General features: G+C 36.7%; 1 long non-coding RNA gene and 1 pseudogene across 1 annotated transcript; one reads left to right on the forward strand and one right to left on the reverse strand.

Moving 5' to 3' along the window:
- The first annotated feature begins 20224 nt into the window (after positions 1–20224).
- LOC114906253 lies at positions 20225–106466 on the forward strand. Its single transcript, XR_003796410.1, has 3 exons — positions 20225–20451; positions 38226–38364; positions 106300–106466. It is a non-coding gene; the product is annotated as an uncharacterized LOC114906253 (long non-coding RNA).
- LOC114906643 lies at positions 78273–78362 on the reverse strand (annotated as a pseudogene).
- Positions 106467–144179: the final 37713 nt, after the last annotated feature.

Consider the following 144179-nt stretch of genomic DNA (forward strand, 5'->3'; position numbering starts at 1 on the left):
GGTTGTCCAAGAACCTTTGGCTCCCCAGAACAAATTCAGGCTGAGGGCCGGTGGCTATCCCGGAACTCTAGCTGCTAGGAAGTCTGGAGGCTGGAAGCTTTCCAGGTATACCAGCTAGATAGAGGTACGGTGATGCAGAAGGGCTCTCTCGCCCCAGGGATCTGGATGGATGGTTGTTTATAGGGTTCTGTGTTCCACAGCATTAAGCAGCCTAATGTCCTTATGGGATCTCCTGGAACCTAGTGTGTGGGCAGCCTGGTCTCAGCACTCCTAAGACACCAGCACTGGGGCAGATATGTGCGGGAGTGCTCCCGGCATGCCAGCGCCCCTGGACGGCTCGTGCCAGGAAACCCACCTCCAGGTTAGTAATGATCCCCAATGGACTCTGGGTTCCATAGTCTGCAGGGCGGATGGTGGTCAGAAGGTATGTGATTCCCCACCTCGTAGGCTGGCTGGGGGCCATAAGGACATATGGAACCCCGGAGGCCGGGGCAGATGGTGATGGGAAGGTACCCAGAGACACTATCTCGTGGGAGGCCCTAAACAAAAAGGATTATAGGTTCTGTTGAAAACAGAGCAGCTGAGGACTGAAAGGGCCATTAGTTACCCAGTTCAAGGCCTGTCCAATGACCATATGGGTTCTGGGTTCTCCACCACACTGGCATTTTGGTATCAGAATACCATTTGGTTCCTAGGTACATGTGATGACTCGGGGCCAGAAGGAGCCCTGGAACCTTAGTGAGAGGCCATGTTGGTGTTTGGAAGATTTCCCTGGGTAACCAAGTGAGGAGCCGGGGGAAGTGGGGGTTAGGGAAAGAGGAGGATGGATGGTGTCTGAAAGGCTCAGATTCTGGATCCGAAAAGGCCCACGATATCCCAGAAGGCATCCTAAACTGTGACTGAATATGATTCGGTTTCAGTAGCAGATAGGCAAATTGATGGCTAGAAATCCCCAGGACCCGGACACGACCGTGTACTGTGGGTAGGAAGGACTCCCAGAAATTTATGGGAACATAAATGCCCTCATGACACTAACATGAGAGTACAAGTATGGTTTCCAGTAGGGGGCGTATATTCTCGACACGAATTCTTACTTTGGCCCATAGTATTCTAGTACACAGGCGGTCTGGTCACAAAAGGACCCCCAGGACAGCCAAGCCAGGGAAGATGGTGTCTGAAAGTGCTCACTCGGGCATCAGTCCAATGTTAAGTAGGCATCCCGAGGAGTCATGGGGTGGGGCGGTGCTGAGAAAGTGAGAATGACCCAGACAAAAAGAGCTAGTCCTTCTGAAAGCCGGGTAAGAGGAACTCATGATTGCGTTGTATAAAGACAATATGGGGGTCTGAGTAATCACTGGCACCCCAGTGAGTGATCAGATTTTTGGCAGGAAGATTCCTTGGTCACCTGTGTAAGAGACAGATGGTGGCCGCGAGGGCTCAGGACTCCTGAGATTGAGGGCTGAGTGATGGCCTGAAAGGCTCATGATTCCCCTGCCGGGTGGCAGTTCTGTGACTGAAAATACTCTCCTTTCCACCTCAGACAAGCCAGCAGGTCGCCAAATAACACTTAGTTCCCCAGAGCGTGCACAGAGTGAGGGCCTATAGAAAATCCGGCACCCTAGATAGCATCAAGTTTGATGGCCGGAAGGTTTCCTGGGTCAACACCCAGATGTATTTGAAGTGGCAAAAAGGAGCCCCGTGCTTCAGATTTCTGGATGGGTGATTGCCAGTAGAGAACTCCATTCCAAAGCAAGGGTGCAGGCTAGTGTACATAAGGGCTCTCCTAGAACCCTATGCAAAGGTAGTGTAGTCTCAGAAAGGACCCACAGGTCACTAACACCAGAGCAGAATGTGTCCAGAAGTCCTTTCTGAGTGCCAGTGGCCAGGGCAGCATGATTCCGGAGGAACCCCCTTGGTTCCTACCGATCAAAATGAATGAGACGCACAGAGGGCTCCAAGTTCTGCAGCCTATTGTGAGGGTGATGGTCACAAGGGTACACTGTGCCCCCAAATAACGGTGAGACTAGGGGCCATAAAAACCCTAGGAACCTTAGGTGCTGGGTTGGCTGGTGATCGGAAAGTCTCCAGGGACACTAGCGAGCAAGCCAGGTGACTGAAAGGGTTCTAAGTTCCATGGCACACGAGCTAGCGGAGGACTGGAAGAGCTATTGGCTCACCACAGCCGGGCCTAACTCGTGACCTAAAGGGTTCTAGATTCTGCATCACGGGGGCAGGTTCGTGGCATAAGAACCTTCGGTTCCCGGGCACGTGAATGATAGCAGGCTGGAAATAGTGCTGGAACCTTAGAACAAGGGTACTGTTGGTGGTCCGTGATTTTACAGGGCACCTGAGCTCGGGGAAGGATGGTGGCCGAAAGCGCTCAAATTTCTTAGTTTAAAGGGCCCGGGGTATCTCGGTCAGAGACCTGTACCTCGATCGAATGTGTTCCGGTTTCAGCAGTACGCAGGCCGTCAAACTTGGCTGACAGCCCGTGATTCCCATTGGACTGTGGGCAGGAAGGACCTCACAAAAACTTTTAGGGCTGGAATGGCCCTTATGACACTAACAGGATGGGAGTACTGGGGCCAAAGGGGACCCCAGGCACCAACAAACTGTTAGTATGGTTTCCAGTAAGGTCATATATTCCACAGCAAGGATTCTTTTTCTTTTCTTTTTTGTTTTTCTGTAGGTTACTTCTTATCTTTGAGTTATTTGCATTTTTGTAGCATCAAATATTTATATCAAAATCCCTCTCTGACACAGGAGGGAAAAAATGTTGCTGAACTAGACAGGTAAATGAGTCTAATACTGGATTTTTTTTTCTATTGTAGTTGACAATACTGTCTTAGTTTCAGCTGTACAGCACAGTGCAGCTTATATTACCTTATAGGTTATTACAAGGTACTGGGTATATAATTCCCTGTGCTATACAGTAAATCCTTGATCACAGCAAGGATTCTTAATTCAGTTCGTAGGACCTCAGTGCACTGACAGTCTAGTTGCCAAAAGGGTCACCATGTCAGGGGAAATGGTGTCCAGAAGTACCCCACCAAGGCATCATTGAGGTGTCAGGCATGTACACAGTAGGGTCCTGGGCTGTGAGCGGGAGCTATGGCTTGCTGGGCCCAAGGCGTAAATTCTGCCTCCTGCTGAAGCGCTGGTAGGAGGAGCCTGTGCTTCCACTGAGGGGTGTGAAGAATCCATAGAACCCTATGGAGGAGGCAGGTTGGTGGCAGGAAGGTGGACGGTGGCCCCAAGGGATCTTACTTCATCACTTTGCTGACTTGGAGCAGTTGAGGCCTACCCCTCCCCTGCCAGTGGCTAGTGCCATAACCAAGTGCTTTCCTTTCCACCACAGACAGACTATCTGGTCACTAAAGAACCCAAGATTCACTAGCGCATATATAGACTGAGGATTCCAGAGGGAATTCGGATCTCCTGCTGTCGGGAAGTCTGGTGGCCGGAAGGTTTCCCGGGGGCACTGCCCAGAAGGTGGTGTGGTGGTGAAAAGGATCCCCTTGCAACAGTGTTCTCGATAGGTGTTTGTAAGGCCACATATTCCTTAGCAGTAGGGCAAGCTGGTGCTCATAAGGGCTCTCCTGGAACCCAGTATGCGGGTAGCATGGTCTGATAAGGGACCCGCAGGGCACCAGCGCCAGGGCAGAAGGTGTCTGGAAGTGCTTCAGGGTGCCAGTGCCCTGGACCGCATGTGTCTGGAAGAACTCCAGGAGTCCTAGATGCCAAAGGTCTCTGTTCTGTAGCCTGTGGTCTCAAGGGTATATACTTTTTTGATGACTTTGGGCCAGAGGAGCTCTGGACTTCTAGTGAGGGGTTAAATTGATGGTTGGAAGGTTCTCCAGGGTACTAAGGCCGATGAGGGCGGAGTGGGTAGGGATGGTGGCCGAAATGGCTCAGGTTACTAAGCCAAAAAGGAATCCGGAGCAGTGAGGCAAACTTATAGTCAAAATCTCCAGGTGCACAGTATCAACTGTGGACGGAAAGTTCTCCCTGAAACGCTTAGGGGTGGAAGGGCCCTTACGACACCAATATGATGGAAGTATGCTGCCAGAAGGGCTCCAGGGAGCTGGAAGTTTAGTTCGCAAAAGGGCCATATTCCACAGCAAGGATTTTGGGCCGGGCCCCTGGCACAACCGTGCGTGGTAAGTCTAGTCGCCAAAAGGGCCTCCAGTTGCAGAAGTGCCTCCCACAGCCCTGTGCCTCTCTCCCGTGACCCCAGTGAAGTGATAAGAGTCCAGCTGTCTGATTGGGAAAGATGTCTCCAGACCGAAAGACCTGTTGACGGCCTAGTATGAATTGCTCGGATTTACGCCTTATAAGGACCATCAGGGGGCCTGAAGGATCCGCGGAACCCTGGCGAGGGGGCAGGTTTCTGGCAGGAAGGTTCCGGGACACCTGCGCGAGGGAGAGACAGTGGCCGAGAAGGCTCATGTTTCCCGAACTTGTGAGCCGACTGGAGGTTGAAGGACTCCTGCTACCTCTGCTGGATGCCAATGTTGTGACTGAAAGTGCCCTCCTTTCCTTAGCAGAGGGGCAGGCTGATTGCCAAAGAACCTTGGGTTCTTCAGCGTTCACACAGGCTGGGGTTGAAGGCATCCCAGATCCCTAGCTGGTAGGAAGTTTGGTGGCCGGAAGATTTCCAGCTGCACTAGCGTCATGTAATTAATGGGCGCCCGAAGCTCTACCGCCGTGGAAGGATGATTGCCAATAGATCCTTGTGTTCCACAGCAAGGGAACTGGCTACCATAAGGTTACCCTGGAACACAGTTTATGTGCAGTATGGTCTCAGAAAGGACCCTCAGGGTACCATCGCCAGGGCAGAAAGCGTCTGGAAGTGCTCCCGTGCACCACCGAGTTGACAGGTAGGTTTTCAGTAGAGTTCTGGGGTCTGAGAGGGTGAGGTGGACTCAGGCAGGAAGCGCTAGCCCTGCTGATGGCCTAGTAGGAGTTGTGGATTTTACAGCACTGGGTTTCGGAAAGGGTCCCAGAGGCACTACCATGCACGTGGGATGGTTGCTGATAGGACCCTAGATTCCTTTGCCAATAATTTGTAGCCTAAGGTTCAAAGGCCTTTGGGACACCAGTTCATGAACAGGCTGGTTGGTGGCCATACGGGTCTTTGAGGCTGTATCTGGAGAGCTGTAAGGTGGTTGAAAGGTACCCCTGGTTCCCAGTGTGTGGTCAGGCTGGTGCCTATGAGGAGTCTTTTTTTAGCCTGTCGTCTTCTGGGTTCATTGTGTCAAAAGATCAGAAATAGCAAAACTAAAGGCAACGAATCATCAAAGTAGTAATTAGTAAAAGTTTATTGTGCACATACCAAAAGACAGTTTGCAAACTGGAGCATTCAAACCAAAACATGAAATGAAGCTCAGGGGTATGTTGTTATAAAGCAGCTTATATAGTGAGAAGACAGTGACTTTATTTTGCACAGTGATTGGTTATAATATTGGAATTTTCTTAAATGATAGGGAATTGGTCAGTAGTTACTTCCTTTCGATCCTGGGAAAGAGTTTAAGTTTTGTTTATGATTTCCAGAGGCATAAACAAGAAATGACCCAGGTTAAGTTAGTCTTGTAAAATAAGCTAAATTGAGCTTTGCTTGTTTGACTAAACTGGTTTTGTCTGCTCAGGGAATTTTCAAGGCTGCTCTCCATTTGTTCTTGATTTTTACAACCACATGAGGGTTAAATAATGGCTGGAAAGGCCCCTGAGTCCCAGAATTCTCAGTGGCTGCTCTTCAGGTGCTCTCTGCTGCTAGAACTCTTATCTAGTACTTTTCCACGGAGAAATATATCCACTACAATTCTAAGTTCAACCAAGCTGCCTTTTACAAATGCAGGTGAAAAATTTTTTAAAGCAAGTGATTTGGAAATGTATCATTCTTGCACTCTTACAGAGAACTCTTATTGAATAAACAAAAGACAATTGGGGAAGTTGTATCCAGAAAATGTTGCAATGAAAATTGTATCCATATAAATACAGGGAAGCTTAAATAGTTTTGGTTCATATTATTATAGAAGATAATATACAAATTGTAACTCCTGAAACAAAAGCTATGTATGCATAATTAAGATATAACTCCAGTAGACTAAACAAAAATACCAGTCAGCATATTCCTATAGTAGAAGAAAAGGGAAACACAAACTGGCCTTAGCTGCTTCTGCTTTGGGGATGGATGCAGGCATAAATTTTTGCTAGTAGAAATGATTCTTTTATTGAAAAAAATTAATTTCCCTCATGATGGAGAAAGATAAGACTATGGCTTGGATAAATCAAGCTGAATTGCTCTGTGCAATAAAGTATGATCAGATTGAAAATTTCCTTTGGTAGATTATGCATGTATATGATAAATATGTGTATATAATATTTGTATATTATATGTATATTTTATATATTTGAATATATATGTGTATACATATACACACACACACCTTATATATGCCAAAACGTTCACTTTGGCAAGGATTAGATCCAGAAGATAAACATTTTTATGATGACATGAATTCAGGGACTTGGTGAACAGCATTGCTAAGATCCTTTCTGTCCTGTGCTGGCTTATATTCCCCTGTATTATATTATTCCAAGCCATTAGGAAATCTCAGTTATATGCATCAGCCTTATATTTATACGACAGTGAAGGAAACAGATCTATGGTGAGTTTGACTTGTCAAGCCCAAAGCAGAGCTTAGAGTGAGAGGGACAAGAGACAACGGAACATCCAGGTGTAGGACGGGCCGAGCCAGGAATTAGATGCCAATTAATTTATTTTACCGCAAATACCAGAGGCAGTTAGTTGAAGGATCAGTAAAACACTGAATTACTCTAATGCAAATTGAGAGGAAAAAAATTAATTACCAGGGTTTTTTTCACAAATTAACTGAGAAACATAAGTTTGAATATGATGTTTATATTTATAAAAATCTCAAGTCAAGCTAAACACAGACTGTTTATTTTAGAAATCACTAGGAAAGAGAAAAGAAGGAAAACAGGATATACAGAAAAGGATATGTTGGATGGCTTTTTTGATATGTCAACTTGGCTAGACTACAGTCTCCACTTATTCAAACACTAAGTTTTGCCGTGAAGGGGTTTTTCAGATATAATGAAAGTCTCTAATCAACTGACTTTCAGTCAGGTTCAGTCTGACTTATTCGGTTGGAAGGCCTAAAAGCAGAGCTGAGGCTTTCTTGAGAGAGAGAAGATATTCCAAGTGTGCACGGTAGTGTCCACCCATGCCATGGACAGCTTTCACCATGCTCAAAATTTTTCTTTCCTGACGGCCTCTGAACAGAGCTTTGGCCCATGTCCATACATTCCAACCTGTTCATGATTGTCCCTTCCTGACTCCCTACCCTATAGATATTGTACTAACCAGCCACCATGATCATGTAGGCCAATTGCTTGTAATCTCTCTGTTAGGTAGGTAGATAGGTAGATATGTAGATATTTTTATATATCTATATAAATATTTTTATATCTTACTGGTTCTGCTTCTCTGGTTAAACTGACTGATTCATTGTGACAACAATGAGACTAGAAATACCTTAAATGAAATATTTTGAAACTGATGAATACTTTTTTTAAAAGGTAAGGAAAGTATGAAAGGAAAAGAGAAGAGGGAGATTGATAGAAAACTCTAAGAGGTAGTCATTTGATAAATAGATTAATTAAGCAAAATTAGATGTGAGAAATGGGAAAATAACAAATGCATGTGAAAAGGAAAGGATTATAGGGGGCTATTTTCTGCAGCTCAAGGTTAATAGATTTTCTAGTGTTATATAAAATCCTGAAATTGACTCAAGTACGGTTAGGAAACCACAGTAAACCAATTAACTATGGAAGACAGAGATTGTAGTCAAATGAACTACTCTCTCAAAACCTGGCCAGGTGTTATATATATCATTTCTTTCAACTCTTTGGGAATAGATTGAATGTATACCACTAGTTTTTCAAGTCATAATGAATAAAGAACCATTATAAAGATATTTATATTAAGCTAGAAAATAGCTATATCAAATCAACACGACTATTGCTTCTTTATTTTCACATATAAATTCTGTATAAAATATTAGTCAATATAATCAGAATCACATTAAAAGATTAATACTTCAAGACAAACAGGTATTCATACTACAGCTTAAAAATCATTGATATGAGAATTTTAATATGCCAAAAATAATCATAAGATCATTTTTATAGAAGTTAATATTGCATCTGATAAACCTTAATATTTATTCCTAATAATAAAACTCCTTACTGAAAGGAAAATATTAGGATACTTCCATAATCCTTAATGTAATAAATGTATGTGTTGTTTACATCAATATTTACACACACACATGCATGCACACATATCAGTAGCAACACACTAAATGATAAAAGACCAGAAACTTTTCTATTAAATTCAGAAAAGGAATGAAATGCTTTGAATGCTTTGAACTTTTTACTTAAAACTATTACTTTGAACGTTTAGAAATGCTAGCAAAAAAAAGAGAAACAATAGAAGTTATGAATATTGAAAAGGTGACAGACACCTTAACTGATACATCATACAACTCTATACCTGAAAAATTCTACAGAATAGACAATAACAGAACTTTTAAGAATTATTAGAGCATTCAGAAAGTTGGCTAATTAAAGTTAGAATGTTAAAATCAATATCTTTGCTACTGCAGTTTTCTGAACTCTACAGAAAAACAGTTTTTTTTTTAAAAAAAACTTAGATGTGTTTTATTATTGGATTGGAAGACTGTTTTAAAGATTCCAAATTTTAAACCATTTTATAAATACAATCTGGTGTCAATTCAAATCCTACACATGCTCATTTAGTTCATACCTGTTCTTTCATTTGTTCTGCAGAGAGGAACAGGAAATTTTTTGATGATTTTAAACATGTGGAAGAAATTCAGGTTGGAGGTGGGTGGAGGTACAGCAAAGCAGAGCGTGGGTAATTTACTTCATTTCCATGAACTTCAGTTAGCTCTGTTTTCTATAACCAAGAGCACCCTCCACTTAGAGATATTCTGAGTTTTAAAGTAAATTGAGTATGTGAAAAGGAATAGCAATAAGCCTAACATGATATGGTGGATGCTCAGTAAATGCCAGCTCTCTTCCTTTTATCCTTCATAGATGAGCTGTTTGGATGAGATGATTCAGTTGTCTATGATTTGGGCAATCTATTTTGATTCAAAATCAAGTTCTTTAATATATTACCATATAGAATAGTTCAGAACCATCATATTTACCAGCACATGCATCCTGATATGACTCAAGGACTAATGCAGTCTCTGGGGTCATGATTAATCTTTCTGTATTTTCAAGGTGCAAACTTTAGGTATTGGGCCAATTCCCAAAGCCTTAACTGGTAGATTTCTAAATCAGTTTGTGTTGCCGTTTAATCTTCTCTTTGGTTGGCTGGTAAAATCTGATGGAACTAGAGCTTAAATCAAGATCACTAAATCTCCCTTTTTCTGTTTGGAATCACATGGGATTTCATGCCATCCTTACAGCAGACAGACTGTTTCATCTCAAGGTTTCAGGGAAAGGAAATGATCCCTCTCCTTGTACACAAGTTAGGGAATCCTTGCACATTTCATACATTCTCAGCTTGACTTATAATATCAGGTTAATATGTCATCAGAAGGATGGGTATTACTTCAGGTATTAATAAAATGTTTGCTCTATGGTGTGACTGTTTTATGATAACGAAGATTTGGCTGGAGATTTAGTTTCCTAATCATACAACACCATTTCCACTGCTAAAGCTGTGATCGGGTCATTATCATGGTAGTCAGGCCCTTTCCTGTTTTATACTTATGTTGGCCACCAAATGTCTTTCAGTATCCAGCTTTGTTTTTCTCAGGCATCTATTTGCTGGTGTCTTTTTTTTTTTTTTTCCCTTAGCAGATATCTGGCATTTCAAGGTTCTGCCTGGGAACTTTTCTTTTCATTAGTTTAATAAACATATCCGTGTGTCAGAACTTGCAGAATATCTTAAAAGAGACAACTAATGAATACGAAGTCCCCTTGGAGAGGAGAAAACAGTAGATCACAATTCAATTATGGCAGTTTTAGAGTCAAGGAATACAGAACTTTATACTAACAGCCTTTAAAAGCCAAAAAATAATAGTGACCATGTTTTCTACAACATAAAATGATGTTAAAACAATTGTTAGTAGAAGAGTATATTTTATAGCACATTTCAGTGATAAATAGGTCATGAAATGAACACTCTTATATCCTAAGGAAGAGAATGATTATATTTTGTTTGCTACTTTCAGAAAGCATTTTGAGGAGGATTACAATAAACACATACAATAAAACTGAGCAACAAAGAAAAGAGTATTCAGATCAATGGGAGTATTATATCAGAAAATGCAAGCTATAGCAACCAAGCTCAAAATTTCACCTGAAGCATCTTAGTATTTTTATTGCCTAAAGGAAATGTACTAAGGCAAGAGGATAGAGACGTTTTGCCCTTGTTATAACCACCAAGAGGAATTGCTCATAGAGATATTTATATTTAAAGGGAAAAATGCCTTATTATTTAGAGAAGGGAAAATGGATGTGTAAAACTTTGGATTATTGCCATTTAATATTGACCTCCATTACACTGAAAAAACTGCCTTGTACCACCACATTTAATTTTTTAATCTTGAATAGGTAAACAGTTTAAGAATAGCTGGTTACAATTATCTAAATAATCCATGGCTTGTGGTATGGAATTTTATTACATAGTAATGTTAATTTTAATACACCCTATGGTAAAATATATTCCAAAGATGGCAACCAAAATCCCTGGAAGCATCTTTTTGATTATAAGTATAACATAAGTATAATCGGTTCAGCAAAAACGATATGAAAACATATTGAGATGTATATCATCCTAAAATTTCCAAAGCAAGTAAAAAACACCCAACCTTTTGCTAATTTTATAATTGCTTTATTTTTGTTAAAATTTCTTATTGAGGTATAATTGATATATAACATTATATTAGCTTCAGGTGTACAACATAGTGATTCAATATTTGTATATACTGCAAAATGATCACCACAATAAGTCTAGTTGCCATAGTTACAGAACTGTTTTTTCCTGTGAAGAGAACTTCTATGACTTATTCTCTTAGCAACTTTCAAATATGAAATACAGTATAATTAACTATAGTCACCATGCTGTATGTTATATCCCCAAGACTGACTTACTTTATAACTGGAAGTTTGTACCTTTTGACTTCCTTCGTGCATTTCTCCCACTCCTTGGCCCCCTACCTCTGGCAACCACCAATTTGTTCTTTGTATCTATGAGCTTGGTTTTTTGGTTGTTGGTTTTGTTTCGTTTTGTTTTTTTTAGATTCCGCATATGAGCGAGATCATATACAGTGTTTGTCTGCCTCTGACTTATTTCACTTAGCATAATGCCCTCAAGGTCCATCCATGTTGTCGCAGATGGCAGGATTTCATTCTTTTTTATGGCCAAATTATATTCCTGTGTGTGTGTGTGTGTGTGTGTGTGTGTATACAGCACATACACCACATTTTCTTTATCTGTTCATTTCTCTATGGACACACTTAGGTTGTTTCTATATCTTGGCTATTATAAGTAATGCTGCAATAAACATGGGGATGCAGATAACTTTTCAAGTCAGTATATTCGTTTTCTTTGCATAGATACCCAGAAGTGGGATTGCTGGATCATATAGTAGTTCTATTTTTAATTTTCTGAGGAACCTCTGTACTGTTTCCATAGCGGCTGCACCAATTTACATTCCCACGAACACTGTACAAGGATTCCTTTTTCTCCACATCCTTGCCAACACTTGTTATTTCTTGTCTTTTTGATGATAGCCATTCTAAACAGGTGTGAGGTGATATCTCACTGTGGTTTTGATTTGCATTTCCCTGATAATTAGTGATGTTTAACATCTTTTCATGTGCCTGTTGGCTATCTGTATGTCTTCTTTGGAAAAATGGCTATTCAGATCCTCTGCCCATTTTTAATCAGATTGCTTGTTTTTGTGGGTTTTTGTTTTTGTTTGCTATTGAGTTATATGAGTTCTTTATGTATTTTGGATATTAACCCCTTTTGGATATATGATTTGCAAATCTTTCTCCCATTTAGTAGGTTGCCCATAATTGCTCTGTTGCAAAAGGGGGAAGGGAGTGTTTGGGGTGGGGGGGAGAAGCCCCTTCCAAGGAGAAAGAACCCAAAGGAGAGCCATTGAGAATTATTTGTCAAAGGATTCTTTATAAATTCAAAAGAAAGACAAAGCAATGTAGATGTGTGAAAAGTGATGAAATCCCATCTCCCCAAAGGTCTGGGCTTTGTTTGGTTACAAAAAATACCAAACAGGGGACATTCGTTTGGTTAATTTACCATTGTCCAGACTCAAGTCTATGGGCTTTGTGGTTCAGATAATAGATCTCAAGAGCATAACAATAACAGGTTCATCACTCAAAATCAGATTTATATTCACCAAGCTTAGAATTGTGTGAAAAAACTTTTACACAGGGAGGGGAAACAGTAAGTTGGGATGAAGTGAGAGAGTGTCATTGACGTATAAACACTACCAAATGTAAAATAGATAGCTAGTGGGAAGCAGCCACATAGCACAGGGAGATCAGCTCTGGTGATTTGTGACCACCTAGAGGTGCGGGATAGGGAGGGTGGGAGGGAGGCACAAAAGGGAGGGGATATGGGGATATATGTATACATACAGCTGATTCACTTTGTTATACAGTAGCAACTAACACAACATTGTAAAGCATTATACTCCAATAAGGATGTTAAAAAATAAATTATAAAACTAAAATATAAATATATCTGTGTATCTACCTGTTTATCCATATCTGTATTCCAGAGTTCATATGCAACAGAGCACATGTGTTGACATGACCAATATAGTTTCTTCCTTTAGGCAAATCTATAGTGAGAAGCCAGACTATAACCAAAACACTACTAAGGAAGCTCGGAATCTGATGAGAGAAGATAGATAATCTGAGGAAGTGTCCTTCAACTATAAGGTAGTTTAAGAACTCTTTCTCATAATGGAACCATAATAATATTTATGATCAAGACTCACTCTAACCTAGACAGTGCTTGGGTGAATTCTGCACATACTTCATTCTTCAACTCCTCTACTCTTAATTTAGTTGCTGGTCAACTTCAACCTAACCGATTTTTTTCTTCGTGTAACTCAATACCTCCAGTCAAGTCCCTTTTAAAAAAGAAAGAAAGAAAAGCAAATACCTTTAATCAAGACAAGGAGCTGTACTAATATTTAAACTAGTTTTATATATCCCCTGTGAGCTTCATTTTGGGCTTACTTATAGATTAAATTTCAGGGCCACATTTTTACACTTTATTTTCAAGTTTCATCTTTTCCCAAAAAGCCGTTAAACAACCTAATTAAAATGTATCTTGAATATGATGACATGTAAGGCTTCATGACTTCAGTCATGTACAAGACTTAACATACCTGGAAGTGAAGGGCTTTCTCCCCTCATTCGGCCCTATTTTAAGAAAGGACAATCAGGGCCTCTGTAATAAAGTGGGATAGAATCAACACTTTTTATTTTCCAGCATCCCTGATTTTAAAATGAGAATGCAAATGGAAAGCACTTTTACTTTTGTAAAACCATTAATGTATGTTTCATTTTGAACCTGAATATATCTTTAGGTGTTTAACTAATGATTTTTTTCCTCTCCATAAATATGAGTGATAGAAAGAGGAAGAAACACATAAGGAGTTATTCAGTTCATATCTTAGAAAAGTAATAGCAATAAAGATCTGATAGAATTGTAGAGGTTATACATTTTTTGGATGTAAGAGCAATCATGTTTTAGTTGATACTCATGGACATGAATTGAAAGAATGAATTGATATGGTAATACTTTCATCTGTTATTCAGCAAGCTATCAAATGAGGTGTTATGACTTACCACGAGCAACTTCAACCTATCATTTTGCCAATCTAAAAATCTGATTAAATGTCAAGCAAGTGCAATGTGAATGTGCCTTCCAGAAATGTTCTAAATAAGTAGAAATGGCTGTTTCTTTAGCTTTCATGATTAAAGCAGTATTTTTTTGAGACACCAAGTTATTAGAACTGAGATGGGCACTGTTGCCTCAAAGTGATAACAACTGAATTTCAGCTCATCAGCCTACCTCACAATCCAGTTCACTTGCTTTTCATTATGCTCCAGTCATACTGACTATCACTTGGCCTCTCGAACACTCTTTACATTCCAAGATATGTTGCCCTTTTGAGACCTTACATTTGTTCTTCCTGCAACTGGATATTTCGACCCAGATCTTTAATATCTCAGTCACCTGAAGGATTAACAGGGCTAAAAGATCGGCTTCCAATGTGGCTCACTATATGGCCACCAATTTGGTGCTAGCTATCAGCAGGGGAACTTATTTCCTCTTCACAGGGGCCTCTCCACAGTGCTGCTTGAGTGTTCTCAAAACATGGAGGCTGGCTTCTCTCAGAGTGAGCCATCCAAAAGAAAGAGCCACACAGAAGCTATGCCTTTCATGACCTAACCTTGGAGGTCCCATCACTGCCACTACATTCTATATTTTAGACATGATTATTTATACCATCTCACATTAAAAGGGAGAGGAATTAGATTCTGCCTTTTGATGGGAAGACTGTCAGAGAATTTACATATTTTAAAACCACCACACTAAAGCTCGTGATTCTTCTTAATCTAAAAAAGTTACTCCTCAGTTAACATAACAGTATGAGTGTATTGCTCATGAAATTAATATAGTAACAGTAATAGTAGCAATAAGTAATAAGTAGTAATATTTATTTGAACATTATCATTTTTCTGTTAAATATGTGACTTTTCTATACTCCCCTGAATTTTTAAATTTAGTTCAATTGTATCTACTGTTTCAAGTCTTTTCAAGAGAAGTTTTTCTCTAATTTTATAAAGGAAGTACATGGAAAACCATAATTCACTTACAAATTGATGGAACACAAATATTCTGTTAAGTTCTATAATGGTATCTATAAAATATATATGAATTTTGATTAGTAGTAAGATGTTAAACTGTATTATATATAAGATTCACGCAACTACATCTCATTTTATCCAGTTAATTAAGGTAGAAATTATATTCAAATTCTAGGACCTGTTTTAATATTCAAAGATTTGTATAAAACAGTAAAAAGAAGAAGAGAGATGCTATAACATATAAAAGTGTGTATATTCTTTCTGTATTTAAATGATTTAATAATGGTGATTCAGATTAATGCCTTAACTGAATTTGTTGAATGTTTTTGCACTTACTCTAAACTCTTAGTCTTTTTTTTTTTTTTTAAGTTTCAGGTTTATTCAGGGAACTAACTTACTAAGTACTATAATCCGGGAAATAGCCTCTCAGATAGCCCTGAGGAACTGCTCTGAGGAGTAGGGGAGGAACTGGTATATATATGAATTTTTGGCTAGGAAATACATGTAGTCAAGCATACATCTTGGTAAAAGATTACTGCTAATTATAAAGTACAGATATCTCGTATTAATGATTTTAGCACCTTTCTATGTATGGGAAGATGCAAGAATCTGGGGTCATTGATATTCATCCTAAGATATGCATCTTAACTATCTAGGGGCCAGTTTATCCAAAGCACAGAATGCTTCATCTCACTTTGTTTCATTTTGAATTTCCTTCAGGGCACACTGGCACTGTTGGTGGGTGTGGGCAACTGCAGTGGGTGGCAATTTAACCATTGTATTGCTAAATGATGAGTGATACTCTTCTTTTTTCATTGACAGTGGAGACAAAAGATCCAACTCCCTGGCAACAACTTTCAGAAGTTTCAGTTCCTTTAGAGGTTTTACAGGAATCTGTTTAGTGAAGCAGCTGTACACAATTCCACAATTCTAGATAAACTCTTAGTCTTTAACAGAACTAATTTGATATGTAATTTTTTTTTAAGTAGAAGGTAAAACTCATCATTGGCATCTTACGTTCAGGTGAGACGAGTGTTTACCAATGCCCCTAAATTCCCTATAATTAATCAGGTCTTAAAACAGCAGAGTCCATTTTTCAAGCCGATGTACAAAACTGTAGAGATTAATGGCATTATCATCATCCACTATTATTTATTTATTTAGGCTGCGCCGGGTCTTAGTTGCGGCATGTGGGATCTTCGTTGCGGTGTGTGGGCTTGTTGAGGTTGTGGCATGTGGACTTCTTAGTTGTGGCACGCATGTGGGATCTAGGTCCCCGACCAGAGATCAAACCCGGGCCCCCTGCACTGGGAGTGTGGAGACTTACCCACTGGACCACCAGGGAAGTCCCCACTATATTTTAAATGTTCATACTGTGGGTAGATATATTTCCTGGAGGTATATTCAGTTATAGGCAAGAATGGAATGTTTCAAATTACTAAAATTATGTCTGTTCTTCAGCTGGAAAAAATTCAGTAATATCACCAGCTGGAATTTAACACAATGCATGGCCTGTGTTGAATGGAAGTAGCCTCTTAAAAATGTCTTTTGATAATAGCTAGTAATTGTGACCACTTTATTAGCCAATTTTTTTTTACATCTTTATTGGAGTATAATTGCTTTACAATGGTGTGTTAGTTTCTGCTTTATAACAAAGTGAATCAGTTATACATATGTTCCAATATCTTTTCCCTCTTGCATCTCCCTCCTTCCCACCCTCCCTATCCCACCCCTCTAGGTGGTCACAAACCACCGAGCTGATCTCCCTGTGCTATGGGGCTGCTTCCCACTAGCTATCTATTTTACGTTTGGTAGTGTATATATGTCCATCCCACTCTCTCACTTTGTCACAGCTTACCCTTCCACCTCCCCATATCCTCAAGTCCATTCTCTAGTAGGTCTGTGTCTTTATTCCTGTCTTACCCCTAGGTTCTTCATGACACTTTTTTTTCTTAAATTCCATATATATGTGTCAGCATACAGTATTTGTCTTTCTCTTTCTGACTTACTTCACTCTGTATGACAGACTCTAGGTCCATCCACCTCATTACAAATAGCTCAATTTCGTTTCTTTTTATGGCTGAGTAATATTCCATTGTATATATGTGCCACATCTTCTTTATCCATTCATCAGATGATGGACACTTAGGTTGTTTCCATCTCCGGGCTATTGTAAATAGAGCTGCAATGAACATTTTGGTACATGACTCTTTTTGAATTATGGTTTTCTTAAGGTATATGCCCAGGAGTGGGATTGCTGGGTCATATGGTAGTTCTATTTGTAGTTTTTTAAGGAACCTCCATACTGTTCTCCATAGTGTCTGTACCAATTCACATTCCCACCAGCAGTGCAAGAGTGTTCCCTTTTCTCCACACCCTCTCCAGCATTTATTGTTTCTAGATTTTTTGATGATGGCCATTCTGACTGGTGTGAGATGATATCTCATTAAAGTGTTGTTTTAATTCTTTCTTCTTCTTGTAATTTTATTTCAAAATTCTGGAAGATGTTTGTCTTCATTGTGAATTATTTTGACTAAGGAAATTTGCTTCGTACTTCGGGTAGCAGAATGACATGTTTGCAGAAAGACAGGTTTTAGAGTCAGTTAACACTGTGTTTGAATTCCACTTATGCCCTTCATTTGCTTGTGCCCTTGACAAGTTACTGATCTTTTCTTGGTTTCAGTGTTCTCATTTGTAAAAAGGGATTAACACCCGATAATATGCAGTGATATTCTGATGATTCAACTAGGCACCATATATGCTTGGCACATAACAGATGATCAATAAATGTTAGTCCTTTACACCTTTCCAAAAGACCCTGTCTTCTGGGGTCATTTCTGTTAAACTAAAAAATAAAACAAAATTCTTATACATCATTTTTTTATTATTTTATTTTGATTCTTTTCTCTTTTTAAAAATAATTAATTTCTTTTTGGCTGCACTGGGTCTTCGTTGCTGTGCGCGGGCTTTCTCTAGTTGCAGAGAGCGGGGGCTGCTCTTCGTTGCAGTGCGTGGGCTTCTCGTTGTGGTGGCTTCTCTTGTTGTGGAGCATGGGCTCTAGGCACACAGGCTTCAGTAGTTGTGGCATGCGGGCTCTAGAGCACGGGCTCAGCAGCTGTGGTGCGTGGGCCCAGTTGCTCCATGGCACGTGGGATCTTCCCGGATCAGGGCTTGAACCCCTGTCTCCTTCATTGGCAGGCGGATTCTCAACCACTGCACTACCAGGGAGGCCCTATAAATCTTTTTTTTAAAAATGAATTCAAGGTGGTTATAACCTATGATCTGATTTTGACAAAATGAATGGAACAACAGAAACAAAACCTGTTTTTTTCTGAATCTACTTTAGGATACCCTCTTCCTTTTTTGCCATCACCTGGTAGGTGCCACCACTTACCTGCTGTGACCTTGAAAAAGTTACTTAACATCCCTGTGCCTGTTCCTCATCTGTAAATTATAGGTAATAATACTGCCTACATCATATGGTTGTTATGAAGATCAATTGAATTAATTAAACATTTATAATAGTGCCTGTAATATAATAAATAGTCCATTTGTATTAGCCACCAATATTATTTGGAAAGGTTTTGTAATTCTTTTTCCTAATGCTCAAGAACCATCTCCCAGCCCCCATAGCCTGGCTTGAATCTAATTTTCAAATTTTCATATATTCCCACCACTAACAACATCCAATATAATTCTGCTAAACTCAAGTGCAGATGGTGCAGTTAATTTCGGGAGGTTCCCACAGCCCTTGAAGTCCATTCTTAGGTCCCTTAACATACTTTAAAAAATTTAATTTGGGAGCTCTGCAAAGGAATGTATAATATTTTTGAGTGCAGAAGTATAACAGAGCTCCAACATTTGGAGTTTATAACAACATTTGGAGTTTATATAAAATGATTTATATTGTATTTAAACATCTTTAATATGCATTTATTTCTACATCTTCCAAGTCAAGTCTCTTAAACTTCCATGGATGCCTTTTTCTGGCTTTTCTATCCAAGTTCATAGCATATATTTTACTACTAAAGTATTCTAATGTATGTGTCCTCATTTAGCTGTTTCTAGCTCAGATGGAAAGTTTCCATTATGTCGAACGTGGCGATTATCTGACTAGCTTTTTAAAAGAGCACTCATTTTCCTTCCTTCAGAAATATGCAAAACAGAAATCTTTCATAATTCTTTTTACATAATGGGGTCCTATCGTGTGAGTCAGCATAAGCAAGACACATCCCTCTGTGAATCACTATTTCCTTCTTTAATGAAAGATATTAAGTCCTTGTCTTTATTGATAGGTCCAAATTTCATCTCCCAGGTAATTGATTAAGGATGAATCACTGGAAATTTGTAACAATTCAAATAGACAAAGATTGTAAATAATAGGTAGGTCTGCACGATGAACTCTGATAAGAGAGGAGGGAGAATGGAAATAGCATCAGAGCAGTACACCTTCTCATTGTAAACTATTTTGTTCAGTTTATTTCAGAACTGTGCCCACTGTCAGGGATGATGAGTAAGCAAGAACATCAATAAATGGAAAAGTCCAGCCCTGATAATTTGTGTTATAAAAGGTTTTTTTTAATATGTTATTCTCCAATTTTATAAACTATGATCAGGACAGTGCTTAAAACAGCAATTTCATGTAGCAGTAATAGAGTCCCCCAGATATACCAGTTTAGCCTTTTCCTCATTGCTGTAGAAATGGGAAGGGAAAGAGGACTGGATCTTTTCTTGAAAAAGTAAGGGAATGGGTTCTGGTGAGGTAGAAAAATGATTCAGTTTCCTATAATTAAAAATTAGTGGAATCTAAGGAAAACAATGGGTTACTCCAGGGGCATGCAATTCCAGATCAGGAAATGTAGTTGTCGTGATGCCCAGGACCTGAAATGCTTGAACAAAAATGCTTCTTTTATCATATGAGTATTTTCAAGAATTGATAAAGTACTTGGCTTCATATTTCATTCCTTATGCCAACTCTGACCTCAGAAGTGGTAGGAGGCATATCTTATTTATCTGAATATTTTTCAGTAACTGGTATACTTGCCTGGCATATAGCAGACACTTGTTGATATTTTAATTAAATGAAAGAGCCAATAGGGGACTTCTTTGGTAGCACAGTGGTTTAGAATCTGCCTGCCAATGCAGGGGACACGGCTTTGAGCCCTGGTCCAGGAAGATCCCACATGCCACAGAGCAGCTAAGCCCGTGTGCCACAACTGCTGAACCTGCAAGCCGCAACTACTGAAGCCTGCACACCTAGAGCCCGTGCTCTGCAACAAGAGAAACCACTGCAATGAGAATCCCGTGCATTGCAACGAAGAGTAGCCTCCGCTCACCACGACTAGAGAAAGCCCATGTGCAACAACGAAGACCCAACACAGCCAAAAATAAATAAATTTATAAAAAAAAAAGAAGAGCCAATAAATGAAATCTGCTGAATAGTATGCTAAACTTGAAACTTCATCAATAGTAAGTTTTATATGAATATATATGTGGGGGGTGTGGGTATGAGTGAACAAATTTGAGTTTGTATATGAATATGTTTATTTATAAATGTATACAGTTACATATAAGTATAAATGCATCTATATTGTTTGTATAAGTGAAAAGAGAGAGTTGATATGTCTTGTTATTATACTGTTATATCCTGGAAGACAAGGTTTCTATTTTCTACTTCCTATGAAGAGGTCTACATTTTCTAAAGTAATACTCTACATAGGTGAGAGCACACTTTATGTGGATTGAAGAAAATATATTACTTATAAGATTTTAACTTTAAAAATTTTCAATAACTCCTTTATAATTAGAAACAAAATAAAATAAAAAATGGTAATATTTCCCACCACTATATATATAATCTTCATTTCTTTAAAAGAATCACTGCATTCTTCCCATTCTTAAAATTATGTGCCATATCTTTTTTCATTTTGAAGTAAATTGTACTAATTTAAACATATTTGCACATTAAGAGTTTTGGCTTCCCTTTACCTTGTATCTCCCAATTTGACTATTATTTTAGTTAATGCAAAATTACTTTTATCCTCTCATAGGACTTTTAATATGGTCAGGAAGAAAGTACAATAACTATATTTTTATATAGGATAACAGGTAACTGGTAGTGAAGTTCAGTATTTGGTGTTAAAGCAAAACACACACACGCACACACACAGAGTCAGTACATATACGGGATTTATGTACCATTTCCCCTGAGTTTCACATTCAATTGCTACTTTTTTGATCACATAAAAAACTTTTGAGTTTAATAAACTATGAATATATGTCCAATATGTCATTCATAGATATGAAATTTTTTGGTGCCTTTGGTGGTTAAAAACAAATAATATATAAGCATTTTGATTGTGATTTTAAGTTTAGAAACAGAAATGATTTCTCTTAAGGCCTAAGATGGCTGCCAGCCTGTGGCAGAAAGGGAGGGGGTAGGCATTGCTGCATTCTTCAGGTCAACAAATTTCATGTAAGTCTCTGTGCTACTGTAATCAGGGCTGCTGTCAATTGTCATGGCCGACTGCCAACTGGTGGAGTCAATGGTTGTATTTTATCTTCCTAAGGAAAACTCACTCAGCAAGCTATAGAACATAACTGCTGGCCTGTGACTTGTTTATTTTTTAAATAAACATGTAGTCCAGAGAGGGAATCACCATCTGTGCCTATTATTTACTTTTGAGTCAGAGAGACATAATCTTTCAGTTGCAGAGTATTTGGAAAGAGAATATTGGGGAAGCATAACAGCACCTGTATCTAGCTTTTATAATATTTATGGCTTTCCTTCTCAGAGATGAGACCAAGTTCTATGTTTTTTTGAATTTTGAACATAAAAAGGTAGAGAATTGTTGGTACTGAATTTTAAAGAGAAATTGTGGCTAAATGGGACAAAATACAGAAAGGACCTTCAAGCATTCTACTTTCTGATCTTCAGCATTATCAGTTACCTGTAGAGTTATGTTTCCAAGTGTACATTAACTATTGAACAGTTAAAACTGTTGGACATCTCTGAAAATATGAAAGCCATACATTATTGTATTGGCTTTAATTCAAGTATGGACAGATGCCTAATACATGTGGTGATAACTGGCGTGTACTTTGAAGGATGTTAAATAATGCTTTATTCCAACTCTTAACCAGGTTAAACTTGAGCATATAAACTAAAGATTTGCCCAGTTAAAAGTGAATATAAGAAGCACAGCATGTTAATTGATTGCTCTCTGGAAGAAAAAGCCATTTGACTAGGATTCCCTTCTTAAATGGCAACCTTAAGAGGAGAGGTTTAGTCCTTTTGGCTTGGTGGCCAAACTTTAAGAGGTGATAAGCCATCCTCAGAATCTCCATAAATCTGTGTGACAGTTTCATGATACTGTACTGCCGTGGTTGAAGCTGGTCCTTTACTCAAATGAAGAATCCTAAATGAATTTAATGTTCTTTCTTTTATCCATGTTTCTTTCATTGATTCTGGCTTATAATTCTGGACAGAAAATTTAAGGTAGTAAATGTGTCAAAATACTGCATCACGTTGGCATGCAAGAAAGGACAGAAGGAAAGCAGAAATAGACTGTTACCTTTAGCCAGTTAAGTGTTGTAGGTGAGGAACAACCAGACTCAAGAAACAATAATCCTCATTGGGTTAAGTCAAAGTTTCTATGACATCATCAAAATTGCCTTCATTAATTTGTTCTTTAGGCATTTGAGTGCCACATATGTGCCATGTGTAAGTAGTTCACCATCTTATACAGCATGTACTTGTTAAACTTTCCAAGAGCAGTAACAGATTTACCTAACTCAGCTGCGCTCTCTTGCAGGCCTATCTTACAACCAAAGATCTATATTGTGACATAGCTAATCAGTAGAGGCAGTGGAATATGATAAAAGATGTCAGCAAAATATTTCTAGAACATGATTTTAGATTCACCAATACTGCTTTAATGCTCTGACATCTCGCTTTCTCAGCATCCTTATGTTTAACTATCATCTTCTGTATATAGTCTTATAACTTTTACTGGATCCTTCCTGTTGGCTAGTAAAAATGGTTTTTGTTTTGCTTCTCTGTGCTTGCTGAATTTACTTCCTTACCTACCATTCATATTTCAATAACTTTCCTGTCCCTACAATTTCAATGAAATTATCCTGATTGATGTCAGTGAAGATCTCCATTTGGGTAAATCCAGTGGAAATGTTCAGTCCCAATCTTAGATTTCCTCTCAGGAGCATTAAACAAGAAAACTTTAAGCATCAGGGAAAATAGCCATCGGAACTATGATTGAAGGACTTGGGGACCATCGAATGTGTATAGTGAAGGAAGGTGAGAGAGATGACATGAAGATTTTAGCTTTGGTTACGCAGAGTACGGTAATGCCTTAAATAAAGCTAAAACAAATGGAGAAGAGCAGGAATTTTTAAAAAGAATAAATAGCTTGTTTTTAGGTACGTTGAGTGAATTGGAGACAGACCTTTCTATCAGATACAAATATCTACTTGGGAATGGAGTATAAGTAATAAATGAAAAAGAGAGCTGAGGCCAAGGTATACAATGAAAAGAAGGGTAAATGATAGCACCCTGGGAGGATACTGAGGTGGAGATGGGAAGAGGAAGCAGTGAAAAAAATTGTACTGATGATAGCAATAAAAAATTCAAGAAAGGGCTTCCCTGGTGGCGCAGTGGTTGACAGTCCGCCTGCCGATGCAGGGGACACGGGTTCGTGCCCCGGTCCAGGAAGATCCCACATGCCGCGGAGTGGCTGGGCCTGTGAGCCATGGCCGCTGAGCCTGCGCGTCCGGAGCCTGTGCTCCGCAACAGGAGAGGCCACAACAGTGAGAGGCCTGCGTACCGCAAAAAAAAAAAAAAAAAAAATCAATAAAAGTAAGTGCCCTAAGTCAAAGAAACAGAACTTTGAATAATGAGAAAGTGTACAGATAAATACCAAATAATTTGAAGGCTGTCTGGGGACTTTTGGGTGCACTGATTAGACCTAAATTTTGGCTTTTTAAGAGCAGTTTCTTTAGAAATTAGAAAGCAAGTCACTGAGTAAGTATAAACAAAAGAGATGGATGTTCCTTTTAATAACATTTAAAAGTGAAGTACATGGGAATGGGATGGAGCCACAGGTTTAGGGGAAATCAGAATGAGGGGAAGGTTGTTTTGTTATGCTTTTCATCTGAGTAATAAAAACAAGGTAAAAAAATCAAATGAGAACCCCCTACTTTTAACCTTTTAAGTCTCACTTAAAAAGTTAAGCTGTTTTTAATATTTGTGTTCTTCTGATGAAAATCTACACGTTCCGACAGTATACTTCTATTTCTGTTATTGAATTGTGACCATAATGTAAAAGAGATGCTTTTTTTAAAATTCATAAACCATTCATTTATTCTACAACGTTTTCTTCATTTCAGCAAAATCACTGGTTATGTTTTTTATTAATTTTTATTTTATATTGGAGTATAGTTGATTAACAATGTTGTGTTAGTTTCAGGTGTACAGCAAAGTGATTCAGTTATACATATATCTATTCTTTTTCAAATTCTTTGCCCATTTAGGTTATTACAGAGTATTGAGCAGAGTTCCCTGTGCTATACAGTAGGTCCTTGTTGGTGATCTATTTTAAGTATAGCAGTGTGTATATGTCATTCCCAGTTGCCCAATCTATCCCTCCCCCATCCTCCCCCCCCCCAGTAACCATAAGTTCGTTCTCTAAGTCTGTGAGTCTATTTCTGTTCTGTAAATAAGTTCATTTTTATTATTTTTTATAGATTCCACATATAAGAAATATCATATGATTTTTGGCTTTCTCTGACTTACATAATATGATAACCTCCAGGTCCATCCATGTTGCTGCAGATGACATTATTCCATTCTTTTTAATGGCTGAGTAATATTCCACTTTATATATGTACCACATCTTTATCCATTCATCTGTCGTTGGGCGTTTAGGTTGCTTCCATGTCTTGCCTTTTGTAAGCAGTGCTGCAATGAATATTGGGGTGCATGTATCTTTTTGAACCATATTTTTCTCCAGATATATGCCCAGGAGTGGGATTGCTAGATCACATGGTAGCTCTGTTTTTAGTTTCTTAAGGAACCTCCATACTGTTCTCCGTAGGCTCTACCAATTTACATTCCACCAACAACGTAGGAGGGTTCCATTTTCTCCAAACCCTTGCCAGCATTTCTTGTTTATAGACTCTTTGATGATGGCAATTCTGACTGGTGTGAGGTGATACCTCATTGCAGTTCTGATTTTCAGTTCTGTAATAATTAGTGATGTTGAGCATCTTTTCATGTGCCTCTTGGCCATCTGTATGTCTTTTTTGGAGAAATGTTAATTTAGGTCTTCTGCCTATTTTTTGATTGGATTGTTTGTTTTTTTGATATTGAGCCGCATAAGCTGTTTGTAAATTTTGGACATTAATCCCTTGTCAGTCACATCGTTTGCAAATATTTTCTCACATTCAGTGGGTTGTCTTTTCGTTTTGTTGATGGTTTCCTTTGCTTTTGAGTTTAAGTAGGTCCCATTTGTTTATTTCTATTTCTATTACTCTAAGAGACGGATCAGAAAAGATACTGCTGTGCTTCATGTCAGAGTGTTCTGCCTATGTTTTCCTCTAAGAGTTTCATAGTATTTGGTCTTACCTTTAAGTCTTTAATCCATTTGGAGTTTATTTTTGTGGTTGTTGTTAAAGAATGTTCGAATTTCACGTTTTTATTTTTTAAACTATAGCTGGCCACTTTTCCCAGCACCATTTATTGAAGAGTCTGTGTTTTCGCCATTGTATAGTCTTGCCTCCTTTGTTGTAGATTGATTGACCATAGGTGCATGGGTTTATTTCTGGGCTTTCTATCATGTTCCATTGATCTATATTTCTGTTTTTGTCCCAGCACCATCCTGTTTTGATGACTGTAGCTTTGTAGTATAGTCAGAAGTCTGGGAGCCTGATTCCTCTAGCTTCATTTTTCTTTCTCAAGATTGCTTTGGCTATTTGGGGTCTTTTGTGTCTCCATACAGATTTTAAGATTTTTTTGATCTAGTTTTGTGAAAAGTGCCATTGGTATTTAATAGAGATTGTATTGAATCTGTAGATTGCCTTGGGTAGTATAGCCATTTTGACAACATTTATTCTTACAATCCAACAACATGGTATATCTTTCCATCTGTTTGTGTCATCTTCAGTTTCTTCCATCAGGGTCTTATAGTTTTCAGAGTACAGGTCTTCTGCCTCCTTAAGTAGGTTTATTCCTAAGTATTTTATTCTTTTTGATGTGATGGTAAATGGCGTTGTTTCTTTAATTTCTCTTTCTGATCTTTGTTGTTAGTGTACAGAAATGCAACAGATTTCTGTGTATTTATTTTGTATCCTGCAACTTTACGGAATTCATTGATGTGCTCTGGTAATTTGCTGGCAGCGTCTTTAGGATTTTCTATGTATAATATCATTTCATCTGCAAACCGTGACAGTTTTACTTCTTCTTTTCTAATTTGGATTCCCTTTTTTCTTTTCCTTCTCTGATTGCCGTGGCTAGGACTTCCAAAACTATGTTGAATAAAAGTGGCGAGAGTGGACATCCTTGTCTTATTCCTTTTACAGGAAATGCTTTTAACTTTTCACCATTGAGTATGATGTTAGCTGTAGGTTTGTTGTATGTGGCCTTTATTATGTTGAGGTATGTTCCCCCTATGACCACTTTCTGGAGAGTTTTTATCATACATGAGTGTTGAATTTTGTCAAAAGCTTTTCCTGAATCTATTGAGATGATCATATGGTTTTTATTTTTCAATTTGTTGATGTGGTGTATCACACTCATTGATTTATGGATATCGAAGAATCCTTGCATCCCTGGGATAAATCCCACTTGATCATGGTGTATGATCCTTTTAATGTATTGTTGGATTCAATTTGCTAGCATTTTGTTGATGATTTTTGTGTCTATGTTCATCAGTGACATTGGCCTGTAATTTTCTCTTTTTGTGGTATCTTTGGTTTTGGTATCATGGTGAAGATGGCCTCATAGAATGCGTTTAGGAATGCTCATTCCTCTGCAATTTTTTGGAATAGTTTCAGAAGGATAGGTGTTAACTCTTCTCTAAATGTTTGATAGAATTCTCCTGTGAAGCCATCTGGTCCTGACTTTTGTTTGTTGGGAGTATTTTATTCACAGTTTCAATTTCAGTACTTGTGATTGGTCTGTTCATATTTTCTGTTCCTTCCTGGTTCAGTCCTAGGAGATTGTACCTTTCTAAGAATATGTCCATTTCTTCTAGGTTGTCCATTTTATTGGCATGTAGTTGCTTGTAGTAGTCTCTTATGATCCTTTGTATTTCTGTGGTGCCCATTATAACTTTCTCCTTTTTCATTTCTAATTTTATTGATTTGAGCCCTCTCCCTCTTTTTCTTGATGAGTCTGGCTAAAGGTTTATCAATTTTGTTTATCTTTTCAAAGAACCAGCTTTTAGTTTCATTGATCTTTTCTATTGTTTTCTTTGTCTCTATTTTCATTTATTTCTGCTCTGATATTTATGATTCATTTCCTTCTACTAACTTTGGGATTTGTTTATTGTTCTTTCTCTAGTTGCTTTAGGTGTAAGGTTAGGTTGTTTATTTGAGATTTTTCTTGTTTCCTGAGGTAAGATTGTATTGCTGTAAACTTCCCTCTTAGAACTGCTTTTGCTGCATCTCAGAGGTTTTGCATACTCGTCCTGTCATTTTCATTTGTCTCTAGGTATTTTTTGATTTCCTCTTTGATATCCTCAGTGATCCATTGGTTGTTCAGTAGCATATTGCTTAGCCTCCATTTGTTTGTTTTTTTTACAGTCTTTTTTATTTCTTGTAGTTGATTTCTAATCTCATAGTGTTGTGTTCGGAAAAGATCCTTGATGTGATTTCAGTTTTCTTAAATTTACCAAGGCTCTCTTTGTGGCCCAGCGTGTGATCATTCCTGGAGAATGTTCCATGTGCACTTGACAAGAATATGTATTCTGCTGGTTTTGGATGGAATGCTCTATAAATATCAGTTAAGTCTGTCTAGTCTAATGTATCATTTAAGGCCTGTGTTTCCTCACTGATTTTGTGTCTGGATCATCTGTCCATTGAAGAAAGTGTGGTGTTAAAGTCCCCCACTATTATTGTGTTACTGTCGATTTCTCCTTTTAAGGCTATATTTGCCGTATATATTGAAGTGCTCCTATGTTCGGTGCATATATATTTAGAATTGTGATATCTTCTTTTTGGATTGATCCCTTGATCATTATGTAGTGTCCTTCTTTATCTCTTGTAACAATCTTTATTTTAATGTCTATTCTGTGTGATATGAGTGTTGCTACTCCAGCTTTCTTGTGATTTACACTTGCATGGAATATCTTTTTCCATCCTGTCACTTCCAGTCTGTATGTGTCCCTAGGTCTGAAGTGGGTTGCTTGTAGACAGCATATATAAGGGCCTTGTTTTTACATCCATTCAGCCACTCTGTGTCTTTTGGTTGGAGCATTTAATCCATTTACATTCAAGGTGATTATTGATATGTATGTTCTTATTACCATTTTCTTAATCGATTTGGGTTTGTTTTATGGCCTTTTTCTTCTCTTGTGTTTCCTGCTTAGAGAAATTCCTTTAGCATTTGTTGTAAAGCTGGTTTGGTGTTGCTGAATTCTCATAGCTTTTACTTGTCACTAAAACTTTTGATTTCTCTGTTGAATCTGAATGAGATTCTTGCTGGGTAGAGTAATCTTTGTTGTAGTTTTTTCCCTTTCATCACTTTAAATATATCCTGCACTCCCTTCTGGCCTGTATAGTTTCTGCTGAGAAGTCAGCTGATAACCTTATGGGTATTTCCTTGTTTTTTTTTTTTTTTTTTTTGCTTTTCCCTCGCTGCTTTTAATATTTTTTCTTTGAATTTAATTTTTGTTAGTTTGAGTAATATGTCTCTTGGAGTGTTTCTCCTAGGGTTTATCCTGTATGGGACTCTGTGCTTCCTGGACTTGAGTGGTTATTTCCTTTCCCAGGTTAAGGAACTTTTCAACTATAATCTCTCCAAATATTTTCTGAGACCCTTTCTCTTTCTCTTCTTCTTCTGGGACCCCTATAATTCGAATGTTGGTGCATTTAATGTTGTCCCAGAGGTCTCTGAGACTGTCCTCAATTTTTTCATTCTTTTTTCTTTATTCTGCTCCATGGCAGTGATTTCCACCATTTTATCTTCCAGCTCACTTATCTGTTCTTCTGCCTCAGTTATTCTGCTACTGATTCCTTCTAGAGTATTTTTAATTTCAGTTATTGTGTTGTTCATCACTGTTTGTTTGCTCTTTAGTTCTTCTAGGTCCTTTTTAAATGTTTCTTGTATTTTCTCCATTCTGTTTACGAGATTTTGGATCATCTTTACATATCATTACTCCAAATTCTTTTTCAACTAGGTTGCCTATTTCATCTTCATTTATTTGGTCCTGTTGGTTTTTACCTCACTCCTTTGTCTATAACATATTTTTTGTCATTTCATTTTTTTTTGTGATGGGTGGGGCTGTATTCCTATCTTACTGGTTGTTTGGCCTGAGGCATCCAGCACTGGTGTTTGCCGGCAGATGGGTAGAGCTGGGTATTGATGCTGAGATGATGACCTCTGGGAGGCCTCACTCCAATTAATATTCCCTGGGGTCTGAGTTTCTCTGTTAGTTCAGCAGTTTGGACTCAGTGCTCCCACCACAGGAGCTGAGGCCTGACCTCCAGTTTGGGAACCAAGATCCTGCAAACTGTGTGGTGTGGCAAAAAAAAAAAGAGAAAAAGGAGCAGTACAATAACAAAGAATAAAAAAATAAAATTAGAAAGATTTTAAATAAATCTTTTAAATAAATATATTTTATTTTAAAGAAATAGATTTTTCCTAATAAAAATATATTAGGAAAAATAAAAATATAATTGAAGCAACTGCAACAAGGTAAAACCACAACAGAAAAAAGAAAAAGGCGGCGGAGGAAGAAGCCAAAAGGAACAGAACAATAACAAAGTGTAAAGAATAAAATAAAATTAGAAAAATAAAAGATTTATTAGAAAAAATAAAAATATAAATGAATCAACAACAGCAAGATAAAAAAAGAACCCCAACCTAAAAGAAGGGGAAAAAAAAGAGGCCAGAAAGGCTATGGGGCAGCTGATCTTAGGTGGAGGGTGCAACTTAGGCAAGGGTGGGGTTTAGGGTGGGGCGGGGCCTAGGCAGGGGCTGACATTTAGGTGTGGGGTGGGGCCTGGGCTCAGGACACAGGCAGCTGGAAAAGGCCTTTTGGGTGGGGCTTCAGCAGGTTGACGTTCAAGTGTGGGGCAGCGCCTCTGCTTAGGACCTGTGCAGAAGGGGAGGGGCAGCACATCTAGAGGGGGCCTCTGGAGTGTGGAGTTCCGGAGTTTGGAGGTAGGGCCCTGAGTGAAGGTGTGTGGGTGGGGTTTAGGCCCAGTGTGTTGGAGGGGGTGCCTGAGTGTAGAGGTGGGGCCCTGGGTGGGGGTGTAGGGGCGGGGCTTGGGCTCTGCGCGGCAGGAGGGAGGCTCCAAGGGCAGAGGATTAGGCCCTGGAGCCCAAGAGGCTCCCCGGTGCCCAAGTGGACAGGGAAAGCACTGGCCCCGTTCACTTCCGTGAAAAGGAATTTTTTGCAAAGACGCTTCTAACTCTGTACCTGGAACATTGTTTCCTACCTATTTTGTGTGGTTAATACCTGCTCATCCTTTACAGCTCAGCTTAAATACATACTTTGGCTCTCTAGACTAAGTAAGCTTACCCTGTTGTATGCTTTTATAGGACTCAGTACCTTTCCTGGATATTATTAGATTATATGTACATGTATTGTTTTTTCAGTATCTTTCTTCCCCACTGGACCATAAGCTCCATGATGGCAGGGATCATTTCAGCTTTATTATCTACTGTGTGTAGTACAAGGGCTAGTACATAATTAGTACTCAGTAGATATTGGTCACTTGAATTACTGAGTAATTTGTTTGGTGGTGTGGTAATGGTTCTAGAACCTTCCAAATAACAATTTTCAGATTTGAAATATATAGTATTCTAATAGTATTTCAAATTTATTTCAGACATGTTATTATGCTCTCATAAAACTATAAATATATCTTTAGATGCTTGCCACTATTAACACAGTTTATGAATATTTTATATAATAATACAGTTCCTTATATTGACATTAGGTTTATAAAGGACATTCATATATAAATATAAATTGATGAAGTGGTATGATGCAGGCTTACTTACAGGTTCTACTGAAGATGGTGACACAGAGTTTGTGGGAGACAAAATATTTATTTGGAATCAATACCAGTAAAAGGAAGAGGAGGAAGCCAGGGCTGGAGAGAAGGAGAAGCTTTTCTGTGATATAGGCCTGACAAAGCTTTGGCCAGCCCAGTGAGGGGACTGGAGTGAGTACAGCCCATCAGAGTACCCCACTCTGGGCTGAAATGGCAGGGCCTTTACATCCCACAGGGCCTTTACACCCCTGCCTGACTCAGTTAGTGGGCACATGCTGCCCCAGGGAAGAGAATGGCCTCAGACAAGGCAGCTCACAGCAGCTGAGGCTGACCCTGAATATGGGCTGCCAGCTGGAGGCTGCCTGCTGACCACACTTCTCACAGCTGCCAGCAAGCCCTTACCAATACTTAATTGGTAAGTTCAGCATTTTGAGTGCTTAAGAGTTTTGATACTTTGGGTCCCCAGACAACCATAAGAACTAACAACTGCTTGTAAGTAGCAGAGCTGGGATTCAAACCCAGTCATTTTGGCTTCAAAGTCCATGCTTTTAACCACTCTACTATCCTGTCTTCCTCCTCTGTTCAGTACGGAAATGCATGCACAGTAGGAATAAATTGAGCACCTATCTCCCTGCTGATAACATATATAAAGAACATGCAGGTTGAGCCTGTGTTGTTATATGGTAAACTATGAAACTATGTTAATCCTTAAGAGGATATCAAGAAGGCTCTCCATCAAGGAAGATAAAAGTATCATTTTTGGCCAGATCCTTTTTCTGTTCTGTTTCTTTATTGTCCCTGCTAGATATTGTTCTCTGGCTCAAGTGGTCTCCTCTATTCCTCAGAATTTCTTGGAGTCCCAAGGGAGTGCCTTACACATTCCCATAAACGTATTTGGTCTTCTACAATACAGTGCACATGGTGCATTTCTGCTCCCCCTGCTCTTGTCTTTCCCTTCTTTTGCTGTGCATAGGTGTATCCACTAGTTATGTCTATGTCTCAGGCTACTTAGCCTCCAAGAGGGTACTGCTCCCATGTTTCCCACTTCTGATGAAGGGATGGGAAAGTGCGTGATACTACAGAGTACAGAGAATTGCTCCTCTCCCCTGACTCCATTAAAGTTTTTTACTGGATCAAGCTGCGTCTCGATCATCTCTTCCCTAATGCTGAGTTCTCTCTTAGAACCTCAGATCCTCATCCACGTAGATGTCTATTGATCCATGGCTATTGATCCCTGGCTGCTAGTTCATCAGACAAGTCTTAACATTGGTAGCTATAGGCCAGTTTCAAGCTTTACGCCTTAGGTTATGTTTCCTGGAATTGATTCTGCCGTGGAGCTTTGCTGGCAAGACATCGATTGTGGAATGCTCTTAGAATCACTACCTGAAGTGGTAGTGCGGATACCCTCAAGGGGCAGAAGGAGAAGATAATCTGCATTGTCACTGGAGAAGCCTCCTCACCCTTGGGGAGCTCTGGAGCTGGGATGGCCCTTTAGTGTTGTTCAAATGGTGCGTAGATCAGTCATTGAATGCCCCAGCTGTAACCTTAGGTGAAGTATTTCTCTTTGAGCAAAGGGAGGGTCTCTACTATAAGCTGCCATCAGGTAACTCCCAAGAGCAGGAAGAATGAGTGCTTCAGTCCTGAAGGGGGGAGCTGAGTGGCACCTCACACCATCTAGAGCACCATCTCAATTATTTATGCCACTGACCAAAATTTGGTCTTTGAAGTTGTAAGACCATCTCAGAAATACTCCCTTTTGTTTGGTTGTGGATAGATTATTTTTTCTATTTGCTTTTTTTTCTTAATTTTTTTTAACTTTCTATTTTTTATTGATTTCTGGGAAGATATTTATTTATTTATTTTATTTGGTTGTGCCATGTCTTAGTTGCGGCAGGCAGGCTTCTCAGTTGCGGCTCACTGCCTCCTTATTTGTGGCAGTCGGACTCCTTAGGTGTGGCATGCAAAATCTTAGTTACGGCATGCATGTGGAATCTAGTTCCCTGGCCAGGGATCGAACCCGGGCCCCCTGCATTGGGAGCATGGAGTCTTAACTGCTGCGCCACGTGCCACCCGGGAAGTCCCTCTATTTGCTTTTAAAATACACATTCACACACGCACACAGCAGTTACTATTAGGTTTCTAATGCATAAGGCCCTTTTACTCTGCCTGCTCTAAGTATAGTGTGTTTCATTTGTTTTCAAAAGGTTACAAAATATCCTGGCTTCAGGCAAGTGAAAATATTATCTTCTGAGATGAGTGTTTTCTGGAAGATTATCTCTGTAACTCACACATGCTTCCCTACATGCTTGGTTCCTTTCTTACAGAAGAGCTATTTCCCTGGGATCAGATACATATTAGAAAATGTTATCTCACTAAGGCCACTGAATGTAAATAACAAAACTCCCAACAGAAAGAGTTCTAAATAAGCTTTTTGGGTGATTATTTCTAATAATTCAAAAGACTTATTGCCCAGATAATAAGCAATGCACGGGATACTATAGATGTTGTAGGAACACTAAGTATCTCTAGCATATTTACTGTATTAGACAAAGTCCATTCTGTTTAATTTGTTGATAAGTGTGTCTGGATCTCCTCCTGAAAATGTCTTAGAAATATATAAATGAAAAGTTATTTGCTTACAAGGATGTCTCCAGGGTGACTTTGTAGTACACAGTTTCTTTTTGACACTATCTCACTCTCATTTTCCCATGACTTCCACCAGCATGCCAAAACCCGCACCCCATTGTTCTATCTCTGTCCCTTGGCTCTCTTTCCATTCCTCAGAGCTGTAGGTCTCAGCTCTAGTGATGAGATCAAACACTTTGACTTTAAGGTGGGAACAGTTTATTTAATCCTTCTAAATATTTGCATATGAAAACATGAAACTCTTGGTGAAATTCAGGGCTGTGGGGCAACAGTGAAAAAAGTATCTCTAAAAGTTTGGTTGCGAGGAGCGGGCCATTTCCTCTGCCCCTTAAAAGGCCCTATTTAGGTAATTTCTACTCATACACAATTGGCCTGCTAATTTCTGATTAAGAGCAGGCTTAGTGTGTGATATAGGGCACTGGATATGTAGAAATACTGACTTTGGAGATGTAGTGAAAGGAAAATTGCTACTTAAACCTGTGAGGGTTTAGAAAGATGCTGGCACTCAAAGGATTAACCATTGGTCAACCTTATCATTTGGTTAGGTATGTAAAATTTGAGTTTTAAACTGTAAATCAAATTATAATGGGGTGTACTTTTTTTGTGAGCTGAGAGCTGAGACAGCTATCTAAATACTCAAGTACTTTATAAGGAATTTAGTCCCATTCAGTTGTATGTTTCGCTTTCTGAAGTTTTTATAGCTCTAGAAAGCCATGAGGAAGAAGACCAAATAAATATTTTGTTGATGATACAATGAAAGGAAAAGGTACATCAACCCTGTTTTGGTTGACTAATGCCGGAGCTGTTCATCACCATGCAACTGTTTTTCATATCAGTTTTAAGTTATTTAGTAATTATTATTTAGTAATTCCCTTTAATGTAAATGTATATGTTGAATGTGGTGGCAGGGACTTCCCTGGTGGTGCAGTGGTTAATAATCTGCCTACCAGTGCAGGGGACACGGGTTCGAGCCCTGGTCCAGGAAGATCCCACATGCCATGGAGCAACCAAGCCCGTGTGCCACAACTACTGAGCCTGTGCTCTAGAGCTCGTGAGCCACACTACTGAGCACGTGTGCCACAACTACTGAAGCCCGCACGCCTAGAGCCCGTGCTCTGCAATAAGAGAAACCACCACAATGAGAAGCCCATGCTCGCCGCAATGAGAGAAAGCCCGTACACAGCAACGAAGACCCAACACAGCCATAAATAAATAAATAAAAATAAATAGATTTATTAAAAAAAAGAGGACTCTAAGTCTGGAATAAATTATGATAGGAAAATCATGAAAATCTTTAAAAAAATGTGGTTGCAGATAACCTTAGAATCCTTTTTATTTTTAACTTTTTGCAAATTGGAACCAACTGTAAGTTAATGCTTAATATATTGAAGCCACACTGGTGGTTACCTTGAAACTATAGGTTATGTCAGGCAACTTAATCCTGTAGTATTCAAGTTTTTTTAAAAACTTATTTTGTAAATAATAATTTTCCCCTGAGTAAAACAATGAGAAGCACTAAAGTCACCACAAATAATGCCAGTGACTCATTGCAAGGCAGGCTTTCCTTGTCAATTTAGGTCAAAGTGAAATAGTGGCTCTACTTTCCAGAATATGCTGCCATGACTGGGGGTAAAATCTGTAGACGCTTTTTTTAGCTGTTCAGCTGGAAGTTACGCAGGTAAAATGACTATCTGTGTGTGTGTGTGTGTGTGTGTGTGTGTGTGTGTGTGTGTGTGTGTGTGTATATATATATATGTATATATGGCATGACGGTGACAATATTATGAGACATTGCTGGTTAAGACAGTGTTCCTGGAGGTCAACTAGCTTTGTAACTTTGGGCAATTAGCATTAGGTATTATTTATATGTATATATATAATTTTACATATTATACACATATAAAATCTAATATACATTTAGACATATAAAATATATATTCATATTGTATAATTTACATATAAATATATAATTTATATATTTGTACATACATATATGTTGCTTAAATATATATGACCACATGTTTATACTTTACCTATGTTTTATTTAGGTTTTATCTAATATAACCTAAGTTATATATGTATTAAAATACAAAAATTATATATTTACTTAGGTTTCTTAGATTATTTTATTTGATTATATCTTATCCAATGAATGAAGTTATATGAATTGCATTTGCTACTGTTGTGATATATTTCTTATGGCACAGCTTTTAGTGCTTTGATAAATGATATTATATACTTTCAACCACTTTTAATTATCCCTAATAACCCCAAAAGGTTTAAAAGTGTTTTCAGCCCTATTCAAAGTGGCTTGCTGCCTATTAAAGGCTGAGTGCCTCTGGCTGAGAGGCCTCTTGGCTGCTAGCATGGGTAATTATAGACATTCCTAAGGCTATTAAATTCATAAGGCTATTAAAATATATAATGTTTCTTAGTTTTGATTATAAGACACCTGAAATTGCCTGGCTGGATTAAGAGTGTTTTGTATTAAGCATTTAGGTCATAAGATCTCTAGACCAAGTCTTATCTATGTTCTATGATGTAAAACTACATTTCTGCTACTCCAAAAACATTAGCTAATACCTACTTTTTGAAGACTTAATGTGTCTTCCCATGCTGTAGTTGAGCTCCTTATTTATGCAGCATTCCTACAGACAATGAGGAATTAAATCTTGTACTTATATTGCATTACTTGTGGAATTCTTTATTGGGGGTAAAATTGAATACACACACACATACACAGGGCGTTGCTGTTTGTATATCACACTGATTTATGCAAATATAAATACATAAAGCTCTAGATAATTTTTTAAACTCTAAGTGACCTTAGAGGTAATCTTGACCAGACCTCTTAATTTTTTAGTTGATAAGCTGAGGCAGATAGAGTTCAAATGATTTATACTGTCACACACCAGGTTATTGGCAATATTGAAGCTATGTGGAACTATAGCTGCCAATTCTCAATAGAGAATAATAGACCATTATGTTAATATAATCCACTCTTTGTAAAATAGTGATCTCTCCCACTTTTATTTTCTCCTAAGTAAATTTATTACAATGGATGATTCAGTTGTTTGCGTGAATAAACCTGATGTTTGTTATTCAGACAGAATACAAATAAAAATTAATAATAATTAGTTTCTGACAGTTTCATCCTGTCAAATTGCCTGAATCTATTTTAGAGCACATGTAGTTTTTAAAGCATTTAAATCATTTCTCTTAAATCATTTTAAAGCATTTAAATCAAATATATTATTTTATAGATTATTAAAATCTATACATGGAAGTTTCAGGAAGAAAATAATTTGGTATAAAATAGGGATGCATCCTCCATTACCTTTTTTAGGTAAGGGCTTGAAGATGACTGGGTCCTTAGCCTAAATTACAGATATAATTGGAGAGAAGTCAATCAGATTTTATGTACTGGAAAATTCTAACATCAGACAGCTTTTTGAGGATAACTACTTCACTGAAACTCAGTTTCTTCACCAGTGAAATGGGGATAATGCTACATCAATTTTCTATTTTATGAATATTAACTGAAATAATGATTGTAAAGTATGTCACAGAAAATACCCAACACAAGAAGGTGGTGTGGTATTTATTTATTTACCACAGGCCTCTATAAGTAGTTCTCAGATCCTATAAGAAATAATCCTTGACTTTTAGAGACCCAGATTTAAATGGACACCAGATACCAAAGAGCACCAGGAATGTGTATCAGTCAAAAGTTTCTGGTAGGGGCTTCCCTGGTGGTTGAGAGTCCGCCTGCCAATTCAGGGGACACGGGTTCGTGCCCCGGTCTGGGAAGATCCCACATGCCGCGGAGTGGCTGGGCCCGTGAGCCATGGCCGCTGAGCCTGCGCGTCCGGAGCCTGTGCTCCACAACGGGAGAGGCCACAACAGTGAGAGGCACGCGTACTGCAAAAAAAAAAAAAAAAAAACAGTGAGATACCACTATATACTTACCATGGTGTGGGAAAAAATGACAATACAGAATGTTAGAAAACATGTGAAGAAATTATAATTCTTGACCATAGTTGGTGGGATTGTAAATTGGTTCAACCACTTTAGAAAAGTGTTTTCCAGTGTCTGTTAAAGCTGAAAATGTGTACCCAAGATAAATGAATATATATGACCATTAACATATATGAAGCCTGAATGCAACATATTTAAGAAAAAGGTGATTTACTTTTAAGGTACTATTATGAAAGTAGTATATCTAGTAAGAGGCAATTTTAATTCAACTGTCACATTCCTGGCTTTTCTTTGTTTAATGTCCTAGTATTATGGTTATCAAATGATTGGCATAAACTACGTTTTACTAAATTTTATTCACCTATTTTTTTATATATTTCTAGACTTTCAAAGCTATGATCCTGATTTCTGCAACTTAAAAGAACAATCTTAAAAATTGATGAACTTGAGCAACACAAACAGATGGGCATGGAAGAGTTAAATACTGACACTCAGCAAAGCAAAAAGGGGATGAAGCTGCAGGTGAGTTGTCACTGAGAGAAGAATTTTTTTAGGGCTTACAAAATGAGAAGACGCACAAGGTGACTCAGAGAGGTCCATGTCACCTGGTGAAAGAAGCCAGGCAATATTATAAGAGGCTGCATCTCCTTGGTACCATTAAGAGGCCAGTTGTAGGTTAAGAAATCTAAGTTTTTAAGCATACTGGGAGAAGGTCCATAATTTGCAGTATACATTCATGTTCCCAGGGGTTATAATACTGATGTATAAAATCAGAATTCTAACATATTAGCTTTAAATATCATCACAGAAATTGAAGTGCTCAAACATGCCAAGGGAAGCCAAATTATTGGCTAGATTGATTGAAACCAAACAAAGGAACTTCATATATATCTGATGTTTAATGGCTCAAGCTAAGATACCCAGATACATACAACTTAAAATTGTAAAAACCTTGTCAATGGGATAGAATCCTTAATTTCCGTGGGTATTTCTTTCCCCTCCGTGGTGCTTGAATGTGTACTACCGATGAATTCTTCAGTATCTTTCTCTCACTGTCTCTCATTCTCATTTTATACTTTCATGTCTAACTAAATCCCATTTGGATTGACTCTCTTTAAATACATTAATATATTGAATCATGTTAAAGTCAAGTTTTGCAAGCTGGTTGTCTCTCTTTGAGGTTACTGGCCTGACCAATTTTATATTGATGTTGAAAACCATATTTGTCTATTTTTCAAATTTTTAAGGAAAACACACCCTCATGTACTGAGTGCACTAAGTAAACACATAAACAAGGACCCCTAAAATTTGAATGTTTTTTTCCCTCTTAACAACAGGTCGGTCTGTAAAATTCATCCTATAGAAGGGGTCAGGGGAGGTATTTTGAAGCAGGTAGGCATTTCTTGAAGAGTTAAATTCATATGTGAATTAATATATTCAATATTTCATCAGTAAACATTCTTGTGAGAGTATTATGTCCTAGGCATTAGGAACATGGGAATGCAGAGTTTGAGGCATGGTCTTTCTCAGTGCTCACAATCTATAGGAGGAACAGGAAAGTAATCACATGTTCCAAGTTTATTGACTATCTAGTAAGAGATAAATTTAATTTCATGTAATAAATATTATAATAGAAATGAACAGGTATATACAGGAGCATAAAGAAGTTAGATTCCTTATTCTAGCCCATGGATGGAGGATGGGAAAAGTGTTCAAATGCATAAAAATGGAAAACTCAAAGATTTAGGAAAGAGAAAGAGGAAGGATGTTTGATGGAGTAATTCCTCTAAGCAGACCAAGCTGAAAGTTTATTTAATAAATGACTGGGGTGGAGTTGGGGATGTAGATAATAGTGGATGTCTACACAGAATTTGTAGGTCAGTGGTGAAGATCTTAAGGGGTGGGGGAATTTTTCTGCCTGGTGGTTTCTGTTATTTTTGTAAAACAGGGGAGGTAATTTGCTGTAAGGGAAAGGAAGCTGTAATTGGGGAACAGAGGAGAGCCCAGGTGAATTTGAGGACAGGGATTATGGCATAATCAACATAAAGAATTGAGTGTGCTTCTCCAGCAACCATCAGTGGTCCAAGTATAGAGAGGGGAAATGTCAAGTTGTCCAAGGTTGGAATTGTACAAGTTATGTATGATGGAAGAACAAGGGGAAGGAGAGTGATGGCAATGATGGATCACATGATAGATGATAGATAGGAAAGAAGAATTAAATTAGAAAGCAGTTAATAGATTGGAGGAAATTGTGTGTGTGTATCTGTCTGTATGTGTGTTGAGGGGGGAAAGATGAAGAGACTAGAGGGCATAATGAGCTGGAAGAATGGTGTCTACATTTAAATGAATCTCAGCAGTTATAAATAGGAATAGAAATAACTAGATCACTAGAAAATATTGACAGCATTCTGCAGTTAAAAGATAACTTTGTAAAATTGCAGACATAGAGACTGGAGACAGTAAGAGTAGATCATTTCTGATACATTGAAGTCAGGGGTCCAATGTGGCCCAGTAATAATCAGCATGGGACTCAAAAGTACATAAATGGATAATGCTGGATTAGAAAGATTTAAAACAATTTCAAGAATTTCAACAGTCATCTAGAGAGAAGGGTTATGAATTACTGTGGAGTACTACAGCTGAGCCACCCTGGGATTCAGAGTCAAGCTGTCTATAAAACTAGTGGGCCATGAACCCTTCTCCCTGTATCCAGCTTCTATTTGTAATAGATTTTGTCCATGAGAATTTCATTTTCTGGAAGAAAGGGGGGGAAAATGGACAGTCTTCACACTTCTGGAAGAATATAAAAGAATATAATGTGACTCCAATGATCATATTTAATACCTTGAGGATTTTGTAATTTTATGAGAGGAGACAACCCTGGGAGGAAGGAGATGGACCACCGAGTAGAACCTTAGGAGGAAACAGATAACCTTAGCAAGTCTGGAGTGGCAGTAGCTGTGTCATTTGGCCCTGACTTAATTTTTAATTTTACCAGTTAGGTGATATCCACTGGAGAGGAATAAAAGGCTTGTTGGAGGGTGAACTTTTAAGAGGGTGGATGTCCTGCTAAACACAAATTGGTAGTCACTGTTTTGTATTTAATTTTTAACAATTCCCCCTTTTTGGTCATTCAGCAAGCTGAGAGTGTAACCAACTAGTATTGTGTTACTCTCAGTTACCACTGTTGATGTAGCTATGCTGAAAAATCACATATTCAGTGCTTCCACTAGTTGAGTAGTCAGGATGGAGGGCCATGTGATTGCTGTTACCGACAGTTGCATCCTCACCAGGGACATGGACGGTCAAATCATTGAGTTCCTCAAGTTGTCTAATCTTGATGGCTGTCATTTGATGTGTGAGTGGCTGCCAAAAGGCATTTAAAACCTTTGAGAGGATACAACACACCAGAATGGTTCATACGATGACTATAAGGAAAATAATAGCCAAGGATTGAAAAATTCCCCAGAGCAGATATTCACAGGAGCCAAGATTTAAGCAACTGAATGAATCAAATTACTGGTAACATTATTCCAGGACATATAAGATTTTTAGGAATTTCATATAGTTTCTGAATTACTTATTTTAATGATATATATCACATATAAACTTGCTCTAAGAATATTAAATGTTACTTTTTATTTGGCAGTGTTTCCCCTCCACATTAACATAACAAATAAGCCTAAATAAATAACATTTCTCTTTTTATAAGGAAAAAGAGCATCTCTTTTGAGATCTCCCAGGGACCCTCTGGAAAATCCCAAAGTTAGTTAGTTCAAGGTCAGAAAGACTTCATTCAGAATTTGATTTGGGGAATTTTGCTCGAAATGTCACAAGTTTTAAAACACTTGATCAAGCAGGATCACAGGTCACTGGGAAGCAGTACTTAGTTATCCAGTCAACCATAGTGACAACTAAAGAATTCCAAAGGTAAATACAGAAAGTTACATAGTTGTATTTAAAAAACCTTTGCTCTTTCAATATTGAGAAGACTGTTTTCGTAAATAATCAAATATCTGATGAAGATGACATGGATCACAGGAATTATTTTCTAAGACACAGAATCTTTGTTTTCCAGGCAATTTACAGCAAAGGTAAAGAAAAACCTTTTATAATCTTTTATTAAGACCAGACTGATAATCTAAGAAATTTTGTGATTTTAACAAAGAGGAAATTAAACTCTGCTTTTGTATTAGTACATTATTGAGTTCATTTAAAAAACCCTTATAAATTTATTCAATTTAGCCAGCTATGTCATAATAACATAAAATTTCTTTTCCTCAAACCTGCAACTTTCTACATACATTGAGGTTTTGTCTTATTCTTTTTCCTTTCTTATTCTGGAACAACCCGTCATTTTATTTAGACAACTTTACTGTCTTTTTCCTTAACAAAACACATCCTGTATTTCTTGCATACTCTTCATATAAAACTACATCTCATTTTATTCTCATATTTTGTATATACAAAGTTATTTTCCTTTAGCCTTATCATTTTTATATATTGATTATAAAATTTAACTATCAGTAACCTTTACTTTCCAGGGAAAATTAGGAAGCAGGCAGTTATGAACTGTCTATCATATATTAACATCAGTAATAGGTTAACAAATTTATAAATACATAATTATAAACTTTAAAATTTTTAGAGACTTGTTTTTCATAGCACAGTTTTTCAGTGTGGCAAAAGACATTTATTAATAGACTCTAGTATATTTTGTCTCTGTAAAAATTAAAAAGCCAAAAATAGATAAATTTAAACTTATGTTTAGCAATCAATGTCTCGGTATATTATTTGGAAAGGATTTAAATTTGCCATGAATACCCATTATGTAGTTTAATTTGGTATAAACTTCTATTTACGTTTATTTAAATTACTCATTTTTAACAGTTATGCTTAGTTTAGACATCAAATAGCTAACCATCATCTTAAGTTATTTTTCTTGTTGACAAATTCTGTAACATGGAGATAGCATGAGCTTATTTGACTGATAAACCCAGGTAGAAAAAGTTGTATGTTTGCATTACATTTAATATTGACAGTTCTGAAAACATGGCTGTTTTTATTAACCCAACAAACTTAAACTACTTTTATTTATCAAAGATGATCCCAATTGGAGCTTCCCTGGTGGCGCAGTGGTTGAGAGTCCGCCTGCCGATGCAGGGGACGCGGGTTCGTGCCCCGGTCCGGGAAGATCCCACATGCCGCGGAGCGGCTGGGCCCGTGAGCCATGGCCGCTGAGCCTGTGCGTCCGGAGCCTGTGCTCCACAACGGGAGAGGCCACAGCAGTGAGAGGCCCGCCTACCGCAAAAAAAAAAACAAAAAAAAACAAAGATGACCCCAATCATGTGATTATCCCAATTAAGTAGGACACTTTTTTTTTCTTGTCTTAAACTCTTAGTGAGGTAACATGTGTCCATGGACTGAAAAGCCAACTCTGTGGCAGACATAGGTTGTGGCATCTGCAATCCTTAACTCATAATTGCCCTGACTTTTGATCATTCTATTTGGTACTTTAGTACTATTAAGCAACTCATTCAGTGAAACATGAAAGAGGTACTATAAAGAAATTAAACACATTTTTTCTTTCTACTTCCTCAATTTAATATTTTTTTCCTTCTTCTGCTAGATTGATGTGACTTTAATGTATAATTTGCCCTTCATTTAAAAAAATTTTTATATTGGATATAGTTGATTAACAATGTTGTGTTAGTTTCAGATGTACAGCAAAGTGATTCAGTTAGACATATACATGTGTATGTTTTTTTCAAGTTCTTTTCCCATTTAGGTTATTACAGAATATTAAGCAGAGTTCCCCGTTGCTATACAGTAGGTCCTTGTTATCTGTTTTAAATAAAGCAGTGTGTGTATGTCAATCCCAACCTCCCAATGTATCCGGCCTCCCCACCCTTCACCCCCGTAACCATAAGTTCATTCTCTAAGTCTATGAGTCTGTTTCTGTTGTGTAAATAAGTTCACTTGTATCATTTTATTTAAGATTCCGCGTAAAAGCGATATCATATGATATTTGTCTTCTCTGTCTGACTTCACTTAGTATGATAATCTCCATGTCCATCCATGTTGCTGCAAATGGCATTATTTCATTCCTTTTAATGGCTGAATAATATTCTATTATATATATGTGCCACATCTTCTTTATCCGTTCATGTGTGGATGGACACTTAAGTTGCTTCCATGTCCTGGCTGTTGTAAACAGCAGAGCAATGAGTATTGGAATGCATGTATACTTTCAAACCATGGGTTTCTCTGGATATATGCCCAGTATTGGGATTGCTGGGTCATATGGTAGTTCTATTTTTAGTTTTTTAAGGAACCTCCATACTGTTCTCCATAGTGGCTGTATCATTTTACGTTCCCACCAACAGTGCAAGAGGGTTCCCTGTTCTCCACACCCTCTCCAGCATTTATTGTTCATAGATTTTTTGATGATGGCAATTCTGACCAGTGTGAGGTGATACCTCACTGTAGTTTTGATTTGCATTTCTCTAATGATTAGTGATGTTGACCATCCTTTCATGTGTTTGTTGGCAGTCTATATATGTTCTTTGAAGGAATGTCTATTTACATATTCTGCCCATTTTGGATTGGGTTGTTTGTTTTTTTGATATTGAGCTGCATGAGCTGCGTGTATATTTTGGAGATTAATCCTTGTCAGTTGCTTCATTTGCAAATATTTTCTCACATTCTGAGGGTTGTCTTTTCATCTTGCTTATGGTTTCCTTTGCTTTGCAAAAGCTTTTAAGTTTCATTAGGTCCCTTTTTTTTACTTTTGTTTTTATTTCCATTTCTCTAGGAGGTGGGTCAAAAAAGATTCTTGCTGTGATTTATATCAAAGAGTGTTCTGCCTATGTTTTCCTCGAAGAGTTTTATAGTGTCTGGCCTTACATTTAGGTCTTTAATGCATTTTGAGCTTATTTTTGTGTATGGTGTTAGAAAGTGTTCTAATTTCATTCTTCTACATGTAGCTGTACAGTTTTCCAGCACCACTTATTAAAGAGGCTATATTTTCTCCATTGTATGTTCTTGCCTGCTTTATTAAAGATAAGGTGACCATATGTACATGGGTTTATCTCTGGCCTTTTTATCCTGTTCCATTGACCTATGTTTCTGTGTTGTGCCAGTACCATACTGTCTTGATTACTGTAGCTTTCTAGTATAGTCTGAAGTCAGGGAGCCTGATTCCTCCAGCTCCGTTTTTCTTTCTCAAGATTGCTTTGGCTATTCAGGGTCTTTTCTGTTTCCATACAAATTGAGAAAATTTTTGTTCTAATTCTGTGAAAAATAACATTGATAGTTTCATAGGGATTGTATTGAATCTGTAGATTGCTTTGGGTAGTAGAGTCATTTTCACAATGTTGACTCTTCCAATCCAAGATCATGGTATATTTCTCCATCTGTTTGTATCATCTTTCGTTTCTTTCATCAGTGTCTTATAGTTTGCTGCATACAGGTTTTTTGTTCCTTAGGTAGGTTTATTCCTAGGTATTTTATTCTTTTTGTTGCAGTGGTAAATGGCAGTGTTTCCTTAATTTCTCTTTCATATTTTTAATCATTAGTGTATAAGAATGCAAGAGATTTCTGTGCATTAACTTTGTATCCTTCTACTTTACCAAATTCATTGATTAGCTATTGTAGTTTTCTGGTAGCATCTTTAGGATTCTCTATGTGTAGCATCATGTCGTCTGCAAACAGTGACAGCATTATTTCCTCTTTTCCGATTTGGACTCCTTTTATTTCTTTTTCTTCTCTGATTGCTGTCACGAAAAGTTCCAAAACTATATTGAATACTAGTGGGGATAGTGGGCAACCTTGTCTTGTTCCTGATCTTACTGGAAATGGTTTCAGTTTTTCACCATTGAGAACGGTGTTGGCTGTGGGTTTGTCATATATGGCCTTTATTATGTTGAGGTAAGTTCCCTCTATATCTACTTTCTGGAGAGTTTTAATCATAAATGGGTGTTGAATTTTGTCAAAAGCTTTTTCTGCATCTATTGAGATTATCATGTGGTTTTTCTCCTTCAGTTTGTTAATATGGTATATCACATTGATTGATTTGCGTATATTGAAGAAACCTTGCATTCCTGGGAATTCCCCACTTGATCATGGTGCATGATCCTTTTAATGTGCTGCTGGATTCTGTTTGCTAGTATTTTGTTGAGGACTTTTTCATCTGTGTTCATCAGTGATACTGGTCTGTAGTTTTCTTTTTTTGTGACATCTTTGTCTGCTTTTGATATCAGGGTGATGGTGGCCTCATAGAATGAGTTTGTGAGTGTTCTACCCTCTGCTATATTTTGGAAGGGTTTGAGAAGGATAGGTGTCAGTTCTTCTCTGAATGTTTGATAGAATTCGCCTGTGAAGCCATCTGGTCCTGGCCTTTTGTTTGTTGGAAGATTTTTAATCACAGTTTCAACTTCAGTGCTTGTGATTGGTCTGTTTATATTTTCTGTTTCTTCCTGGTTCCGTCTTGGAAGGTTGTGCTTTTCTAAGAATTTGTCCATTTCTTCCAGGTTTCCATTTTATTGGCATATAGTTGATGTAGTAATCTCTCATGATCCTTTGTATTTCTGCAGTGTCAGTTGTTACTTCTCCTTTTTCATTTCTAATTCTGCTGATTTGAGTCTTCTCCCGTTTTTTCTTGATGAGTCTGGCTAGTGGTTTATCAGTTTTGTTTATCTTCTCAAAGAACCAGCTTTTAGTTTTATTGATCTCTGCTGTTGTTTGCTGCATTTCTTTTTCATTTATTTCAGATCTGATCTTTATGATTTCTTTCCTTCTGCTAACTTTGGGGGTTTTTTGTTCTTCTTTCTCTAATTGCTTTAGGTGTAAGGTTAGGTTGTTTATTTGAGATGTTTCTTGTTTCTTGAGGTAGGTTTGTATTGCTATAAACTTCCCTCTTAGAACTGCTTTTGCTGCTTCCCATAGGTTTTGGGTCATCGTGTTTTCATTGTCATATGTTTCTAGGTATTTTTTGATTTCTTCTTTGATTTCTTCAGTGATCGCTTGCTTACTTAGTAGCATATTGTTTAGCCTCCAGGTGTTTGTATTTTTTACAGTTTTTTTTCCTGTAATTGATATCTAGTCTCATAGCGTTGTGGTCAGAAAAGATACCTGATATGATTTCAATTTTTAAAAATTTACTAAGGTTGTATTGTGACCCAAGATACGATCTATTTTGGAGAATGTTCCATAAGCACTTGAGAAGTAAGTGTATTCTGTTGTTTTTGGATGGAATGTCCTATAAATATCAAGTCCATCTTGTTTAATGTGTCATTTAAAGCTTGTGTTTCCTTATTTATTTTCATTTTGGATGATCTGTCCATTGGTGAAAGTGGGGTGTTAAAGTCCCCTACTATGATGCTGTTACTGTCAATTTTCCCTTTTATGGCTGTTAGTATTTGCCTTATGTATTGAGGTGCTCCTATGTTGGGTACATAAATATTTACAATTCGTTATATCTTCTTCTTGGATTGATCCCTTGATCATTATGTAGTGTCCTTCTTTGTCTCTTGTAATAGTCTTTATTTTAAAGTCTAGTTTGTCTGATAAGAGAATCGCTACTCCAGCTTTCTTTTTATTTCCATTTGCATGGAATATCTTTTTCCATCCCCTCACTTTCAGTCTCTGTGTGTCTGTAGGTCTGCAGTGGGTCTCCTGTAGACAGCATATATATGGGTCTTGTTTTTGTATCCATTCAGCCAGTCTGTGTCTTTTGTTTGGAGCATTTAATCCATTTACATTTAAGGTAATTATTGATATGTATGTTCCTAGTACTATTTTCTTAATTGTTTTGGGTTTGCTTTTGTACATCTTTTCCTTTTCTTGTGTTTCCTGCCTAGAGAAGTTCCTTTAGCATTTGCTGTAAAACTGGTTTGGTAGTGCTGAATTCTCTTAAGGTTTGCTTGTCTGTAAAGGTTTTAATTTCACCATCGAATCTGCATGAGATCCTGCTGGGTAGAGTAATCTTGGTTGTAGGTTTTTCCCTTTCGTCACTTTAAGTATGTCCTGCCACTCCCTCCGGCTTGCAGAGTTTCTGCTGAAAGATCAGCTGTTAACCTTATGGGGATTTTCTTGTATGTTATTTGTTGCTTTTCCCTTACTGCTTTTAATATTTTTTCTTTTTATTTAAATTTTGATAGTTTGATTAATATGTGTCTTGACATGTTTCTCCTTGGATTTATCCTGTATGGGACTCTCTGAGCTTCCTGGACTTGATTGACTATTTCCTTTCCCATGTTAGGGAAGTTTTCAACTATAATCTCTTCAGATATTTTCTCAGTTCCTTTCTTTTTCTCTTCTTCTTCTGGGACCCCTGTTATTCAGATGTTGGTGTGTTTAATGTTGTCCCAGAGGTCTCTGAGACTGTTCTCAATTCTTTTCATTCTTTCTTCTTTTTTTCTGCTCTGCAGTAGTTATCTCCACTGTTTTATATTCCAGGTCACTTATTCGTTCTTCTGCCTCAGTTATTCTGCTATTGATTCCTTCTAGAGAATTTTTAATTTCATTTATTGTGTTGTTCATCATTGTTTGTTTGCTCTTTAGTTCTTCTAGGTCCTTGTTAAACGTTTCTTTTCTCCATTGTATTTCCAAGATTTTAGATCATCTTTATTGTCATTACTCTGAATTCTTTTCAGGTAGGCTGCCTATTTCCTCTTCATTTGTTTGGTCTGGTGGGTTTTTACCTTGCTCCTTCATCTGTTGTGTGTTTCTCTGTCTTCTCATTTTGCTTTACTTACTGTGTTTGGGGTTTCCTTTTCACAGGCTGCAGGTTTGTAGTTCCCATTGTTTTTGGTGTCTGCCCCCAGTGGGTAAGGTTGGTTCAGTGGCTTGTGTAGGGTTCCTGGTGGAGGGAATTGGTGCCTGTGTTCTGGTGGATGAGGATGGTCTTGTCCTTCTGTTGGGCAGGGCCTTGTCCAGTGGTGTGTTTTGGGGTGTCTGTGAACTTAGTATGACTTTAGGCCACCTCTCTGCTAATGGGTGGGATTGTGTTCCTATCTTGGTAGTTGTTTGGTATGGGGCGTCCAGCACTGGAGGTTGCTGGCCATTGGGTGGAGCTTGGTCTTAGTGTTGAGGCGGAGATCTCTGGGAGAGATCTTGCTGATTGATATTACGTGGGGCCTGGAGGTCTCTGGTGGTCCAGTGTACTGAATTCAGCTCTCCCATCTCAGAGTCTCAGGCCTGACACCAAGCTGGAGCACCAAGACCCTGTCAGCCACTCGCCTCAGAAGAAAAGGTAGAGAAAAAGAAAGAAAAAAAATTAAAAATATAAAATAAAATAAAACAATTAAAATAAAATATTTATAAAATAACAGAAAAACAAGAAGAGAGCAACTAAACCAATATCAAATCCACGAATGATAACAAGCGCTAAAAACTGTACTAAGATAGACATAAAAATCAGAAACAAATCAGATGCAGAAAGCAAACCCCAAGTCTACAGTTGCTCCCAAAGTCCACTGCCTCAATTTTTGGTTGATTCGTTTTCTGCTCAGGTATTCCACAGATGCAGGGTACCTCAAGTTGATTGTGGGGATTAATCTGCTGCTCCTGAGGCTGCATGGAGAAATTTCTCTTTCTTTTCTTTGTTCACATAGCTCCTGGGGTTCAGCTTTGGTTTTGACCCCACCTCTGTGTGTAGGTTGCCCTCAGGCTTCTGTTCTCACCCAGACAGGAGGGGGTTAAAGCAGCGGCTGATTAGGGGGCTCTGGCTCACTCAGGCCAGGGGGAGGGAGGGGTATGGTAGTTATAATTGGAATGTGGGGCAAGCCTGCTGTGGCAGAGGCCAGCATGACACTGCAGCAGCCTGAGACGTGCCATGTGTTCTCCTGGGGAAGTTTCCCTGAATAACGGAACCCTGGCAGTGGTGGGCTGCGTAGGCTCCTGGGGGAGGCAGCGTGTAGATAGTGACCTGTGCTTGCACACAGGATTCTTGGGGGCTGCAGCAGTAGCGTTAGCATTTCATGCCCGACTCTGGTGTCTGAGCTGATAGCCATGGCTCGTGCCCATCTCTGGAGCTCATTTAGGTGGTGCTCTGCCTTCTGTGGGCAGACAGAGAAGGAATCCTCTCTTCACGCACCCTGAAACAATGGTTTCTTGCCTCTTAGGCAGGTCCAGAGTTTTTCCCAGACTCCCTCCCGGCTAGCCGTGGCACACTAACCCCCTGCTGGCTGTGTTGATGCCACCAACCCCAGTCCTCTCCCTGCTCTCCGACCGAAGCCTGAGCCTCAGCTCCCAGCCTCCACCCACCCCGGCAGGTGAGCAGACAAGCCTCTCAGGCTGGTGAGTGCTGGTCAGCACCTATCCTGTGGGTTAGGAATCTCTGCTTTGTACTCTGCACCCCTGTTGCTGCACTCTCCTCCTTGGCTCTGAAGCTTCCCCCTCACCCTGCCCATCCCCCATCTCCACCAGTGAAGTGGTTTCCTAGTGCATGGAATTTTTCCTCCTTCACAGCTCCCTCCCAAAGGTGCAGGTCCCGTCCCTATTCTTTTGTCTCTGTTTTTTCTTTTTTCTTTTGTCCTACCCAGGTATGTGGGGATTTTCTTGTTTTTTGGGAAGTCTGATGTCTTCTGCCAGCATTCAGTAGGTGTTCTGTAGGAGTTGTTCCATATGTAGATGTATTGTTGATGTATTTGTGGGGAGGAAGGTGATCTCCACATCTTACTCCTCTGCCATCTTGAAGGTCTCCCCTCTGCCTATGTTTCCTCTAGGAATTTTATAGTATCTGGTCTTTGATTTAGGTGTTTAATCGATTTTGAGTTTATTTTGGTATATGGTGTTAAAGAATGTTCTAATTTCATTTTTTTTTTACCTGTAGCTGTCCAGTTTTCCCCACACCACTTATTGAAGAGACTGTCTTTTCTCCAGTGTGTTGTCTTGCCTCCTTTATTGTAGGTTGATTGACCATAGGTGCGTGGGTTTATTTCCTGGTTTTCTATCCTGTTCCCTTGATCTATATTTCTCTTTTTGTGTCTTGATTACTTTGTAGTATAGTCTGAAGTGAGGGAGCTTGATTCCTCCAGCTCATTTCTTTTTCTCAAGATTGCTTTGGCTATTTGGGGTCTTTGATGTCTCCATAGGAATTTTAAGGGGCTTCTCTGGTGGCGCAGTGGTTGAGAATCTCCCTGCTAATGCGGGGGACATGGGTTCGAGCCCTGGTCTTGGAGGATCCCACATGCCACAGAGCAACTAGGCCCGTGAGCCACAACTACTGAGCCTGCATGTCTGTAGCCTGTGCTCCACAACAGGAGAGGCCGCGGTAGTGAGAGGCCTGCACACCACGATGAAGAGTGGCCCCCGCTTGCCACAACTAGAGAAAGCCCTCGCACAGAAACGAAGACCCAACACAGCAAAAAATAAATTAATTAATTAATAAACTCCTACCAATAACATCTTCTTTAAAAAAAATTTTTAAGATTTTTAAATTCTAGTTCTGTGAAAAATGCCATCGGTAATTTGACAGCAATTGCATTGAATCTGTAGACTGCCTTGGGTAGCATAGTCATTTTGGCAATATTGATTCTTCTAATATAAGAACGTGGTGTATCGTTACATCTGTTTGTGTCACCTTTGATTTCTTCCATCAGGGTCTTATAGTTTTCAAGTACAGGACTTTTGTCTCCTTAGGTATGTCTATTCCTAGGTATTTAATTTTTTTTAATTTATTTATTTTTGGCTGCATTGGGTCTTCGTTGCTGCACATGGGCTTTCTCTAGTTGCGGCAAGTGGGGGCTACTCTTCATTGCAGTGCGCAGGCTTCTTATTTGGTGGCTTTTCTTGTGGAGCATGGGCTCAAGGCGTGTGGGCTTCAGAAGTTGTGGCAGGCAGGCTCAGTAGTTGTGGCTCGAGGGCTGTAGAGTGCAGGCTCAGTAGTTGTGGCACACGGGCTTTGTTGCTCCGCGGCATGTGGGATCTCCCCAGAACAGGGCTCAAACCCATGTCCCGTGCACTGACAGGCGGACTCTTAACCACTGCGCCACCGGGGAAGCCCTATTTTATTCCTTTTGATGCAGTGGTAAATGGGGTTGTTTCTTTAATTTCTCTTTCTGATCTTTTGTTGTTAGTGTATAGAAATGCAATAGATTTCTGTGTATTTATTATATTTCCTAGAACTTTAGCAAATTCATTTATGAGCTTTAGTAGTTTTCTGGTAGCATCCTTAGGATTTTCTCTGTTTAGTATGATGTCATCTGCAAACAGTGACAGTTTTACTTCTTTTCTAATTTGGATTCCCTTTATTTCTTTTTCTTCTTTGATTGCCATGGCTAGGACTTTCAAAACTATGTTGAATAAGAGTGGTGAGAGGGGCGCTCCTTGTCTTGTTCCTGATCTTAGAGGAAATGCTTTCAGCTTTTCACCATTGAGTATGATGCTAGCTGTAGTCTTGTCATATATGGCTTTTATTTTGTTAAAATATGTTCCCTTTATGCCCACTTTCTGGAGAGTTTTTTTCATAAATGGATGTTGAATTTTGTCAAAAGCTTTTTCTGCATCTCTTGAGACAATCATATGATTTTTATTCCTCAACTTGTTGATGTGATGTATCATACTGACTGATTTCTGGATATTGAAAAATCCTTGCACCCCTGCGATAAATCTCACTTGGTCATGGTATACGATCCTTTTAATGTGTTGTTGGATTCTATTTGCTAGTGTTTTGTTGAGGATTTTTACATTTATGTTCACCAGGGATATTGGCCTGTAATTTTTTTTTTTTGTGGTATCTTCATCTGGTTTTCATATCAGGGTGATGGTGGCCTCATAGAATAAGTTGAGGTGTATTCCTTCGTCTGCAATTTTTTGGAATAATTTCAGAAGGATAAGTGTTAACTCTTCTCTAAATGTTTGATACAGTTCGCCTGTGAAGCCATCTGGTCCTGGACTTTTGTTTGCTGGTTGTTTTAAAATTACTGATTCAATTTCATTACTGTCAACTGGTCTGGTCATAGTTTCTATTTTTCTTCCTGGTTCAGTCCTAGGAGATTGTACCTTTCTAAGAATATGCCTGTTTCTTCTAGGTTGTCCATTTTATCGGCATATAGTTGCTTGTAGTAGTCTCTTATGATCCTTTGTATTTCTATGGTGTCCATTATAACTTTCTCCTTTTTCATTTTGAATTTTATTGATTTGAGCCCTCTCCCTCTTTTTCTTGATGAGTCTGGCTAAAGGTATATCAATTTTGTTTATCGTCTCAAAGAACCACTTTTAGTTTCATTGATCTTTTCATTATTCTCTTTATCTCTATCTCATTTATTTCTGCCCTGATCTCTATGATTTCTTTCCTTCTACTAACTTTGGGATTTGTTTGTTCTTTCTCTAGTTGCTTTAGGTGTAAGGTTAGATTGCCTGTTTGACATTTTTCTTGTTTCCTAAGGTGAGATTGTATTGCTGTGAACTTCACTCTTTGAACTGCTTTTGCTGCGTCTCAAAGGTGTTGGATCGTCTTCCTTTTGTTTTCATTTGTCTCTAGGTATTTTTTGATTTCCGCTTTGATTTCTTCAGTGATCCATTGGTTGTTTAGTACCATACCATTTAGCCTCCATGTGTTTCTGTTTTTTTACAGTCTTTTTTTCTTGTAGCTGATTTCTAATCTCATAGTGTTGTGTTCGGAAAAGATCCATGATATGATTTCTGTTTTCTTAAATTTACTGAGGCTCGCTTTGTGGCCTACTATGTAATCAGTCCTAGAGAATGTTCCATGTGTACTTGAGAAGAATGTGTATTTTGCTTGTCTTGGATGGAGTACTCTATAAATATCAAGTCCATCTGGTCTAATGTGTCATTTAAGATCTGTGTTTCCCCATTGATTTTGTGTCTGGATGATCTGTCCATTGATGAAAGTTGGGTGTTAAGGTCCCCCATGTTATTGTCGATTTCTCCTTTTAAGACTGTTAGTCTTTGCCTTATATATTGAGGTGCTCCCATGTTGGGTGCATATATATGTACAACTGTTATATCTTCTTCTCGGATTGATCCCTTAATCATTATGTAGTGTCCTTCTTTGTCTCTTGTAGCAGTCTTTAAAGTTTATTTTGTCTGATATGAGTATTGCTACTCCAGCTTTCTTTTGGTTTCCATTTGCATGGAATACCTTTTTCCATACCCTCAGTTTCAGTCTGTATGTGTCACTAGATCTGAAGTAGGTCTCTTATAGACATCATATACATGGGTCTTGTTTTTGTATACATTCAGCCAGTCCATGTCTTTTGTTTGGAACATTTAATCCATTTACATTTAACGTAATTATCTGCTATTGATTCCTTACAATACATATTGATATGTATGTTCTTATTGCCATTTTGTTAATTGTTTTGGATTTGTTTTTGTAGGTCTTTTTTCTTCCCTTACTCTTTGGTTTTCTCATGTGTTTTGATGACTAACTTTAGTGCTGTGTTTGGATTCCTTTTTCTTTTGTGTGTGTTGTCTGTTGTAGATTTTGGGGTTTTGGTTACCATGAGATTTTGATATAGCAGTCTGTATATAAACAAGATTGTTTTAAGTTGCTGGTCTTTTAATTTCAAATGCATTTCCAATATTTTCCATTTGTACTTTCCTCAGAATTCCTGGTTGTGATATTTGTGTGTGGATGATTTCCTACATTTACTGTATGTTTTCATTTACAGGTAAGCTTCCCCATTCGTAATTTTCTTGTTTCTAGTTGTGGCCTTTTCTTTTCCTCCTAGAGAAGCTCCTGCAGGATTTGTTGCAAAGTTGGTCTGGTAGTGCTGAATTCTCTTAAGTTTTGATTCCTCCTTCGAATCTGAATAAGAGGCTTCCTGGGAAGAGTATTCTTGGTTGTAGGTTCTTCCCTTTCATCACTTCAAATGTATCGTGCCACTTCCTTCTGGTCTGCAGAATTTCTGCTGGGAAATCAGCTGATAACCTTTTGTAATATCCTTGTGTGTTATTTGTTGCTTTTCTCTTGTTGCTTTCAGTATTTTTTTTCTTTATCTTTAATTTTTGTCAGTTTGGTTGCTATGTGTATCTGTGTGTTCCTCCTTGGGTTTATCCTGCCTGGGACTCACTGCGTTTCCTGGACTTTGGTGACTGTTCCCATTCCCATGTTAGAGAAATTTTCAGCCATTATCTCTTTTGATATTTTCTCAGGTCCTTTCTCTCTCTCTTCTCCTTCTGGGACCCCTATAATGCAAATGTTTGTGTGTTTAATGCTGTCCCAGAGGTCTCCTAGGCTGTCCTTATTTCTTTTCATTGCTTTTTCTTTATTCTGTTCCGTGTCTGTGATTTCCACCATTCTGTCTTCCAGCTCACTTATCTGTTCTTCTGCCTCAATTATTCTGCTATTGATTCTTTCTAGTGTGTTTTTCATTTCAGTTATTGTATTTTTCATGTCTCTTCATGTGTTCTTTAGTTTTTCTAGGTCCTTGTCAAACATTTCTTGTATCTTCTCCATCTGTGCCTCCGTTCTTTTTCCAAGGTCTTGGATCATCTTTACTGTCATTACTTTGAATTCTTTTTCAGGTAGGTTGCCTATCTCCACTTCACTTAGTTGTTCTTCTGGGGTTTTATCTGGTTCCTTCATCTGGGACATATTCCTCTGCCTTCTCATTTTGTCTGACTTTCTGTGATTATGGTTTCTGTTCCATAGGCTGCAGGGTTGTAGTTCTTCTTGCTTCTGCTGTCTGCCCCCTGGTGGATGAGGCTGTCTGAGAGGCTTGTGTAGGCTTCTTGGTGGGAGGTACTAGGTCCTCCCCACTGGTGGGTAGAGCTGGATCTTGTCCCTGTGGTGAGCAGGGCTGTGTCAAGTGTTGTTTTTATCAGGCAGCTGTGTGCTCAGGAAGACTTTAAGCAGTCTTTCTGCTGATGGGTGGTACTGTGTCCCCACTCTGTTGGATGTTTGGCCTGAGGCATCTCAGCACTGGAGCCCACAGGCTGTTGGGTGGGGCCAGGTTTTGGTGAGAAAATGGCGGCCTCCAGGAGAGCTCACACCAATGCGTGCTCCCCAGAACTTCTACCACCAGTGTCTTTGTCCCCACAGTGAGCCACAGCTGCTTTTTATCCTGCAGGAGACCCTCTAATACTAGCAGGTAGGTTAGGCCCAGACTTTTTTCCCTGGATTCTGGTGCACATGAGAACTTGTGTGTGCCCTCCAAGAATGGAGTTTCACTTTTCCCCCTGTCCTGTTGGATTCCTGCAATCAAGCCCTGCTGCCTTCAAAGCCAGATTCTCTGGGGGCTCCTCCTCCCATTGCTGGACCTCCAGGCTGGGGAGCCTGACGTGAGTCTCAGAACTTTGACTCCTGTGGGAGATCATCTATGGTATAATTATTTTCCAGTTTGTGTGTCACCTACCCAGTGTGTATGGGATTAGATTTTTTGCAATTGCACCCTTCCTACAGTCTTTTTTGGGCTTCTTCTTTGTCTTTGAATTCAGGATATCTTTTTTGGTAGGTTCTAGCAGGTTTTTTGGTCAATGGTTGCTCAGCAGCTTGTTGTGGTTTTGGTGTTTTTGTGAGGGGATGAGCTCACGTCCTTCTCTGCCATCTTGTCTCTAAATAGAACTCTTAAAAATGTCACATATATATAATATACATACATATATATGTATATATACATAAACATATAGATAGACTGATACAGAGATCTTATAGCTTTCACTTACAAATTTCGTCAATGTCTCAGGTATAATAATACAAAATTAAAAAGAATAAATGGATCCAAATTATGTTTCTTGCAGATAGACTAAGTTAAGGTTACCTGCTCAGAAGGCCAGAGTTTTTGCTAAAGAATTGTATTTGACTGCTGTAAGCATTTTTTAGAAAAACTTTTTTTGGAGTCATTTTGTCTATGTAGAGCTTCTGCATACCAATCAAAGAATGCATTTCATTGTCTCTTTAATGTTTAAGATCCTCTCTTTTGAAGGGTGCCCCATAATGTGGAATTACCTAAGTTAACATTTCCCCACAGTGGCCACTATAATTGCAAATTATCCAAAAGTTCACCCATTTTCCAAAAAGGCACAAGATCCTGGTTCATAGTGAGTATAGATATAGGAAGCAGGAATTTTTGAGAGAAGTAGAGAATTTTAGACCAGGTGGAACCCATCTTTGCCTTTAGATTTCCTAAACCCCAAATAACCTATGGGGAGCCTGGTAATCCTATTGCTCCCTAAAACCCAGGGAATCACAGGTTTCTCCCTTTATAGACAGAAGGATGACTTACCAAGAAACTTCAACAAACAAAATACAGCTATGCACAATAAAGTCAGAGAGCTCAAAAGGCAAAGAGAGCAGAGCTCAGATCCAAGAGAGACTACCCTCAGACTCCGGGTTTGGCATAAAGCAGTGAGCTCAGTGAGCCCTGTGGGTACCAGCACCTTTTGCTCAGAGTTGTTGAGGGTCTTTGGGTCCCACTTCTGATGCCAGAAAGTGTCAAAAATCCAGAAACAGCAAAATTTAAACCAACAAATCAATGAGTAGTACTTAAGTAAGTGTTTATTGTGCACGTAAGAACAGTTCACAAACTGGGAGCTTCTGAACTCAAAGACTGATATGAAGCTCAGGGACATTAATTTACAGCATGGCTTATAAAGTAGAAATGAGGAAGTTTTTAACCTTTTCAATGATTGGTTATTACTGTAGGGGTTTCCAGATGGCCGTGGATTGGTTAAAAGTGATTTTCTCATACCATTTTTAGGAAGATGACTTGTTTCTTTTATGATTATCAGAGGCATTTACAAGACGTAATCTAAGTTAAATTTCACTTATGTTCATGAAATAAGCTAGATTTAGTTTTACTTACATGGCTTCAATGGTTTTGTCTGCTCAGGGAATTCTTAAGTCTGGTCTCCGTTTTGTGTTTAATTTTAACACTATCATGTAAACTTTTGGTAGAAATATATCATCACTTGTACCCACATAAAATTAAACAGAGCCACACCATATTTATATCTGTATATAATCTACACTTTACTGTACATCTGAATTTATGATTCAGCTAATTACTTAGGTCATTATAGATATTTAATTTCTTGAATGTATTTTTTAATATCATATTAAGCTCCTGTTATTATTAAAGCTTGTTATTATTAGTATAAAGTCCTGACTAAGAGAGTTTTTTCATATTACTTTTTTTTTTTTTTTTTTGCGGTACGTGGGCCTCTCACTGTTGTGGCCTCTCCCGTTGCGGAGCACAGGCTCCGGACGTGCAGGCTCAGCGGCCATGGCTCACGGGCCTAGCCGCTCCGCGGCATGTGGGATCTTCCCGGACGGGGGCACGAACCCGTGTCCCCTGCATCGGCAGGTGGACTCTCAACCACTGCGCCACCAGGGAAGCCCCATATTACTTTTACATAAGAATCTCAGATTGACCTCATCACCTTTATAACCAAGACTCCAAGGCCCACCATGAGAAGGCTGGTGGGCAGATATGTCTTAATACATACAGTAGAATGCTATCTAAAAAGTGTTTTCTCCTATTTGGGAGTATATTGATTTCTTCTTTCTGCTGTAATAAGTTACTGCAAATGTACCAGCGTAACATAACATAAATTTATTATCTCACAGTTCTGGTGGTAAGAAGTCCTAAAATCAAGATGTTAGCAAGACTGTGCTCCTTCCAGAGCCTCTAGGGAAGAATCCATTTTCTTGCCTTTTCCAGCCTCTAGAAGCCAATGGCATTCCTTGATTTATGGCCCCTTCCTCTATCTTCAAATATCTTCAAATCTCTCCCTCCTTCTCCTTTTCCTTCTCCCTCTCCCCCTCTCCAATCTCTGCTTCTGTCCTAACATCTCCTCCTCTGACGCTGACCCTCCTGCCACCCTCTTATAAGGACCCTTGTGGTTATATTAAGCCTACCTGGGTCATCCAAAATAATCTCATCTCAAGGTCCTTAACTTAATCTCACCTGTAAAGTCCCTTTTGCCATGTAAGGTAACATATCCACAGCTTCTAGGAATTGGGACATGGGCTTCTTTGGGGTAGGACGTTATTCTGCCTACCATAGGGGGGTTATTTCCCAGTACACTTATCAACTGTGAAAAATTCTTTTCATTTCTTTTTTTTCTTTCACATATATTTCCTGATCACCTACTAGGCACCTAGTCGAAGACACTAGGCAGATACTGAAGGCACTGCCCCTGTTATAAGGAAGCCAGATGTCTATTAATAAAAGTGAACTTTAGACTTCTGAAGATTTTTTTAAATCATTTTTAGGTTGTACAGCAATCCTGTTTATATTTGTCCTATTTATTGGTAATAATAATATTTCATACCACATTTGTACTTATGACACAAACATTAATGCCCTTTAGCCAAAGACCTCCAAGAAAGTAACTATAGTGGAACAAATTGAGTTTATTATTCATTGTAGTGAGGGAGAATACACACCATGGGAAATATGTGGTGTCTCAGTAAGAGGTTGTTAGAAGAGACTTATTATAGGATTTGGGTTTTGGCTAGGAAATTTGGGGCAAAGTCTAAAATAGTAGAGACTCACTCTAGATTGGGTGCTGTCAGTAAGCCAAGGTAATTTTGTGATTGGGTATCTCAAACATCTTGTCTGTAGGTATAGCAGACCAGAGTAGAATAAAGCTGTAATAGACAAAGACGCAACAGTCACTCATATTAGCCAAGACAGGGGGTTGTTCAGTATTCTGTGGATGACACAGTGAACTTGTTTATATCTCACTTATTCCTGGCCTCAGAGTAACCTAGTCTGATGTTGGTGTTTGAGATTATGCCCAACAAGGAACAATATAGCCTAGCAGTGAGCCTCAGTCCTGCTTATAATACCTTGGAGGCCTTGGTCATTCTACTTCCCACATGCTTGACTCATGGTGTTTCCCATCCCTGTCCCATCTGTGGCACTTGTTAAACATGCAGAATTCCAGACCCACCCCACAATCACTGCATCAGAATATCTGAGTATTGATTTGACCAGGTGATCCTTAGACACACTAAAGGTTCAAAATATCTTTATTTAAAAAAGCAAAAACAAAATCAAATATTTATCAGTGTTAAATGTTTGTGATTACTGTCTTTAGTAATGATTTTCTCACATCTTAGTCTTTTATTTTCATTATTTGTTCTTGTGTTCTTGAGTATCACCTGAAATCGGCACTGCAGTCTGCAGCAGGACTGAACAAGTGTTGCTGTTTGGGTTCTGAATGCACACTTCACCATCATCTCTCTGCATTGTCTTCCTGTTGGCAAGCTTTCCCACGTGCTTTACACCTGAAACCACATAAGCCTTACAACTTCACTCTGATGAGCATGCCTTTTAAAAGCTAAGCTAACGGTGTTTTCCTAGTTCCCACGTGAAAACATGAAGAATGCAGGGCCTTTAGGATGGAGTCTGTGCCTTCAAAATAGCATCCATGACACTCATGCCCCAATTTCTGGGGGTTTTTTGTTTTGTTTTTTTTTGTGACAGTATAAATATGCACAACAGAAAGACAAAATCAAATGTACATTCTGACATTTATTGGTAATTATTAATACTAGTACTATAAAATATGGCTCCAGGTCCTCAAAATAAATTTTTCTAAAGCAATAATAATTTCAATATCATGCTTTAATTATATTTGTATGTTTATAGGTAATTTTAGAGAAATGAATGTTCACAGAGGACATGCTAAAGCTCAACATAAATTAAGAGAGAGAAGATAGATATATGAAGTGTGTATTTACCCATAATTTATTGCAACTTGTAATTCCAGAAGAAAATCAGAATTTAATAGGCATTCTGGAAGAATTGCCATATTCTGAGTGTCAATAAAGTGTCCTATACTGGTGCTTTTTTAAGTGTTCTAAGTAGAGGACCAGTCATTTTTATTTATTTGCTTGTTCACTTTTTAAATATCATTACCAAATTTTCACAGGTGGATAATTTTTAATAGAGTAATACTGAATTTATAAAAATAATTGAAAAGAAACATAAAAACTGCAAATCTATTCTTAAATTATTATTAGATTCAACAAGTATAAAATTACTCTGTCAAATTGCTATAAAATTTCCTAAGATTTAGTCTCAATTTCTGTGCTTACTTCATTGTAGATTAGTAAAAAACAAAAATCACAGATTACTACAGTTTCAGTGGTACTGTCTGATATCATACTTAAGCACTGGGTTTTTAATGTTTATAGCATCATAATTTGTTAGAGCTATGCTATAAGGAAACTAAGAAATTTAACCTCAGATTTTTTTCCAGTTTTATTGAGAAATAATTGACATACGTCACTATATAAGTTTAAGGCATACAGCATGATGGTTTTATTTACATATATTATAAAATAAGTAAGAGTGGTGAGAGTGGGCACCCTGTCTTGTTCCTGATCTTAAAGGAAAAGCTTTCAACTTTTCATCATTATGATGTTAGCTGAGGGCTTATCATATATGGCCATTATTATGTTGAGATATTTTCCTTCTGTGCGTAAATTATTAAGAGTTTTTATCATGAATGGATGTTAAATTTTACCAAATGCTTTTTCAGCTCTATTGAGATGCTCATATGATTCTTTTATTCTATTAATATGAAGTATCACATTGATTTGCATATGTTGAACAGTCCTTGCTTCCCATGGATAAATCCCACTTGATCATGGTGAATGATCCTTTAATGTGCTGCTGAATTGGGTTTGCTAGTATTATATTGAGAATTTTTGCATCTCTATCAGGGATATTGGCCTGTAGTTTTCTTTTCTAGTAGTGCCCTTTTCTGGTTTTGGTATCAGGATAATGTTGGCCTCGTAAAATGAGTTTGTGAGTGTTCCCTCCTCCTCTTCTTCTTTTTTTTTTTGAAGAGTTTGAAAAGTATTGGTGTTAATTCTTCTTTAAATGTTTGGTAAAGTTCACTAGTGAAGCCATCTGGTCCTGGGCTTTTCTTCCTTGGGAGATTTTTGATTACTGATTCAATCTTAATAAGAACATTGAAAGAGGTAAGATTGACATTCTTGGTCAGGGACTTGGCAGTTCCAAAGCAAAGATAGCCAGTTAATGAATGGAGCAGGAGAGGCTAATGGACAAGAAGGAATGAATATTATTTGGTTTATTTTGAATATTTAGAAAAAATAAAAATGAGAGTATGGTGCTATTTATAATTTTTAAATTTTAGTAGGAATGTGTTAATTATAGAAGGAGTAATTTGACTTTTTGATATACCAAATGTAGAGGTTAGTAACAAAGCTAAATAGAACTGTGATCCATTTTTACTTCTTCCCAGAAAACTACTCTTGCTATTGTGACTGAGCTCATCCTTCATTTGTCTTTTCCCTCCCATCCCACTTCCATTGTGTCATTATGTCCCACTGAGATGGCTGACTAATGTTGAATGCCTCACATCTGTAATAGTCTCTGCTTTGTCCTTGGGACTTCTAATAGTGCCTGACACATAGTTAAGTGTTGAGTAAAAATTTTTCAAAAGATCAAATTAAAGTATGTTCCCCAATACATGCCACAATACTATGTTTTTCCTTGTGAGTTTTAACATAAATTTCTCCGTTTGTATATAATGTTCTTTTCTAAAATCCCTGAAGACAGGTTCTATTCAAATGGCACAGTTTCCTTTAATATTTCCCCCAAATCCCCAGAAAAAGGTCTTAACTCTATTCTGAGCCTAGATGTATTATTTCATTGCAATTATTTGCTTATACATGTCTTCCATTGTGGTGTAAATGATCCTGAGTACAGAAATTTTGTCATTCTTCTAACCTTCTTCCTCTGTGCCCTAGCACAGTGCCCCCAGATCCTAAGCAATCAATAAAAGTTTATTCTACAGAAGAATAAGTGAATTACTCAGTGAGATCAAGAGAAACTGTCAAATAGCTTTAGTTTTATTTATCATACATAGAATTTTGTATTTTGCTTCTCTATTTTGTGTAAAGCTTCTAACTCCTAAAGTCTAATAGTTATAATTTTCAATTTGATTGATAATAAGTATACTAGACTTCTCTACCCAATCTTTTTGTCATGTTATTTGTTTGTTTGTTTACTTACTTTTCTGAAACAAGGAAGAATTTAACCAAATTTATAAGACCTGCTGTCATTAATATTCTAAAATATACAGCCCTCTCTCCTAGAAATAATTACGGAGGGTGCACTATCTACATTATGTTTTCTAAGGTCTGGGATGCTCTTCTAAATAGGAAAGATTTCTTGCCTCAGTACTGACCCCAATTTTATCAGAAGATGTTTATAATTGGGGGCACACTCAACTGATCCCTAATCTCTGTCAGGGTTACTTCCCTTAGGTTAATTACCCAGTACTTAACTCTTGCATTTGACCCTCATACAAGAGCATATTCAAAAGGATTCCAACCTTACTGAGTTAATGAATTGCATCTTTACGTAATTCTCTACTAGTTGGATAATAAAGTAGTTTGCAACAGAATTTATTCTCTTCATAACTTTATCTCCTTTGCAACATCATGAGATAAATCTTCTTTGAAGATCACTTATATAATGTCACATATTTTTCAGCAATCAGTTTTACTAATTTATAGTCCTAGCTCCTATTCTCCCATTTTGTCTTCTGCTGAGTAAATAGATTAATAGAATCACAGTCCTCTGGTTTACACTGGATATTTCACAGTGAAATTTAGGGGAAATTTTTCCTTTATTTTGTAACACATTGCTAGGCCACCTGTATCATCAAGTCACACATTTGGATTTGTCAGTTTAAGTTTTTCTTAGAGCACTCTTCCAAATTAATGTTGCAGGAACCCATCCTATTTTGATATATGGCCAACACACAAAATACAAAATATCAATTTAACTGTAGTTCTTACACTCATTTATTAATGTGCCTATTCAAATACTTTTTCAAGTCTTGCTACAGAACAGGCTCTAGTTTTAGTCTGGAGATTCAGTGTTGAGAAAAACAAAACAAGTTTCCCACATTGGAACTTACATTCCAGTAGTTAAAGGTAAATAACAAAAATTGGAAAACTAAATAGACAAGATGTCTTGCAATTATGTATTGTGTAGCATATACAGGGAAATGTGATAGTGACTAAACATTTTCTTTATATAGGTTGTTTAGGGAAGGCATTTTTGAAGAGGTGGTCTTTGATCTTAGAGTTGAGGGATGAGAAAAGTCAGCTACAGAAAAAGGAAATTTTTTAAGTAGAGGAAACTAGCAAATGCAGAGGCTCTAAGGAAGGGATACCCTAGGCATATTCAGGAACATTAAGAAGGCCAGTGTGTCTAGGGGGTAGTAAGCAGGGTTTTCAGGGAAAGGAGTATATGAACTGGATGTCTAGGGTTAGACCAAAACCAGATCACATAGAGTCTTAGAGTATAAAGGGAAGTCATAAGAGGATGTTAAGCAAGAATATGATACAATTGAATTTATGTTATCAAAAAATTTCTCATACTGCTATAAGAAGAATGGATTTTAGGGCATGGAAGCAGGAATCCCAATAAGAGGTTGTGGCAATTGTTCAGGAATAAGATGATGGTCACCTAGACTAGGAGAGAGTTGGACTCATTTGAGATAAATGCTGGAAGTAGAATAGATAGCATTTGCAGATGGATTGATTTACTGGGTAAATAAAACATAAGAATAAAAAAAGATGGCTAAATTTGAGCAACCGTGCCTCTTACTGACACATGTACTTTGGGGAAATGTAGAGGATAACCATTACTTTTTTCCCCGTTCAACTTCCACTCCCACTTTTAAATATAGCATCCTGATTTTTCATTGGGCATTCTCCCTCCTCCTACTGAATCATGTTATTTGTATGGGCGTTCCTCCATTTCCTAGCTCAGATATGGGTAATGAGATGCAAGCTTGGCTAGTCAGTGTTTTCAAATCTTCCATCAAAGTGATTGACTTAGTGACCCCATTTGGCCCAGTCAGATGCAACCCTGAGACTTTGGATTGAGCTAAAAGAGAGAAGGTGCTCTTTTTCCAAAGTGAATGGTAAATTAGGAGGATTTCATTTTGGAACAGCTAGAGGTTATCACACTGGGAGAGCATGCCAGAGAATGAGGCCAGTGCAGAGGCAAACCAGGCCAAATGGTAGAGTGAGAAACCAAGTCCTGATGGTGTTTTTAATCCCCTAAAGCCCCATGCCTGAAGCGAAATTGGCTCCGGGAACTTTCAGTTATCTGTTCCAAAAATTAGTTTTTGTATGCTTGAGATGATATGAGTTGGGTTTCTCTTGCATGTAACCAAGAGCTCTTATTAATACAGGTGAGAAATTTGATTTAGGTATATTAAGATTGAAATGCCTGTTTAGGTTTGCCAAATTAAAATACAAGATGCCCAGTTTAATTAGGCTTTCAAATAAATGATGAATAATTTTTTTAGTGTAAGTGTGCCCCAAATATTGCTATTTCTGGCAAGCCCATACCAATTAGATAACAAAGTGGAGATGTGAAGTGAGTTGTTGCCTCTATAGAGCTAGCGCTCCAGAGAGAGGTCAGGGATTTTGATGTATATTTGGAAGTTGTCACATTAGTGACAACATTCAAAGCCATGGGACTAAAGAATTAAATCTTGGGAAACATGGCAGATAGAGTTGAGGCAGTGTCCAGGGCTAAACCTAAGGAAGGCCCATTCTGTTGAAGTCTGGAAGAGAAGGAAGAAATTGTAAGACTGAGAAGAAACTGCCAGTGAAGGTGGAAATAGTGTCAAGGAGAGTTTTTACTTTTTAGAAATGAGTTTCAAGGCTGGAGTCCTCAACATCTCCAACAAAGATTAGCAAACTTGCCTGTCAAAACAACGGACACCCTTTCCTCCTTGGCACTTACCTGCTGAGCCCTTTCAACATTTTCAGTATTTCTTGTAACTGTCCCAATGTCCAGGCCCCTTTGGCCATTATTGGAGACATCTAGAAACTTACCTCCTCTTTTTTTTTTATTGGTGCAGAGATGTGCCTTCTCTGCTGCCTCTGATATTTTTGGACTTAAAAATCCCTTTTCTGTTTCTGTCAAATAGCTCGAGACTTTAAAGATAAGGAAGAGTTAGAACCGATATGTGCTATGACTAACTACTAGTTCAAAGTACTCTGTTCAGGTGTGAGAATAGGGAAACAAACAGCTCTAGTGAACAGTTGTTCATGACCACAGTGTTACCAACATTGCAGAGCCTACTGACTTCTTTTTTTGTCAGCCTCACTGTCTGACTTGTCTTCCATCTTCACTCTATCCAGGTGTCCTTATAGGGCCAGCAGTCACCCTCTTTGTTTCTCCCCAGTTACCTTCCTTTTCTTCCTTTAACTTCTCCCTTAATTAACTGTGAAATGGAAGTGTACAGTGGGAGGAGTTTTTCTTTCTTTGTTTTGTGATTCTCTTTTTATTTTTAACCAGATTGTTTATAATTATAAAGTAATAAAACTTGCACAAAACGAAAAGAATTAAAGCAGTCATATAAGGGACAAAAAGTAAGAACTAAAAGTCCCCTTCTGCCACAGCCCGTCTTCTTGAGATAATTGTTAACAGTTTTTGTCTATCTAATTACTTACATTTATTGTACATTACACATTGCTTACTATGCTCCAGAAGCTATTAAAATGCTTCAAATATGGTCATTTATTTAATCTTCACAAAGGCCCTTTGGCAGATAAGGAAAGTGACCTACAGAAAAGATAAATAACTTCTCCAGAGTCACAAAATAAGTATATATATGCATCTTTAACATGCATGATATAAATATTCTCTGACAAAAGTAAAATACACAGATGACTTCAGTGATATCCATTTAAAAAACGTGCTGCTGTAGACGTACTCTTTATTGATACAAACACTAATAGAACTTTTGGGTCTGCAGAATTTCTTTAGTGGCATTGAGCCCCACATCTGTTACTGTTCTTGTCAGTGAGCTCAACTTCTGCTAAAGTTATCATTCTACAGAACTTTTCTCCTTTGTGTGATCTGAGTGGGAATCTTTTTATGGGAGTAGCTGGAAATACCCAGAAATTCAATTTTTTATATTTCAGGCCTGCATTTCCACACAAAGTGGACAGTACTTGCTGGGCCACACCTACAGCATTGTCACAAACTTAAAATTCCCATTCATCCAAAGATGATTTTTTTCACCCATGATATGGGGCAGGTAGCTTTTGATTGGCAAATAAGCCACTCAGTTAATTGGCAGAGATTTGCAGGTTACTTCTCAGGAACAAGAAGCATAGGCTGGGCTTCGGCTTCCTGCAGGGAATTCTGTTCTGACTTCCAGCAGCACTGGGGCTTGTGGCCTCCATTTTTATCATGAAGCAGGCATTAACACCATAGCTTCCAATGTCTGTTTTGTGTTACTTTCTTTATTTCCAACACTGAGAATTCTGATCTTTGCTTGTGTATTTGGAATTGGAGAGAGAAATTAATGCATGTGCTCAGTCGTCCACCTTGACTCAAAAGTTTTAGTACCACTTTTATGGTACAGATACGTAAATCTTAAAAACATGTGGTCCACTCACTTTCTTAATTACTCCTTGATTTTTAGTATTTGATAAGTTTCAAAAATTGTTTCACAAGTCCCTTCCCTCTTTGCTATCCTCCTCCATTCACAACCTCCAAACTAAATGTTTTAACTTTGGCAAAATATGGAAAGACTTACACAAAAGGGCCGATGTATTTCACTGTGTTTTGTTTATAAGTTTAATAACAGTTTCAGTTATGCAAAAAATATTTATCTTAGTGTAATACTGCATATATTCCCTCACTTCTTTAACTAGGAAGAGTACTAAAACTGAACAAAGTCTCCTCACATTGAGAGAATGTAGGAAGTAACATATACTTCAAAATGAAATGGCACATAGAAAAAATTTTTTGTGCCTCAAGGAGAAATAAATTTCTAATACAATTTAAATATTCTTATCCACAAAGAATAGGAAATCTAATAGCTTGCTTGTGTTTGAGCAGCAAGCCCCTTCACAAGATGGGCTTGGGAAACTTTATAAAGGCAGACATTTGATTATAAGTTGGGCGATTTGATTGCATGACATCCTGGTCAGGCGGCGTTAATATATCTGTTTTTAAAATAGCCTTCCCGACTATTACATTTCACTTGATTCTCTGAAAAACTTAACTTGTTTGAGATGCTATGAGGGCAAGGTCAGAATTTGGGTCACTATCTTATTTAATACCTAATGTTTCCCTTAATGATAAAGAAGATATTTTTGAGCCTAATGCCTTCAACATTCCAAAATATTGGTTGAGCACCTACTACAGGAAAAGCACATTATTAATTAATTCCAATTTCTTTCTTAGAAGCCTTTCCCATTCTAAATTTGCCTTTAATCCAGGACTTTTTGCTTCTTAAAGATTGTGACTTTCAGTCAGTGCCTGCTTAGCCACTTCCTAGATTTTGGCAAATGATTCTATAAACACTAATTTTCTGTAGGTGTAAACCAGATTCCCATATGCTGTGCTATCTGAAAACAATGAAAAGGAGAAAAGGCAGTGGACTGAAAAGGAACTCAAGAGAAGCGATTAAAAGGTCCACACTAATTCACAATGATAAAGAATGTCAGATAATCTTGCTGACAAATTCTCTAGAAGTAGACTCCTTAGTTTTTCATGGGAAAAAAAAAGTACCTGTTTTGAGACCATAAAGCCTTGGCATTTATTGTGAGAGACATGGAAACTTCCACACAAAGACATAGAGGTAGTCCAAAAGTCTTTTATTGACCTTAAGATTTATATGTCATATATATGTTATTTATATTTATATATCATGATATATATTTTTATTTGTTTAAAAACATTAAGCACCTTTCTATGCTAGAGCGAATACTGAACAACTCATACCTGTTCCAATTTTATTCTTCCATCTAAAGTTAGTAAGTCGATAATATTTTTAACTTCTGTGCTTATAGTTTCAATATTTACACAGTTTTTATTACATCCCAGGATTTCTGGAATGATTATCAGCTGGTATTTTTATAACAGTGTTTTCCAGGGATTTTGACTGCTTCTACAGTTAGCAAACAAATACCAATTTTTGTTTGCATTGATGAACACTGCAATATGATTTCACCTGAGATAATGGATAGTTTTTTCTATATTTGATAGCTTATCCTTTTCTTACAATTGTAACTTTTAGATGAATCCTTATTTATATTGTCCTCCATTCTAACATAACACCAACTAAAGTGAAAAACAGCATACTGCATTCCAAAGTCAAAGTGTCAGATAGTTCTCCAGGATGACTCGATGATCCCTGTTCCTAAATATTTGCATTCATTTCAGGACTCAGGAAAATTGCCACAAATAATGGCTGTAATTATTACAGTACATTTGTTCCCTAAATCGACTTTAGGGAGAAAAAGTTATGCTGTTACTTTTAGCGATGATATAAACTAGGCTCTTGAATTGAGGGATCACTTCTGAACTGACCTGGAAAGGAGACACAGCTACAGCGGCTTCAATTACATTAATATGGAGTACCTGACTATTTTAAGAGCTATTTAGTCTTATATTTTGGGGCCAGGAATCACAAAGTTGCCACCCCTTCAGTAATTCTAATGCCCAAATAAAGAAGGAAATGTGATTTATCTATTCTACATATTTTTTATTATTATTATTTTAATGTAATCCATCTTAATTGTTTATTAATAAATACTGAAATTTTATTTGGACGTTTGCAGATGTAAAGCTAAGTGAATTCAGGATATAAGTCACAAAATTAAGGTAAGGTTCTTTTATAGACTGTTTTTAGTGGTAAAATCAAACGCTTCTAAATCAACTGAGACTGTATATATCTTTCAGTGAAGTCCCAAACTGGTAGCTTTATTGTCTGTGTCAACCTTGGAAGAGTCAGTCTAACATAAAGGGTGATAGTAATTTGATTTTTAAATTGACTTCAGTTTTTATTTATTATAATCTTAAATTTCTATTTCCCATCGTACTAGTATATCTGAGTTAAAACAAAATATAATATGAATGGTGTTTCCATATAAACCATCCTTAAAATCTTTCAATTTTGCTTTTGTCACCCTTCATTTGTTATTACTTTTGTTTGGTGATAAGTTTTTTGTTTGTTTGCTAAGCTGATTGTTTGTCCCCCCCCATTCCAAATTATTTGTATAAAACTGAATTATCTATCTTACCAGCTACAATAGTTTTTTCATTTTTCAAAGTAGAGAATATTTTCAGAAACATAGTCTAAGTTAAAAAAAAAAAAAAACATGGTAAGAGGAGAATAACACCAAAAGGGAAGAGGAATAGTGATTTATATGGTTACACTATTAAATAACAATAGCAACAACAACAATAATAGTGTTATTAGGTACCATTTGTGTAGCATTTATCATGAGCTCTATACTGTTCTAAGTGTTCATGTACACTAACTCATGTAATCCTCACAACAGTGGGAAAAAAGTCAAAAAGTGGTTAAGTAATTTGCTAAAGGTCACAATGGAAAAGTCACAAAGGAAAAATGCAAAAGTCAAGTTTAAGCAGAAGATTTCTTTTTTTAATTCAAGAATGTTGTTAAGTGCAGCTACTTGAGGAATGCAGGAATGAAAATTCTAAAAATACTGAGATATCAGGAAAAAAAAAAACTTACCTAATTTTCAGGGACCTGAATGCAAAAGAAAGATATCATGAGTTCCTAGAAATAAATCAAATTAGCCTGATTAGCCTGTCAATGAATTTTATGTTGAAAGACCAGACTTTTGAGGCTCAGTTCCAATGCCATGTTTGCTAGTTTCATTGGGCAAGTCATGTTAATTCTAGGCCTGGATATTTTTCACTCTAATAAAAGGGATTTGATAAATTTCTAAAGACGCTTCCCCCAGATCAAATAGATTACCTTTATTTAATACTATACCAGCCATGGATTTTTTTTGCTGAAAGAAGTTTTAAAAAGTGGGATCACCTAAGTATAATGCATTGGAAGGATACTGGAAGAATTCAGTGTCTTGAAGGGAAAGGCAAAGAACCAGGTGTGGTCCAGACTGGAATCTGGTTTCTAGCTAGCTAGCTAGCTTGCTTGCTTTATTTATTTATTTATACTGCTGCGTTGGGTCTCCATTGCTGTGCATGGGGGCTCCTCTTCGTTGCAGTGTGTGGGCTTCTCAGTGTAGTGGCTTCTCTTGTTGCAGAGCATGGGCTCTAGGTGCACAGGCTTCAGTAGTTGTGCCTCGCAGGCTCTAGAGCACAGGCTCAGTAGTTATGGCGCACGGGCTTAGTTGCTCCGCGGCATGTGGGGTCTTCCCGGACCAGGGATCGAACCTGTGTTTCCTGCATTGGCAGGCGGACTCCTACCTACTGCGCCACCAGGGAAGTCCCAGAACCTGGTAGCTTTAGAAGACCTTGATAATGTTTATGTGGCAATACCACCATCCTTCACCACTAGAGCCAATAAATCCCAAAGATTTCTTTAAACTTTGTATCAGACACTCTAGTTCTAAGAGAGTCAAATCGGCCATGGTTTTGTCCTGTGTCCAAATATTCGTGACACCAAAGCAGGAAGAGAAAAAAATGTGGTGGGAGGAGCCTTACAAAGAAAAAAGGCAAGTTTACCCAATGGAATTTTTGTCTGCTATGGCTTAATAACTGGATACTCTAAGACTCCTGTACTAGAATTTTTTTAATGTGGGGCTTTAATATATGGCTCTTTCCCTTGAGATAATTAATAACTAAATTGGGACAAATATATTAATAATGAAAAAATAAGATGTTAGAATTATTGTGCATTTCTTCTACAGATTTATATAGGAGGGTTATAAAACTGATGAGCAATATCTCTTAAAAATCTTCCCCTTCAAATTTTAAGTCCAAGTACATAATTATTGATGTAAATGCCTAAGAAAGTTTTTAATCTTAGAACTGACAAGATGAACATAATTACTAATTTCTTCCCAGAATTTCTACCTTTGATAAACTTTCAAAGTTTTTTTCCTCAATAGATAGATACCCAATTTAAAAATTACAAAAAGAAAATATACTTCTAAAAACTGAAGAAAATATCTGAGTGGAAAAATGGCAACCCTTTATTGAGAATTTTTATATTATTACAAACTAGGTGAATGATTAACAATGCCAGAGAACAGAAGATTGTTTCATATGGCTCTCTGTTCAGTGCGGATTGCCAATGTGGGAGAAATCCTTGTAAATCTTAGCATTGCCCACACAACCACCTACACAGATGATCGCTTGACTTTCATGCTAACAATAGATGTGTTAGTAGAACTCTCACCATCTGCAAAATGAAGTGCACTTTAGAAAAAAGTAACTGCAGCAGACAGTAGTGATTGCTTATATGTTGTGATTAGCATTTTATATTTACATTTAAAAGGTATGAATTTAAGCAGTGATGACTCCCAGTTTAAATAAGGTCAGTCGCTGTGATAGCTCCCGGATTAAATAAGGTCAGTCCTAGGTAACAGATAAATTTATGTTAGAAAACTTGATTTTGAATTAATTTCTACTTAAAATTTATCTATATCCAAGAATGCATAATAAAATGTGAATTAAATGAATATTGATATACTCACTTCTCCTCTAATAATAATACTTAGAATCATGTACATTAGTTATAAAATTCTCTACAAACTCTGTCACAACTGTCCTAATTTTTTTATAGAATTCCTTCACAGGCACATTTATTTGGGTTTCCCTATTCTTAAATCTATTTTATTGTCAGTGCAGGATGAGTATTGTGGAAAATAAGCTTTATACCATTGGAAAATACAGTTTTTGGCCTCTTTTCCCACATTGATTTTTTTTGTCAAGGATGGAAGGGTCCATGATTCCATTATTGGGACTTAGTGGAGGACTCTAAGGCAAAGTGTTAAAAAATGAATTATCTGGTTTCTCCATAGGGAATAAAGTGGTTAAGGGCTCATGTGTAGACCCTGCTCATGCTTGGAAGATTGGATGTGACAGAGAGGAGAATGGGCATGTGGCTGATGAAAGGTGGGATGAGTCCCATTTTTCTCAAATTAACACAAACAGGTACAATACCACTCTATACTGGCAAGGCTCCCATGTGTTTCTAACCCATGTGTCTCTAACATTTGGCCTGAATAATCTTGTCCTTTCATGTAGATGATGGACACAGTCTACATGAGGTATGAGAGCTCCTGTAACCCCCAAATATCATCCTAAATAGCATTGCCTAAAGTTCTGTGATGAAATGTTTCTTTATTATAAACATGGCCTTTTCCAAGCCTATTTTAATGCAGATTATTTTAGAAAGAGTGGTACATTAAAACAATAAACACTTAGTATGATTTAGTTTTGTCTATTTTCCATTTTAAATAAATTACAGTTCTAGAAACTTAATATTAGAAGGACATTTACGATTAGAAGGAAAATGAAACATCATCTAGTCCAAACAGTGCATTTTACAGATGATAAAATTGAGGCTTAGTTAAGACTCACACACCTAGTTAAGCACAAGTCCAGAACTAATCCCTAAGACTTCTGACTCCGGCCCAGTGCTTTTTCCATTTACTGTCATAAAACATTGAGAGAACAGTGGTCCCTTGGGGTGAGGAAGGGGTGCTGGAAAGGATTAGAAAGCAGGAGAAGAGTAGAGAAAAGTAAATATGCTGATCCCGTGCAATTATTTTTCTAGGGTTGATCCACATAACAGAGTCATTAGCAGGATTGAATTTAATTAAATCAATGTTAGATATGTAGGTCAGTTAGCCCCACAAATCACTGGTACCTTTTGACTAAAGTTTAGCAATAGGAAAACGTCTCATATGTCAGGGCTGGGGAAATCTGCACTCACATCAGTCCCATCCAAAAAGCTATGAACCTAGAATAAGATAGGAGGAGTTGTTCAAATATCTTTTGTACTAGCCAGTTCTGCTACAAAAGCAAATTGCTTAGGATTGGGAAGTATATAAAAGGAAGATCATCTTTTCTAAGGTTGGAGGTATATTATTTCTCCTCTAAGTCAGAAAATAAATAAAAAGACTTAGGCTCAAAGGTATACAATATAACCAAAAAAATTCAGTTCTTATAAGTACATAATTTATTCATTTCAAAAATATCTATATAGTAAGTTCAATGAATAAGAGTAGACAGAAAACTTGAAACATGCAATAACTAATCTATATCATATATTTGGCAAGTCAATACATTTGAAATGATAAAATATCTCGATTTTTACTCATGTTTTATTCATGTTGTATTATTCTGTTAATCAACTTTTATTCTAACACATGAGGTGGACCCATGTGAAGTTAGGAAATTAATTTCATCTTCCTTGTATGTGATGAAAAATAAACTCATAAATTGAGTAAAACCAGTTAATGAAAACTGCATTGTGTATAGTGGATAATTAATAAAGATTTGTTAGGTAAAATGTTTCTTGAAAGCTGAAAGTAAATTTACTTCGTTTAGTTTTTTCATTTCCTAATTGGAAATCGTATCTCTCTTGGTTTTCTCTGCTTAGGAGATTGACATCTAATAAGGTAATGCAGTTAGAATCAGAATAGCCTAGGATAACACAACAACTTCAAAGTCTCCGTGGCCCAACTTTAGCCAGGAAGGAGTCATTAGAGTTTAAGGGGGAAGCTGAACTTATACTACACCCATCTCTCATGAGGCAGTGTGAGTCAGTGCCCCACTTTTGTCAGGGTGGTGTCAGTGGGGTCCAGTGAGAAACTGAGCATACACGTCCACCCAGCCCTCATGCTACACATCAGTGGGAGACTGCTGATGGGCACTTGGATTGCTTCCATAATTGGCTATTGTAAATAATGTTGCTATGAACATTGAGGTGCATGTATCTTTTTTAATTAGTGTTCTTGTTTTCTTTGGATGTATACCCAGCCTTGGAATTGCTGGATTATATGGTAGTTCTATTTTCAGTTTTTTGAGGAATCTCCATACTGTTTTACATAGTGGGTGAACCAGTTTACATTTCCTCCAGTAGTGTGCTAGAGTTCACTTTTCTCCACATCCTCACCAGCATTTGTTTTTAAGTTTAATTAGATCCTGTTTGTTTATTTTTGCTTTCATTTCCTTTGCCTTAGAAGACAGATCAAAAAAAAATATTGCTACGATTTATGTCAAAGAGTGTTCTGCCTATGTTCTCTTCTAGGAGTTTTATGATTTCAGGTCTTACATTTAGGTCCTTGATCCATATTGAGTTTATTTTTGTTTATGGCATGAGGAAATGTTCTAATCTCATTCTTTTACTTGTACCTGTCCAGTTTTTCCAGCACCACTTATTGAAGAGACTGTCTTTTCTCCATTGTATATTCTTGCCTCCTTTGTTGAAGATTAATTGATCATAAACAGGTGGGCTTATTTCTGGGCTCTCTATACTGTTCCATTGATCTCTGTGTCTATTTTTGTGCCAGTATCATGATGTTTTGATTATTGTAGCTTTGTAGTATAACCTGAAGTCAGGAAGCACAATACCTCTGGCTTTGTTCTTTTTTCTTAAGATTGTTTTGGCAGTTCGGGGTCTTTCATAGTTCCATATAAATTTTAGGATTATTTGTTCTAGTTATGTGAAAAATGTCATGCGTATTTTGATAGGGATTGCATTAAATCTGTAGATTGCTTTGGGTAGTATGGACATTTCAACAATATTCTTCCAATCCAAGAACATGGGATATCTTTCCACTTTTTTGTATCATTTTCAAATTCTTTCATTAATGTTTTATAGTTTTCAGAGTATAGGTCTTTCACCTCCTTATTTAAGTTTATTCCTAGGTGTTTTATTCCTTTTGATGTGATTGTAAATGGAATTATTTCCTTAATTTCTCTTTCTGATAGTTCATTATTGGTGTATGGAAAAGCAGCAGATTTCTGTATATTAATCTTGTATACTGCAACTTTTCTGAATTCATTTATTCTAATAGTTTTTTGGTGGAGACTTTAAGGTTTTCTTTCTATAGTATTATGTCATCGGCTAATAGTGATAGTTTTACTTCTTCCCTTCCATTTTGGATACCTTTTATTTCTTTTTCTTGTTTGATTGCTTTAGCTAGGACTTCCAGTACTATGTTAAATAGAAGTGGTGAGAGTAGGCATCCTTGTCTTGTTCCTGATTTTAGAGGAAAAGCTTTCACCTTTTCACTGTTGAGTATGATGTTAGCTGTGGGTTTGTCAAAAATGGTCTTTATCTTGAGATATGTTCCTTCTATACCCACCTTGATGAGAGTTTCTATCATGAATGTAAGTTGGATTTTGTCACATGCTTTTTCTGCATCCATTGAGATGATCATGTGATTTTTATCCCTTCTGTTAATGTGGTGTATCACATTGATTGATTTATGAATATTGAACCATCCTTGTATCCCTGGAATAAATCCCGCTTGATCATGGTGTGTGATCCTTTCTATGTATTATTGGATTCTGTTTGCTAATATTTTGTTGAGGATTTTTACATCCACATTCATCAAAGATGTTGGCTTATAATTTTATTTTTTGTAGTATCTGTCTGCGTTTGATATCAGAGTAATGGTGGCCTTGTAGAATGAATATTGGAGTATTCCATCCTCTTCAGTTTTTTGGAATAGTTTGAGAAGGATAGGTATTAGCTATTCTTTATATGTTTGGTAGAACTCCCCTCTGAAGCCATACATTCCTGGACTTTTGTTTGCTGGGAGTTTTTTTTTTAATTACAAATTCAGTTTCACTACTAGTGATCAGTCTGTTCAGATTGTGTATTTCTTCCTGATTCAGTCCTGGAAGGTTGTATTTTTCTAGAAATTTGTCCCTTCTAGGTTATCCATTTTGTTGGCATATAACTGTTCATAGTTGATTAATTGTATCTCTGTGGTGTCAGTTGTTATTTTTCCTCTTTCATTTCTTATTTTCTTTATAATAAGATAAACTTTCTTCTTGATGAGTCTGGCTAAAGGTTTGTCAATTTTGCTTATCTTTTCAAAGAACCAGCTCTTGGTTTCATTGATTCCTTTTTCTTTTTTTTTTTTTTGTTCTCTATTTTCTTTCTTTCCTCTATGACCTTTATTATTTCCTTCCTTCTGCTGAATTAGGGCTTTCTTTGTTCTTCTTTTTCTGATTCCTTTAGATGGAAGGTTAGGTTGTTTATTTGAAATTTTACATGTTTTTTGTTTTCTTCTTTCTACCCTCACTTTCTTATCATTTTCCTTCTGTCCAAAATGGCTTTGTTCCTTCTTCTATAATAATCAAACTCTCACTCACAGTTTTTTAGTCATATGAATCTAGAGTTCCTTTAGTGTTTATTTTTACCCTCTGAGTTCATTTATTTTTTCACTAATATGTACAGTACTTTTACATAATTGTTATTAATGTACACATTTCATTTTGTGTCCAGCTTTTGTTTAATTGAAATATAGTTGATTTATAATATTGTGTTAGTTTTAGGTGTACAGCAGTGATTCAGTTATATATATTTTTTTAGATTATTTTCAATTATATATATTTTTTCAGATTATTTTCCATTATAGGTTATTAAAGGATATTAAAAATATTATGCAGTAAATCCTTGTTGTTTATCTGTTTTATATATAGTAGTGTGTACCTGTTAATCCCCTACTTCTAATTTATCCTCCTCCCCCCTCCTTTCCCCTTTGGTAACCATAAGTTTTTTTTCTATGTGTGTGAGTCTGTTTCTGTTTTGTATATTGATTCATACGCATTATTTTTTAGAGTCCATATATAAGTGATATAATAATTGTCTTTGTCTGACTTAACTTCACTTAGTATGATAATCTCTAGGTCCATCCATGTTGCTGTTCTTTTTTCTGGCTGAGTAATATTCCATTGTATACATGTACCACATCTTCTTTATCCATTCCTCTGTTGATGGACATTTAGGTTGCTTCCACGTCCTGGCTATTGTAAATAGTGCTGCAGTGAACATTGGGGTGCATGTGTCTTTTTGAATTATGGTTTTCTCTGGGTGTATGCCCAGTAGTGGGTTTGATGGGTCATATGGTAATTCTATTTTTAGTTTTTTAAGGAACCTCCATACTGTTCTCCATAGTGGCTGTATCAATTTACATTGCCACCGACAGTGCAAGAGGGTTCCCTTTTCTCCACACCCTCTCCAGCATTTATTGTTTGTAGATTTTGTGATGATGGCCATTCTGACTGCTATGCGGTGACACCTCACTGAAGTTTTGATTTGCATTTCTCTAATAATTCGCGATGTTGAGCAGCTTTTCATGTGCTTCTTGGCCATCTGTATGTCTTCATTGGAGAAATGTCTATTTAGGTCTTCCACCCATTTTTTGATTGGGTTGTTTGGATTTTTTGATATTGTGCTGCATGAGCTGTTTGTATATTTTGGAGATTAATCCTTTGTCCAATGATTCATTTGCAAATGTTTTCTCCCATTCTGAGGGTTGAATTTTCATCTTGTTTATGGTTTCCTTTGCTGTGCAAAAGCTTTTAAGTTCCATTAGGTCCCATTTGTTTATTTTTGTTTTTATTTCCATTACTCTAGAAGGTGGGTCAAAAAAGATCTTGCTGTGATTTATGTCAAAGAGTGTTCTTCCTTTGTTTTCCTCTAAGCGGTTTATAGTGTCCGGTCTTAAATTTAGGTCTAAAAATACGGAATGCTTCACGAAATTGTGTGCCATGTTAATCTTCTCTGTATCATTCCAATTTTAGTATATGTGCTGCTGAAGTGAGCTCTAGTTGTAGACTTTTTGATGATAGCCACTCTGTGTGTCCAGCTTTTTAGTTTTTTGCCTTAACATTATTTCATTTGCAAATGAACCTTATCAATATAGCCCACATACGGCTCAGTATTCTCTTCTATTAATCTTATAAAACACTTCAGAAAGAGATTACATCATCAGAGTCAAGTACTCTCTTTTTGTAATACAAATATATATTCTAGACTAAGAGGTAATTTGCAGCCACTGGAAATGCTTAAACAAAATAAATAATTAGGGACATAATTGATCAGGAGTGTGACTACAGTTGTCTATTAGTCCGCAGGGTACTGGTTCCAGGACCCACTATGGATACCAAATCCCTGGATGCTCAAGTTCCATAGTCAGCCCTCTGTATCCATGGATTCTGCATCTGCCCAGGTGCAGAACCTGCAGATATGGAGGGCTGACTGTATTTACTGCAGAAAATCTGCATGTAACGGACCTGCACATTTCAAATCCATGTCGTTCAAGGGTCAACTGTATATGCGTAAACAACAGAACAGGTCTGTGAAATAAAATGACTCTGTTACTTTGGGGCAGTATACTGTGGTTTTTAACTGTTATTTGACTAAATTAACAATTAACCTAGATGTTTTTCTACTGTGTAGATGCTACCTAATTCATGTACAGAGTTAAAGCCACAATCTTTTACAAATTGAGAAATTACATATATAGAAAGAATAGTTCTCTTTCTGCTTTCAGCTGTAGTCAATAATCTTTTTTATTCTCCAGATAGTACAATCTAGCCTTTAGCAGTACAATATTGCTTTGAGTTATTTTCTTGCTGGTTGCCCTGGGGATTAAAATTAGCATCATAATTTAAAACAACCTAATTCAGATTAATACTAACTTAATTTCAATAGTATACTTTGCTCCAGTATAGCTCCTTTCCCACCTCCTCCTTCATTCTGTTATTGTCATACAAATTACACCTTTATTATGCATTATATACTATGCATATGTTATACACTATATTTACTATACCTTACAAATTCATTGATACAATTTTATAATTATTGCTTTATGCTGTTGCCTTTTAAACCATATAGGAGAAGAAAAGAGTTATTAAGAAAAATACATTTATACTGTCTTTTATATTTACTGATTTACCTTGTGCTTTTTATTTTTGTATTGAGGTATGATTGACATACACAAAGGCTGCACATGTTTAATATATACATCTTGATGAGTCTGAAGATAAACATACACCTGTGAAACCATCACCATATACAAAACCATAAACTGAACTATCACTTCTAAAATTTTTCTCCCTGTCATTTTTTTTTCTTTGTGAGCGTAAGTAAAACTGTGTACCCTTTAATCAACACATCATGTGGAATTGAGTTACTCTCTGGTGTTCTTTCATTTCAGCCTGAAGGACTCTTTAGTATTTCTTATAGGGTAGGTCTCCTAGTGACTAATTCTCTTAGTTGTTGTTTATCTGGGAATGTTGTAATTTCTTCTTCATTTCTGAAGAATAGTTTTGCCAAATATAGGACTCTTGGTTGACAGTCTTTTTCTTTTAGCACTTTGAATATGTAATCCCATTGCCTTCTGGCCTTGATGGTTTCCAGTATTTGGGGCAAGGTTTGACAATCACTCTCTTAAAGAGATAGAGCTGGCACAAAATCATTGCTCTACAGTGGGGAGCAGGTAGGACTGCTGGGAAACTCATTCCAAGGGGTGATGTAGCAATCTTCAGATGTGACTCATGTCAACTGAAGTCTGACGTCAAGTAGAGGTTTGTTCCCTGAGGTATTCAACTCTACCTAAACATGTCAGACAACATTCCCAAAGATGAAATATTTTGAAATGAGTTGGCATTCACCAAGGAGACACTTTGTAGGTAAAAGAAAATCAAGTTGTGGGGAGCCACGTGTGCAAATCAGACTTCAGAAAGGGTGTTGGCTGATTAGGAAATTCAGCTACTATGCAGGAGGACTGTACAAGTGGAGAAAAAGGTGAGAAGTTGGTAGTGACCACATTTTAGTGGGCCTTTCAGTCACCCCACAGAAAGTGGACACAATACTGATGTGTATGGTGGAAGATAAAATCAGATTTACTTTCCAGATGTTTGTTAAAGTAAGGGAATTAGGGACATCCTTGCTAGTTCAGTTACCAAACACTGTGGACTCAATCCCAAAGCAGCCTGAGGACAGCCTGAAGGAAAAAGTGAGGGGTGTATAGAGACGCAATACTCTGGCCAGTAAGCACATATTTGTTCAAGAAATGACACAGGATTAGGCCCCCTTACAGGCAAGCAGGAGAGCAGTGAACCCACACAGTGAAGTAGACTTAAGTAGAGGAAAGACCTTTTATGTTTTGTCTGATCATTGCCACTCTACAAGTTACCTGACCAGGGAAACAGAACTAAGCTAAAGTTTTAAATGAAGGTCAAAACCCTACAGATTTGAGGAAGATGGTCATAAAAAGAGGCTATAGAGTAATATTTCCTCCCAGGAAAGGAAAGAATAAGCTTTGAGGTCATATTGAACCAGTTTTGTACGATGACCTGGCCACTTTGTCACTTTATTAACTTCCTCATAGTTGTGAGGATTAAATTATTTTTAAAATAATACTTGTATATATCACTTATTGTTGTGTATGACATTGTAGACACTCAATAAATCATTATCATTATTATTCTTCAATCATAGAATGTTTCTTTGGAATAAGAAATGGAGTAAAGGTTTTGCTCAAACGAATTATTTTTCTGTAGCAATTATTTCTAGAACCTATGAGGAACATTGTGCTGGATGATGAACAGAAACTCCTGCAAGAATCAATGTTGGTGAGTCACCACACAATTAAACTTAGAATCATGGTGGGAAAGGTAGTCAAAGGAATACGTAATATAATTATCCAATATACAAATGAAACCCTGACAAAATTCAATAGTAAGTCAAAATTTGAAGATAAAATATAAAAGTCAATAACCCACAGGAAACCAGTGTACTATTTAGTTACTTTAAAGCCATGTTATTAAAAATTTGAGATAAATGTTTTTAAAAGCAAAAAATAGCTATTCAAAATAGCTTTATTGACCCTTCACCTCCTTCCATTACTATGTTTGATACCCTACTTTAGGCTCTTATTACTTTACTCTTCTCACATGAACTGTGTCAATAATAACCCAATAGTTCTTTGTTTCTTTAGACATCCACCATACTTCTCATCTTTCTTTCTGTCCATCCATCCATTCAAATATTTTTCCATCTACTAGGTGCTGTGTTCATTCTGGGGGAGCTATTAAAAAAACAGATCTATTAAAAACAAATACGTCTAGAATTCTCTGTTCTCAATAAATACTTGTCTTGTGAGAAGGGCACATACATCATAAAACTATAATGCAATATGATAAGAATTATAGTATACCCATACATTGAATTACTATGCAGCTACACATATTAGAGAGTGAAAAGGGAGATAATAGAATAGAATATGATTTTGATATCATATGATGTTGATAGCAATATATCTACTATATATCTGAATTATACAAATATATTTTAGACAGCTATTTCTATGCGTATATATATGCATGAGCACATCAAGAATGATATTCATCCTCATGCTAACAGTTTTCTGTCGGACTGTCAGAGTTGGGGGAATTTTCACCTGCCTCTTTACTCTTTTGTACATTGTTTGGATTTTTACAATAAGCATATATATATGTAATTAGATTTATAATTTAAAAAGCTGTGCAGACAGACAACATCAGCTTGTGCTTGACTTTGGGGTTTAAGTGAATCTCAGACCCACCTTTTCCTATATAAGCTACTTGACCTATCAGTGCCTTTCTTCTTCATCTGAAAAATGGAGGAAATTATAATGCCTTTCGCATAGATTTGGTATCATTCTGAGATAAGATAATCCAACTAAAGTCATGTTCAGTGGTATCTGAAAAAGAATAAGTGTTCAAAAAAGTTTGTTAGAGTAAGGAAGAAGAGGAGGAGGAGATGAAAAATTAATCCATTTAAAGTCCCTTCTACCATAGACGTATCTCAACACGGAGTCTCAGTCAAAGAAGCCTAGACTAGAAGGGCTTATCCTCTCCTTTGAGCTAGATTAAGTGTTTTCTCAGGTTTGCCCAGTGTAAGGCCCTGCCACATGTTAGCACGTTTCGGGTGGTTCTCATGATTGTTCCATGTGAACCAATGACCAAAGTTGGCCTGTGGAAAGAGTGGAGTAATGGAAAATGGATAGCGGGAGTCATAAGTTGGTGTGCCTTGTGTGGGCTCTTAAGGTTCCTGAGGTATCCAGGTGTTCTATTTTAGCAAATAAAAGCAGTATATTCAGAGTATCAGGATAATGAGGAAATAGCAATCATGGGGTTAGAGTTCAGGTGAAAAGGGTGTTGTAAAAGTTAGTGTGCAGTGACTCATTTTAGTTTGATTCTGCTATGAAGAGTCAGGGGAAACAGTAATGCTGTTGAAGGCAAAATAACAGTAGTGTATTCTTCCCCATCATATTGATATGGTTTTCTCATGTTTGTTGAAGAAGTTGAACCATGCTTTCTAAATTTTACGCATATAGTCTTGGGGAAAGATGTGTACCAAACATGGCAGGAAAGCTGCAGAACTTTTGGACCTGCGGCAGCTTACGGAGTTGGGAAATGAGCACCTCAAAGATAAGCTATGTGGAAAGAAGAGGCTGACTATACCTTGTTGCTGTACAAGACCCCAAGGCTATTGAACATTTCACTTAGAGAAAGAGAGTAATAATGACAGAGGCTGAATATTTCTCTCAAATGTGATGAGATTGAGTCTTAACTAAGAGTTACAATTTTGTTGATATAAGAGATATTAAGGAATTTGCTATGTTTTGATGCTTCTGAGTTTGTGGATTGGAGGCTCTTGTATATCATGTATGAGGACCTCATTCAGGCTTATTAAGAGTTCTTATACTGCATTTTTATGCATCATGGACCAATTTCAACTCCTGGTATTGGCAGTTACTCATTTTGAGACAACAATTATGATCACATTTTTTAAATGGTACACAGAAATAACTGTAAACTCTCAGAAGCCCTTTCAAATATATAGGATAAAGTGGACTCTGATGAGAATAAATTTGGAAGAGTAGTAAATATTGCTTTAGAACCTCTGATAGCACATAATGTGGTTGTCAGAAGGAAGAGAGAGGGCGAATGTAGCTTTGTTTGAATCTGAAGAGACTCATTTCTCTATGCCTCCCAGAGGATAACCTAGAGATGGAGGCACCTGAGTGGTGAAACTTAAGATGCCTATTTCAAACTAATAAAAAGTGAAACCAAACAAAAAAGACAAGATTTCTTTCTAGAGTTGGAGAGTCACAGAGTGGACAATACTACCATAGTAGTACTAGGACATCAAAACAACCTTAAGGGAATTTCCTGGCAGTCCAGTGGTTAGGTAGGACTTCGTGCTTTCACTGCCAAGGGCCCAGGTTCAATCGCTGGTTGGGGAACTAAGATCCCACAAGCCACGTGGCTCGGCCAAAGAAAATAAATAAATGTTAAAAACTCTTAAAAACAATCACAACTTTAATAAGCCAAGATGTGGACCAAAATGATGACCCATGAAAATTTAAAGGTGTGTTTTTTTTTTTTTTTTTACTGACATAAGCCTCTTTCTCCAGAAGAAGACACATTTGAATTTTGTTTGAAACAGTAAAATTGATGATGCCAAATAGGTACTGTGACATCCAAATATTTGCGATTAGTGAACATTAGTAATCTCAAAGCAAAAGGTGCTACAGGAACTATGAATTATATTAAACATAAGTGTTAGGGTAACAGATGTTTAAAACAGAACATACTTAGTAAATTTGGTAAAGATTTTTCAGGAGGCAAGAGTACAATCATACAAAACTGGAAAACTGTCTCATAAGACAGTGGCCTTTGGAAACTTAAGAGTCAGAAATCCTGGATCTGGCCTTTTTAGAACATATTCAGGCAAGCACAGAATTGAACTGGATTGCCTGCAAAGTTTTCTAAATAATGATGCTATTACAGGAAGGGGAGAAGGTTAAGGTAATTGCCCTCCTCCATGGATCCAGGGAAGCCAGGCATGGACAGTAGATTTCAGTGATATCACATCTCCTTGAAGCACCTTTGCCTCAAGGAGAAGCAGAGCCAGCTTCTTGGGTGTACAGCCTGTGCAGTTGCACAAGGCACTTCACTTAGCAGGGCCCCATACTTGGGTTAATTCTCTGTTATCACAGTCTTGAACCTTATTTTAAATAAAACTTTACATTAAGTGCAACTTTACTTTTGTAAAATATTTTGCCAGTTTTATGGAAAAGTAATTGACATCATCAGTTTATAATTTTAAGGCATACAGCCTGATGGTTTGATTTACACGTATTGTGAAATGATTACCACAATAGGTTCAGCTAATATCCATCTTCTCATATAGATAAAATAAAAAGAAAACAAAAGAAAAAATAAATTTTTTCTCCTTGTGATAAGAACCCTTAGGATTTACTCTCTGAACAACTTTCCCATATATCATACATCAGTGTTAACTATAGCCATCCTGTTGTACATTACATCCCTAGTATTTATCTTATAACTGGAATTTTGTACCTTTTGACCACTTTCCTCCTATTCCCCCTCCTCCCCCACCCTCCACCTCTGGTAACAAGAAGTCTGATCTCTTTTTCTATAAGTTTGGTTGTTTTTATTTTTGTTTTTTTTAGATGCCACATATAAGTTGAGATCATTCAGTATTTGTCTTTGTCTGACTTATTTCACTTAATGTAATGCCTTCAGAGTCCATCCATGTTGTTGCAAATGGTAGAATTTCTTCGTTTTTATGGCTGTATAATATTCCATAGTATGTATGTGTGTGTGTGTACACACACATACCAGAACTTCATATCCATTCATCCATTAATGGACAGGTTGCTTCCATGTCTTGGCTATTGTAAATAATGCTGGCATGAACATGGGGTACAGATATCTTTTAAAGTTAATGTTTTTGTTTCCTTTGGATATAGTCCCAAAGGAAATTGCTGGATCATATGATAGTTCTATTTTTAATTTTTATCATAGTGGCTAACTGAACTTGTGCGTTAGCCTTTTTGCTTAAGTTAATTCAAGTTGAGTTTATGCATATGTAAGAAAGGAATCTGATCAATGAATACTGTATCTTCAAGGTTTATAAAAATAAAATAATAAAAAGATTACTCATTAAGACGGTTGGGAAAATTTACGTTTCTTCATATATTCACCATTAGGAAGAAAGGAAATAAGCTATTATTCCCTAGAACCCATTATAAAAAGAGTCCAGGTTTATCTTAATTGATTCCAGACCTCGGAAAGCTGAAGACACATTGTTATAATATGAAGGAATGAATATAAGCTGTAGGCAGATGAGATAATTAGACCCTTTCTTTTCTGTTCAGGGACTTATCTTTGTATTCATTAGAGTAGTAGCTCTTCCACAAGTGATTAGTTCTTTGAGAATGTAGGCAGACCTTTATCAATCCCTTTTAAAAGCAAAGTTCGTTTCCATGAATGGCTTTCCACCTATGAACTAATAAAAACGTATGCCTTTGATATGTTAGCAGTTTTTGTGTGTTTGATGCAAAAGAGATTTTGGTGTCTTGGGTATTTGATATCCTTTTATTCCTCTCTGTAAATCTCACAGACATTTTCCCTGGCTGGAATGTAAATCATTGTGTATATCAATAAAGAAAGTCATATTGGACTAGAGGATGAGAAGACCTTAACCTGCAAAGATGCCTCCTTTAGACTGGACTTTTTACTTTGTCCCTATGCTTTCAATTCCAGAGCTTTCCAATTGCTCAGGACGCTTTCTCCATTAACACCACCTCAGTTTACATCAGTTAAGCAAACATTTACAGAGAACCTATTCTTGTCAGGGACTGTGATAAGTCCCATATGGCTTTTAGCATCTCCCAAACTTTTTTCCCCCCTTTAATGTGGGGCTTTTTGTAACAAACCTTCTATAGCTTTTTAAAAATGCCTAATGAGGACTTCCCTGGTGGCGCAGTGGCTAAGAATCCACCTGCCAATGCAGGAGACACGGGTTTGAGCCCTGGTGCAGGAAGATCCCACATGCCGCGGAGCAACTAAGCCCGTGTGCCACAACTACTGAGCCTGCACTCTAGAGCCCGCAAGCCACAACTACTGAAGACTGCGTGCCACAACTACTGAAGCCCGTGTGCTTAGAGCCCATGCTCCGCAACAAAGAAGCCCACGCACCGCAACGAAGAGTAGCCCCTGCTCACCACGACGAGAGAAAGACCGCGCACTGCAACGAAGACCCAGCGCAGCCAAAAATAAATATATTAAAAAATTAATTAATTTTAAAAAATGCCTAATGATGTATTATACTCTTACATATGAATTTCAATTTGACTGGTTATATATATCTAGATGAAAAAATCTTTTTCTTCAGTACCTTAAAAATATCACATCATTCTCCTGTCTTTGTGCATCCAAATACACTAAGATATCAATCTGGTTCTTGGTTCTTTGAAGTTCATCTTCATTTTTCCTGGCATTTATCTTTTTTCCTTTGGCCTTTTACCTTTACAATCTAAGTGTAGTATTTATAATCTGTGGATGATTTCACCTTTAATTTGGCAATTTTATCTTTATTATTTCTTCAAATCTTTCTCTCCCTTTCTACCTTACTTCTTCCCGCTTCCCTCCTCCTCCTCCCCTCGTCCCTTCCTCTCTTTTCTCTCTCTCTAAAAATTTTCCTCTACTTCTCCTGGTATGTGTTGCTACTATTCTGTATTTTTAAACTTTTCTTTTGCACATGCTCTCTATTCTTTCTGTTTTCAGGAAAGGTAATTCTCTTTGTTGTTCTACCTCATAAACACACCCATTGTGTTCCATATTTCAATGATCATAGATTTTATGCCCTAATAATTCTACTGAATTCATGATTGTTCTTGTTTCATATTCTTAATATATTTACTTATTTACAATTAATTTACGTGTGACCTCTACTGCAGGCTTTTAGGATTTTCTCTTTTTCCTGGAATCCTGAACATTCCTAATGATTTGACATGACACAAGTCCCTTTCATTCATGTTCTAGGCTCTTGGAGAGCCATTTAAATCTGGAGATTTATCACTCAGTTTTGGAAATTTCACTCTTTGATAATTTACCTCCATCTGTTTTCTCTATTCTCTCTTTCTGGTACTGCAATTAGTCATATGTTAGAATGAGTCAATTGTTTACCTATTTTTTTAATTTTAGTATCTTATTTTCCATCTCTGTCTCATTCTATTTTTTGTGAGATTTTTCTCAACTTTATATTTCAGCCCTTCTGTTTAATTTTTAATTCTTAATATCTTATTATTATGAAGAACTCTTTGTAATTATCAAGTTCTCTAACTTTTTTCCTATTTTAATAGAATTCTGTTTTTAATTTTTGGATGAAATATCTTGTGCTCTGTGGATATTAATATATTCAATTTTCTTTTTCTGTATATGTTGTCTCTGTTTCCTCCGATTTTCTCTTCTTTTTTTTTCTTCCAAGATTGAGACTCATCAAATGCCTACTAATTTGGGGCAGTTGTTTTAAATTAAGAGTGAGACACTACAAAAGCCTGTCTTTTGGTTACCTTAACTCTTGGGCTTCCAGATGTCAAGTCCAGCTTTTCTTAATAGATCTCCCAAATGTCGGTTCCCAAATGTCGGTTTTAGGACTTTTTAAAAAAATTTATTTATTTTTTAAATTTTTATTTCACATTGGAGTATAGTTGATTAACAATGTTGTGTTAGTTTCAGGTGTATAGCAGAGTGTTTCAGTTATACATATACATGTATCTATCCTTTTGCAAATTCTTTTCCCATTTAGGTTATTAAGGAGTATTAGGTTATTAAGGAGTATTGAGCAGAGTTCCCTGTCCTTGTTGGTTATCTGTTTTAAATATAGCAGTGTGTACATGTCAATCCCAAACTCCCAATGTATCCCTCCCCACCCACCCTTCCCCCTGGTAACTCTAAGTTTGTTATCTAAGTCTGTGAGTCTGTTTCTGTTTTGTAAATAAGTTCATTTGTAGCATTCTTTTTAGATTTTACATATAAATGATATCGTATGATATTTGTTTTATCTAACTTACTTCACTTAGTATGATAGTCTGCAGGTCTATCCATGTTGCTGCAAATGGCATTATTTCATTCTTTTTAATGGCTGAGTAATATTCCATTGTATATATGTACCACATCTTCTTTATCTATTCATCTGTTGATGGATATTTAGGTTGTTTCCATGTTGACTATTGTAAACAGAGCTGCGGTGAGTATTGAGGTGCACGTGTCCTTTCAAACCATGGGTTTCTGTGGATATATGCCCAGGAGTGGGATTGCTGGATCATATGGTAGCTCTATTTTTAGTTTTTTAAGGAACCTCCATACTGTTCTCCATAGTGGCTGTACCAATTTACATTCCCACCAACAGTGTAAGAGGTTGCCCTTTTTTCCACACCCTCTCCAGCATTTATTTTTTGTAGGCTTTTTGACAATGGCCATTCTGACTGATATGAGGTGATATCTCATTGTAGTTTTGATTTGCATTTCTCTAATAATTAGCAATGTTGAGCATCTTTTCATGTGCCTCTTGGGCATCTGTATGTCTTCTTTGGAGAAATGTGTATTTAGGTCTTCTGCCCATTTTTTGATTGGATGGTTTGTTTTTTTGATATCGAGCTGCATGAGCTGTTTGTAAATTTTGGAGATTAAACCCTTGTTGGTTGCTTCGTTTGCAAATATTTTCTCCCATTGTGTGGGTTATCTTTTCATTTTGTTTATGGTTTTCCTTTGCTGTGCAAAAGCTTTTAACTTTAATTAGGTCCTATTTGTTTATTTTTGTTTTTATTTTTATTACTCTAGGAGGTGGATCAAAAAAGATATTGCTTCAATTTATATCAAATATGTTCTGCCTATATTTTCCTCTGAGTGTTTTATAGTATCCCACCTTACATTTAGGTCTTTAATCCATTTTGAGTTTATTTTTGTGTATGGTGTTAAGGAATGTTCTCATTTCATATTTTTACATGTAGCTGTCCTGTTTTCCAAGCACCATTTATTGAAGTGACTGTCTTTTCTCCATTGTATAGTCTTGCCTCCTTTGTCATAGATTAATTGATCACAGGTGCGTGGGTTTATTTCTGGCTTTCTGTCCTGTTCCATTGCTCTATATTTCTGTTTTTGTCCCAGTGCCATACTGTTTTGATGACTGTAGCTTTTTAGTATAGTCTGAAGACAGGGAGCCTGATTGCTCTGGCTCTGTTTTTCTTTCTCAAGATTGCTTTGACTATTTGGGGTCTTTTGTATCTTCATACAAATTTTAAGATTTTTTTGTTCTAGTTCTGTGAAAAATGCCATTGTTAATTTGATAGGGATTGCACTGAATCTGTAGATTGCCCTGGGCAGTATAGTCACTGTGACAATATTGATTCTTCCAATTCAAGAACATGGTATATCTTTCCATCTGTTTGTGTCGTCTTTGATTTCTTCCATCAGGGTCTTATAGTTTTCAGAGTACAGATTTCTGCCTTCCTTAGGTAGGTTTATTCCTAGGTATTTTATTCATTTTGATGTAGTGGTAAATGGGGTTGTTTCTTTCATTTCTCTTTCTGATCTTTTGTTGTTAGTGTATAGAAATGCAACAGATTTCTTTGTATTTATTTTGTACCCTGCAACTTTACCAGATTCATTGATGAGTTCTAGTAGTTTTCTGGTAGCATCTTTAGGATTTTCTATGTATAATATCATGTCATCTGCAAACAGTGACAGTCTTACTCCTTCTTTTCCAATTTGGATTCCCTTTATTTCTTTTTCTTCTGTGATTGTGGGTGCTGGGACTTCCAAAACTATGTTGAATAAGAGTGGTGAGAGTGGACATCCTTGTCTTGTTCCTGATTTTAGAGGAAATGCTTTCAGCTTTTCACCATTCAGTATGATGTTAGCTGTAGGTTTGTCATATATTGCCTTTATTATGTTGAGGTATGTTCCCTCTATGCCCACTTTCTGGAGAGTTTTCATCATACATGGGTGTTGAAATTTGTCAAGAGCTTTTTCTGAATCTGTTGAGATGATCATATGGTTTTTATTCTTCTATTTGTTGATGTGGTGAATCACACTGATTGATTTGTGGATATTGAAAAAATCCTCGCATCCCTGGGATAAAACCCACTTGGTCATGGTGTATGATCCTTTTAATGTGTTGTTGGATTCTGTTTGCAAGTGTTTTGTTGAGGATTTTTGCGTCTATGCTCCTCAGTCATATTGGTCTGTAATTTTCTTTTCTTGTTATATCTTTGTCTGGTTTTGGTATCAGGGTGATGGTGGCCTCGTAGAATGTGTTTGGGCATATTCCTTCCTCTGCAGTTTTTTGGAATAGTTTCAGAAGTATAGGTGTTAATTCTCCTCTAAATGTTTGATAGAATTTGACTGTGAATCCATCTGTTCCTGGGCTTTTGTTTGTTGGAAGTTTGCAAATAACAGTTTCAATTTCGATACTTTTTAAAAATTATTTATTTATTTATTCATTTTTGGCTGTGTTGGGTCTTCACTTCTGTATGAGGGCTTTCTCTAGTTACAGCAAGTGGGGTCACTCTTCATTGCAGTGTGTGGGCCTCTCTTGCTGCGGAGCACAGGCTCCAGACGCGCAGGCTCAGTAGTTGTGGCTCACGGCCCCAGTTGCTCCGCGGCATGTGGGATCTTCCCAGACCAGAGCTCGAACCCATGTCCCCTGCATTGGCAGGCAGATTCTCAACCACTGTGCCACCAGGGAAGCCCCCCAATTTCAATACTTTTGTGATTGGCCTGTTCATATTTTCTATTTCTTCAGTCTTGGGAGATTGTACCTTTCTAAGAATATGTCCATTTCTTCTAAGTTGTCCATTTTATTGGCATATAGTTGCTTGTAGTAGTCTCTTATGATCCTTTGTATTTCTGTGGTGTCCATTGTAACTTTCTCCTTTTTCATTTCTAATTTTATTGATTTGAGCCCTCTTCCTCTTGATGAGTCTGGCTAAAGGTTTATCAATTTTGTTTATCTTTTCAAAGAACCAGCTTTTAGTTTCATTGATCTTTTCTATTGTTTTCTTTGTCTCTATTTCATTTATTTCTGCTCTGATTTCTGTGATTTCTTTTCTTCCACTAACTTTGGGTTTTGTTTGTTGTTCTTTCCCTAGTTGCTTTAGGTATAAGGTTAGGTTGTTTATTTGAGATTTTTTTTGTTTCCTGAGGTGAGATTGTATTGCTATAAACCTTCCTCTTAGAACTGCTTTTGCTGCATCTCATAGGTTTTGGATCATCATCCTGTCATTTTCATTTGTCTCTAGGTATTTTTTGATTTCTCCTTTGATTTCTTCATTGATCCATTGGTTGTTTAGTACCATACTGTTTAGCCTCCACATTTTTGTGTTTTTTTTAGTTTTTTTCTTGTAGTTGATTTCTAATCTCACAAGGTTGTGGTCAGAAAAGATCCTTGATATGATTTCAGTTTTCTTAAATTTACCGAGGATCGCTTTGTGGCCCAGCACGTGATCAGTCCTGGAGAATGTTCCATGTGCACTTGACAAGAATGTGTATTCTGCTGGTTTTGGATGGAATGCTCTATAAATATCAATTAAGTCCAACAGGTCTAATGTGTCATTTAAGGTCTGTGTTTCCTCTTGATTTTGTGTCTGGATGATCTGTCCATTGACGAAAGTGGGGTGTTAAAGTCCCCCACTTTTATTGTGTTATGTCGATTTCTCCTTTTAAGGCTGTTAGTATTTGCCTTATATATTAAGGTGCTCCTATGTTGGATGCATATATATTAACAATTGTTATATCTTCTTCCTGGATTGATCCCTTGATCATTATGTAGTGTCTTTCTTTGTCTCTTGTAACAGTCTTTATTTTAAAGTCTGTTTTGTCTTATATGAGTGTTGCTACTCCAGCTTTGTTTTGATTTCCATTTGCATGGAATACCTTTTTCCATCCCATCAGTTTCAGTCTGTATGTGTCCCTAGATCTGTAGTGGGTCTCTTGTGGACAGCATATTTATGGGTCTTGATTTTGTATCCATTTGACCAGTCTGTTTGTTTTGGTTGGAGCATATAATAGATTTATGTTTATGGTAATTATCAATATGTGTGTTCTTACTGCCATTTCATTAATTATTTGGGATTTGTTTCTGTAGGTCTTTATTTAAGAAATAAAGGTAAAAAGTAAGATTAGTATTGCTATACATTTGACACTACCATTAAAAGAAACACATCTGAAGTGTGCCTAATGTTAGAGAGGAACTATTCATGGTTTTTGTGCTTATTAATGCATTCAGGCAACTCATAATTTAGATAAAACCCAAGGTACCAAATTTGGAAAAAGCACTGCATGGTAAGATACAGTGTTTGGTAGGCTATAGTGTCAGTGGTGCTTTTTATTTTTTATTTTATTTTTTTTTTAATTTTTAAATTTTTTTGGCCATGCGTGTGGCATGTGGGATCTTTAGTTCCCTGACCAGGGATCGAACCCGTGTCCCCTGCATTGGAAGTGTGGAGTCTTAACCACTGGACTGCCAGGGAAGTCCCGTGAGATGCTTTTTAAATTGTTATTTTTAATTAGCTTTTTTGTGTCTGGAATGTTTTACTTTTCCCCTTTTTTCTTTATTGAGGAATAACTGACCAATATAATTGTATATATTTAAAGTGTATAATGTGATGATTTGATAGACATTGTTGAATGAGGTGATGGATGCATTAATTATCTAGCTTTGCTTTTGATCTACAAAAGATATACCTGACATTAGTATATCTTATTGTAAGTGAAAACAAATGAAACATTGAGACATGCTTAAAAGTTAAAATTCTTTGTAAAACAGTGAAACAAGATTTAAAAAAAATAAATTGCAATAAAAGTTATATACATATTCAGTAACAACATAAAATCTGCTAAGCTGTAAGTATTTTAGATCAATCACATGGAAGATAATTGGTAGCAGTGGAAATCAGAGAATTGATAGACAAATCAAATAAAAATTAAAGGAATCATGATTATAATATGGGTGACTTCCAATACAGTATTTAAGTTAGAGACTTGAGATATCACATAGAAAATGTTTCTACAGTTTTAAATAGGTCACTCAAATATTTAGGTGAAACTGGGACTTATTCTTTTCCAAAAATGTAAACAAATGCAACTCTAATTGTACTTTATTGTTTCTGAGATAAATTTCTCTCTGTGTTCTTCATATTATCCTTAGGCCTTAACCTCCCGATCCCTCATTTATCTTCAGTCTTCACTAAGCATTTGTTAAACTCTGTACTGTGATCTTGATTTTTTTAAATATTTTATTTATTTTTATTTTCTTTCTAGTTACACTGAGAAGTAATTGATGTACATCACTGTATAAGTTTAAGGTATGCAGCATGATGGTTTGATTTACATATATTGTGAAATGATTATCACAATAGGTTTAGTTAACACTCATCATCTTGTATAGATACAATAAAAAGAAAAAAAAAGTCTCCTTTTGATGTGAGCTCTTGGGATCTACTCTCTTAACAACTATCCTGTATATCATACAGCAGTATTAACTATAGTCATCATGTTCTGCATTACATCCTTAGTACTTCTTTATCTTATAACTGGAAGTTTGTACTTTTTGACTACCTTCCCCCAATTTCCCCTCCTCCAACCCCCCACTTCTGATAACCACAAATCTCATCTCTTTTCCTATGAGAAACAGTAGAATGGTGGATGGTGGTTTCCAGGGGCTGAGGGTTGGGGGAACTTGGGAAATGTTGATCAAATGGTACAAACCTGAAACTAGAATACAAATAAGTTCTAAGTATCTAATGTACAGCATGGTGACTATAGTTAATAATAGTGTATAATTGAAATTTGCTAAGAGTGGATCCTAAGTGTTCTAATCACACACACAAAAATGGGAAATGTGAGGTAATGTATGTGTTAATTTACGTGATTCTAGTAAATATTTCACAAGGTCTATGTATGTCAAATCTTGTTATACACTTTAAATATATACCTTTTTTGTTAATTATGCCTTGGTAAAGCTCGTAAAAATTATTCTGTAGTGCAGATCATTTATTCTGGGGATTTTGTTGGGTTGGCTGGTTGGTTATGTCATAATTTCTATTTCTCTTTTTCCCCTCTTTTTCAAATTATGCTCCTGAATTTCCAATTTTTTAAATTTTTGCATATATATTTCATTTCACCTTATCCACAAGTAAGGTAGTGGGAAGTTCCATGAATACCATCTATTTGCTCTAGTTTAATGTGTATGAATGATCTTTGATTCTTTCCCAATATATCTGAGACCTGCTTGTCTCAGAGTTTCTATATGAGAGCTATATACTAAGTATAATGTTCACATTTTTTTTTTCTAATCCAGTTACCTGTCAGATACGGTGGTGGCCAGAGAAAGAGGGACAGAAGCTTCCAGGAATTGGTATAGGTCTTGAGTGTATCATAATTTTCTAGATGACCTTAGCAAGTAGTGGTGGTGTTGGGAGTTGTGAGGAGGTTAATATTTCAATGCGTAAAATTTCTGAAGAAATATAATATATGGGGGTATATTATTTTTGTTATAGGTCCAAGGAAGGTAGACTTGATGTTCTAGGACTTTTATAGACATTATTTTTTCCTTAACTTTCTTTAACTCTAAAGAGAGTAAGTTAGTTTGTAAAATGTCTTAGTCTTCTTTTAATTAGCTCAGCCGATCGTTAGCTCTAAGAATTGTGTGAGGGTATTCCTCACATGCTGTAAATTGTTCCTTCAAATCCAGGTGGAGCCTTGGTAACTTGGCTTTAGATAGAGACAGTTACCCTAAGTTCTCATGCCCCATGCTTCATCGGCTTCTTTCCTGAAATTATATTAACTCTCTTCTCAACCAGTGGAGGTAAACATAGGTGAAATCTGTCAGGAAAATTCTCTGAAATTTGAAAATGGGGAAAAGATATTACTGGGCTTGCCCTTCTGTCGTCTGGGCTATTTTATAGTTTTGTAGAGCAGGTTAACTGGTAGAGATGAAAGTCATTTCCGTCTGTTGGAACAGATAATCCCTAATGGTTTATGGCCATGTTAGACATTAACAAGCTTCGTATCTCACCCAAGAATCTAATTCTATCATTTCTTTGGTAAACTGCTTATCTATCTAACTTTTCAAATGATCTTTGGGCTATTTGCCTTAGATTAATGATTTTATCTTTTTGAAAATTATACCTGAACCATGTTGGAGGTTTCACTGAGATGCCCCAGTGGACTGACCTGATGGAGACAAGTAAACTAAACCATGTGGGCTGGTTAGTTCCAGGCCTGTCTTCTCCTGACTCCTGGATTGGATTCCAAATAACAATAGTACTTCCACTTTGCTGACTCTCGATTTTTCTAAGTTGCTTTTTTTCCCTTTCTGTTGATTTTGTGTTTTTATATTTGTTTCTGTTTTGCACTCAACTGATAAGTTATTTTCTCTTGGTGACAGCAGCGATTGGAAATTTGGTCTTATGGTCTGATCATTTGGTGATATAGGTTAGATCAATGATAGAGATGTATTCTCTGATGTGAGAGAGATAATGGAGAATATAGTTTGTTAATCTTTTTGGGTTTTTGTTTGTCTGTTTGTGAGCTTATGTCAATTAAGAATTTTGTACCAATTAGAAGGAAAAACATCTCTCTGAGATTTTAACTGGGGAGTTTTGGTGTTTAATGTTCCCCTGTGGCTGAAGTTATGGAACAGAAGCTATAGGTACTCTCTGTGTCTATGCACCTGTACTTGATAAAAGGACTTTATCTTTCATGAAGTCAGTGTGAAATGTTTTCCTACTTCAATAGAGAATTAATAAGTTCTATTATTATGTCCCTTAAACTTAAAGGAATTCTATTCTGATTTGTTTATAGAGGTAAAAGAGCCCTTATATAAATCTAATATTCTTCCTTAAAATCATAGGAAGAAAAAAACACCTGACCTAATAACTCTGTGCAATGCACACCAGAAAAATACAGAAATTGCTGGCTTAAAAACGTTTTTAATCTAAGTTTACATAATTAAGATGAATCTTTAGACAAATTAGACTGGGTTAGTAGTTTTGGCTAAAATAATAAATAGTAACTCTCTGGTCTTTTCCTTGAATCTATCAGTATGCTTTATAATCCAAGCATTTTGTTTTTGTTTTTGTTTGGATTTGCTTTCTCTTGAAGTGACAAGTTGATCTGAACTTCTAGGCTTTATTATTGGTTTACTGATCAAATAAGTTAATATTACTCCTGGAAAACATTTACAATTATGAAAGAGATTAGTTTGTGTGTGGCTAAATTGAATTATTATTCTGACACTTTTTTATATCAACAGTGATTATGTGTTGTAGTGTTTCAGTTTAAATATAATTTACAAATTTGGATTAACATTAAATTGAGTTAATTAATAGATAATGATTAGATGCCTAGATAATTTCTAAGTAAAAGTGAATACTCAAACATTGCTTACTAAACATAATTTTAAGTTTATATTCTGTTACTTATTATTCTTATATGCCTTACAGTGGCTATATCTTTGGGTAATGTTAATAAACATGTTCATTTAAGGTACTTTATGAAGGTGTAAAAGTGCTATGTGTGGCTGCAGGGAATGAGTTTTCTTAGTCTGCTAAAGTATTTGATAGAGAGTTCTCAAATAATAGACCTCTTAGTATTTTTCTGTGAAATAGAAGTTCATTTTCTTTATTAAAAGTTACGATTATTATGGTTGGTTGAGACTATATTAGGAGGAAGAGTACCAAGATAAATATACTTAGTATGTATGGTAATAGGATGTGGTTTTGTTTATCGAGAAAAAGAGGGTCATTTTGTTTTAAAGGTTCCAGTTGTTCCAGAATGTCAAACGGTTTAGTGAGTGACAAAATCTTAACAGATATAGAAAATTGTAGAAGGTTTAAAGAAAGGTAGTTTTTACTCAACTTAGTTTATAATAATTCAGCATGAAAAGGAACAATGAAATGTATTAAAATTTTGCCAAAGTTGGCTCATTTTAGATGAGGTTATTTATACAAAAAAAGAACATTGAAACTTCTGCTGCCCAAAATGTAAATGCAAGAGTATACTGTGACTTTTACCTTTGTTAAAATGATTAAGGTGTGTTAGAGATCTTAACAGGAAGTGATAAAGGTTATTATTTACCTTCTGTAGGTAATCCGTCTCACCAAAATAGTTTTGTTTTGCTTTATTATTTAATTAACAACGAAAGCAGCACAGATTCTTCAATTGTCAAAAAGATAAAAGTTCCTTACAACTGTGTTACCTTCTTAAATAATTATTTAAAAATATTTTACTCACTTTGATTAAATAGGTAACCAGGTATTGTTTCTCAGGCATCCATCATCCTATCTTAAACAATTGATCAGATCTTGACAATTCCTTTGATTTTACTTGCCCAAGATAGGATCTAAGTTGAGAAAAAATAAATAAAACTTCAACTCTGGGGGCTTCCCTGGTGGCGCAGTGGTTGAGAGTCCGCCTGCCGATGCAGGGGACACGGGTTCGTGCCCCGGTCCGGGAAGATCCCACATGCTGCGGAGCGGCTGGGCCCGTGAGCCATGGCCGCTGAGCCTGCGCGTCTGGAGCCTGTGCTCCGCAATGGAGAGGCCACAACAGTGAGAGGCCCGCGTACCGCAAAAAAAAAAAAAAAAAAAAAAAATAACCTCAAGTCTAACATTCATATTTAAAGAGATCTTACAGATTCTCCAGGAGGCCCTTGGAAAATCACAAGGATTTATTATTTACCTTATAAAAGAAAAGATGCTATAAATAGGTTTGTTTTATAACTCCATCTTAATTAACATTATTGTAAGAATTATGTGAACAAAACTGTCAAATCAGAAGAGATACTTGGTTTTCCTAAGGTTAAATTTTTATAGTTAAAATATTATCAATGTAAATATTATAGAGATGTTACATTTTATGGGAAGGCTTAGAGATTTGCCAATGCCTATGCTGCCATAATGCATTCTTATGCTTAGAGGAACTATTGATTAAATCTTTATGAAATATTTACTGTACCCCAATAGAAAACTATGATATTATTAGCATTGTGTTAAATTAACCACAGCCTCTCAGTCTCATCAAATGCTTTTCTGCTCCTAGGTGTTTGCCTCAAGTCTCTGGTATAATCTAGAAGCTAAAATTTGTGTCTTCAACAAAGAAGGACAGTCTTAGAGCCTCTTGGAAAGGATTCTAACAGGCACTCTGAACTATTGATACATCAAAGAATAGACTTTTGGCTACAAGCTGCCCAGTTGGCATTGCTTAACAACTTTGAGTTTATGCTATGGAGTAAGTCAGGATTTCTAGGACCCTTTTTAGTCCAGAAGCAAACAGACTTTGTGAAAGCAGATTGCTGACTTGAGTCCCGATGAAACAAAATTCATCATTTAAGACTGAGGAAAACAATCTTATTATAGTTATTTGTTTGGAATATTATTGGAATTATTTTTTTAATGTTTCATTTTTAATGTTATGGAAGGAAGTCTCATGCATTTTTTTCTTAAGCTGTTCCTAACACTTAATCTAGTAGACTGTGCTTCTGTAAAGCAAAATGAAACGTTTTAATGTTATTTGATTCTCACTGGCCTCTCACAGTTCAGAAACAAATAGTACTTTTTACTTGAGTGCCCTTACCTTTCATAGCAATGTTATTTATTTATTTGTACAGGTTCAATAAGAATTTGTCCTCCTTTATTCCCAGATATATAATTGAACAAATTGCTTGTGCAATCATGGCCATACTTAGAACATCATATTTGCAAGTGACTCTCATCAAATCAGGCATAATAAGCACACTCTTAAAGAACAAGTATTGACTTCATATGTTGACCAAATGACTACGAAGCCCTCCTAAGAAAACTGACTTGGTATCTGGTTTATAAGGTCCCAGTCTCACAGGTAGTAAGAAAGGTCACTTTCTGACAGGCTAGGGACCTTAGAAAAGTTTGGGGACCATGCCATTTTCTGGAAAATTCTATCTTTATCCCTCCATGACTAGTTTTTAAAGATAATTGCATTATTTTGTATTTTGTAAATACAAACCATAGTTTCTTGGAGCTTCATTGACAGGATTTCCATCAGTATTCATTTTTCATGTTATAGTAGTCTTCCATTAAATTATGAAAGGATATGTCATTTAATAAAATGATTCAGTCTTCCTCAAATTATTTCATCAATTTGGTAGATTTGAGAAATGATGGTCAATATTTTATTGACTACTTTGATTTTCTCATATTTTTTTGAAACAATGAGGGATGGCATTTATCATTTTATAATTTTTAAAACTGTACTATTTAGGAAACTTTTTTAAAAAGTAGGTTCACTGTATAAATGTTTGTCTTTATATATAAATCAAAGTATCTTAATTGAAATTAAGAAGGTAGAGTCTGGAGGAAAGTCTTTCAGCATTGAATTTATAGGGATTTTGGAAATTGGGACAGATAAGAAAATATACTGAGACCAAAAACTTTGCTTATCTAAATTATTTGTGTTTCACTAATTCAGTAGTAGAATTCATCAAGTCATTGCAGAGTAAAGAATCATTATAATCAGAAAATTAGGATTTTTCAAAATCTACAGGCATTTGTTTATAAATGATCTGTGCATTAATAGTTCTAAGTTTCATTTTATGCTAAGACAAATGTATTTCCATGTATTCGTCTTTAAATAACTCTCGTTATCGGTAGGAAAACATGTTTTGGATTTTTAAAAACTTTATTACCATACAGATTTTTTAAATGTTCCCATTTCTAGAATCATAGAATGTTTAAAGTATAAGCAACATATTCTTTAACATATACATTTTCAAACTAGTGAATTCTACTTTCTTATGTGAAATGTTTCAGTCAATTCCTTTAATTTTGATTCAAATACATTTTCCTACCAAATTTTTTCATTAATTGTATTATATTACCTGCCTTCTGATTAAAGAGCCTTAAAGTCCAAAGAGAATCTTTTTGTTTCACATACCAGTGACTTAAATACCTTGCTACCAAGGGATTTTTATCATTCATGCCAAAATTTCTCTCAATTACCACATTTACAAGCAAAATGAATTTTCCTATTGTTTTGTCTTTATGAATTAAATCACATTTGTTTCATAAAATTGCAGTTTTACAACCCAGAGTTTTATAAGTTTCTAGATATTTATAGAAATCAAAAATTCCCTTTTCCTAAAAACTAATGTAATTTGTGTATGTAACATTTCTGGGTTTGATCATAAAATGTAACATATCTTCCACTCAAGTAATATAAGTCCCATATTTCTTGAGATTTCAGCCGAAATATATTTCAGTGTTTTGTACCTATATCAAATTGTTGGTTGCAGCGTCACCATGACTAAGCACCAATATAAATATAGCTTTCAGTAAAAGCTGCAGGCAGAGAAACATTTCTTCGCATATTGTGACATTTTGGAAACAGAATTTGAGATGTGATTACAAGTACCAGTATAGTTATGGAAGCAATGGCTGGGGTGTTTAATGGTAGGTCTGTATCCTTCATATACTTTCAAAGCAAAAGCTAGTATAGTGTAGTGGGTGAGTTTATGGTCTATGGATTTATTATGTCTGCATTCAGGTCCCACCTAGGGGGTCACACCAAAAATCTTTGCTACCACTGCTGGCGTAGACTAGTGGTGCGATGCCAGGGGACTGATATTCTTTATAGCTCATAAAAGCATTTTGGATATTAAACTATGACATGCCAAGCATCTGAAACAGTGTCAGGCTTGTAGTTTGTACAAGTGTATTAGTTCTTGATGTTATCATATACTTTTTACCAAAGGAATATTGTTTACTAGAAACATTAAATCAGAAATCACTTTTATCAATGATGTGTGTGTGTATACTACTATGATGTTATATACACATCTTATATTTTTACCTTTGCCTAACATTCATTTAGAAAGACTTATTTATGCTCTGCCTGTTGACTGATGCCACTCTGTCAGACATTAAAAAGTCATCCCATGGCCTTTTATAATACCCCTTCCTCTAAATAACATCCGAAGAGTGGTTTATTATCAAAACTGCCCTGTTGAAGTGATAATGTAGATATGTATAATAGATAGTCTAGTGTAAAAACATTTCTCATCATTTTTTTCCCTAGGATGGAGTGCTAGAAATGAAATAAGTGAGACTTATAGGATTCTTTTCTTTTCCCACCCACCACCCCTGATGTTGGCAACCACCAGTCTGTATCTATGAGGTTGGGGTTTTTTTCCCCTAAATTCTACACATAAACATCATATGGTATTTGTCTATTTCTGCCTGACTTACTTCACTTAGCCATAATCCCCTCACTGACCATCCATGTGGTCACAAATGGCAAGTTTCATTCTCTTTTTTATGGCTGAACAATATTCCACTGTGTGTGTGTGTGTAATATAATTACTTTATCCATCAATGGTAGCTCAGATTGTTTCCACATCTTGACTATTATAAATAATGATACAGTGAACATGGGGCTACAGATATCTATTCGAGTTAGTGTTTTTGTTTTCTTTGGATAAATACCCAGAAGTGGAACTTCTGGATCATATGGTAGTTCTATTTTTAATTCTGTGAGGAACTTCCATACTGTTTTCCACAGCGGCTTCACCAGTGTGTGCCAAAACTGAAGCCTGACCCTCAGGCAACAGCCATGATTACTTAATAGGCCTTTCTCACAGAAAGACAGAGCTCTTGGGTCTCTTTCCTCTTCTTGTGGCCTGGGGATGGTAGCTGTTTAAGAACCTTTTCTCCATTGGTTGCAGTCCTACTGGACCCACAAGCGTAAGCCCCACTGGCCACCAGAGCCAGGCAATGTAGAGGTGTCCCCTGGCAGCAGCCGCAAAAATCGGGGCACCAGACAGGGGTATGAACTCCTTTCTCTGTGATACTGATTATTACAATCCCATGAGACCAGGAATGCAAGCTCCCTGACCTCCAGGATCAGATGGTTTAGAGGTGTCCCCTGGGTGGCAGCCACAAAAATCATTACACCAGATATGTAAAAGCTCCCTACCAGGAGATACAGCAAAGGGAGAGTGCAAAGATGGCACCTGCCAATCTCTGTCCTGGAGAGTGTTCCAGCAGGCTCCTAGATGTGTCTGTTTAATTAGATGTGTGCCCCTGAGGCCGACACTTTAATATGAGCACATGAGCCTTCTTCATTTTAGGTCTGGGCACGATCAGCTGCTTCTGAGCTGGGCCCTGGGGTCAGTGAGTCTGAGCATGCGAACCCTGTAAGAGCAGCTTCTGAGATCACTAGAGTCTTATATGTCTTGGGACATAAGTCCCATTGGTTTTAAAACTCTGGGGCTTGTCTCTCAGGTGAAGATCTTAAAAGTTGAGGTGCCCCATGTGAGGTTCAAACCTTTCCCTCCTCGGGGAGAAGCTCTGGGTTTTGAGTTCCCTCCTGGTTGTGGGTCACCATGCCAGGGGGTGGGGTTTATGGTGAGATTGGGTTCCAGCCTCTCCCACCAACTTTGATTTGTTGTTCATCTTCATCTACCTGGTGTATTGTCATCACTCAGCCAGCCTTTAGGTTTTTTAAGGAGGAAGTTGTTTTATAGGTAGCTGTACACCCAGTCTGTCCAGGGATGGAGGTGAGTTCAGGATCTTCCTAGTCACCATCTTGAGCTGGAACCTCATTCTTTATCTGCAAGATAAAAGAATTTACTACACATTCATATTCAAATGCTATTAGTGAAATTACATCAATATTAAGTAATTATTTCTAGTGGTAACACGTGGAGTAAGCTAAGTGTTACAGAAACACTATAATAATCCACTTTAGTATCAACAGTTGTATTTTGAAATAACAGGTTTCGAGTAAAACAGAATCTAAATGAACCCATTTCTAAAGGATTTGAGCCTAAAGGATTTGAATTAGGATGTTGTAAAATAGGTTATTTTTAGAAAGAAAGAAGACATAAAATAATGAAAGAAAGGAAACCAGAAGGGGTACAAGAATGAAAGAAAAAAGGAAGGGATAGAGAGAGAGAAAAAACTATTTTATAGAAAGAAATACAGTTGACGCTTGAACAACATGGGTTTGAACTGCATGGGTCCACCTATGTGTGGATTTTTGGGTTTTTTTTGATATACAGTCGGCTCTCCATATCCATGGTTGCACAACCATGTATTCAACTAGCCGCAGATCACAAACTTAATATACAATCTGTGGTTGGTCTAATTTGTGGATGTGGAACTCACAGATGGAGGGTCGACTATGGGACTTGAGCATATGTGGATTTTGGTATCCACAGTGGGTCCTGAAACCAATCCCCTGCAGATACCAGACAACTGTAGTTGTATTATGGATGACCTGTTCTGGCTTAACTGCACAAAGAGTATTGTAAAATTCTAAGTGCCATATTTGCCAAGTGACACTGAAAACCTGGATTACATTCAAAGGTGAGTGCCCTGTATATCATACTCTTGAATTTCTGCCCTAAGTTGCCTGAGAACTATACCTAGATTTAAATCTAGCAGTGTAGCTTAGTAGCTATATTCTTGTGGATGGTGAAAACTAAAAGAATGAAATAATCTCCACACCTAAAATTTGTTGCTGAATTTCAAAAAAGGGTAAATTATCCAATTTTACTCATAGTGTGTGGCTTTGTAGTTCATTTAAGTTATATACCTCTCTGTGATTAATTACATGAACAGTACCAGTTCAGTGCTCCCCAAGATATAATCAGCATATGACAAAGTGCTCTCACTTTCAACTCCGGAATAAGCAAGCTCAAACCTTCTTATTTACTGTATTATATCTCTGGGCCTTTACTCTGATCTTCTATACAGTGACACTCTAAGAAGGGGGTGTGGTTTGCAGCATTTTCTATATGTATATGACATAGGGACACTTGTTCTCTGGAGAATTTCTTGAGGCTGATATGGAGAATCATTTCTCTAGTCCAGTCTTAGTGGAATATTTAATTTGTTCACACTTTTCAAAAGCTCAATAACCCTTGATTGTTTTATTTACGCACTTATATTTTGCCAAAATATTCCATTCCAGTCTGATACCGTCTCATCATAAGGTATTTTGAATTCCCTGAAGTTGGAACTGCCAAATCCAACTGAATTTTTTAGAATTTAAAACCTGATTTTACCTTGACTTTAAAGTATAGCCTCATACCTCGTTTCTCCTACCACAGCCACTCTGCTCTGGGTAAAAGGTAGAATGTGGCCAGGTTTGGCCAGAGATGGGGTCAGGGAATTTCAGTCAGGGTCAGCAGTTTATGGAGCAGTAAGTACAATCCCATGTGGCCACAGGGTTTCAAGGTATGGCCCAAACTCCCTTAATAAGTCATGCCTGTGCCACTGTATGCAAGTGAGAATAAGAATACTTCTTAGACCAGAGTACATATAAATGTGGGATGGAAGATATACCTACTGGCCCCCACTTTTCTCCAACTTCACCTCCAAAAATAAGCGGAGACAATACTTAACAGAATATCACTTCCCTTGATTGCACCTAAGATGGAAGAGAGGGCCTTGAGCCAGGGAGTTCTCTTCTACAGTGAGAGGGTCTCAGCAGGTAGCTGATAAACTCACATACCTGAAAGCTTTTATCATCTCGTTAGTTTCCAATTGTCTTCCAGTGCTCTCACATCATTTAGCTAAAGCCTCAGCTGGCCTTTGTCAGCTCTCATCAGGAGATGTACATCCCAGTGATATCAAATCAATTTTATATCACAGTACAAGTCAAATTGTAAGTTTGCTTGGCCAGCATCTATGAACTACTTTATAATAACTGAAATTCAGCATTTCCAAAATCTGTGTTTTGAAAATGCTGCCAGGTGAAGGCCCATAATGGACTTAGGAAGACCAATTAATTAGGATACTGTTTCATCTGCCAGGATTGTTTAGCAGTATCCAAGTTAACAGCCATGTGTTGCTTCCAGGTGTATTGCTCAATTTCCAAACTTTCTTGTTGGTATTTTTAGAAGAGTTCAAAGCATCTGTCCTCAACCTTGGCTTCACATTAGAATCATCTAGGGAGCTTTTAAATATATCCATCCTTAGACTTCACCTCCAGAAGTACTGATTTAATTGATCTAGGGTGAATCCCCGGCATTGGTATTGTTTAAAAACCTCCCCAGGTGAGTATAATTTGAAGCCAGCATAGACTACCACTGTTTTAAAATAACTGCAGTTGCTTTTTCTAAGCTTCATAACAAGCTTCTGCTAGGTCAATTAAAAAAGTGTTCCATCGAGAAAAAAAGAAATTAATAATTAAATGCTTTAGTCTTTTTTCTTAACCAATATGTTTCTGTACTGCCTCTAGAAAGTCCATATTTGAATACTCTGTCTTTAGCCTGGACTTTTATCCTTGAAATAAAAGATTCTTTGCTCACCTCAGAAGTGACATATCCATTAAACAACTGCTGATTATTGAGCACCTACTATGAGCAGGTTAAATTCTATGAGAAAAATTCAGATATTTAAAACATGTTATTAACCTCAAGATATATCATTTCTGAAGAAGACATACTTATCTGAAATAATGACCACCCATAATACAAAAATTAAGTGATGCTTGTCGAGTTAGAAATAGATGCCAGTATTTACCAACCTAGCCAACACACTGCTAGAATTCTTTCCCTCAGGCCTTGAGGGTGAAACAACCCTCATGGGGATTAGGTGAGAGAACCTAAACTACTATGATGAAGTGGGAAGGGATGTGAGGTGGCAAAAATTGGCCTTATTATTCAAAGACCACTGATTAAGGTTACAGACATAAGTGCCAGCGGTAGATTGCAAAACTAGCCCCAATTATTTCCTCTTCCTGTATCTACACATTGTCATGCTGTTCTCCATTAATGCTGCATTTGGCCATGTGACTTGCCAGCTGTTGGTGTGCCGCCACTGAGTCTTCCGTATTTCTGCTTTCCTCTTAGGCCTCTGTTGTCACCATGGGAACATGCCCTGGCCAGCCTGTTGCAGGATGAGAAATGTGGATGAGAGTAGTCGCCCCAGTGAAGAGTCAGCTGATTCCGGACGTGACTAAACACAGGTAAGTTCAACACAGCCGTCTAGCCAGCCCACAGTTGACCTTGCACCTGTGAGCATTACACTCAAAAGGATGAATAATAATCCAACAAGTAGATTGGAGGAATGGTAAGAATAAAAGCATGTATCTTTTATTTATCTCTCTGAGTTTTAAAATATGAAAATTTTCCAGAATAAAATCACCTTTCTAGTTGCTATCTACAATGATAATTATTGCACAAATAGTTTTATTTCACGAATAGTTTTAGGAATGCTTATTATTCTATAGAAATACATCTACCTTTGTATGTTACCTCCCAGAGAATTACCTAAACTTTTTAAAAGAAAAAGCTTTGTTTTGAGACACACACTTTAAATTTTCCTCATCACCCAGGAAAGTGGGAAGGAAGATGAAGTATCTGACTCCTTCATAGTCTAGGAGTTGTACTTGGAGAAAAAAGGTAATAATACCTTCTAAACTTAATTGGCTCTTTCCTCCTCCAGGGTTTTCAAACCATGCCCAATTGCTCTTACAAACAGCTCAAAACATCCAGGTTTATTAGAGTGTTGATACTCCCAGGAATCGATCAACCCACACAGCCAGTAGATTTTTGCAGAAGTTTGAGGCAAAGTGATATTCAGTGAACCTTACGGAATTAATAAAGAGCAAAGTATCAATAAAGTATTTAAGGAGGTACACAGTAAAGACAAAGAACTACTTAATTCACCCCCAGTGTTCTTTAAAGTTTGCCATCGGACTTTCTCAGTATTCCTACTGCCTGTTGCTGATAGCAATGCATATGGGCTTCACACAGCAAATGCTTATCATACCACCTAATTGCAGAGGCACAAGATTAAGGATTAATCTTCATCCTTGGTTCCTAACATACAATCATTGTTGGCCCAGGCATGACCTGCTTTTATTATTCACTTAGTTAGATATGCATATGTTTCTATTTGTCTGTTTTTAAATTTATCTATGTTTTATAATATAATAAGAACCTGGGAAATCATCACTGTGAAAAACAGAACCTGGATGATAACTTAAATTTACGTATGTGATCTTATACAAACCATTCTCCCGCCTGCCACTCACATAATGGAATTGCCATCTGAATCCTGTGTTCATCATTTCCTTAGGTTAAATTGCATAAACTATATGTATTCCTAAAAATTGTATGCAAGGATATATAGACAGTTTTAGATTTTTATAGATATTTATATGTATTTTATAAATATGCATATTTATGTTATCTTTTAGGATTTTTTAACTTAAAAATTCTGAGTTTTACATATATTGTCATATCTTGATGTAATTTATTCATTTTAACTGCTGTACAATATTTCTTTGTGGGAACATAAACAGTTCATTCATCTATTCTCTTGATGCATACTGGGTTGTTTCCAGGTTTTTGCTGTCTAAAAATGGTGTCACTATGGATGTTCCAACATACGTCTCTGAATGTAAGTATATGAGTTTCTCTTGGGAGTGGAATTGTTGAGTCATAGATAATGTCTGTGTGTACAATTTTATGAGAGAGTGCCGTATGTTTTTCAAAGTAGTTGTAGCAATTTAGACTCTTACTGCCATCTATTAGAAATACTGTCATCTATTGGGCTGGCCAAAAAGTTCATTTGGGTTTTCCGTTAAGATGGTATGGAAAAACCCAAATGAACTTTTTGGCCAACCCAATATATTCGCTCCAACATGTGGTATTGCTAGAAATTTTATTTGAATTTATACCAGTCTAAATGGAAAAAAGTTATATTTCACTTTGATGTTGATTTGCATTTCACTTATTAGAACACATATTTTCAAATTTATTAGCACAGTTTTTTATCATCTGTCAAATGCCTGTTCTTTATTTTCCCTCATTTTTCTGTTTCTGGTTTCCTTAGTGATTTGTAGAAGTTTTTTACATATTGCTAATATTTATTGTTTGTCATTTGTGTGATGACAAATACATTCCCAGTTTGTAACTTGACTATTTCTTTTTGGTATCTCTTGATGGCATTTTCAAAACTAGAGAAGAGTTAAAAGAATAGTACAGTGGATACCAGTTGTTCACCATTGTTCACCTAGATTCATCAGTTTTTAACATTTTGCCACATTTTCTGTGTTAACATATATGTTTATGTGTATATTATTTTGCCAAGCCACTTGAAAGAAAGTTGTTGACATCATACTTCATCCTTAACTGCTTCTCCATGTATCTTAAGAATAAGGACATTGTCCTATATAACCACAATACCATTATTACTACTTTTAAAATAACAGGAATATATTTCTGTAATATTACATAATATAGTGGCAATACTCTGATATCCCCAGTTGTCCTCAAGTTGTCCTCTAGAGATTTTAAATATCCAAAGTTCACAAATTTATTTTTGTTTTTATGTCATTTTTAATCTCAAACAGTTCTGCCTTTTTGATTGTCTAGTTGCTTATTTTTTACATTTGTTTGTTTCTCATAGTATTAAATTTTTGAAGAATCTAGTCTGTTATCTGTTATAGCACCCTCCGTTCTGCCTAGTCAGTGAATTGTTGACCAGATGGCTCCACTGTAACAATAATACCTTTCTCTTTGCATTTAGTAAATAATCTGTGATAATGATAATAGTTGTACTTCAGTACTAAATAACCCCAGTGGTTTTAGCATCAATCACTTCTTATAGTTATTATATTAGATGTTGCGAGTTGGTGATTTCTTAATTATATTATTCCTTCTAAACTTATTAGCTAGCAACTTCTGTAAAAAGAGAAAAAAAGAAAACAAAACCTTCACCCCCAACCACATTTAAAAACATATATCATTATGAGCTTATCTAATTTCTTTAAATATTTAATGTGATATCAGTTATTCTCAATATTTTTTAAGACAATTTTTTTAACATCTTTATTAAAGTATAATTGCTTTACAATGGTGTGTTAGTTTCTGCTTTATAACAAAGTGAATCAGTTATACGTATACATGTGTTCCCATATCTCTTCCCTCTTGCGTCTCCCTCCCCCCCACCCTCCCTATCCCACCCCTCTAGGTGGTCACAAAGCACCGAGCTGATCTCCCTGTGCTATGCGGCTGCTTCCCACTAGCTGTCTATTTTACATTTGGTAGTGTATATATGTCCATCCCACTCTCTCACTTTGTCACAGCTTACCATTCCCCCTCCCATATCCTCAAGTCCATTCTCTAGTAGGTCTGCATCTTTATTCCAGTCTTGCCCCTAGGTTCTTTTGACCATTTTCTTTCTTTTTTTTTTTTAGATTCCATATATATGTGTGAGCATATGGTATTTGTTTTTATCTTTCTGACTTACTTCACTCTGTATGACAGTCTCTAGGTCCATCCACCTCACTACAAATAACTCAGTTTCGTTCCTTTTTATGGCTGAGTAATATTCCATTGTATATATGTGCCACATCTTCTTTATCCATTCATCTGTTGATGGACACTTAGGTTGCTTCCATGTCCTGGCTATTGTAAATAGAGCTGCAATGAACATTGTGGTACATGACTCTTTTTGAATTATGGTTTTCTCAGGGTATATGCCCAGTAGTGGGATTGATGGGTCATATGGTAGTTCTATTTTTAATTTTTTAAGGAACCTCCATACTGTTCTCCATAGTGGCTGTATCAATTTACATTCCCACCAACAGTACAAGAGGGTTCCCTTTTCTCCACACCCTCTCCAGCATTTATTGTTTGTAGATTTTTTGATGACGGCCATTCTGACAGGTGTGAGATATCTCATTGTAGTTTTGATTTGCATTTCTCTAATGATTAATGATGTTGAGCATTCTTTCATGTGTTTGTTGGCAATCTGTATTTCTTCTTTGGAGAAATGTCTATTTAGGTCTTCTGCCCATTTTTGTATTGGGTTGTTTCTTTCTTTGATATTGAGCTGCATGAGTTGCTTGTATGTTTTGGAGATTAATCCTTTGTCAGTTGCTTCATTTGCAAATATTTTCTCCCATTTTGAGGGTTATCTTTTCGTCTTGTTTATGGTTTCCTTTGCTGTGCAAAAGATTTTTAAGTTTCATTAGGTCCCATTTGTTTGTTTTTATTTCCATTTCTCTAGGAGGTGGGTCAAAAAGGATCTTGCTGTGATTTATGTCATAGAGTGTTCTGCCTTTGTTTTCCTCTAAGAGTTTTATAGTGTTGGCCCTACATTTAGGTCTTTGATTCATTTTGAGTTTATTTTTGTGTATGGTGTTAGGGAGTGTTCTAATTTCATTCTTTTACATGTAGCTGTCCAATTTTCCCAGCACCACTTAATGAAGAGGCTGTCTTTTCTCCACTGTATGTTCTTGCCTCCTTTATCAAAGATAAGGTGACCATATGTGCGTGGGTTTATCTCTGGGCTTTCTATCCTGTTCCATTGATCTATATTTCTGGTTTTGTGCCATTACCATACTGTCTTGATCACTGTAGCTTTCTAGTATAGTCCGAAGTCAGGGAGCCTGATTCTTCCAGCTCTGTTTTTCTTTCTCAAGACTGCTTTGGCTATTTGGGGTCTTTTGTGTTTCCATACAAATTGTGAAATTTTTTGTTCTAGTTCTGTGAAAAATGCCAGTGGTAGTTTGATAGGGATTGCATTGAATCTGTAGACTGCTTTGGGTAGTATACTCATTTTCACAATGTTGATTCTTCCAGTCCAAGAAGAACATGGTATATCTCTCCATCTATTTGTATCATCTTTAATTTCTTTCATCAGTGTCTTATAATTTTCTGCATACAGGTCTTTTGTCTCCTTAGGTAGGTTTATTCTTAGATTTTTTATTCTTTTGTTGCAATGGTAAATGGGAGTGTTTTCTTAATTTCACTTTAAGATTTCTCATCATGATTGTATAGGAATGCAAGAGATTTCTGTGCATTAATTTTGTATCCTGCTACTTTACCAAATTCATTGATTAACTCGAGTACTTTTCTAGTACTGGTAGCATCTTTAGGATTCTCTATGTATAGTATCATGTCATCTCCGAACAGTGACAGCTTTACTTCTTCTTTTCCTATTTGCATTCTTTTTATTTCTTTTCTTCTCTGATATCTGTGGCTAGAACTTCCAAAACTATGTTGAATAACAGTGGTGAGAGTGGGCAACCTTGTCTTGTTCCTGATTTTAGTGGAAATGGTTTCAGTTTTTCACCATTGAGAATGATGTTGGCTGTGGGTTTGTCATATATGGCCTTTATTATGTTGACGAAAGTTCCCTCTATGCCTACTTTCTGCAGGGTTTTTATCATAAATGGGTGTTGAATTTTGTCAAAAGCTTTCTCTGCATCTACTGAGATGATCATATGGTTTTTCTCCTTCAATTTGTTAATATGGTGTATCACGTTGATTGATTTGCATATATTGAAGAATCCTTGCATTCCTGGGATAAACCCCACTTTATTATAGTGTATGATCCTTTTAATGTGCTGTTGGATTCTGTTTGCTAGTATTTTGTTGAGGATTTCTGCATCTATGTTCATCAGTGATATTGGCCTGTAGTTTTCTTTCTTTGTGACATCTTTGTCTGGTTTTGGTATCAGAGTGATGGTGGCCTCGTAGAATGAGTTTGGGAGTGTTCCTCCCTCTGCTATATTTTGGAAGAGTTTGAGAAGGATAGGTGTTAGCTCTTCTCTAAATGTTTGATAGAATTCACCTGTGAAGCCATCTGGTCCTGGGCTTTTGTTTGTTGGAAGATTTTTAATCACAGTTTCAATTTCAGTGCTTGTGATTGGTCTGTTCATATTTTCTATTTCTTCCTGGTTCAGTCTCGCAAGGTTGTGCATTTCTAAGAATTTGTCCATTTCTTCCAGGTTGTCCATTTTATTGGCATAGAGTTGCTTGTAGTAATCTCTCATGATCCTTTGTATTTCTGCAGTGTCAGTTGTTATTTCTCCTTTTTCTTTTCTAATTCTATTGATTTGAGTCTTCTCTTTTTTCTTGATAAGTCTGGCTAATGGTTTATCAATTTTATCTTCTCAAAGAACCAGCTTTTAGTTTTCTTGCTCTTTGCTATCGTTTCCTTCATTTCTTTTTCATTTATTTCTGATGTGATCTTTATGATTTCTTTCCTTCTGCTAACTTTGGGGTTTTTTTGTTTTTCTTTCTCTAATTGCTTTAGGTGTAAGGTTAGGTTGTTTATTTGAGATGTTTCTTGTTTCTTAAGGTAGGCTTGTATAGCTATAAACCTCCCTCTTGGAACTGCTTTTGCTGCATCCCATAGGTTTTGGGTTGTTGTGTTTTCATTGTCATTTGTTTCTAGGTATTTTTCGATTTCCTCTTTGATTTTTTTCAGTGATCTCTCGGTTACTTAGTAGTGCATTGTTTAGCCTCCATGTTTTTGTATTTTTACAGATTTTTTTTCCTGTAATTGGTATCTAATCTCATAGCATTGTGGTCAGAAAAGATACTTGACACGATTTCAATTTTCTTAAATTTACCAAGGCTTGATTTGTGACCCAAGATATGATCTATCCTGAAGAATGTTCCATGGGCACTTGAGAAGAATATGTATTATGCTGTTTTTGGATGGAGTGTCCTATAAATATCAATTAAGTCCATCTTGTTTAATATATCATTTAAAGCTTGTGTTTCCTTATTTATTTTCATTTTGGATGATCTGTCCAATGGTGAAAGTGGGCTGTTAAAGTCCCCTACTATGATTGTGTTACTGTCAATTTCCCCTTTTATGGCTGTTAGTATTTGCCTTATGTATTGAGGTGCTCCAATGTTGGATACATAAATATTTACAATAGTTATATCTTCTTCTTGGATTCATCCCTTGATCATTATGTAGTGTCCTTCTTTTGTCTTGTAATAGTCTTTATTTTAAAGGGCATTTTATCTGATATGAGTATTGCTACTCCAGCTTTCTTGTGATTTCCATTTGATTGGAATATCTTTTTCCATCCCGTCACTTTCAGTCTGTATGTGTCCCTAGGTCTGAAGTGGGTCTCTTGTAGACAGCATATATATGGGTCTTGTTTTTGTATCCATTCAGCCAATCTATGTCTTTTGGTTTGAGCATTTAATCCATTTACATTTAAGGTAATTATCGATATGTATGTTCCTATTACCATTTTCTTAATTGTTTTGGGTTTATTATTGTAGGTCTTTTCCTTCTCTTGTGTTTCCTGCCTAGAGAAGTTCCTTTAGCACTTGAAGACTTAATTTCTTAGAGCAGTTTGAGTTACAGCAAAAATGAGGAAGGTATAGAGATACCTCATATACCCCCTGCCCCTGCCCCTGCATAGCCTCTCCTATTATCAATATCACTTACCAGCGTGGTAGCATTTGTTTTTTGTTTTGTTTTGTTTTTGCGGTACGCGGGCCTCTCACTGTTGTGGCCTCTCCAGTTGCAGAGCACAGGCTCCGGACGCGCAGGCTCAGCGGCCATGGCTCACGGGCCCAGCCGCTCCGCGGCATGTGGGATCTTCCCGGACTGGGGCACGAACCCGTGTCTCCTGCATTGGCAGGCAGACTCTCAACCACTGCGCCACCAGGGAAGCCCGTAGCATTTGTTTTTAACTAAGGATGTACCTACATTGACATGTCATAGTCATCCAAAGTCCATAGTTCACCTCAGGGTGAACCCTTGATGTTGTACATTCTATGGGTTGGACAAAAGTGTAATGACATATATGCATCATTATAATATCACTGCCGTAAAAATCCTTTGTGCTTTCCCTGTTCTCTGTTCTCCCTCCCCTAGAAACCACTGATCTTTCTTGTCTCCATAGTTTTGCCTTTTCCAGAATGTCACGTAGTGGAAATGAATGTCATCATACAATATATAGCCTTTTCAGATTAGCTTCTTTTACTTAGTAAGCATTTAAGGTTCTTTCCTGTCATTTCATGGCTGGATAGCTCATTTCTTTTTAGTGATGAAGAATAATCCATCATCTGGATGTACCACACTTAGTTTTTCCATTCACCTACTAAAGGACATCGTTTGCTTCCAAGTTTTGACAATTATAAATAAAGCTGATATAGGCATCCACATGTGGGTTTTTGTTTCTCTGTAAGTTTTCCGCTCCTTTGGGTAAATACCAAGGAGTGCAACTGCTAGATTGTGTGGTAAGAGAATGTTTAACTTTGGACGATAGGTTGGCAGTTTCTTACAAAGTGGCTGAACCATTATGCTTTCCCACCAGCAATGTACTAGAGTTTCTGATACTCCACAGACTCGCCAGCATTTGGCGTTCTCTGTGTTTCAGATTATAGCCCTTGTAATAGGTGCATAGTGATAATCTCATTGTTTTGTGTTGCATTGTTTTCATGATATATGAGGTGGAATATCTTTTCATATGCTTATTAGCCATCTGTCTGTCTTCTGTGGTGAGGTGTCTGTTAAAGTCTTTGGCCCATTTTTTACTTGGGTTGTTTGTTTTCTTATTGTTGAGTTTTAAGAGTTCTTTGCATATTTTGGATAACAGTATTTTATCACATGTGTCCTGCAAAAGTTTTCTTAAAGTCTGCAGCTCGTTTTCTAATTATCTTCATATCGTCTTTGGTAAAACGTAAGTTTTTAATTTTAATAAAGTCCAGTTGATCAGTTATTTTTTTCATGGGTCATGTCTTTGGTGTTCTATCTAAAAAAGCATCACCATACTCAAGGTCATCTAGGTTTTCTCCTATGTTGTCTTCTGGGAGTTTTTTAGGGTTTTCGTTGTTACTGAAGTGCAGTCGATTTACTATGTTGTGTTAATTTCCGCTGTATAGCAAAGTGATTCTTTATATATATATATATATATATATATACACACACACACACACACCCCATCATGGAAAAGAATATTTTTAAAAAGTGTGTGTATATATATATATATATATATATACACACACACACACATATACTTTTTAAAAATATTCTTTTCCGTTATGGTTTATCATAGGATATTGAATATAGTTCTCTGTGCTATACAGTAGGACCTTGTTGTTTATCCATTCTATATATAAAAGCTTACATCTGCTAACCCCAATATCCTGCTCCATCCTGCCCCCAACCCCCTCCCCCGGGCAACCACCAGTCTGTTCTCTATGTACGTGATTCTATTTCTGTTTCATAGATAGGTTCATTTGTGTCATATTTTAGATTCCACATATAAGTGGTGAGCCTGGCCAGAGGTTTGTCAATCTTGTTTATCCTTTCAAAGAACCAGCTCTTGGTTTTATTGATTTTTTTCTATAGTTTTTTTTAAATCTCTATTTTATTTATTTCCTCTCTGATCTTTATTATTTCCTTCCTTCTGCTGACTTTAAGTTTTGTTTGTTCTTCTTTTTCTAATTCTTTTAAGTGGTAGGTTAGGTTGTTTGAGATTTTTCTTGTTTTTTGAGGAAGGCTTGTATTACTATGAACTTCTCTCTAAGAACTGTTTTTGCTGCATCCCATAGATTTTGTATGGTTGTGTTTTCATTGTCATTGTCTCAAGGTATTTTTTAATTTCCTCTTTGATCTCATCGTTGGCCCACTGGTTTTTTAGTAGTATGTGGTTTAGTCTCCCTGTAATCGTTTTTTTCTTATTTTTGTCTGGTTCATTTCTAGTTTCATGTCATTGTGGTCAGAAAAGATGCTTGAGATAATTTCTGTATTCTTAAATTTGTTGAGGCTTGTTTTGTGCCTTAGTATGTGGTCAGTCCTAGAGAATGTTCCATGTGCACTCGAAAAGAATGTGTGTTCTAGTTTTTTTTGATGTAATGTCCTGAAATTATCAGTTAAGTCTAACTGTGCTATTGTATCATTTAGGGTCTCTGTTGCCTTATTGATTCTATGTCTAGAAGATCTGTCCATTGATGTGAGTGTGGTGTCCTGTCAATTTCTCCTTTTATGTCTGTTAGTACTTGTTTTATGTATTTGGATGCTCCTATATTAGGTGCATGTATGTTGATGAGTGTAAAATCCTCTTTTTGTATTGATCCTTTTATCATCATATAGTGTCCTTCTTTATCTTTCTTTCTGGCCCTTGTTTTGAAGTGTATTTTGTCTGATATGAGTATTGCAACCCCCGTTTTCTTGTCATTTCCATTTCCATGAAATATCTTTTCCCATCCCCTCACTTTCAATCTATGTGTGTCCTTTTCCCTAAAATGGGTCTCCTGTAGGCAGCATATTGTAGGCTCTTGTTTTTTTATCCAGTCTGCCACTCTGTGTCTTTCAATTGGAGCATTTAGTCCATTGACATTTAACGTAATTATTGATAGATATGTATTTATTGCCATTTTAAACCTTGTTTTCCCATTGATTTTATATTTCTTCATTGTCCCTTTTTTTGTTTTTCCTTTTGTGGTTTGATGATTTTCTTTTGTATTATACTTATGTTCTCCTCTTTTTTGGTTTTTGTGAATCTATTGTATGTTTTAGATTTGTGGTTACCCTGTTTTTCAAGTATGTTAACCCCTTCCTGTATCTACTTGCCTCAGACTGGTAGTCATATAGGCTCAAACACATTCTAGAGAAAAAAACCCTACGCTTTTGTAGTCTCATCCCCCACATTTTATGATTTTGATATCCTCTTTTACAGCTTCATGTTCATACTTTTGCTGTTCATTGTGGTTATTATCACTTTCACAGAAATATTTTGATTTTTCTTTTTAATCTGCGTACTGGCTTATTTAAGTGATTTACCTTCCAGTTGTGATTTTTCTCTTTCTTGTAGATTCTTACTTCTTTTCTGTTTAGAGAAAACTTTTCGATATTTCCTCTAGCATAGGTTTAGTATTGATGTATTCTTTTAGTTTTTGCTTCTCTGAGAAATTCTTTCTCCCTCCTATTCTAAATGATAATCTTGCTGGGTAGAGTATCCTAGGTTACAGATTTTTCCCTTTCAGGACTTTGAATATATCTTGCCACTCCCTTCTGGCCTGCAATGTTTCTGTAGAGAAATGAGCTGATAGCCTTATGGGGGTTCCTTTGTAATTAACTCTTAGTTTTTCTCTTGCTGCCTTTAGAATCCTCTCTTTAACTTTTGCCATTTTTATTATAATATGTCTTGGTGTAGGTCTGTTTGGGTTTATCTTATTTGGGACCCTCTGTGTTTCTTGTACCTGGATATCTGTTTCCTTCTTTAGGTTTGGGAAGTTTTCAGCCGTAATTTCTTCAAATACATTTTCAATCCCCCTTTCTCTATCTTCCCCTTCTGGAATCCCTATTATGCATAGATTGGCATGCTCTATATTATCCCATAGGTCTTTTATATTGCTTTCATTTTTTTTTTCATTTGGCTTTCTGTCTGCTCTTCTGATTTGGTGATTTCTTTTATTCTATCTTCCAGGTCGCTTATTCTTTCTTCTGTATTATTCATTCTGCTATTCATTGCCTTTAGCTCAGCTTTTGCCTCTGCAATGAGTTTTCTAATTTTCTTGGTTCCTCTTTATAATTTCTAGTTTTTTTATAGTACTCCCCATTTCTGTTGATAGCCTTTCTTAATGCCTTCAGTATTTTCATTATCTCCTTTTTGAAATGAGTGTCTGTTAGACTGAAGAGGTCTGTTTCATTTTTTGTTCTTTCAGGAGAATTCTCTTGGTCTTTTAACTGGGAGTGGTTCATCTGCTTCTTCATTTTACTTATATTTCTCTTACTCTGTGAGTTTAGGAGAAACAATTATCTACTGTGGTCTTGGAGGACTATTTATATGTGGGGGGCATCCCTGTGTAGCTTGTGTGAGTTTAATATATTTGATGAAAGGACTGTTTTTAGTAGGGATGACTGTTGCCTCTTTCTTCAGCATGTGCTGATTGTATCCCTTCAATAGAGGGTGTACAGAGGCAGCATCTAGTTCCTGGTCCTGGGGTTCTCAGCAGTGGTGGCAGCTCAGGCGTGCCCCCAGAGCACATGATGGGGGTGGAGGCAGCTTGCAACCACTTCTGGAGTCCAGGCGGGTGACAGTGGTGGATCACAACCAATCCTGGCATCCTGGAGGGCGGTGGTGGTTGTTTCTGCACAGCCAACCCCAGTCCTGTCCCCGGGTCTGATCTCTGAAGCCCAAGTTACAGCACCCAGCCCCCACCTGCACCAGCGGACCCACACCTCAGACTGGGGAGTGCAGGGCGGCAGCACTGACTGACTGTGCAGTTCTCCCTCCACTCTGGCTGTTGCAAGCCAGCTGCTGTGTTCTCCTCCAAGGCTCTAAAGCTCTCCTTCTATCTGGGCCGATCTCCCCACTCCTGAGGGGGCTTCCCAGGGTGCATGAACATTTCCTTTTTCACAGCTCCCTCTCAGGGGCTCAGGTCCCATCCTGATTTCTTTCTCAGATACTTTTTTTTTCTTTTTTCCTACCAGGTTACATGGTGATTTTCTTGCCCTTTCAGCAGCCTGAGGTCTTATGCCAGCATTCAGTGGATATTCTGTGAGAATCATTCCACATGTAGATGTATTTTTGATGTATTTGTGGGAGAAGGTGAGCCTCATGTCCTACTACTCTGCCATTTTTATTATGCCTCCCTTCTAGTAGGAGTTTTATAATTTTGTGTTTTACATTTAGGTCTATGATCTATTTTGAGTTAATTTTTGTGAACAGTGTAAGGGCTGTGTCTTGGTTCATTTTTTTGCACATGGATGTCCAGTATTCTAGCACCATTTGTTGAAGAGACTGTCTTTGCTCCCTTGTATTGCCTTTGCTCCTTTGCAAATATCAGTTCATTATATTTACATGGGTCTATCTCTGGGCTGTTTATTCTGTTTCATTGATCTGGTTGTTCTCTCACCAATACCACACTGCCTTTATTACTGTAAGTCTTGAAGTCAGGAAGCATCAATCAAAACATCAAAGTTAAGATTTTGTGTTTCTTTGTTCTTCTCCTTCAGTATTATTTGGTTATTCTGAGTCTTTTGCCTCTCCATGTAAACTTCAGAATCAGTTTGTTGATATCCATAAAACAACTTGCTGGGGTTTTTATTGGAATTGCATTGATTCTATAGCTCAAGTTGGGAAGAACTAACATCTTGACAATATTGAGTCTTTCTTTCCATTTATTTAGCTCTTTTATTTTATTCATCAGAGTTTTGTAGTTTTCTCATACAGATCTTGTATATAGATTATACCTAAGTATTCATTTTTTGGGGTGCTAATGTAAATGGTATTGTTTTTAATTTCAAATTCCACTTGTTCAGTGTTGGAAAGCAATATAGGAAAGCAATACGGGAAAGCAATTGAGTTTTGTGTATTAACTCAGTATTATGGAACCTTGCTATAATCACTTGTTAGTTTCCAAGAGGCTTTTTGCTGATTCTTTCAGATTTCTGCATGTGGTCATGTCATTTGCAAAGATAATTTTATGTCTTCTTTACCCATCTGTATACCTTTTATTTTCTTGCCTTATTTCATTAGCAGGTGCTTCCAATATGACGATGAAAAGGATTGGCAAGAGGGTACATCCTTGCCTTGTACCTGATCTTAGTGGGAAAACTTTACATTTCCCACTGTTAAGTATGACATTGGCTGTAGGTGTTTTTTAGGTGTTCTTTATGAAGTTGAGAATTTTTATCATGAATGAATGTTGGATTTGTTTCAGATGTTTTTTCTGCATCTATTGATATGATCATGTGATTTTTCTTTTTTAGTCTGTTGATATGATGGATTTCATTAATTGATTTTCAAATGTTGAACCAGCCTTGTATAACTGTAGTAAATCCCACTTGGTTGTAGTGTATAATTCTTTTCATACTCTTTTGGATTTGATTGCTAATGTTTTGTTGAGGTTTTTTGCATTTGTGTTCATGAGAGATATTGGTCTGTAGTGTTGTTTTAAGGTCTTTGTCTTGTTTTGCTATTAGGGTAATGCTGGCCTCCTGGAATGGGTTAGTAAGTATTCACTCTGCTTAATCCTCTGAAAGAGATTGTAGAGAATAAGAATAATATCTTTCTGAAATGTTTGGTAGGATTCACCAGTGAACCCATCTGAGCCTGGTTCATGTTGTTTTGGAAAGTTATTATTTATTCAATATCTTTAATAGATATAGACCTATTAAGATTGTTTAGTTCTTCTTGCATGAATTTTGGCTGATTGTGTCCTTCAAGAAATTGGTCCATTTCATCTAGGTTATCAAATTTTGGGGCATAGAGTTATTAGTGTTCCTTTATTATCCTTTTAATGTCCATGGAATCTTTTGTGATGTCCCCTCCTTCATTTCTGATTTTAATCATTTGTGGCTCTGTTTTTTTCTTAGTTAGCCTGGCTAATGTCTTATTGTTTTTATCGATCTTTTCAAAACACCAGCTTTTGGTTTTGTTGATTTTCTGTATTGATTTCCTGTTTTCAATTTCATTGATTTCTGCTCTAATTCTTATTTTTTCTTATGCTTACTTTGAATTTGCTCTTCTTTTATAGTTTCCTAAGGTGGAAACTTAATTATTGATTTTAGATCTTTTCTAATGAATGCATACAATGCTATAAATTTCTCTCTAAGCACTGCTTTCACTGAGTCCCATAAATTTTGATTTTATTTTCGTTTAGTTCAAATATTTTAAAATTTCTTGAGATTTATTCTTTAACTCGTGTGTTATTTAGAAGTGTGTTGTTTAATCTCCACGTATTTGGGGATTTTCCAGCCGTCACACTGTTACTGATTTCTCATTTAATCTATTGTGGTCCAAAAGCAGACACTGTATAATTTCAATTCTTTTCAATTTACTCAGGTTGTTTTATTGCCAAGAATGTTGTCTCTCTTGGTGAATGTTCCTAGTGAGCTTGAGAAAAATGTGAATTCTGCTGTTGCTGGATGAAATAGTCTATAGATGTCAGCCATATCCAATTGATTGTATTGTTGAGTTCAACTTTTTGCTTACTGGTTTTCTGCCTGCTGGATCTATTTCTAATAGAGGGGTGTTGAATTCTCCAGCTTTGATAGTGGATTCATCCTTTTCTCCTTGCAGTTCTATCAGTTTTTGTGTAGTTTGATCCTCTGTTATTAGTTTAGTATACCTTTCAGTTTTCAAATTGTTCCAAATTAGGTTAGTAGAAGCTCATCCAAGTCACCATTTGTCTTTTGACATGAGACCATTAGACTTTGAGCATTTCTTTGGTTTTGGCTAAAAAGGAATCTGAGGCTTACCTTACACTTCCATGACCAAGACCTATAATAATCCATTTCTCCATAAAGGTCTGGTTCCTTTCATGAAGGATGGTATTTAGAAATCAAGATCTGGTATTGTGCTTTTTGCTACTTGGAGGTGTTGCTCATACATTTCTGGACTATTTTTTTCATTAATCTATGTATTCATGTACTGGTACCATGCTCTTTGATAATTTAGGCTTATGTCATATTTTAATGTGTTACAGCTATCCCTTAATTATTTTACTTTTGCATAATTTTAACATCATAATTTTAATATAGTCAAATATATAGTTAGTATTTGTAAGAAACTACATTATTTTCCCAAATACTTGATGCCCTTCAAGTGAAAGGATTGTATATCACTATCCTGGTGAATTTACTCATTGTCGTGTGATTTATTTCAGTCAGCTGAGAGCAGAAGTGACATCTGTCACTCCATGCAGAATATTTAAGAGGCAGCATGAAATTAAACTTGTTTTCTTTTCCCTGCCCTTATAATTAAGATGAAGCTTCGGTCAGCCTGGGTCCCTGAGTAAGGAGCACAGCTCTTTTGCAAAACTGGACAATTTAGTGTGTTGTTTAAAGCCTAGCTTATCCTGACTGAAAAATCTTACCTTTGTTGTTGTTATGGGTGATTGTATTGTTTGCAAAGAAATCCTTTTCTTTTCCAAGGTCTAGTAAATCATTACCACTGTATTTTACTAAGGGCTTTAAGTTTTATTTTGGACATTTAAATCCTTCATCTATGTGGAGTTCATTTTTTTTTAAACGGTGTATGGTAGGAATGCAATTTTTTTTTTATCATATGTGGATACATTTTTTTAGGTCCATCTATTGAGTAGTCACTCTGCTATAATCTGATCTAGTCTAAGACCTCTGATATACCAAAGTCCCGTTCAAGAGTGTTTGGTTTCTGCACTTTCTGTTTGACTCTACTGGTGAACACATCTATCCCCATGCCACTAATATATTTAATTAATATAGGTTTGTAATGACTAACGAGATGTTAGAGCAAGCTTTAACTTCTCATTTTCAGCAATGTCTTTTTCTATAAATACTATAATCAGGTTATTCTGTGAAAATCTCTGAAAGAAAGAATTTATTTGAAATTGCTGTTGGGATGTGGTGGGAATTCCCTTGAATCTAGAAATCGAACTAAAGAACTTTTTTTTTTTTTTAATGATACTCTCTTCCTAACCATGAATATAGCATATTTCTCCATTTATTTGGGTCTAATTTAATGTCACTTAATAATTTTATAATTATTTTCTGTAAAAGTTTTGCGTTTTTAGTCCTACATATGTGATATTGTATGATATTAGTGTAAGTAGCACATATTTTTGAATACATTTTTGAGTTGTTTTTTACATATGCAGTGTGATTGACTTCTGTAAATTAATCTTATATCAAGCTAACTGCTAAACTCACCTATTTTTTCTAAGTCATCTGAAGACTTTTTGAATTTTTTCTGTAAATAATTATATCACGTCTAAATAATGGCAGTTGTATTTCTTCCTCTCTAAGACTTTTGTCACTAATATCTCTTGACTGCTGTATTTTGCTGACTACAACTTATGGCACAATATTGAATTGAAGTGGTAATAGTGAGTTTTAAAAGGAATGTTTCTAAGATTGGCCCAAAGTAACTGTTGTCTAGTTTTTTAAAAAATATCTTTATCAAGTTATAGAAATTACTTTCTATTCTTAATTTACTGACTTATTAAAATTTTATGTTGAATTTCATCAAGTATATTTTTCTGCATCTATTTAAACAGTGATTGTTTTCATTTCCAATCCATCAATAAATTGGTTGTCCAAAATTAAATCATTATATATCCAAGATAAAACCAGGTTGAACACACAGTATGTATATATTTTTATGAACTGTTAGAATTGATTTGTTAATATAGTTTTTAGGATTTTACAAGAGTGAAGAAAGGCCTAACAACTTTGTTTACTTGTAATACCTTTGTTTGTTTGGTTTTGGCCTGAAGATTATCCTGGTTTTGTAAAATTAGGTAAGGACTGATAACCCTTTTACTCTCAGAAGATTTTGCTTAAGAGTAACATGAATTTATTTTGTTCTGTTTTGCTCTATTCCTTTTTTTAAAATTTTTATTTTATATTGGAGTATAGTTGATTAACAATGATGTGTTAGTTACAGGTGTACAGCAAAGTGATTCAGTTATACCCATACAAGTATCTATTCTTTTTCAAACTCTTTTCCCATTTAGGTTATTACCTAATACTGAGCCAAATTCCCTGTTCTATACAGTAGGTCCTTGTTGGTTACCTATCAAGATTGACATAAATTTGAATGTTTGGTAAAGTTTTTCCTGAAATACTTTTTTGATTTAATTATTATAGAAGTAATAATTTGTACAGATTTTTCCAGTTTGTCCACATTTTCATAATTGTTGACATATTGCAGTGGGAAGAATTCTCTTACTATCACTTCAATTTCTACACTATCTATAATTAGGTCTTCTTTTTAATCATAATATTTTTGTGTGTGTCCTCTCTCAATCAGTCTTTTAGAAGTTTTTATTTGTTTCTAAAGAACTTCAGGTTTTTAAAAACTGATTTCTCTGTTTTACTCTTTCATTGAATTATTCTATTATAAAATAACTGCTTCCTTCTGTTTTTGAAGATATTCTCTTGTTCATCGTCTACCTTTTTATTTATTTAAAAATGTTTAATACAATTTTTAAAGGTTACACTCCATTTACAGTTATTATTAAATATTGGCCATATTCCCCGTATTGTATTGGGTTGGCCAAAAAGTTCGTTTGGGTTTTTCCGTAACCTCTCATGGAAAAACCCAAACGAATTTTTTGGCCAAGCCAATATTATACATCCTTGTAGCCTGTCTTACACCCAATAGTTTGTACCTCTCTCACCCCCCAACCCCTGTATTGCCCCACTGGTAACCACTAGTCTGTTCTCTATGTCTGTGAGTCTGCTTCTTTTTTGTTATATTCACTAGTTGTATTTTTTAGATTCCACATATAAGTGATATCATACAGTATGTGTCTTTCTCTGACTTACTTCACTTAGCATAATACCATTTTCTACCTTCTTAATTTTGGAACTTACCTCATTAGTTTTGAGCCTGTGTTCTCTTATGAGTTTCAAAGTTTTTCAATTTCCCTCAATACAGCACTTTTCACTGCCTTATGATGTTGTTTTGCTGTGTAGTATTTTCATTACTACTTATCTGTTTTATTTAAAATTTCCATTATAATTTTATGATTATTTAGCATTATGCTAAATTTCCAATGTCGGGGGCTTTTATGTCATTTTGTTATTAACTTATAGAGATCAAAATGCACAGAAAATATGATCCCTAATCTTTGAAAAATCACCAGTTTAGAATATACTGCATGGGTTCTAAAAAAGGATGTGATTCTCTTATTGTTGGATGGAGAATTCTGTGTCTGTTCAATAGATCAAGCTTGTTGTTAGCACTTTTCCTGATATATTATTGCTTTTTTGTCCACCTGCCATATAAAAAGTCATATCAAAATCTATAATCCCATTTACAATAGCATCAAAAAGACGAAGACATTTAGGAATACGTTTAACTAAGGAGGTGAAAGATCTGTACACTAAAAACTATAAAATGTTGAGGAAAGAAATTGAAGACATATATAAATAGAAAGGTATCTTGTTTTCATGGATTGAAAGAACTAATATTGTTAAAACATTCATGCTGCCCAAATCAATCTACAGATTTAATGTAATCACTATCAAAATCCCAGTGGAATTCTTTACAGAAATAGGAAAAACATCCAGAAATCTATGTTGAACCACAAAAGATTACAAATAGCCAAATAAATCTTGAGAAAGAAAAGCACAGTGGGAGGCATCACACTACCTAATTTAATACTATATTACAAAGCTATAGTAATCAAAAGTGTGGTACTTGCATAAAACAGTCACAGAGACCAGTGGAACAAAATCCGGAGAATTTGACAAGGAAGCCAACAATACTCAAAGGGGAAAAGATAGCATCTTCAATAAATGGTGTGGGGAAAACTGGATGTCCACATGCAAAACTGAAATTACAACTCTGTTTTACACCACGCACAAAAAATAACTCAAAATGGATTAAAGGCTTTGTGGTTTTAGGTCTTTTAAATGGAAGACCTAAAACCACAAGACTCCTGGAAGAAAACATAGGAAAAAAGCTCCTTGATGGGTCATGATGTTTTTGGAAATTGCATCTAAAGTACAAGCAGCAAAATCAAAACTAAGTTGGGACTACATCAAACTAAAAAGCTACACAAGAAAAACCATCAAGAAAGTGAAAAGGCAACCTATGGAATGGGAAAAAAAACATTTGCAAATGATATACGTGATAAGGGGTTAACATCCAAAATACATAAAAACTCATACAACTCAATAGCAAAAACCCCAAATAATCCAATTAAAAAATGGGCAGAGGACCTGCATAGACACTTTTCCAAAGAAAATATACAAATGGCCAAAAGATACATGGAAATATGCTTGAGATCACTACTCACTAAGGAAATGCAAATTAGAACTACAACGAGGTGTCACCAACTACCTGTTTGAATGGCTGTTATTAAAAAGGCAAGAGATAAATGCTGGCAGGGTTGTGGAGAAAAAGGAACCCTCGTGCACTGTTGGTGGAATTATAAATTGGTACTGTCACTGTGGAAAACAATATGGTGGTTCCTCAAAAAATTAAAAATAGAACTACCACATGATCCAGCAATTCCATTTCTGGGAATATATTCAAAGGAAACAAAAACACTACCTTGAAAAGATATCTGTATCCCCGTGCTCATAGCAGCATTATTTACAATACCCAAGACATGGAAACAACCTAAGTGTCCAATGACAGATGAATGGATAAAGGAGTTGTGGTATATGTGTGTGTGTGTGTGTGTATATATATATATATATATATATATATACACATACACACAATGGAATATTAGCCATAAAAAAAGAATGAAATAATGCCATTTGCAGCAACATGGATGGACCTAGAGGTTATCATACTAAGTGAAGTAAGTCAGAAAGAGAAAGACATATGATATCACTTATATGTAGAATCTAAAAAAATGATACAAATGAACTTATTTACAAAACAGAAACAGACTCACAGACTTTGAAAACAAACTTATGTTTACTTAAAGGGGAAAGGTGTGGGAAGGGATAAATTAGGAGTTTGGGATTAACAGACACACACTACTATATATAAAATATATATTATACACACCCACACAATGGAATATTATTCAGCCATAAAAAAGTGAGGCAATCCTACCATTTGCAACAACATGGATGGACCTTGAAGGCATTATGCTAAGTGAAATAAATCAGAGAAAGGCAAATACCATATGATCTCACTTATTTGTGGAATCTAAAATGAACAAAAACACCCCACCAAACTCAGAGAAAAAGAACTATGGTTACCAGAGGCTTGGGGTAGGGGTAGGAGGAATCAGGGGAAGGTGGTCAAAAGGTACAAACTTCCAGTTATAAGTACTAGGGATGTAATTTACGACATGATGACTATAGTTAACACTGCTGTATGATACTTAAAGTTCTTAAAGAGAGTAGATCCTAAGAGTTCTTATCACAAAAATTGTTTTTTTCTTTTTTTGTATCTATATGAGATGATGGATGTTAACAAAACCTATTGTGGTAATCATTTCACAATATATGTAAATTAAACCATCATACTGTACACTTTAAAATTAAACATCGATTATTTCTGTATAAAACTGGAAAATTTTAATTAAAAAACAAAACATGATTTTGGCTTCTTTATAAGGTTCTTTGGCCTCTTCAAAAGTAATTTTTTAAGTTTCTTTGGGAAAATATTAAAATTCCTTTACATTCAAATTTTACTTAAAAACAATCTAAAATACACCTGTAAAAAGAAGTACATTTTGAGGATTCCTGTTCAAGATGATAACATAGGAAGATCCTGAACTCACATTCTCCACGGACACACCAAATCTATAGCTATATATGGAAAAATTTCCTCTGGGAAAAAAAACTAAACCTGGCAGAGCCACCCCTTCACTTTGAGCAAGGGAGAGGGAAATCACGAAAATGGTGAGCCCCGCAGTCTTGCCATAAACCTCATCCCTGGTACAGCAACCCACAGTTGGCAGGGAACTCAAAACCCAGAGCCTCTCCCTGAAGAGCTCTGGCTTTGTACCCAACATTAGGTACCCCAACTTTTAACATCAGCACATGAGAATTGAGCCCCCAAAACATCTGGCTTTGAAGACCAATGGGGCTCACACCCAGTAAGCCCACCAGGCTATGGCAAAGTGAGGAGAAACTGTTTAAATGCCTGAATTCACACTCTCCCACCCCAGGGCACAGCACAGAAGCAGTTCTTTGAAATGTACCCAGATTTTATGGGAAAAAAGGTCCTTTGCTAATTTTAAAGCATTGGTCTGAGAGGCAAAGCCTGCTGGGATACTCTGGGGGTCGATGCTGGTGGGGACCATCTTCCTGCTCTCTGCCTTGCTAAAGCTGCAGGCACCATCTTTTTTTTCCTTTTCCTTTTTTCAACCAGTGCCATCTTTACAATTCCCCTGTACTTTGCTGCAGCCAGTGAGTGCCATCTTCATGCTGTCCCTCTGCCAGTATCTCTTGGAGAGGAGCTTCAACACACGTCTGGTGCCCTGGTTTTTACATCTGGTTACCTCGTTTTAGCAGATGCCACCCAGGGCCCACCCCCTTGATCACCTAGCTCTGCTGCCTGGGGGCTTGCATTACTGGGTACCATGGTACTGTCCTTAGGGGCAGGCTTCTGTTTTGGCGCATCAATAGGGGCCTGTGGAGCTCCTCTTAGGGAACACAGGCCAGTGGACCAACCATGGGTTAAAGAGGAAATCCAAAGGGAAATTTGGAAAATACTTCGTGACAAATGAAAATGGAAATACAACATAATAAAATTTGGGGGGTGCAGCAAAAGCAGTTATAAGAGGGGAGTTCATAGTGATACATGCCTACCTCATGAAACAAGAAAAGTCTCAACTTTACACCTCACAGAACTAGAAAAAGAACAACAAATGAACGCCCAAGTTAGTAAAAGGAAGGAAATAATAAAAATTAGAGAAGAAACAAATGAAAAAGACACTAAAAAGACAATTGAGAAGATTGATGAAACTAAAATCTGTTCTTTGTAAAGATAAAACTGAGAAGTCTTCAGGTAGACTCACCAAAAAAAAAAAAACCTCAAATAAAATCAGAAATTAAAGAGAAGTTACAACTGATATCACAGATATACAAAGGATCCAGAGAAACTACTATGAATAAATTTCACCAAATTGGAAAACCTAGAAGGAATGGATAAATATTTTTGGCAATATACAACCAACCAGGACTGAATTATGAAGAAATAGAAAATCTGAACAGGCCAATTACTAGTAAGGAGACTGAGTTAGTAATCAAAAACTTCCAAAAACAAAAGTCCAGGACTGACAGCTTCACTGGTGAATTCTGCCAAACACTCAAAAAAGAATTAACACTAATCCTTCTCAAATTCTAATAAAAAGAGGAAGATGAGGGAACATTTCCAAACTCACTGTAGGAGGCCAGCACAGCCGTGATACTAAAACCAGACAAGGATGCCACAAGGAAAGAAAATTACAGGCCAATATCCCTGATGAACAAAGATGCAGAAATCCTGAACAAAATATTAGCAAACCAAATTCAACAATACATTAAAAGGACTGTACACCGTGATGCAGTGGGATTTATCCCAGGGATGGAAGGATGGTTTAACATCCACGAATCAATCAGTGTGATACCCCACAAAGCAGGTATAGAGGGAACATACCTCAACATAATAAAAGCCATCATTACAAACCCACAGCTAATATCATACTCAACAGTGAAAAGCTGAAAGCCTTGCCTTTAAGAGCAGGAAGAAGATAAGGTTGCCCACTCTTGCCAGTTTTATTCAACACAGTGCTGCAAGTCTTAGCCAGAACAGTTAGACAAGAGAAAGAAATAAAGAGGCATCCAAATTGGAAAGGAAGAAGTAGAACTGTCACTATTTGCAGATGACATGATATTATATATAGAAAACCCTAAAGACTCCACCAAAAAAAAATCCTGTTAGAATAAATGAATTCAGTAAAGTTGCAGGACACAAAATCAACATGCAGAAATCTATTACATTTCTATACACTAAAAACAATCAGAAAGAGATATTAACAATCCTGCTTACAATTGCATAAAGAACTATAAAATGCCTAGGAATAAATTAAACCAAGGATGTGAAAGACCTGTACACTGAAAACTGTGAGACACTGATGAAACAAATCCAAGAAGACACAAATAAGTGAAAAGCTATTCCATGCTCACAGACTGGAAGAATTAATGTTGTTAAAAAGTCCATACTACTCAAAGCAATCTACAGGTCAACACAATGCCTATCAAAATTCCAATGGCATTTTTCACAGAAATAGAATAATCCTAAAATTTGTATGGAACCACAGAAGGCCCTGAACAGCCAAAGCAATCTTAAGAATGAAGAACAAAGCTGGAGGCATCATGCTCCCTGGTTTCAAACTATATTACAAAACTATAGTAATCAAATTAGTATGGTATTTGAATAAAAACATCCATGGGTCAGTGGAACAGAACAGAGAGCCCAGAATTAAAGCCACACATATATAGTCAATTAATTTATGACAGAGGAACCAAGAATATACAGTGGGGAAAAGACAGGCTCCTCAATAGATGGTGTTAGGAAAACTGGACAGCCACATGCAAAAGAATGAAACTAGACCATTATCTTATACCATACACAGAAAATAACTCAAAATGGATTAACGACTTGAATGTAAGATCTGAAAACATAAAATGCCTAGAAGAAAACTTAAGTAGTAAGTTTCATGGCATCAGTCTTGGCGATGATTTTTCAGAATTAATACTAAAAGCATAGGCAAGAAAAGCAAAAATGAACAAGTGGGACTACATCAAAATAAAAAGCTTTTGCTCAGCAAAGGAAACCATCAACGAAATGAAAAGGAAACCTACCAAATGGGAGAAGATATTTGCAAATCATATATTTGATAAGGGTTAATATCCAAAATACATAAAGAATTCATACAACAACAGATAAAAAATAATCCAAGTGAAAAATGGGTGAACAATCTGGATAGACTTTTTTCCAAAGAAGATATACAGGTGGCCAAGGGGTACATGAGAAGATGCTCAACATCACTAGTCAGGTAAGTGCAAATCAAAGCCACAATGGAATATCACCTTACACCTCCTAGAATGGCTAGTATCAAAAAGACAAGAAATTGCATACATAAGTGAGGATATGGAGAAAAGGGAACCATTGTACACTGTTGGTGGGACTGTAAGTTGGTATGGCCACTGTGAAAACAGTATGGGGGTTTCTCAAAGAATTAAAAATAGAACTACCATAGGATCCAGCAATTCCACTTCTGGATATATACCCAAAGGAAATAAAGTAACTATTTGGAAGGAGTACCAGCACTTCATGTTCACTGCAGCATTATTTACAATAGCCAAGATATGGAGACAGCTTAGATGTCCACTGGTGGATGAATCCATGAACAAACTGTAGTTTATATATACTGTGGAATATTATTCAGCCACCCAAAAGGGAAGTCTTGCCATTTGCAACAACATGGATAGACCTCAAAGGCATTATGCTAAGTGAAGTAAGTCAGACAGAGAAAGACAAATACCATATGATATCTTTTATATGTGTAATCAAGAAAAAAAATAAACCACTCTCATAGATACAGAGGACAGGTTGGTGGTTCCCAGAGGTAGGATTTTGAGGTAGGGTGGGCAACATGGGTGAAGGGAGTCAAAAGGTATAAACTTCCAGTTATAAAATAAAGAATTCATGGGGATGTAATGCACCACATGGCCACTGTAGTTAATAGTACTATATTGCATATTTGAAAGTTGCTAAGTGAGTAAATCTATAATGTTCTCATCACAAGAAAAACAAGTGTAACTATGTATGGTGATAGATGTTAACTAGACTTAATGTGGTTATCATTTACACAAAATATACAAATATTGAATCATTATGTTATACAATATTATATTAGTTTTTGGTGTACATCAATTATACCTCAATAAAAAATAGAGTTACATTTCTAAGATAATTTCACAGAATTAAGCTCAATCTTAAAGAATGAAATTGGAACACTCCCTAATACCATACACAAAAATAAACTCAAAATGGATTAAAGACATAAATGTAAGGCCGGATGCTATAAAACTCTTAGAGCAAAACATAGGCAGAACACTCTCTGACATAAATCGCAGCAATGTTTTTTTTTAATCCACCTTCTAGGGTAATGAAAATAAAAACAAAAATAAACAAATGGGACCTAATTAAACTTAAAAGCTTTTGCACAGCAAAGCAAACCGTAAACAAAACGAAAAGACAACCCACTGAATGGGAGAAAATATTTGCAAACGAAGCAACCGACAAGGGATTAATCTCCAAAATATACAAACAGCTCATGCAGCTCAATGTCAAAAAAAAAAAAATGGGTGGAAGATCTAAATAGACATCTCTCCAAAGAAGACATACAGATGGCCAAAAAACATGAAAAGATGCTCAACATCACTAATTATTTGAGAAATGCAAATCAAAACTGCAGTGAGGTGTGAGGTATCACCTCACACCAGTCAGAATGGCCATCATCAAAAAATCTACAAACAGTAAATGCTGGAGAGGGTGCAGAGAAAAAGGAACCCTTTTACACTGTTGGTGGGAATGTAAATTGGTACAACCATTATGGAGAACAGTATGGAGTTTCCTTAAAAAACTAAAACTAGAACTACCTTATGATCCAGCAATCCCACTCATGGGCATATATCCAGAGAAAACCATAATTTGAAAGATGCACGCACCCCAGTGTTCACTGCAGCACTATTTACAATAGCCAGGTCATGGAAGCAACCTAGATATCCATCGACAGAGGAATAAAGAAGATGTGGTACATATACACAGTGGAATATTACTCACTCATAAAAAAGAATGAAGTAATGCCATTTGCCACAACATGGATGAACCATGAGATTATCATACTAAGTGAAGTAAGTCAGAGCAAGACAAGTTTCATATGATATTGCTTATATACTGAATCTTAAAAAATGGTACAAATGAACTTATTTACAAAACAAATAGAGTTACAGATGTAGAAAACAAACTTATGGTTACCAAAGGTGAAAGGAGGGAGGGGAGGGATAAATTAGAAGATTGGTATTAACATGTACACACTACTATATATAAAATATGTAACTAATAAGGACCTACTGTATAATACAGGGAACTCAGTATTCTGTAACAACCTATACAGGAAAAGAATCTAAAAAATGAATGACTATATGTATAACTGATTCACCTTGCTGTACACCTGAAATTAACACAACATTGTAAATCAACTATACTCCAATTTTTAAAAAAAATTTTTTAATAAAACTCTATCTTAAAATGCCAGTGTGTTTGATAATGATTCTACAAACCTATCTGTCATCTGCCTCCATAATAAATGTTTATTCAGCTATTAATTACTCAGTGTGATTACATAGATTTGGGGTTATAAAATCTGTTAGTGATAGGAAAATTCAGTTTATTATTGGTATTAAATCACTAGAATATTTTAAAGTTAACTCTCTGAAAAACACTGAGACCATCACAAAGGGAACAATGAAATGCAGCAAAGTTTCTAAAAGCCCCTCGTTTTTATCAATACAGATATGATGAAGGGATGATTGTCATTTCTACGGAGTTTATGGAAAATGTTCATATGATTGCCAGGTCCTAAATTGTGATATTTACTATTATTCTGGTTTTCTAAATAAAGGGCAGTACAGTCCATGAAAGCTGAATATAAGGTAAAAACCAAGATCATTTATTCTACACAGTAATTATCCCTAAAGCAAGAGCTCTGCTAGGGTATATTCCCTTTGCAGCAGAGGGGTCATTTTATCTTAAGGTCATGCCTACCTAAATTTCCCCATTCCCTGACGTTAACATCAATAACCCATGCTGGGATTAATACAGCATACCTTCCTAAAATAACCTTCTATTACAAGGTTGGATAGTTCTCAAAACTGCCTTCAATATCAATCTTATGTAATGATGAAAACACAAGGTTAGAAAGTTTAGGTTTAATATGAATCTCTGAGATTCTTCTTCATAATAATATGGGATGATAATGACTCAAGGTAATGGGAGAATCTATAGCTTCCTCTTGATTTCTTCAAATTACAGATAAAATATAAAACTCACAAATTAGGCAAAGTCTTCATAGACAAATAGCATACAACTCAGCTTAATTACTGTGCTGGGAGTATAAGTAAGCTCACCTTAGATACTGTATTTCTTCAGAATTTTAGTCGACAGTGCTGTAGAAATGCTTTACTTTATCCAGTCTGAAAAATTATTTATTTTGTGCTTATTTTGGGAAAGATCTACTATGCGTTATTCCTCATATATAAAAGTAAACGTTACATAAACCATGCTAGGATAACAATATAATACAGTGCAAAGAGAATCGTATTTGAGGTAAACACATTTGGGTTCAAATCCTGTCAAGACTTAGAAAGGTAATTTTCCAAGTAATTATAACCCATTTATAAAGGGTTAAATGGTATGTCTCTCACAGGATTGATGCGAGGATTCTAAGATCACTTACATAAATCACCAAGCAGGTAACTGGTGCTCAAATATCTTGTTCTCTTTCAGTCTCATCAGTAACACTCTGTGGATTGTTTGAAAGAGTAACTGTGTGTATGACTATTTAAAAGCTGGAACAATTTAGAATTTAAGACTGTTTTCGAAATGCAGAAGCAGTCTAAAAACTTTGAAGTGAAATGTGATTAGGATTCTTTTCATATAATGTCAGTTAAAGTGAAAGAGAGAGAATGAGAAAATAATCTTCCAATAATGTTTATAGAGAAAAATATATACTATGTTCTGATTATTAAAAAATTATGATTACAAAAGTAGAATACATTTTATAAAATGTACTATTTTATATATCACTATATACATTATATGAAATATTTCATATAATTATTATAGACAAATTTTATATACTAAATATACAGTATTACATAATATTCATTAATATATATTATTCACTGTATGGTATATAATTGTTTATTACTATATATCATAAGTTGTATTTTTAATATCACTTATAAGTTAACATATTAGTTCATATGTTGTACATTATAACATTTATATTACTGCATGTTATATATTATATGCTATATATGTTTGTGGGGATGGATAGATAGGTATTTTGGTGTGTGTAAAATAACCACTTATTACTGCTCTTGTTTTCCCCAATTAATGGAGCATCCTTTAATCCTCGTACACTGCTGGTGGGAATTTAAATTGGTACAGCCACTACAGAGAACAGTATGGAGGTTCCTTAAAAAACTAAAAGTAGGGCTTCCCTGGTGGTGCAGTGGTTGAGAGTCCGCCTGCCGATGCAGGGGACGAGGGTTTGTGCCCTGGTCCAGGAGGATCCCACATGCTGCAGAGCGGCTGGGCCCGCCGGAGCGGCTGGGCCCGTGAGCCATGGCCGCTGAGCCTGCGCGTCCGGAGCCTGTGCTCCGCAACGGGAGAGGCCACAGCAGTGGGAGGCCCGCGTTCCGGAAAAAAAAAAAAAAAAACTAAAAGTAGAGCTACCATATGATCCAGCAGTCCCACTCCTGGGCATATATCCGGAGAAAACCGTAATTCATTTTGAAAAAAACACATGCACCCCACTGTTCATTGCAGCACGATTCACAATAGCCAAGACATGGAAGCAACCTAAATGTCCACTGACAGATGAATGGATAAAGAAGATGTGGTACCTCGGGCTCCCCTGGTGGCGCAGTGGTTGAGAGTCCGCCTGCCGATGCAGGAGACACGGGTTCGTGCCCCGGTTCGGGAAGATCCCACATGCCACGGAGCGGCTGGGCCCGTGAGCCATGGACACTGGGCCTGTGCGTCCGGAGCCTGTGCTCCACAACGGGAGAGGCCACGACAGTGAGAGGCCCGCGTACCGCAAAAAAAAAAAGAAAAAAAAGATGTGGTACCATAAGAAAGAATGAAATAATGCCATTTGCAGCAACATGGATGGACCTAGAGAATATGATACTAAGTGAAGTAAGTCAGAGAAAAACACTTAGGATATCACTTATATGTGGAATCTAAAAGAAAAAAATGATACAAATTAAATTATTTACAAAACAGAAACAGACTCATACAAAATAAACTTATGGTTACCAAAGGGAAAAGTGTGGGGTAAGATAAATTAGGAGTATGGGATTAACAGATACACACCACTATATATAAAATAAACAACAAGGATTTACTGTATAGCACAGGGAACTATATTCAATATCTTGTACTAACCTATAATGGAAAAGAATATATACATATATGTATAATGGAATTACTTTGCTGTACATCAGAAACTAATACAACATTGTAAATCAACTATACTTCAATTAAAAAGCATCCTTTATTGAATAAGAGTATATTAATACATTTTCAAAGATTCTTTTTATACCAGTAGCTGCCATGTGTTAGGAAAAATAGGTTGAACATTTCTTAGAATCTCTCATTTATTTAATTTTTTGTCTCTAATTCCAAATTTTATACTTGATTTTAAACAAGAGTGGTGGAGTGGAATCCAATCTGTCTATTGATCACAAATATTCTCCCCAGTTGATTTGAAGATTTCTCATATTTGTATATCATAAATAACTCTGTAAGCATCCTGTCTACTTGAATTATTTTAATACCACCAAGTACTCTCTGTGATTACAGAACATCTAGATAAATTTAGTATTATGAACACAGACTTTGTGTTCTTAAAACATTATGTAGTGATAAAGCACTCGTATGTCTGCCTCATTCTTAATTTATTGAGCCATTAAAATCACTTTTTGATATTATAATGTACACTTTATTTTACTACAATTTGCAAATTCAATTTAAAAACTTGCTCTTGTTGCTTCAGGATTGTACTTGCAAGCTTTCAAAATGTCTCAGACCCTAGAGAGGGTCAAATGTTAGCTTTCTGTACAAAAAGAAGACACTAATATGTATCTGAAAATAATTTAATCAAGAAAAATGAAAAGCCAAAATAGTTCTTCCAAAGTACTATAATTGCCAGCTCACAGAGTTTCTCCCCTGCATCTCTGCAAACTCACAGTTCATAGGAGGGAGCAGAGTGAGGTGGGAGAAGCACAGGCTGAGGAGTCTAATGGACAAGTACTAGAATCTCATTCTGGCACGTAGGAGCTGTGTGACCTTGAGCAAGTTACATCACCTCTCTATGCCTCAGGGTGTATTTGTTTATTTCTTTGTTCATTTGCATTTCTGCAAAATTGAGATAATAATGATTACCTGAAATATTTTATGGAGGTATAATACCTGTAAAATACATAGCATAGAACCAGGCCTAAAATCTGCAATGCATAAATTACTGTTTATACCCATCTTGGTTTGCAATAGCCTTCCAACTGGTTTCCCTGCTACTAGTCCTCCTCAGTTATCCATCCTTTGCTGAAACTCCTTACTCTGTAATGGATTCTTAATAAACTTGTACCAACCAGTCACAATCTTTCTATCTTTATCTTTAAACATTCTTCCCCCATAATACAATTTATGTTGAAATAAATGGGCTTACTCACTTTTCTTTCATTCAAGTAAGCAATCACCCATGAAATTCAGATATAAATATTTAGAAATTTCCCAAAAGGAATTTATGAAAATGAACTCTGTGTACTAGCACTATGCTAGACACTGAGAAATGATAAAAATACATCAGAAACAAATGCTATTTTCAGGGACAAGGAGCTTTCTGTCTTTGGAGAATCGCTTTGTTTGCTTAATTTTGTTTTTAACTTGTATTGTTTAGGACTGAAAATCAAATATAGTTGAATATTTTCCAAATGTTGGTAATATGGTAATTGTCCAAGTCCCAGTTTTATTCATCTTACTAATATTAAAAGCAAGAAAGTCTGAAGTGTTAAACTTGATTGTCCCTTTACTCTTTAAGCCAAAAAGCACACAGAGTTTAACTTATTTCACAGTGACAAGCCTTGCAAAGCAGTAGCAATGATGAGCCTTCAGTGCATGGGAATGTAAACAGTATATGCATGAAAATATATGGGTTCATAAATACACAGTTAAGTGAAACTAAGCTCTCTCTTCATTAAACCGTTTATGTAGTCCAAAAAACAGAAACAAAAACATAAAAATTTAAAGTTCACAGTTAATATTCTCAACTCTGAGATACACATACAATGTGGAATGCTACAAAGGGAGATATTGTTTGTAAGCATGTACTGGTTTTAAGTGTGTTTCCAAAAATTCCCACATTTGTGACATTTGTGTGCCATCCGTGGCAGAGAGAAAGAAGGCAGAGCACAGTGCAGAGGAAGCTTATATGTGTGTATTTTACACATTGACAATAAATAAATTAAAAGGCCAGACTCATGCATTACAATATAGATAAATTACACAGAGAGACTGGAAATTGTATTCCTAAGTCTTGCCAAAAATATCGTAAAATGTATCCAGATTCCTCCAAATTAGCAAGACAGTTTGTTGGAGATACTATATTGCCTTTCCATATGCTCAGGCTGCCCTCTTAGCAGCTCAAGAGAAAAGGGAGGAGGTATAGAAATTGGGTTAAAAATGGCTATTCAACTGGGTTCTGCTTTCTGCCCATTTCCTTGTCTTCTGATGCTCTGAAATCAGTTGAAAGACTAATATGCCTTCTCTGCTAATGGAATTCTTTCCTAATTCTTTATTTTCTCCTGGACCATATAAAATCATTTTATAGTGCCTTGGACATTCCCAAGTGTAGCTTTAGTTTTTATCACCTGTGGTCTCTAAAACTCCATTACGTACCAGACAGGTAGCCTAAAGTGTACAAGAGAATCAGGCCTCTGCCCCAAGGAATTCTGCAATCTATAAGGACTGCTAAGGCAAACATTTCGACAATGAGATTAAAAGTCAGAAGGGCTATAAGAGCTCATCTAGTCTAACCACCCAACAAAACTAACATCTGAATTTACACATTCCAGGAAGGTGAGAAACCCACCAGTGATTGTACTTTTCCAGAGAGGACAAGTTCAGTTCCTCATTTCATTGTTGCATACCTTCAGTTACTAGACAATGCTAGCTTACGCTGACCAGAAATTAGCTTTCCTGTAACTTCTACCCTTTGGTACCCTCTTGTGTGTCAAAGGATCATTTCCTTTCTCTATATACTAATACATTCTGAAGTAAGTATATTTATACAAACAGAATCATGTGCATTAACATCTCAAATGTTTAGTGTCATGGAGTAATTTAGAATCAAAATTATGTACATTTTAAGGAAATATTTTTATATTAAATAGAAATTCAGCATCTTAAATAGAGTATTCTGAACATAGTTTATACTTTACTCAATGGCTGTAGGTTATCACCATTATTAAAAGAAATTATTGTATTGTGTTCTTATGTGTTGATGCCTTCAGGGTTTGTGGGAGTTGGTAGAAAAAATTGTCCCTATACTGCATGTTCTCAGGATGTTTACCTTTAGGGCTTTGTATATTTTTTCCATAGATTTTTCCCTTTTGTTTCTTAGTATCATATTGTATGATCTTGATCCTGCCACTGTGCCTGCCTCTAGCTGAAACCCTGTGCTTCTAATCTTATGTGACTTTGGAAATTAGATAACCAAACTAATTACAAAGATATCTAAAAGTGCCTCTGAGTGAGAATTCTCATAAACACATAAACTCATACTATGGTGGACAGACTCTGAAGGGGCCCTCATGATCCCTGCACCTTGGTATCTAAGTCTTTGTATATTCCCTTCCTCTTGACTGTGAGCAGAACCTGTGACTTACTTCTAAACAATAGATTATGACAAAGGTGACAGGAAGCCACTCCGTTGATTAGGTTACATTAATGTGCTGTGAAGGGATTTTATAGATGTAATTAAAGATGATAAATCAGTTGATTCTGAGCTATCAAAAGGGAGATTATCCTGGATGAGCCTGACTTAATCAGGTGAAATCCCTTATGAGAGGGACTTGGCCTTCTCTGAAGTTAGAGGCTCTCTCTCCAATGCTGGCTTTGAAGAAGCAAGCTGCCATGTTGTGAGAGGGCCTATAGTGTGAGTGCCCATGTGGCAAGGAACTGCGGGCGGCCTCTAGGGCGTAGGGTAGCTCACAGCCAGCAAAAACGCTGGGGCTGTCAGTCTTACAGCGGGGAGAAAATGAATTTCTCCAACAACCCAAAGGAGGGTGGAAGCAGATCTTTCTTCAGTCATCCTTGTGATGAAACCAAAACCCTAGTCAGCACCCTGATTGCAGCCTTGTGAGACCCTGAGCAGAGGACACAGCTAAGCCACGCCCAGATTCCTGCCCCACTGAAACTGTGAAATAAGAAATGGGTTTAAGTTGCTAAGGTTATGGTAATGCATTCAGCAACAGATAAGTAATATTCTGTAACAGCCTAATTGAGAAAAGAATATGAAAAAGAATAGATATATGTATGGCTGAGTCACTTTGTTGTACACCTGAAACTAACACAACATTGTTAACCAATTATAGTCCAATATAAAATGTTAAAAAAAAAGATTCAAGGGGGAAAGGAAAAAATACAGATAAGTAATACATATAATACATATATGCTACATGCCATTTTGTGTGTACAGAGAAACTTTTGGTCAATTTCTTATCCTTTCCTGGGTTCAAGTTGGTTAAACTTATCGTCACTAATTAAAGTATTAACCAAAAGTTATAATATACAAATGTATGTTGTACAAATGAATGTATGAATATTCAGCACCTTTTTCAACCAAGATATGTGCCTTTAAAACGTAAGCATACGCTGCATGTATTGTAATTATTTAACGACTGGTGGAGTGAAAACAAAGAGGCTCTTTTGAACAGAAGTATACACAGGTATAAGTAAAGGTACCTTATACAAAGGTACTCAATAAGAGGATGTAACACACATAAACAAAGAGCTGAATTTAGAACATATAAAGTGTGCCACAAATTTAATTGCTTACCCAGGCTAGGCATTTCACTTAAGTGAGTGAATCTCACCATAGAGTGAAGGATAAGGAGTGGTGGAGACTGTGGTAAAAATGCCCCAGCCGAAAGAGACAGCTATCATTTTTCCCTTAGCTGATAATTATCATGTAGGTATACAAACACAATGTTGTCAGATACACTATTTTTCAAAAAGAATGTAAAAATTTAGATGCTCATGTGGCCTATCCATATTTCTAAAAGTTGATTACAAATGCAAATTAAAAAATATACTGGCCAAATAAGAGGACTGTAGGCCCTATCTGGTTGCCAGTTTGTGACGTCAATTAAAATTAATGGCTTATAAGCCAGAATAATGCAGCATACATGTCTAATTTCCTTAGATCAGCAGTAATGAACATGTCAGTGGGGTAGAGAAAGTCTACATGGGTTTGTCCAAATATAATGAGGGATACAATATCCTCTGACTTTTGTTACTCCCTGTGTTGTATTTCCATTGGAATGCTTGAGTAAAGAGAGCCTATATCTGACAAAACTTTGTCCATTCTCAATATTTTGGTAACAGTAAATGAGGGCACTGAGAGGGAATTAGTAGGAGCAATGAGAAGTTAAGGTACATCCTTAAGTATTCCTAATTCAGTTCCAGAAAGTGATGTCCACACCTTGACTCTCCTTTTCCAATAAATGTTTGTGCTAAATGGAACCCCTAATTAATGGATTTCAGACACAGGTTTCCAAGGAGAGAATAACCTGTGTTTCTTGAAGTCATATTTGCCCAGGGTTTAAATGGTATCAGAAAAACAGTAACTACTCATATTTCTATAACGCTTGCCACAAGCTGCTATGATAGACATCCACCCTGCTACAAATTCCACCATCTCCCCCTACCCCAAGTTATATATGGTAGTTCCATATGGCTGTTCTATGTGAGATTATGCAAGTACTCTGTCAGCAATCACAGAGTATCTTCCAAGTCCTTCCCCTCTTGCTTCAATGACATCTCACCCTAAGCCCAAGAAGCCTATTATGTTATATGAACACATAAGCCACTGTTACCACTGTCATTTCCTAATGCTGGTGCTGATACCAATCAATGTGATCTAGAGTTGGCACTGTGTCAGTGACACAATGAGGTGTGTGTAGCTTGGGGCCCCTACCTGACGTGGTGCTCCCCAGAGTGCTACCTTGAGCAAACCACAATTTGTGCTTAGTATTCCTCTTGCCTTAGAACTCAACTTCTGATCCATGAAGGTTGGCTAAAGCCTTGTCCCCTGCAGCATCAGCATCAGCTGGGAGCTTGTTAGGAATGCAGAATCTCAGGCCATATTCTGGACCTACAGGCTCAGAGCCTGAATTTTAACGGGTGATTTGTATGCATCTTAAAGTCTGGGCTAAAAGACCAATACCCGAGACAGATATGTTGGCATTCTCTAAATCTGTCATAAATAAGCTCCTCCTGCAACCCATTCCCCCTACCACTTTATATCATCCTTATGTCTCCCAGAATTTTACGTTTTGAAACAACTTGCGTTTCATTTTTCACTATGCAAGGTTATACTAGAAGCTACTGAATTTTTCACTAGAAACTGCCCTTTGTAGCTAATATAAAATTGGACATATTACTTCCCATTATAATTGTGAAACCACGTTTTCTCTCTCTTTAAAATTTAAAATGTGCACACCTTTTAATCTAGCATTTACACTTCAAGAAATTTATATTGAAGATATACTCACACAAGTGCAAAAGGATATATGTCCTAAGATGTTCACTATAGCACATTGATAATAGTACTGATATCTAAATGTATAAATGCCCATCAATCAGGAACTGGTTAAAATAATTATGATATATCCATATAATCTGTGCCTTTTAAAGCATGAAGAAAATTTGCATGTGGCCAAATTAGGAAAGATGTCTAATATTTAAGGGTCCATCCAAGTTATGAAATTATATATTGTATGCTATCATTTGAATAAGTCCTATACTTAAATACATGTATCTACATGTGTTCATTGTGTGTATAGCATGTAGAAGCTATATACAGAAACTGTATAGCTGTCATTGTATGTTGGCTTATCTGACCTCATTTTCAACTCTTCTCTCCTACCTACCTCTCCTGTGGAGGCTGTAAAACATAAAAACTTGATTTCCCAGATTCCCTTGCAGCTAAGGTTGAGCATGTGAAACAGCTATGGCTAATAATCTATAATCAGAAGTCTACTACTGCTGCCTCTTCCTCTTGTTTTACCCTGCCTGGAATACCACTCTGAAGCCTGGAGGTGAAGCAGCCATTTGGTGACCATGAGGTAGCAAGCATTAAGGACTAGAACCAACACAATAGAGTAAGAAAAAGAATAATATGCTTGGCCTCTTACGGCATCCTATGTCAACAGCACCAGTACTTAGATACCTACCTCTGTTTTTCGCTTTGAAAGATAATTAAATCCCTGGATATTTAAGCCACCACATGGGGGGGTTTGGGGGGGTGGCTGTTATTATTATTACTATTATTTTTAAAGTTAGGCAACCCATCCTTGATACAAGTGTTAAGTCTCAAGAGTCGGATGAGAGGCAAAGGCACTATTTATACTTTTCAAAATTTTTACTCTTTCGTGATGTTTGAATTCTGTAATCAAAGAAATGACACATATACACAAACATTTAAAAAAGCTGATTTTAAAATGCAGTTGAAGTCAGTGAGTTTTATGCAGAGTTGTTTCAAGCCCTGGCTTAAAAGAGAACTATTTTTTCACAAAATTGTTTCTAGTATTTAAACTGTATGGATAATAACAGATACAATTTAATATGTCATACCATAACAGAATGATTGCTAAAAGGACAAACATAATTACATTAGTGATTGTACAACTTAGGTGACAAACAGTTACCCTTCTGAGGAAGAGGAGGTCATTTCTCTTGTTTAAAAGAAGATTAATTACACATCCCTGTTTATAGAAAAATGATAGTGATAGGGCTTCATAGAGCTGAATGATAATGCCCTTCTTCTTTTTTGTTCTTGCTTTTTGATGTTTAGAGAAAGATGAAAACAGAACTCAGAAGAAGAAAGAGCTAAATATTTAGGGGATTGTTCTTCATGAAGTTGTTTCCAAAAGCAGTGGTCACAGGATGTGTTCCTGTGTAGGAAAGAACTAACTCAGTAGGTCTGAATTGTTCAAACTCTGCACATTCAGAAGAAAGGCCTGTTTCCAGGACTGGCCCATGGCCAGCTCCTGGGATCTGAGCTCTGGGAATTGAATGTTCTACCTGTACATTTTGACCCTATAGTTAATGCTAACAGTGTGATTTACAGTAAACACCTGTTTCTGCTCTGAGAGTGTGGAGTCTGAGTAGCTGAAGTCAGATGTGCAGGTACTACATGCCTACGTCAGTGACCCTGGATAAAAACCGTGAACACCAAGGCTTCAGGTGAGCTTCCCTGATTGGTGCAACTTTGTATGTGTTGTTACAAGTTGGGAGAATTAAGCACATCACGTGCAACCCCAACGGGGGTGGGGGGTGAAATGTGGAGAGACTTGGCAGCTTGCACCTGCTTTCTGCTGGACTTCACATCATGAGCCTCTTCCCTTTGCGGACTATCATCTGTATTACTTTTGCTATAGTAAATCATAACTGTGAATACAAGAGCTTCTGAGTCCTAATAAA

Source organism: Monodon monoceros, unplaced genomic scaffold (assembly GCF_005190385.1).
Source record: "Monodon monoceros isolate NGI ecotype Baffin Bay Population unplaced genomic scaffold, NGI_Narwhal_1 Super_Scaffold_22, whole genome shotgun sequence".
NCBI classification, from domain to species: domain Eukaryota; kingdom Metazoa; phylum Chordata; class Mammalia; order Artiodactyla; family Monodontidae; genus Monodon; species Monodon monoceros.